At 34.5% G+C, this 144,179-nt stretch overlaps 2 pseudogenes; both read left to right on the top strand.

The window, feature by feature from the left end:
• Positions 1 to 23,486: 23,486 nt before the first annotated feature.
• LOC149159956 (uncharacterized) lies at positions 23,487 to 102,200 on the top strand (annotated as a pseudogene).
• Positions 102,201 to 103,141: 941 nt separating this feature from the next.
• Positions 103,142 to 104,542, top strand: LOC149159955 (elongation factor 1-gamma-like; annotated as a pseudogene).
• Positions 104,543 to 144,179: the final 39,637 nt, after the last annotated feature.

The following is a 144,179-nucleotide window of genomic DNA, read 5'->3' as shown; positions in this document are numbered from 1 at the left end:
ATCTTCTTGCCTCCTTTTCCTACTAAATTCAGATCCAGACCCTAAATTTGCTGAGATCCTAGATGATTTGGTTAATTCTTAGATGTTGACCCTTTCTTCTCTTTGTACTACTGGAAAGATTCTTTTTATAGCTATTTTTGGTATCCTAGGATGCAATTTTCGTCCAAATGTCACCATTCATTTAGTAGTCATTTCATGACATGTTCTTCTGTACTTAGATCCTCCTTTAAGCCTTCTATCTCCATATTCTCTTTATCTTTATTTTGATAGGGTGTTTCTTTTTCTTGTGTCTCTTCCTCCGCTTTCCTATTAGGTTTGTTTCTGCCTTCCACTCGAGCTCTAGGGCTCTCTTTTCTAGTTGGATATTAAGTTTCACTTGGAGTCTCTATTTCCTCTGTCAAGATTTCATAATGGTTGGAGCTGCTTGGGTCTTTTCTTGATTGTGTTATTGTAGTAACTAGGGGAGCTTTCACATTTTGTTTTTTCCTTTGAACCTCTTAGAAATCCTCTGAATCTTCTCACGACTTAGATGCCTCTTTGGTAGATTGTGACTCCATTGGTTCAGATTGATGTAGAGAGAACTCCTTGTATAAATGGCCATACTCATTGCATCTTCTATAGTGGAATGGAAAATTCTCATATTCTAGAGCCTCTTCCCATACCTCATATTGATATTCCAACTCTATAAACTCTAGGAGAGGTTTAGTAATATTCATATAAATGAAGATCAATGAATAAGAAGTATATCTATGCCACCTTGTGGCATCGACTACTTTGACAATACTCCCAATTAAGTTTCCCATTCCTTCCAATATCTCTGGATCCCAAAAATCCACAAGAAGAGTGAAGAATCGAACCCAAACTGTGGAAACCTTGAATTTCTCCTATTTCGAATTGTAGCATTCTTCCTAGTGCCACATGAAAAGACCCTCATTATAGAAACAATATAGCCCAATTTTTAAAACCCTCTCCTTTTCCTCAAGACTGGTAAAATTCAATATGAATAAACCTTGAGCCCCCAAATTCAGATCTACATGTCCCTTTGGTTTCCATTTTAATTGGATCCACTTTAATAGGTCTCGTTATGATAGTTAAATTCTAATAAACTTATAGATCAGTGCATGAACTTTCATCATTTTTTTATAATTCTCTAGTTTGTTGTTGGGAATCACAAATCAAGTATTTTTTGCCACTCTTAGAAGACATTGGCCTTGAATTATGGATTTCCATTGTGTGCCAAGGACTGGGGTGCCTTTGGCTCCTCCTTAAGATCTGTTAGAATTCGCAGCTACTGCAACCCCTCCTTGGCTGCTTGATTCACCTTTTTCTATGCTATGATAGGAAGGGATCTCTACCTGCCTGACTGACGTGTTCATGCCCTAAGTCAGAGAGCCTGTAAATGGAAAACATCTTCAAGGTTTTGAAAATAAGAGACTTCGAAATTCTTTTAAAAAATTACAAGCTGAAACCCTAGCTGAGCACATTTTTCCTATTAAGCTAAGAATACATTACTTTAATCATAAATTTATGAATCCCTAAGGGGGATCAAATCTTTCAAGATGCAACCCTCTTTTAAGATGTAAAATTTGAAAATAATTTCCACGTTAAGAGATTTGATCGGTCTTGATTATATATATCTATATATATATATATATATATATATATATATATATATATATATATATATATATATATATATATATATATATATATATATATATATATATATATATATAAGTGCATAAATGAATTCAATGAGTTGAAAATCTCATTGGGAACTTGGATTGCATTGGTTAGACAACTTAAAATTAAAACTCCAGCAAATTTTTTATATTGGTTTTAGATAAAAATGACCAAAATATACCTGGAAAAGGGGCCAAAATGTAGGATGTAGAATAATAAAACCAGTTAAATTGTCGACGGCTTCTTATTTCATCATAAGATGGATGGGGATCTCTTGACCTTTTTTTTTGTTTTAATTGAGGGTCTAGATTGATTCTCATGGGAATATGCTCAACATATGCTTTGTCTTAACACTTGTCAACTATTGTAGTGTATTAAAGAGTTTGTTAGGTTACAGTGACATTTAATCAATTTAAAAAATTATATTCGTGCCACGTCGCTCCCCGCCCATCAATTTCCTAGGGATTTCAGATTATTCCATTTCTTATAAGTTCCCCCCATGATAAGTTAATCATTATTGTTTATAACATTAATTTATATACAAGCAAATTTTATTGCACCGAGAGACACATTCTAAAGCCTAGTATGACACTAATGTGTAAGTATGTCACGTTCTCAAAAAATAATAAAAATAATTTTCACTACTATTGGCCAAAACATTGGCTTGAATCTTAAATTATATAACTTGAATCTTGTATTATATATAAATTTTTAATCTTATTAATGGAAATAGATTAATTATTAAAATATAACTATGCATTATTATATATAATTTGAATGGAAAAATAAATTATTATAATTGAATTTGAATGGATCATAAATTTACTTTTAACAAAACAAATTACCACATTAAAATTCTAAATTAGGTTTAAATAACTTTACTCTTTACTAAAGGCAATACCTTTTCTTAAATCAAAGGGAAAAGGTTAATTCAACACAAAGAATCAAAATCCTCCTCCAAAATATTTTAATATTTATTTCAATTAAATATTTATAAAATGAATCTTTAAAGGGAATATGGATATATTAAAATCTTGAAATACACAAATATTTCCACATCATAGTTGTACTATTTGAAAATAATAATTTGATGTAGTTTTACTATAAATTTTGTTACCGTGCCATGTAAAAAAAATCATTGAATATAATATTAATATTAAATATAATATTAATATTAATATATTATTTTATTAATATTATTAATTTTAAAAACTTCAGATTAATAGAATATTAAATTTAATAGAATATTCAATTTTTTGTACTATAATAGCCCTCGGGGCTTTGGATTGATGGTGAATGGGTGCATTGTTAAGGCACTCCTTGAGATAGGTCATTGGTTCAAATCCCCCATGGGTGGTTACCTACCAAAAAAAAAAGTTGTACTATAATATATATTAATATTTCATGATATATATTAATGATAGAGGGAGCAAAAAGAGAGTGATAAAGATAAAATGAAGTAGAGGGGAGAGGAGGAATGAAGAGAGAGAAAGAGAGTGAGAGAGTGAAAGAAGGTTAAAAGAAATAGAGGGAAACACAAATATGGAGAGGTAGAGGAGAGAGGGAGGGAGGTAGAATGAAGAGAGAGAAAGAGAGGAGTGAGAGAGGGAAAGAAGGCTAAAAGAAATATTGGGAAACACAAAGATGGAGAGGGAGAGGAGAAGGGAGGGAGGGAGATAGTGACAACATTGGAGGGGAGAGAGATAGAGAGATGGGGAGGGGGAGAGGGAGTTATGAGAGAAGGGAGAGGGAAGGAACATCGAGAGGACTTGGGATAAAGGAGGAGAGAGGGGAGGAGGGATATATTAATTATTAAAATATAACTATGTATTATTATATATCAGCTTAGATCTATCTAACACTGGATATATCATGTGCCCAAATGGATCAAATCCCTTAAGGTGAAACCCTTCCTTTTGGTGTATAGAACTTGACGAAATGTTTGCACATCAAGGGATTTGATCCCTCTCGGCTCATGATAGATCCAGTGTTAAATGAATCTAAGATGGTTTAGTAAAATGGTCCATCACTTTTAATACATTTTAAAAATTAGATTCGTGCCAAATGGCTCCCCACCCACCAATTTCCTAGGGATTTGACATTATTCTAATTATAATAAGTTCCTCATTATTATTTATAACATTAATTTATAATTCTCTTTCTCTTAAGTTAAAGTTGACCCATAACCTTTTTATGTATGGTTAATTAGAGAAATTCCTTCATTAGTAAGACGTTCTTCTTGTCGCAATAGTTTTTTTTGTTATATGTTATTAATCCTTCAGCTATATCAACCACATTAATATTTTTAATGTATTTGTATTAGTTTTATATTAAAAATGGAATAAATAGAACATCTCAATCTAATTACTCTTTTTACAAAGCAAATTCTATATTTTTTCAATTACTTTTTACCTCTTTTTAAAATTGAATTAATAAATATAGATATTAAAATAAGTTATTTAAGTTTTTCATTCAATTATTTTAAGGAAATGTACATTTCTATATATAAAAAAAAAATAATCTTTTAATCTTTGTAAATTTGATATGAAATTATATTAGCTTATATTGTCATTCAAACATTTCATTTATGACAATGTGTTAAAAGTGTAATATTTTTACCACATCTCTTTCATACTGATTTATCATAAGTCTATATCTAATAAGAGTTGAGAGGGATCAAATGTCCTAAGATGCAAACCTACATTAGAGTGAAAAGAGATTTGATTTATCATGAAACTTGGTAGATTATGAGATAAAATGGATATATACACAGTTTTACTTAAATTTATTTTAATTATTAATTTATTTTTTAATTTTTAATTTAATTTAATTTTTTATGTAATTTAACTTATTCAACATGTTTAGATAAAAAGACATGACATGTATTACAACTCTTCCACATCACTTATATTTTATATTTTATCTAATATTTTTTTTATTTGCAAAATATATATATATTTTTTTAAGATACACGTGTCAACTACACATTTAGTACACTCAAAATTACACATTTCTAGAAAACATTGAATTATATATCTATATCTATATATATATATATGAAAATAAAACATGTAAACATGTGAAAAGACATAAATTATATATATATCTATATATATATATATATATATATATATATATAACTTTTTTATTAAATTGATTATTTTTAAAAATAAATAAAACTTTTATTAATTTTTATTAATTTAATTTAACAGTTTAAATTTCTATGATAAAAATATAAATTTATTAACTAAATTTTATATAAAGGGTGAATTTTTTTCTTTTATAAACAAATAATTTTTTATTATGTGTTTATCAATGGGGAAATTAAGGATATTGAAGACTATACAGTTTGAAATGTTCATTTTTATTTTTGATAAATGTTTAGCAATTGGGAAAATTAAGGATGTTGTAGGTTACAAACCTTAAAATCTATAGCTTTATCTTCATCTTTCGCATTCACAAACTATTCATTTTGGAAGTGAAGTAAGGTTTTTCTAAACAATGGAGTGAAGATTTCATTGAAATTATTTTAAAAAAGTGATGGTAAAATTAATTCCTATAAATATAAGATTGTTGTGATAAGTCACATTTAAAAAAAACTTTAGAAAATTATTTATGACAAGCAGAAATTAATCCAAGAAAGAAATACGAAAGTCCAAGTTAAGTTTAGGAGATATCACTAAATTTTACACCAAAATATTACTTTGAGGATCATTGTGGAGAACTATCTCAACAATGAAAGTAATCTACTATGTGGTTTTGTTGAATTTTGAAAATATTTCAACAACGCTATTAGGGAAAACTTTTGAAACATATTATTTTTTATTTGATGAGTACTACCACAAGGTTGTATGCTAATGTTAATGCTAGGTTTAAGACTATTGGTGGTTAGTAGAAATAAATTAACAGCATTGTTAGAGCCAAACAATGTTGTCCATTTTCCTCTATTATTTTTGGCTTATATATTGATAATTTAGAGGATTGTTTGAAGGAAGAAAATAAAAATTATCTAATGTTTTTATTTCGACATGGGTATGGTTACTAATACTAACAAAATTAAATTTATGACAATTAAATTCATAAGGACCAGATATGATACTTGTGTGTATCACAAAAACAACTTGAAGTAAGTTTCTTCTTACAAATATCTTGCTATTAATATCCATCGCAAACTAAACTGGAATTATAGCATTGACAAAAATATTAATAAATAAATATAGAAAGGATTCAAAATAAGTTTTAAATACACAAAGAAAAAATTTAAGGACATACACCCTATCATATCCTACTCATCAATGCAAGAATTTTCTCTATTGAGACCATGGTTTTCACTAGGTACATAATGTGTAAGATAAGGTAAAACAACATGGAAGATAAGAGGCTTCTTAAAATTGATTCAAACTCTATCTAGAACCACATTCGACACAAGCATGGATGAAATCCTTGTTAGGCCATCTGTTGGTAAAGGAAGAGATCACTTATAATAACCTCAAATTTTAAAGAGAAATTATTGTGAGAGAAATAGTAATGTACCTGAAACTCTGAGCACACTCCAATTGTATTACAAGCATACAAATCAATCTTATTGACTTCTAAAATGCCGAATACCAAAATAGAAACTCTGTTTCAACTTAAACATAGAAACTGGATTCCTTTCTTGTTTCATACAGGGCGCAGCCATATAATTAGTTTTATATCATATATCAGATACCAGCCACTGGTTTCAAACAAAGCAAAAACATTTGCGCCCTATCTGCGTTGCATTAGTTGCAATTAACAAATAAAATCAACCATTTACCGATTGAATCAATCCGATGCAATCTATTTGCATTTGCCACAACATAAATAATACCAAATCTTTTTGTATTTGTGTTAAAACGCTCTTATACCATATATCTATGCCCAGAAAAGTTGTCGTGACATGGAATTTAATTGCAACCTGTAGAATTTCTGTAGATCTGCGTTTTTCATTTTACTGGTCCTGAACGCGATGTTCTAAAACTTTTGTGCTCAATTCACTTAGACTGCAATCAATAACGTATTAGCAATACAAACATAAACATGCAGAAGTGCTATGTATTCATAAACATGACATTGTCTCAAAACACCAGCATGGTCCTCAGAATTTCACATAAACTCTGCAAGCGCTTTTCTTCAATCAGATCTCCTGTTCATCGAAATCAACTACTTGTTTTTTGATCTCGCAAAGTAAATTGGCGTTTTCTGTGCTCCATTGTGCAACTGCTGGGATTGTTTGGCACAAACTAATGAATATCCAATATAACAAGCTAATTCTGAACAACAGTTCAAATCACAACTGGCAATTAACAATATTCGGGATTTTGAGGCGAGATTTTAAGAACCACAATTTCCAAAATCCAGCGTTGTCCCAAAAATCCGCGCAGTCTGTTTTTGGTTATACTCTGTGGGAAGATTCCACTCACAAAATTTAACACATATCATTGATCATAACACAGATATTCTATCAAGTTTAAACTGAAACCACAATTCGAACTAATTCAGAGAATTGTCAACGTATTAATCTGCATACCATTAACACAACCACATCTATTCCATTTATAACACAGATCAACCATCACACATCGGGCGCAAACACCATTTTTTTATTCATCAGCACTAATTAAACAGAGATTTGCTTTGATGCCTTTTCCCCAAGAACGATCTCTGGTTTTCTTCAAAAACAGTCTTCTTTATTAATCGGAGCTTTTCGCCCATACAAACAACCACACCACACTTACTCTACCTCTTGCTGAGCTCTCGCTCTCCAAGATCACACACAAAAACTAACTCTCCCACGAAGAAAAATCTCTTCGTTTATTACAACTTCCTCACATTAACTCCACTAACAAATCGATAACACAATCTTCTAATTTTAAAAATCCTAACAATAAAATCTCCTACCTATTAGCGCTCGCACACACCTGTTTTAACAAATCTTATCACTAAGATAGTCACACTTATTACAATAATAACTAATTATTTGTGAAATCGTCCTCCTCAATAAACTGGATTTGAACAAACAGTAAATGAAATTCACCCTGTCAAGCCACAACATGTGGACAAATTTCCACATTGCTGGCTAGTTCCGATGCTCCTGCATCAGACTCCCGGGGAAGAAAAGATTTGTCCTTCAAACTTTCAAGACTTACTCCATATCTCTGCAATTCAGCTGCTGTCAACCAACTGGAATCTTCCATTAGTTGCTCTTTCCACTTGACCAAACACTGATAATGAGTCTGACCTCTGATTTTCTTTGGCACTCTCTTTTTCCTTTTTCCTGTTTTGGGTTTTCGTCTGTTATGGCGTCTCCTTGTGGTTCTTCTTTTGGCTTTTAGTATAAGCACCAATCTGCAATACATGATTAAGTCACCTGTGTGGAGTTTCTTTTTCCGTCTCTTCATATCTGCTCGTTGTTTGTCTTTGCTACTACATTCCTGCCATCTGCTTTTGACATCTCCCTCAAATATGCTTCTAGGAGTTAGCCATTTCACAAATACTTGGATTTTCTTCGGATTCAATTTCAACTTTTCTTTAGAGACTGCATATTCCTCCAAACCTTCAGTCATCAATCTGATGGTGATTTTATATAAGGCTCGAGAATCTGTACTCATGCGCCTTTCAACTTCTTCGTTCAGACTGAGTACTGTTGGCACAGCACATGGATTAAGGCTTCCACTGATTAGCCATTTATCCATCAACTCTTGTGTTCCAGTATTTTCCTGCATTACCCTGTAGGCTACTTTATTCGACAAACTGACTCCAGGTATTAGATCAATATGATGACTAATACTCCTGATCGGCAACAACTCATCCACAACAATATCAGCACAATCATTCAATAAGTTCTGAATTTCTTCAGGTAAATCTTCTAAATTTGTAGAAGTTAAAATTACCTTGGGTTTTCCAACACTAGCAAAATGCATCTCCTTACCCTTCTCATCTTCCTGCAACAGGGTCTTCTCATTCATCAACGTAACGCTGTTTCCAAGTGCTTCTTTATTATCTTCAGCTTTCAACGGCAGTAGTGTATGCTTATTCCCATCTTTCTCCAAAGTATAAGTATTTCTTCTGCCATCATGTATGGCATTTCGGTCAAACTGCCAGGGCCTTCCAAGCAATATGTGACATACATCCATCGGCATTATATCACATAAAATAACATCCTGATAAGTACCAATCTGAAAGTCAACTTTACATTGTTCAGTTACAAAAATTTGATGGCCTTTCTGGAGCCACGATACTTTATAAGGAGTGGGGTGTACTGTCCTTTCCAACTTCAACTTATCCACCATCTCTGTAGAAACAAGATTGTCAGTACTACCACTATCAATTACCAATTTGCAACACTTACCCTTGGACTTGCATACAGTTCTGAATAAAGTCCTTCTTTGAACTGGTTCTTTGGCTTCCTTAGCTTCTTCCAGTAATACCCTCTTCAGTAACAGGGATTCTCCGACTTCTGGTGGTTCCTCTTTAACTTCAGGTTGAGGAATCTCCTCTTTGGTTTCAACAACATTCACATTACGTGGGTTTGCCGACTTCTGATGAGGGCAATCCCATTGCATATGTCCCCATTCATCACATATATAACACCGTACATCTCTTCCTCGCCCTCTGCCTCTGGGCACAAACCTTCCACGGCCAAAATCTCCTCTTTGTGGTGCTCTATTGCTCGCACTCCCTGCCTCATTCTGAGAGTGTTGAACTTTGGATTCAAGTATCCTTCCTTCTTTTGCCGGATTCTTACCTCTGTTTCTCTAGTTTTGTTTGCGCAACAATTTTTCCTTTGCCTTCAAGGCTGCTTGATAGGCATCCTCAACAGTTTTCAAACTTAGCAGGCTAATCTTGTCTTGGATCTCATACCTTAGCCCATTAACATATCTGGCTACTTTCTCCAAATCATCTTCTACATGCCCTGTTCTGATATTTAACCTGTAGAATTCTTCTGTATACTCCTTAACAGACATTCCTTTCTGCTTCAGATTTTGCATCTACTTAAAAAGATTCAAATGATAGTCTTTAGGAAAAAACTTGGCTTTCAGTTTGCTTACCATTTTATCCCATTACTTGATCTTAGATTTCCCCTTTCTCATTCTTGATGTTTGTAACTCGTCCCACCAGATGGCTGCATGGCCCTTCAGTCTAGTGACTGCAAACTTCACCTTCTTATTCTCCTAAACCTCTTCATAATCAAAATACTGATCTATGGATCTGATCTAATCCATGAGCTCCTCTGCATTCAAACTCCCTTCATACATAGGAATTTCTATCTTGGGTTTGCTTCCAACTTTTGCCAACATCTTGAGGACTTTGGCAATTTCATTTTCTTCTCCTGCTTCCGCTTCTTCGTCAGATTCTTCTGAAGAACTTTCAGCTCCCTCATCAGGCGCTCTTCTCTGGGCTGTTTCCATTGTCTCCATTTGTTCACGCAATCTTCGCACTTCTTCTACCAAGACTGCATTTGGTTCTGGTCTCCCTCGACCAATTCCTCTCCTTGGCGGCATCTTTGTTGCAACACCTGTAACTCTGGCTCTGATACCAAAAATAATGTAGCTGAAACTCTGAGTGCACTGCAATTGTATTACAAGCATACAAATCAATCTTATTGACTTCTAAAATGCCGAATACCAAAATAGAAACTCTGTTTCAACTTAAACATAGAAATTGGATTCCTTTCTTATTTCGTACAGGGCGCAGCCATATAATTAGTTTTATATCATATATCAGATACCAGCCACTGGTTTCAAACAAAGCAAAAACTTTTGCGCCCTATCTGCGTTGCATTAGTTGCAATTAACAAATAAAATCAACCATTTACCGATTGAATCAATCCGATGCAATCTATTTGCATTTGCCACAACGTAAATAATAACAAATTTTTTTGTATCTATGTTAAAATGCTCTTATACCATATATCTATCCCCAAAAAAGTTGTTGTGACATGGAATTTAATTGCAACCTGTAGAATTTCTGTAGATCTGCGTTTTTCATTTTACTGGTCCTGAACGCGATGTTCTAAAACTTCTGTGCTCAATTCACATAGACTGCAATCAATAATGTATTAGCAATACAAACATAAACATGCAGAAGCGCTATGTATTCATAAACATGACATTGTTTCAAAACACCGGCGTGGTCCTCAGAATTTCACATAGACTCTGCAAGCGCTTTTCTTCAATCAGATCTCCTGTTCATCGAAATCAACTACTTGTTTTTTGATCTGGCAAAGTAAATTGGCATTTTCTGTGCTCCATTACGCAACTGCTGGGATTGCTGGGCGCAAACTAATGAATATCCAATCTAACAAGCTAATTCTGAACAGCAGTTCGAATCACAATTGGCAATTAACAATATCCAGGATTTTGAGGCGAGATTTTAGGAATCACAAATTCCAAAATCCGGCGTTGTCCCAAAAATCCGTGCAGTTTGTTTTTGGTTATACTCTGTGGGAAGATTCCACTCACAAAATTTAACACATATCATTGATCATAACACAAATATTCTATCAAGTTTAAACTGAAACCACAGTTCGAACTAATTCAGAGAATTGTCAACGTATTAATCTGCATACCATTAACACAACCACGTCTATTCCATTTATAACATAGATCAACCATCACACATTGTGCGCAAACGCCATTTTTTTATTCATCAGCACTAATAAAATAGAGATTTACTTTGATGCCTTTTTCCCAAGAACGATCTCCGGTTTTCTTCAAAAACAGTCTTCTTTATTAATCGGAGCTTTTCACCCATACAAACAACCGCACCACACTTACTCTCTCCCTCTTGCTGAGCTCTCGCTCTCCAAGATCACACACAAAAATTCACTCTCCCACGAAGAAAAATCTTTTCGTTTATTACAACTTCCTCACATTAACTCCACCAACAAATCGATAACACAATCTTCTAATTTTAAAAATCCTAACAATAAAATCTACTACCTATTAGCGCTCGCACACACCTGTTTTAACAAATCTTATCACTAAGATAGTCCCACTTATTACAATAATAGCTAATTATTTGTGAAATCGTCCTCCTCAATAAACTAGATTTGAACAAACAGTAAATGAAATTCACCCTGTCAAGCCACAACATGTGGACAAATTTCCACATTGCTGGCTAGTTCCGATGCTCCTGCATCAAATAGTTACAGGGAAAAGGAAATTAAGATATTAGAAGAAGGTGATGAGCCATAATTTCAATAATCAAAAGTATTTGTCATCTTGACTAGTGTAAAGGTAAAAATAAACATTTCTAAAATAAGAACAAATTCTCATGAGCTTCATAGTCAAATTGAACCTTTCAATTCCCAAAAACCCTTGGGATGAAATAATTCGTAAGAGTGCCGAAAATTCAACTATAATATCCTTTGATCATGATTGACATGAGTTGGTATTATAAATTTTTTTACTAATTTGGTAATCAATCTCTATGTGTGGTCTCATCATGGTTGTCTCAACTTGTTTTTGGCTCTTATGCTCAGTGCAAAGGTTTGTTGTGTGTCTTCGAATTGCACTTTTAAAGAGAAATTTGGTTTTAGGTGTACAATGTTTTCCATATCATGTATGTTCTTTTCTACATAGATGGTGCCATAATGTTGGTGGTTTTTGAGACCCATCATTTTTTGGTTCACTCATGCCATTATCATAACTATCCCTGTCATTTTGGGTTCAAGTTTGGCCTCCATTTCACCTTGGATGATTATTGTTATTTGCCTCCATTTTTCCCTATATGGCTATTTGTACATGTCATCTATGAAATAATTATGTTATTAATGTTTGGCATGGTTATGAATTCCCATTTCTATGAGATGAAATTCTTGAGCTATAACACCCATGGCTTCAAAGTTTTCTAAGACAATTTTATTTATTTGTGTCTTTTTGATTCATTCTTATGTCTGATATGGTTTGTGGATAAAGTTGAAGGTTATGTTATTTTGGAAATGATCCTGGTTCATGGCTTCAAGTATACTAGTAAAATTTAGTCTGTTGTCTTCTTGGTGTTGTATCAGATGGATGTTAGATGTCTTTTGTATCATTCCATCTTGAACAAAAAATTTATTGTTGTGTCTCCTTATTTTTTTATGTATGGAGTGTATGGTTCACTATGGATTTGAACTTGATCACTATGTCACTTTGTTTTATCAATGAATTTAAAGTGTTACAATTTAGGGAAAAAAAAAACAAGATACTGATGAAAATGTAGATAAAAATGAAAGCAAGGTATTGATGAAAATGTAGAGACAATATGCAGACAGTGGAATTTCTACATGCTTTTTAACATTACGCTAAGTAAAATATTATTTGTTAGTGAGCAAGTCCATCCATAAAACAATCATCTTTTCTAGTTCCTCCTCCATAACATGTATTATGCATTTACATTAACATGTATCATAGTGGGAAAGAAAGACATGCTTTAAAGGAAAAACTAAATAATTTTTCCTAATTAAAAGGAAAAAATTATGTAATTAAGGGGGTTTAGACCTTAAAAGAAGAAGGCTACTAAACAAAAAATTGTACACAAGAAGTATAAAATACCACTAAGGAATAAAGAAGAGGTTGTTATTCTTGGAGGAAAGAAATATGATATTGGGGGGAGTTGCTAGTGGCAGTTTGTTGATTGGGAGGAATGGGCTTTCTCCCAAATTTTCCCCAAGCAATTTATTGTGGTTTGATGATTCTGATTTCTCAATCCTTGCTGAATTATATCTATTGTTGTTATCTATTGTAATTATTCTAGATTCAATTTGAATTGTTGCATGAGTGATTGATAAATAAGAAGGTTAGTCATAACATATATGTGCAAACAAAGTAAATAATTAATACATATTATAAAGTAATGAATTGTAATGTTTAATTTTAGATTGACTTATTCCTATTGAATAACATGAAATCATATATATTTTTTCATGCAAGATAATTATGAAGTCTAAAATATTGTGGTTCACTCTATTCCGTGAGGAACCTAGATCTAGATTTACTAGAACAAAACTAAGGAAAATATGGATGGATGAACTTTGTCCTCAGGTTAAAAGAAAAATAAGTAAATCTATAATATAAATCATATGCAAGAAATCCGAGTTAAAATAGAAACATTCAAGTAGAGAATATTAGGATATAAGTCATAGTTAGTTATCCTAGAAATGAACATGGATAAGAAATGTATACTGGTAAAGAAACATGGAATATAAATATTTAATGAAAAAAAGTAAATATTTAAATTATGTTTGTGATTCTAGTTAAAACCAACTATCTGGATTTGGGGAATTATCACAACTCTTCATATTCGAAGAAGGTTGTCACCATTTTCTTAATTGAGCTACGCTTTAAGTAAGTAGTTCCAAAGAAAGGATATATAAACAAATCCAAAATAAATACCATAATATTCTATGCAAAGCATAACATTCAAACGAAGGTCAAGGAACATAAATTATAATGAATTACTCCACTAAGTGTAGAATCTCGATGGAAAAAAGAAGAAGGATATGCTATAACAAGTTTATATAAAATCCCTTATCAAGAGATATCCAACTATATATTTTATATATTTGTATTATGGGTTCGCCGAACAAATTTAGTTCTTATAAACTCAGTTAGTTACTTTGATTGCAGGCGAAGATTTTAATATAAGAATAATAACCTACATGGAAGACTTATGCCAATATGTAAATTAAGCATTAATGAGTTGCTATATATAAGAGGAATTTCATAAACTATTTCTGAAAAAATAAGGTGATAGTCTAATATCTATTAATTAGATAAAAGAGAAAAACCAAATGTGGGCATACCTAAATATCGAATTATGAAACATATTTTGAAAAAACTAATAATTCAAGTTACATGTATCACATATAAATATGGTAGTGAAAAAAAAAAACCACAAATTTCAATTGTATATTCTATGCAAAGGAGAAAAGGAATGAATATAGTTCATATATAAATACAAACCAACCAAATATTTGATGTTCATATAAGGTCCTAAAATGCTGATACAAAAGGGTCAAGATGGTCCGATTTCTTAAAGAAAATAAATACGAGTATAAGCTGGATTTCAGAGATCTGTGGTTTGTGTTATTTGAATTTCTGATCGGAGAACCCACAGTAATGGAGATTTTACACCAACGTTTTGAATCCCAAATGGGATCCATCATCAGGGAAAAGAGAAAGATGAAGAGAAAGAGGATAAAAAGAAGAGCCAGATGGAGGGAATATATACTTATGAGGGCAGAATGATAGAGGTAAAGCACAGGTCGGCTGGAAAAATAATGAAACCTAATTTTAATTTTAATTTTATTTATTGATTTTAATTTTAATAAATTAATTTTAATTTTAATAAATTAATTTTATTTATTTAGTAACTTTAAAACAAAAAAATTAAACTAAACATTTTAAAATAATTTTAAAATCAAATAATTATCTAGATACTAAAATAGATAATGATAAAAATATCAAAAAATATTTTTTAAAAACCTGAAACCCTAATGGTAATAATATCTAGAAACTAGAATATAAATTTTAATATTTTAATATTTAAATCAAAACCTAATAACATTAATATTTATATAACTTAAAGACATAACTAAGAATTTATCTAACCTAAGGTCTAAATAAATTCATATATATATATATTAGAATTACAAACAATCAAGCCTACAACTTCAAATGCATATATTAAATTTAATCAAAATCAACCCTAAAGCTTATATCAATCACAAAAAACTAAAATAAATATTTTAATATCATAACATTAATAAGACATAATCTTTATATAAACTTATTATCTAAAACTAATGTAAATATATTAATAATATATTAATATTAATAAATATGATACTATAAGATAATGACACTATATGACAAAATAATGCTAATATATAAGACCTATAACTTAATAATAATAATAATATATATTGCTATATAACTCTAATATTAATCTAAATATGAATAAATAACCTAATGACTATATAACCTAAAAACTTTTTAACCTAGATCACTATATGACTTAAAACTTTTTTATTTTTATAACATAAAGTCTTAAATAGCTTAAAATATGAAATATTAATAAAAACCTAACCACTATCTAAATAAATTCAAATTAATAATAATTAATAATAATTAATAAAACCTAAATTTTATATTAATTCAACATTAAAGACTAGACTATAATAAGAACATGCATTAATGCCTAAATAATATTAAAAACAAACCATGAGATTGTATTAATAATTAGGGTTCTAATATAATATAATATAAATAACCTGAAGATAATATTACTATGAACATCAAAACACTGCCAATGTCTCTAATTACTATGGAAACTTAAATTCATATCTATCTTGATAACTATCTTACGTGTTAGACAACTTATGCTTACGAGTATAAGCTCTTAGCCTTTATAACAGTACCCAAAACAATTAAGAAGTATGTTGCTTTTTACATTAAAAATCGTTATAGGAAAAACATACCAAAGTTTCTAATGTTTAGAAAAGAGAACTAATTCTAGAATTCCATCCTCCCGCTGAGCAACTAAGGAAAAAAATTATAAATTAGGTTCTTGGAAGGTAGCCATAAAGCAGAGCAACTAAGGAAATAAAATTATAAAGTAGGTCCTTCGAAGGTGGCCATAAAGCACAAGTGTAGTAGACTTCTGAAGGGGAATTCAAATTAAGCCAAAGGGAACAAGGGAAATGGCAAAATTGAGTAGATCAACATGTATGTGAATCCATTGACTTAGTATACGTGTGACAAGGTCGTAAACAAAAACCAGTAAGAAATAAATATCATGGCTATTACAGTAAAAACTAACACATTGCTAAATTTGGACAAAACAATGTGTGGGAATGAAAAGATATACATGAGAAAGAGTTACACCTAGACCTATGAGTGTTGTCTGCAAGTTAAGAAAAGGAGTACTTTATTAGTACATTTCAAGAAAAGGGTGAGAGTATTAATTCGAAAAAAGGAAAAAAACAATAACAATCAACTAAATCTATATTAAGGAAACACATTTAGCTCATAATATTACACGACCGTGACCAATTCTTACGCCAAAACGTGACAGTGGCATACCAAGGTAATACTCTCAAAACCCTAGACGGTGAGATGTCTAGATAGGAAACTGTAAAGTAAAAATGTTGGAAGAATTTGAGAACGAAATGAACTTACCCTAAAATGATGAAACATTGGTCAAAAGAACAAGAGATAGATGTTGTGTCAAATTAAAACCCTGCCACAATGTAAAGCCCAGACAAGAAATTATAGGAATATCAATGGTAAGGAAATACTACATGAAGCGGGGTAAGTGATGATAAATGTAAATTGTTGGAAAGGAATTTGAAGAAATTCTCAGCGTCTCCATGACAATTTCTCCCTATCAACTTGCGTGACACAGAAGGTAAACGTATTATATTAAGCATTGAACTCCAATAACCAAAGAATAATTGAAATGTAGAAAATGTAAATCTACAACCCTTCTCTTACCAATTCTATGACAGAGTTGAAATGTGCCTTCACCAATTTTATACAAGTTTATGTGTGGAAGGAATAGAAGTTACAATTGTTTACGTAAGTATAAATGTGGAAAACCCAACCCTGATAGAAAAATGGAGCCAATAGGTGCTTTGGCTGCAAAAATCCAAATCAAAAATGACCAAATTAGTTGAAGAACAAATCTTTTCCACCTAATAGAAACTGTCAGAAATACCGCCATTGATTTACCAAAAAATATCGAGGTCGTTGATTCAATGGTACACATTTCCATAGTTGATCATCTGAAGGCATGTGGGGAGCCTATTAGTGGCCCAATCCAACTAAACCATGTTGCGAAACAGTGGTCCCCATAATATAGTCGTGTGCCACCTCAGGTGTACACCAAGTCATAAGAACATTTCAAACAAAGATTTAATGCCAATGTCTATGAGTGAAGAATAAGTATGATGCTAACCTTTACATGGTTGGATTAGGGGGAAACGGGTGGAGTCTCTAACCCTTATATAAACATATATAAAACAATAAGCCTGGCATATATTAGGGAGGGAATAAAAATATATCTATATGTATATATTGCTACCACACTAAAAAGAGGATCATAAAGGAGAATCAAAAAAGGACTTAATAGGTCCATCATATTATAAAAGGGCATAAGTCTAATTTATTCCATAAGAATTATGTGGAATTATTTAAGTAACTTAAAATATAAATACTTATGGGGTAAGCACGAAATATTCGGTTTATAAATTATTCAACCATAAAATGAGCAATTTTGGGATACTAATGTAAAGTAAACCAATAACCCAATATTTCATAGAAATCCTAAATAATGATCCTCCAGATATTACAATCATACGTGTTACCTAGATAGATAATTAATTTCTAAACATACCAGAAGACATTTTTATTTTATAGTGTTATATACGTATGTTACACACTAATCCTATCATTAAATGAGTGGATCATCAGGTTTAGACAATGGATAGTTCAACTTTTGGATCGTTGAGCCATAACGGGTATAGATGTATGTATCCGAATCACAGATAATTAGGTTTAGACCATGGATAGTTAAACATTTAGATTATTAAGCCATAACCAATATACAAATTAATTTTGAGTTGCATATTTTTTTAGAGTGTAAAATTTGAAAAATGGTTTTCATCTCAAGATATTTAATCTCTCTAAGTGTTTGATAGACACATCTATCTCCACACACACATATACTATGTGTAATTCTCAATGTTTAGATTTCACTTTTAAGTGTACAAATAGATTAACGTGAAAATTTGTTTAGAGAGTTGGACTGTATACACCAAGTATCTTAGAAAGAAAAGAAAAGAAAAGAAAATTATGACATATTATATAAAGAAATTGATAAAAAACATGCTTATTATTAAAATATTTCTATAAGTCTCACTCTTCTATGTTTTGGTCATTTTTAGGTATACATTCTTGGTCAATTTTTTCATAAATCCAAGAAAGATTGTTGGAATTGCAACTTTGTGTAATTTTCAAATTTTAAATGCATTTTAAATCACTTGAGCACTTACACTGTATACACTACATAGCTTGAAATTATAATTCCAACAATATTTTGTTAGCTATGAAACAAACTAACAAGGAGTATATAACTAAAAGGGAAAAATTATAGAATAATGAGCGCCGTTGAAATATTTTAACCATAAGAATTTTTTTTGTCAAATTATTTTAAATTAATATATACAAAATTTATTTCCTTTCTTTAATATATAGTTTAAATTGAACCATTTTATTCCATTCAAATATTTTATTATGTTTAACGTTAAAATGGTTTTTTTTAGTGGTGATGTGTAGATGTCATGTAAGAAAGTTTGTCAACATTTTTACATGTTAGCTTACTATGCTGAATTTATTAATATGTCTAATTTATAATACGGAAAGGATTTCTAAAAAATTACATGTCCATTAAAATTAATATAGAGCCCAATATGAGGTGATGCAGCCAGGCCGCTCCCAAGCTGCTTCTACCAGGATCCTCCATGTATGACAAAATACATGTCATTCGCATATGCTTGGTTCAAGAATACATGGATTGTGGTTCAACATCCAGCAGACATAGAAATAACAAGCCTTCAATTGATTATTAAACATACACATATAATACGCAGAAATTATATATCTATATAAATCGCCGGCAATGATTGCAGGCGGGCAGCTATATCTCTCTGTTCTCTTTGTACCGTCTCCACTGATGCATATACAACTTAGCAATCGATCCAACAGTGTCTTCCCAACGCACCGATCAGCTTCTGGTTCTCACAGTCGATTCCATTGACAGTTCCCCACTTTCTTTGTTGCGTCCATAGAATTGGAAGTTGCCAGCAACCTCCGACCTTTACACATGATCGCTGCAGGGAATCCCCTCTCCTCAACAACCATCCTTATGCAATTCTTCTGCGACAATATAGTTGGGATCTGCTGGATTCATAATTCCGCTATTCCATAAACAATATCCACATGTATATTGGTTGTGCTTTAATTAAAGAGTGCGCCTTCCCTTCTAATTGACCAGAGTTCTAATGCCATTCAACACAATATTATAAACAGAACCTTAATATGGACGCAGGCATATATATACGCATATTAATCCACCATTATGCATATTATATCCAATTCCTATGATTTATGTCAAATTCATATCGCACCGATTTATATAGCAATTTATATGCATTCATCTCACCTGGTCACGCTGCGCTTCTCCGATGACTGAAAGACGGGAATTCACGCTGCGGATTACACACACACACATATATATATATATATATATATATACGCTATATCATATAACGTTCCATCTTCCCGAGCCACATACAGTTCTATACCCCATGATTTCCACGCCTCCTTATAACTGCATTCGATCTACAATTACTGAACATAATTCGCTCTCAGCTATACCTGCAGAGAACCCAATTGCATAACCACCTATTTGAATTCACGCATCAAGGGTTAGCACATATGTTAAGGGCGCACTGGAAAATTCATATGCATATCAGTGAACTATTATAAGTCACACGTTCCCCTTTTATTCTGTCCTGCGCATATATATATATATATATATATGTGTGGATAATTCGAAGCATAAAAATGATGCCGAGCACCTCACTACCAAGAAACCATCGCATTATTCAACAAGCACCAGTTTATTAAACATGGGAAAACAATATCCGCACTTCCATCAAAACAGCGATTGACATCTGACTTTAAATGGAACCAAATTAAATGCACAGTCAAACAGCACCGGTGTACATGCGCATTCTTGCCAGAGCCATGTCTCGGAATCCATTAAACACAATCATGTCCATGCAATCATATTCAACGGTTCCATATTCACATAAAACAACAGATTCATATTCACATAAAACAAGTATTTACAAAAATTCTATTCATGGCCAGATATTCAATTCTATGGCCCTTAACAAACTGAAGGCTTAAAACCTTGCTGGTCAAGCCTGTTCTCGATCCATCTCTCTCACAATCTCTCCTAATTATACAATTTAAAAAAATCATTTAATTAAATGCTCAATCCCTTCAATTCCTCAACAAACCCCTAAATCTCTCAACATCCCTAAGGATAGATCTTTATCCCTAAAATCCTTCAACTAATTAAATTTCCTCATATCCTTTTATTAATAAAAAGATATTTACATAAATCCTCACCTTCTCCTATCTAATTCAAATTAATTTAATAAAATATTAAAAATCAACACACCCCCTTTTAACATATTTACAAAATAAAAAAGTGCCCTTGATGCTCCTGCATCAGACTCCCCATGTAAGAAAATTCATGACCACCTGGTCATAAGTCTGGATATCTCCTCCTGGATCCCAAATTTTATTTTGTAATCCTTCCGTGCTTGCCGATTGCTTCATTGCTGTTGTCATCTGCTGTTGTGTTCCAGGTTTCCATATTTTGTGCTGTAGTGCTCCACTTGCTCTGCTCTTGCAATCTTTCACTGTCATTCTCTTGTTGTCGTTCCTTTTCTTTCTTCCCGCTGCTGGTCTCTTCCGGGATTCTTTAGTCATCAGTCTTCTGATACTTTCAATCTCTTGGTCCAAATAATCTCCCGGCTGCTGATTTCCAGCTGTCTGCTGAGCTAAGACGGCTTGCTCAGTTTGTACTGTCACTATGAATGTTGCGGCCTCCAAAACATCCTTTCCCTCTGCAACATTCCTTTGCTCGTCACCTGCAATTTCATCTTGATTATCATTTACGACAACTGCTTTTTCATCCTTCATCTGCAATCTATCCTGGACATTCATCCTCTGTTCTTCCAATTTCCTCCTTTGAAAATCCATTTCTCTATATAACTCAATGACTTTACTTGCAGTGGACTTTGGAAATTTTACACGATCTTCCATTTCCTCACATGGTCTTTCTTCTGCTAAATCTTCCTTAACATCCTTCAGTAGATGTTCTCCTTCTTCTTCCAAACCTGCAATCACACACAAATCATTAGTTTTAAAATCACAAGACCTTATGGTCTTGTTTGATGCTTCAACCGTCAAATCTTTAGGCTGCCTTGAATCATTCATATGATTCAACTCCTCCAGCTCTTCATCACTTTCAAAAAGTAATGGTCCACTCTCTGGGTAACATAGCGAAACTTCAACCTCTTCTTCAGCATCTTCATTTTGCTGTAGCTCAACTGTTTCGAGCTTCTCTCTCTTCTATCTGGCATCTATAACCTGTTCAAGTTCCCTTATTTCCTTTATCAACTGCAAATTTACCTGATGATTCCACTTCTCTTGTAGTCTCTGCCACCTCAACTTCTTTCTTATGACATAACCATGCTTCTGGTCTTCCTCATTTCTTTGCAACATCTCTATTAATAACTCAAGCTGAACTGCTATCTCAGCCTTCTCCCTCTCATATTCCTCTTTGCTTGACTTTCTCTGTATGCCATTTGCCTTGGCATCCTTCTCCTTTTGTCCTCTGCTGTGGTTTATTTCAGAACCTTTGTGACGACTGTCACTAGTCATCATCCTTTCCATCTCTATGAGTTCCTCACTCACTTTACTATGAGTTGCACTAAAGCCTCTTTCGCAGCAAATCCTATCTTGCCGCCACTTACCTCACCAAGCCCTCCTCACTTGGTCTTTTGGCAAGCAATTGGTTCTCTATCTCCAGAACCTCCTTTGAGCATTTCTCTTTGCTCTTCCTGGCTTCAACTCATCTGCCTGTTCACAACTATCTTCCTTATCCAATCTCTATTGCATTTCCTCAAGGTTCTGCCACACCTATGCCTTCACCAGTTTTCTGTTAGCAATTTTAAACATGTCTTCTATGGATTTTCCTTTTGGGATTTGCAAAAATACTTCTGCTTTAATGCAAAGACTACAATCTTCAAATTCAAATAAACCCAGATCACCTTACCTTCAAGATCTCAGTCTGATCTTGTCCTTCCATTTGCCTGTACTTTTAAATGGACGGTTCTTCCCACTAGCTGTCAGCTTGTGTCTTCAAACTCTTCAACTACCTTCAGAATCTCACACTCCTGCAATTTTTGTTTCAGCAAATATTCATTGCTTCCTCTGCTCAATTCTTCCGCTGTACTCTGGTTTGCTTTCACTGTCAGATTAGAATCTGACCTCCTTTGCCTGCGTTTTTGACTCTATTCCTCAGTGCAGATTTGCCCCTTTTCTTGTATGCAGCATTTGATGTGTCGCCGGTTCCAACTTTCACACGCCGATGGATGTGCAGCTCCGCCCTGTAATCGAAGGCTCAAATATAATATCCGCTGACTGTATATCCGCGCCTCTATGCAGTTGGGCCGATGCAGATACAACTCGGACAGCTTTCCATCATAACAATTGATCACTTGCATTAATACGAATCATGCCAATCATAACAACCAGAGCATACGCATAATTGCTACATTAAGCCGAAAGGCAAACTAATTCAATGATCATTCTACAGTATGTACACATGAGGAAACAAATAAAACCCATATACAACATCTCTCCACAAATGATTTGATATAAAGTCAAATTCAGTCTTCAATTCTTTTCAAAAACCTTCATACAGAGCCAAGCTCTGATACCAAAAATTGATGCAGCCCAGGCCGCTCCCAAGCTGCTTCTACCAGGATCCTCCATGTATGACAAAATACATGTCATTCGCATATGCTTGGTTCAAGAATAAATGGATTGTGGTTCAACATCCAGCAGACATAGAAATAACAAGCCTTCAATTGATTATTAAACATACACATATAATACGCAGAAATTATATATCTATATAAATCGCCGGCAATGATTGCAGGCGGGCAGCTATATCTCTCTGTTCTCTTTGTACCATCTCCACTGATGCATATACAACTCAGCAATCGATCCAACAGTGTCTTCCCAACGCACCGATCAGCTTCCGGTTCTCACAGTCGATTCCATTGATAGTTCCCCACTTTCTTTGTTGCGTCCATAGAATTGGAAGTTGCCAGCAATCTCCGACCTTTACACACGATCGCCGCAGGGAATCCCCTCTCCTCAAGAACCGTCCTTATGCAATTATTCTGCGACAATATAGTTGGGATCTGCTGGATTCATAACTCCGCTATTCCATAAACAATATCCACATGTATATTGGTTGTGCTTTAATTAAAGAGTGCGCCTTCCCTTCTAATTGACCAGAGTTCTAATGCCATTCAACACAATATTATAAACAGAACCTTAATATGGACGCAGGCATATATATACGCATATTAATCCACCATTATGCATATTATATCCAATTCCTATGATTTATGTCAAATTCATATCGCACCGATTTATATAGCAATTTATATGCATTCATCTCACCTGGTCACGCTGCGCTTCTCCGATGACTGAAAGACGGGAATTCACGCTGCGGATTACATATATATATATATATATATCATATAGCGTTCCATCTTCCCGAGCCACATACAGTTCTATACCCCATGATTTCCACGCCTCCTTATAACCGCATTCGATCTACAATTACTGAACATAATTCGCTCTCGGCTATACCTGCAGAGAACCCAATTGCATAACCACCGATTCAAATTCACGCATCAAGGGTTAGCACATACGTTAAGGGCGCACTGGAAAATTCATATGCATATCAGTCAACTATTATAAGTCACACGTTCCCCTTTTATTCTGTCCTGCGCATATATATATATGGATAATTCGAAGCATAAAAATGATGCCGAGCACCTCACTACCAAGAAACCATCGCATTATTCAACAAGCACCAGTTTATTAAGCATGGGAAAACAATATCCGCACTTCCATCAAAACAAGCGATTGACATCTGACTTTAATGGAACCAAATTAAATGCACAGTCAAACAGCACCGGTGTACATGCGCATTCTTGCCAGAGCCATGTCTCGGAATCCATTAAACACAATCATGTCCATGCAATCATATTCAACGGTTCCATATTCACATAAAACAACAGATTCATATTCACATAAAACAAGTATTTACAAAAATTCTATTCATGGCCAGATATTCAATTCGATGGCCCTTAAGGCTTAAAACCTTGCTGGTCAAGCCTGTTCTCCATCCATCTCTCTCACAATCTCTCCTAATTATACAATTTAAAAAAATAATTTAATTAAATTCTCAATCCCTTCAATTCCTCAACAAACCCCTAAATCTCTCAACATCCCTAAGGATAGATCTTTATCCCTAAAATCCTTCAACTAATTAAATTTCCTCATATCCTTTTATTAATAAAAAGATATTTACATAAATCCTCACCTTCTCCTATCTAATTCAAATTAATTTAACAAAATATTAAAAATCAACACACCCCCTTTTAAGATATTTACAAAATAAAATAGTGCCCTTGATGCTCCTGCATCATGAGGGAGATGATGTAGTGTGTGAAAAGTAATAAAAATAGTAAATTTCTGTATGTTACATTGTAATGCTATTTTTATTCATAAAATTACTAATAAATTTTTAGATCAAAAAAATCATAATATACATATTACTTCAAAATATATAAAATATAAGTAGAAACAAAAAGTAAACTTCCATTTTACCTTCTAAAATAGAATAATGATGTTGTAAACATATTTAAATTTAATGAATAGGCAGATAAAAACTTTAATTCTTACAATAAACTTACAATATAACAATATTTTTAACCATGGATATTCACCTCCACTTTGCCGTATATATTTTTAACTTTTAAATATGATTTGTTACAATACCATGGCTTATCAGTACAACAGGCCTAAAAAGCATCTCTTATTTCACAATCAAAATATTTTATAGATATTTATTTGAATTTATTTTATAACATTTTTTTAATCAAATCTAAGACAAAAAAGATTATAACTACTTTTGAGATATATCTACATTTCTATCACATTAAAATATAAGATATAAATAGTTGTTATAAATTAAGATCCATTTCACTATATAAACTAAAATAATAATTTTGTGACCATATTTAAATTTCATTAATAATCACATAAAAACTTAACACTTACAATATAACATTATTTTTAATCATAGATATTCACCCCCACTTTAGCATGGATATTATTAACCATACCATACCATGAGCCAATACCCACATGCAGAAAAACCATCTCTCATTTCACAATCAAAATAATACTTACAATATAATAAGATCTTTAACCATGGATACTCACCCTACTTTGCCATGGATACCATACCATACCATGGCTCATCGACACCACATGCCCAAAAACCATCTCTCATTTAGCCAATTTAAATATTTTATAAATATATATATTTTAAAATTTAATTGTATCACATTTTTGGGCCGAGAGATACTCTTTCTTAGGGCCTCGAATTGGCATAGCGATCAAAAGGCATCTGGGACCACCCAAATGATCAAGAGAGTTGAAAAACTGAAATTAGGCTTGTACACATTTAACTAAATGCATATGGATGAGACGAAGGGGTGAATCACTAAGTGTGTTTAACTAAAAAAATGTGTGATGGATGAGGGAGGCTCTCACCCAACACAACAAGTGCAAAGGCTATGCAGACGAAGTGTGACACGAGCATGTAGACAGTTCAAGCCAGGGCTCATGCAGGCATCGAAGGGCGTCCACCCGAATGAGTCGAGTCAGGTCAGGTGAACGAAGTTTGAGGGCATCAGAGGGTGTCCACCGAAATGAGTCGGGTTAGCTAAATGAAGTGAGGGTTTCAGACCATATGAATAGACACGATGGTTGAGAAATAATTTGAGAGAATTGCATATATATTCGAATGATGGAATTCATTCAAGGGATCATCAACCAAACAAAATCAAGTTTAGAAGTGCGAAGAACAGTTCAGGGCATGCGAAAGTGTGTGAGGGCAAGGCAGGGCATGTGCCCACCTAGGGTCGACTGAACTAGTTCTTGAACGAGTTTTCTAAATAGATTTTCTAAACACGTTTTGTGAACGAGTTATTGAACGGATTTTTTGCATGATTTTTTGAATGAGTTTTCTGCACGAGTTGTTGAATGACACAATTTCTCAGCACGAGTTCCTAAACAAGGTTTCGGCATAGGTTCCTAAAGGACACAATTTTTCTACACGAGTTGTTGAACGGGGTTTCTACATGAGTTGTTGAATTGCATTATGCATGAGCTTCATGGGGTGAACGAGCGGGAAAAATTCGTATTGAATCCACGAACAAGTTTCATGGTATAGGCAGAGGTTGTAAATTTTCACATGACAGGCTACATGAATCATCAAACTAGTGGGCGAGTTGGTAGGAAACTGCCACCACACTATAAAAATTGTAACTTTGTATATTATTATAGAAGTTTATTTTTGGGGCAAGCTTATTTGGGGAATTGCCCCCTCCCTTCATAAATGTGTGTACATTGTTTTATTGATGTATATTGGATCACACATGTTATGAAGTAATTGTTAAAGAAGATAAAATATTTTTGATTTTTGCTGCATTATTGAAGAAAGTGAACACTAAATGAAAATTGAATAAGTGTTGCTAAAGGCATAGTTTGTAAACTTGAGTAGTGGTGAAAAGAAAAAGTTAGACAGTGTCGCACCATGCTGACGTGTGGATTTTAGTCTCCACTAGCATGATGTTGTGACATATGGCATCAGAGCCCATTTTATAGAAAGTGGGCTTTGCAAAAATTAAAGTAGCTGGGTGCAATGCGACATAAGGGAAGTTTGGTTTGGGCAGAAGCACACTAAGGGGCCTAGTCAAGTTTAACAATGGAAGAGTATTGTGAGAGACTTGTGAAAACCTTGTACATGTTGAAGCACATGAAATAAGAAAAACCAAGGTTTCGAGCTAAACTTGAAGTCTTGGAAGAAAATGTGAAAGAAGGGCTTCTTCAACTTAGTAGGGTAATGGGGTAGGATGAAGCTATTGATTGCAACAAAGAGGAAGAAGAAGATATGATATATGATGAAGAATGTGTTATAGAGGTGTCGATGGAAGAGGAGGAACTTAGTGCGATGACACTTGCCCAAGTTGTTCTATATTTGTGCACATTGTAGACATTGAAGAAATGAGGCACTCACATGGAGAAATGTCATTAAAATGTAATTATTGTTGTGACTTGTGTTTCGTTGGAACTTTTAGAGGATGGGGTATATGAAAGGATAGGAAAAGGAAGTATTTTGTTTCCGATGCAATGGGTAGCATTTCAATGGAAGATTACGATGGAACATTTTGTAGTTGGGTAGCAAGGAAAATTGATTGTTGCAGGACGTGTTGGGATATTTTGTGACCTTATGGAAGGAGTTTTGAATTCTCATTACAAGGGTGGAACATGATAGACTTTGTAATGGATGAGTCATGTTTAGCCAAGTAGAAAATTGGATAAGTTTCCCACATGACTCATGGCTAGAATGAAGCAAGGGCACACTGAACCAAAGTGAAGGATACTCAACATGACGTGGGTGGACTTCTTCATTGTAGTTTTGTTGAGGCCAAGAGGCAGTCTTGGTTGACCTTTAGTGGGGGAGCCAACGATGAACGAAGGGACCTCCAATGTGATACAAATGTAGAGTGACCAAGGGCACTAACCCAAACCAAAGACAAGGATGTGATCACTGAAGTTGTGTTGGGTCTACTAGAGTGGACGAGTTGGGAAGCTCAAGTAATGGGGATCAAGTTGAAGGCGATGTGAAAATGGTAGACATTGTGTAGAGGCATCAAGCAGGAGTACTTGTTGATATGTCACATATGGGCATTAAGGAGGAGTGCCAAGGCAGGGATATTGAGCAATATGGACATACCAATGCGACATGGAGATATTTTACAAATGAACTGATGGATATGTTGAACACATTTCGAAAACAAGGTCACTGTCATTTTTCGAGGAGGCATGGGACACCTATGGGGATATTAATGCAACCAAGAGGACAGAGGTAACCTGTGATGGCACTTGTGATCGAAACAAGTATGCTTGTCGAAGTGTTGGATGGATATGGTTCGTAGGAGCTCATGCTGACTTGAGAGAGTTGTAGCTGATGTAGACTTCATATTATGGTGGTGTTGGAGAATCTGATTAATTAAGGAGCTGATGTTAGCTTGGTACTTTTCTTTGATGTGGTATGGGATTCATACCTTAGACATAGTATGGGATATGTTCATGAGGAGTGACTTGATGGATACAATGGGAGGATACGCCTTGGAGTTGGATGGAGTTGCAATGATGCAGGTGCCTTATTGGGAAACACATGGATGAGATGATTAGGAAAGTGTAGACTTGCCATTTTGACAACATTGATGGGCAACATATCGTAGATGAGATGGGGTTTCTTCGTTGACCTAGGTATGGCACATTATGCATTGGAGTGATGTGAAGAGTTCTTGATTGAGTTGGAGATATGACAAGATGCTCGAGAAATGATTGACGAAGGCATGAGGAGGTGCATTCTCATGATTTGGATGTGATGGTTGGACTAATCAACCAACTAGTTCAGGTCACGGGATGACGAAAGGAACAAATGCATGGTGGAGTTGATTTGGAGTATCATAGTAGTAATTTACATGATGATGACGATAGATGGGGGATTGACACGATATGAGTTGAAACCATAGCATGCAGTTGAGTTGGACACAGAAACTTTCCACAAGATGAGGTAGTATGGAGTTTTGTGACGAGTTGTGGAAGATGACCATGGAGTGAGGAGTCTTACCCACATAGATTCATGAACCTTGGTGAAGGTTCATGCGATGGAGAATAGAGAGTTCATGTAGCATGGACATTTGATGTTGGAGTTGGTACCCATTTGCGACATTTGGACTTGGTGACGAAGATTGTCGAGATCGTGTTTTCAAGGGTGACAACAATTTTAGAGTGGGGCAGGATTTTAGGGGCTCGAGTTGGCATTGCGACCGAGGGGTGCTTGGGACCACCCACATAGGCAAGAGGGTCGAAAAAATGAACTAGGGAAATGGAGGTGTTTTACCGAATGCATATGGGTGATTCAGAGGCGGCGTGCACATAATTCAGGGACGAGTCATTGAGTGTGTTTCACTAAACAAATTTATGACGGGTGAGTCAAGCACCTACCCAACACAATGGGTGAGATGGGTATGCAGACGAAGTGCGACAGAGGCATGAGGAAAGTTTAGGTAAGGGTGTTAGAAGGTGTCCACCTGAATGAGTTTGGTTAGGTCGACTGAACGAAGTACGGGGGTGTCAAAGGACATCCACCGTGAACGAGTCAGGTTGGACGAACGAAATGTAGTCATTGACCCACACGAACAGACATCGCGGTTGGGAAATCATTTAAGAAAGCTATTTATATATTGGAATGATGTATTTTAATCATGGGATTATCAACTAAATGGAATCAAGTTTAGAAGTGCGAAGAGAAATTTAGGGCATTGCAGGGTGTGTTAGGGAATGAGAAGGCATGCACCTACCCAAGGTAGTCTCAACTAGTTTCCTGAACATATCTTTTGGATGAGCTTTCTAAATGAGTTGCTGAATGGGTTTTCTACATAAGTTATTGAATGATTTTTCTTCACAAGTAACTAAATGACACAATTTTTCTACACAAGTTGTTAAATGAGATTTTTGCATGAGTTGCTGGATGACATGTGTTTTCTGCATGAGTTGTTGAATGGGGTTTCTATATGTCTTTTTGGACAAGAATTGTGAACGAGCTACACAGGCTGACTGAGTGGGAAGAAGTCATATCTACTACAAGAATGCGCAGCATGTAATATGCAGAAGTTGGCCAGGTTTGCACAAATTAGAAAACCAATGGGTAAGTTGCTGGGAAACTTCCACCGCACTGTAAAAATTGTAACTTTGTATTTTATTATATAAGTTTATATTTGGGACAGACTTATTTAGGGAGTTTCCCCCTCCATTCATAAATGTGTGTACACTGTTTTATTGATATTTATTAGATCGTACATGTTATGAAGTAATTCTTAAAGAAGATAAAATATTGTTGATTTCCACTGCATTATTAAATAAAGTGAACACTTAATGAAAATTGACAGTGTTGGTGAAGGCATAGTTCATAAACTTGGGTAGTGGTGAAATGAAAAAGTTAGGCGGTGCCACACCATGCTCACATGTGGATTTTAGTCTCCACTAGCATGAGGCAGTGACACTCTGTATCCCAGTATGGAAGAGATGTTGTAATGTCATGTTATATTATGTTATCTAAACATTTTGATGTGCTCAAATTACATAAAAATAAAACTGAAAATAAAATATAAAATTATTAATTAAAACTTTGGAACTATCAAGCTCTTAGAGGGATCAAATCTCTCGAGGTGCAAACATTTCTTGAAATTTTACACTCAGAAAAGAGATTTTCACCTCAAGATATTTGATCCGTCTCTATGCTTGATAGATCTAGAGTTAAGATGGATGTAAGAATATATTAGTTAACGTAGTTTTTTAAATACATTTTAAATTTTATATTGTCATATTTTGAAAATGTATATATATTATACATTGTTCTAGCAATTGAAAGTGAACATATAAGAATTTTATATATCTTCAAATGTGATATAAAATTATGTTACTTAACATCAACAACCAAATATATATTTATGGCTCAAAGTGAGGGAAATATTCTTACTACATGTCATTGTTTAATTTTTATAATAGTTTTAATTAAAACCAACGAATATGAATTTTCATTTTTTATTACAATGGATATTGTTTTTTATTAGAAATATTTTAATTTATTGTTAAATGGTTACTTGTTTAATCAAGTTTGTACACAAAAAAATTACAGATCTCCCTCATAATAGACTATAAAATGTCTTTGTTCAACTATGGATGGAAAACAAACTCATAGTGAGATTTTTGATGTTTTATAACTAGCATATATCCATCTTAAATACAGATATAATGTAACACCTAGGGTCCAGGCAATATTTATTGTGGTTATTTAACTCAGCTTTATGAGTTACTACATTTATTTTACTTTGTGACATTGACTTAGGCTGGAAAGCCATATAAAAAGTTGTTACGTAATTATGATTAATTAGGAATTTAGACATGAAAATATAATATAAATGTTTTCCTTAATTAAAAGAAACAGTTAACAAAGAAATAGTTACACCCCTACCCTGAAAAGGGAAAGAAGAAGGGGAAGAGGACTATCCTTGAGCTGGAAGATAGAGAAATCCGTGGGAAAATACTCATTTTACAGTCAACTTTGTGCAGGACTTGAGGCTAGACCATGGAGTCCTGAGCTGTAAGGCGCGACTATAACTAGATATAATCCAGGTGTGGAATAGAGAATGTTCTCGAGGAGGGCCTTGACGTAATTTCCAGGCTCGAGGCTGGGAGGAGAGACTTTCTAGACAAAGTTTGATTGACCCATTTACAAATTTGGAACACATAAGTAATATAGTCTCTAACTACATGATGGTATTACGTTATGAGAAATTATTTATTCCTAGGATTAGGAATTAAACAATAATATTCAGTTACAGAAATGCATTAGAAAAATGGTAGATTCAATGATAATTATACATTAGTAAACAGTAATGTTCACTGGAATAAATATGAATTAGCATTCAGAAATATTGCCGCAAACGAGCATGAAATCTCTCTTATGCAGTTTTCCTTTTCATATATTACATATATATAAATGTGCGGCAAGGTAACAAGAATAATTAGTTACTGAATCCTTTCTTTTTGCTAAATTCTTTACAAGCAAAACATACGTATGTACAATCTATCTTATATAAACACTAATGAATTTTGGAATCCCTTTTTCCTTTCAATGTTGACTTATCTAACCCTTAGCAAGCTAGAGACAGTGAAAGAGTCCATTGAAAGAAATAAACCTAACTCTTAGATTTCGATCGAATGTAACGAAATGCTAAGGTGAGTTCCAGCTTCAACCAATGAAGAATATAGATTCATGGGGTTACTGTAATTATACAAACCAGAACATTATAATGTAGAAAGACTCTCAGAGAGATTAACCCTCTTGCATAGGGATGGAAACAAACCCAAAACAGTTAAAGAGTTTCAAATTAAATATAATTTCCACAACCAAACTTTGAAATCAAACACCAAACATCGAAAAACAAATCTTTATGACATAAATACGACCACGCAAGAAAATCATATACATATCCAGTTATGTAAATTAATAAGCTTCAAGCATAAGTAATAGAGTTCTTATAAGAAGACCAAGACACGACCGATAGATTTTTCTCTATCTCTCTATAAAAGTTACAGCCTTAACAAAAGAATAATTTATACAAAACCAACATTTACATCCAGTAGCCTAGATAAACTTAAAAATGTCGTTCTTCAAAGTGAAACATAATTAAAACAGTCCTCCTTATATGAAGGTGCATTGAAAATTCAAACTAAATGTTTCACCAATTCAATGGGTCATAAACTGCATCAAATTAACCTTGAGGATCCGGGAAATGTGTTTCCAACCTATACAAATTGCAAAGTTGTGAGAATGCATGACCGCTGAAAATCCAAAGGATGAACTATAAACGCTTCCCTATTAAATAGTAGTATACCTACAACAAAATAGTTGGCGGACATTAGCAAATGGACAAGAAAACTAGAAGTATTTCTACAATTTAGCTAAGAGCTCTTGGAAAAAACCAGCCTTACTTGAGTTCAATAGGCCGCAGCTTGGTGTCGTCCAACTGCATATCACATATCTTCCTGGATTATAAAAATGTATAGAAGGTAGAAGTATAAATTGCTATAAGAAAGAAGTATAAGCCACTACAAGAGGTTTTTCTTAGTTAAGATCTTACTTGTTTCATACAACAAAAGAAGATCACCATTCCTAGTAGCACAGGAAGAGTTGGATTCCAGACATAGCTAGCAAAGGGATTTATCAACCCTAAGTGCTGGAATAGCTCCTAATGATTACAGATTATGATCGCAACAGTGAATTGAAACCATAGAAAGAAATATTTCGGGGTTACCTCCCAACAAAAGATGAACCAACGAAGCCATAAATCCTGGAAGACAAGACAAAGAACCACAGAGAAACCAGAAGAAAAAGGTTGCAGAGCAACCAAAACCCTCAACCATAGATTACAAATGAGTTGTGTACCGATAAGAGGAGGGGTGTTGGGCAGTTGGGTAAGCCTAGAGCCCTCACCACTGTTAGATACCTCTGACTTGATCAACGGGTGACCTTCACACCACCTATCATAGCCAGAGTAGAACGAAGGACAACTACCCACTGTGTAATCATCAAAGATTGAGTCACGTGGAGTCATGTACAACTGACATTGATTCCCAAGGTGGGTAATAGTCCCTTTGCCTCATGGAAGGCCATATGAGCACTCATGATATGGCAGAGCCGACTGTGGGTAGTAATGCCAAAATTAATTATCAAGATGTGCTTTTAGAACCATGCCTACCTCTGTGGCACATATATATATTAAGTTATATATCAATTATTGTGTGAAATAACATATGTATAATGGGTAGTAATAATTTATTTTTTTATTTATATATTATGGTTACATGGATGTTACCAATGGTATCAGAGCCTCAGGTTCGAACACTGAGACTCTTAGGGAAATTATATACATGTAAAAAATGAATGTGATCTCTATAATTTAACTAAGTTAATCTGTATGTGAACACAAAGATCGCCTCCACTCAAAAAGGGGAAAAATGCAGAGCATCCTAGGACCACCCAATTCGGTAAGAAAAAATTATGTGAATGCTAATCTGTTTAATTGGATTCAGTTGAGTGAAGAGTCTCGTCAAGCTAACGCAGTCTTACTTGAAACGATGCAACAACTTCTTGCATAAGTGACCAATTTAAGAACTGACAATGAAAGATTTCATCTAAAATAGGAGAAGTTCCTAAGGATTTTGTCCAATCGATAGAATCAATGACACCCAGACCCTAGTGTTGAATATAGGGAGAAGACCCCAACAACTCATCACGGAGAGGAAAATGCAGAATCAGCCAAAAAACATGGCGAAGATGAACAAGGGTGCTTAGACAATGTCTACGACTAGTGCAAGATAGAGAAACAATAATCTGAATTACAATGAGAATTTAAAAATCATCACTTTTCAAAGGAGAATTCGAGGAGGCAACTGAAGCTTGGCTCATTGATATGAGAAAATATTTTCAAATTATGAATACATGGATAAATTGAAAGCTCGATTAGTAGTTTATCAGCTAAGAGGTAAGGCTACTCTGGTGGGAAGCGATTAAATCAATGAGAAAAACTGATGAGGAGCAGGTTACGTGGAATGAATTTCAAAAACATTTTAAAGATAAGTATTTTAACTTAATGGTAATATGACGAAAAAAACAAGGAATTCCACAAGTTAAGATTGGGAACCTTAACCATGGACAAATATGTGGCCTGGTTTACCTCCCTACTGTGTTATGTGCCTTAGATGCAAGAAGAAAAGGCTAAGATCCAATGTTTTATCAATAGCTTACCCAATTTTATGAAGGAACAACATGAAATTGACTACCCCAAAATGATGGACAATGTAGTATGGAAACCCCGCATCTGTTATCAACAGATGAAAGAGAGAAATGACGAAGCTAAAGGAGGGTTGGCTAAGAAAGGAAGAGGTCTGACTTCAAATAGACATCCAAAATTTTCTAACAGCGGAAATTTCCAACAAAATCCTTTCAATAAATTCCTAGCAAGGAACCAACCCAAGACTTCTGATTCAGAACATAGACAGGAAGAAGGAACCAATAAATTTAGTAATGATTAGTCATAAAAACCCTAGCTACAATGCCAAGGATGTGGAGAAGCACACTATTACAAGAATTTGCCACATAAAGCAAGAACATAACAACTAGAAAACGTGCAAGAAGTATCCATAGTTGGAGAAGTAGCAAGGAGCATGCCCAGAATTAATGCTGCCCTAGATTATTACCATGTAGAATATCAACCCACCATGACTGAATGTGAGGGTATGATTACTAAGAAACTTGTTTCGGTTTTGTTTGATCCTGGTGCTAGCTTAAGTGTTATGTTAGTGCTAAAGTGGTAGAAAAGTATCAACTGCAGAGCTGTAAATTTCCAAAACCATGGCTTAAGTTAGCCACTAGGGCAAAAAGAAAGGTAGTCGCCAAAAGAAAAAAATGTCCCATAGTAATCTCGGGACAACCCATTCACATGAATCTTAACATTCTTCCTTTGGGTTGATACGATATTTTAATCAGAGTGCACTGGTTGGAAAAAAATTTGTCCTTGCTTGATTGCAAACATAAAACTATCATTTTTATTTTAGAGTCAGCACAAATAAGGGAACTACAAGGAATCAAGACCAATACAAAGCTATGCCCTGTGACTACTAGTCAGTTAGGAAAATGTATTAAGAAGGGCTGTCAAATTTATAATGTTCAAGTGGGATTTACCAACACCAAGAATAAAATGACCTCTTTGAATCCATCCCTGGACTACCATCCAAGTGAGATATTGACTTCACCATTGAATTGGTCCCGAGTGTAGCCCCGATATCTAAGGCCCCTTATCGCATGAGCATACCTGAGTTGACAGAACTCAAGATGCAGTTTCAAGAGATTTTGGATAAGAAGTACATTCACCCCAGTGTGTCCCCTTGGGGAGCCCCTCCACTATTTTTATGGAAGAAGGATGGAATGTTGAGACTGTGTATCGATTATCCTCAGTTAAATAAGATGACCATCAAGAAAAAGTATCCATTTCCACGTACTGATGATCTATTTGATGAAGTGCAGGGAGCCAAATTATTTTCTAAAATCGATCTAAGGTCAGGCTATCATCAAATAAGGATAAAGGAGGAATACATTTACAAAACTGCATTCCAAACCTGTTATGGTCATTATGAATTCATATTGTTGCCATTTGGCCTTACAAATGTCCCGACTACCTTTATGAGTTTGGCACATGACTTTATGGGAGAGCAAATTATATGCCAAATTTAACAAGTGTGACTTTTTCAAAGATCAGATCCAATACTTGGGTCACATCATATTAGTAGAAGGAATAGCGGTCGATCCGAAAAGGATCAAAACCATCATGGAATGGACCATTCCAAAGAAGGTCATTGATATCAGATCCTTCCTGGGTTTGGCCAGCTACTACCACCAGTTTATTGAAGGATTTTTAAAACTTACCTTTCCTATGACTTCCTTACAGAAAAAGGGGCACATCTTTCAATGGACAACAAAATGTCAACAAAGTTTTGTAAAATTAAAATACATACTTACCACTGCACCCATGCTAAATGTATCAAATCCATAAAATTCTTGTGTGGTTTTCACTAATGAAAGTAAAGATGGTGTTGGTGGAGTGGTGACACAAGAAGGAAAATTTATTTCTTACGAATCATTGAAATTGAAATATTATTAACAATGATATTTTTCCTATGACTTTGAATTAACAGCCATAATACATGCACTTAAAAATGTGGCGACATTACTTATTGGGGAAGAAATTTTTGCTGCTAATAGATCACAACAACCTTACTAAATTCTTCAACTAGTCTAGCTTAAATGCTTGACAAGCTAGGTGGACGAGATTCTAAGGTGAGTTCGATTTTGAAATGAAACACCTTAAGGGGAAGGAAAATCGAGTGGCTGATGCATTTTGTAGGAAGGTATATATTGTATTTATGAAGTTCAGATCAGCCAAGCACGCTCCAACATTCCATAAATTATAAAGGAGGCATTGATCGAAGATCCTGAATACACTTTTCTTTGGCAGCAAACAAAGGAAGCTCTGTTAAAAGGAGAAAAATCAGATTTCGAAATAAGTCTTGATAACCTCCTTACCTTTAAAAGCATAATTTATATTCCTAACCAGAGCTCTATTAAACAATTAATAATGGATGAGTTTCATGAAAAACCATGTGCGGGCCACCCAGGTTACCAGAAAATTTTAACAGTCATCAAAAAAGGGTATTTTTGGTCCGAATTAACAAATGACGTTGCTGAGTGCTTGTCCAAATGTTTGGAGTGTCAATCAGTGGAGGCAGAAAATTAGCATCCCGCTGGTTTGTTACAGCAACTACCCATTCCAGAAAGGAAATGTGAGACCATATCATTGGACTTCATCATTAGTCTACCCAGCATGAGGAAGCAACATGATTTGATCATGGTTGTAGTTGACAAATTGAGTAAAAACTTCATACCTATGAAGTCCACTTACAAAACAATGGAAATTAGAGACATATTTATGAAAGAAATTTTTCTCCTACATGGAATACCCAAGTTGGAAATATCAGACTGGGATGTGAAATTTACATCCATGTTATGGAAAACCCTCTTTTTGAGATTGCGAACACAAATCCAGTTTAGTATAGCTTACCATCCCCAAATGGATGGAAAAAATGGATGGGTGAATCAAGAGCTGGAAGACATGTTAGACATGTTCATGATGCAACAACCACATAAGTTGGAGGATTACCTCCACCTCGTGGAACTTTCCTACAACAATGGACATCATGAATGACTGGGCATGAGCCCTTTTGAGGTGTTAAATGGAAGAAAGTGTAGAGTTCCCATGGACTGGAATAACCTTGTTAATAAACTAGCACTGGGTCCAGACATGCTAGCAGAGATGGAGGAAGTTGTCAAGAACATTCGACAGAATCTAAGGGTTAACTAGGATAGGTAGAAAATGTATGTAGATAAAAAGAGGACGTGCAAAGAATTTCAACCGGGAGATCATGTGTATCTGAGAGTAAAAGCTCAAGAAATTTCCTTACAGTGGAGGGGTTGTGCTAAGTTAGCACCCCGATACTCTGGACCTTTTCAAGTTTTGGAATGAATCAGACCGATAGCCTCTAAACTTGCATTACCAAGCCACATCTGGGTACACAAAATTTTTCATGTCTTGTTGTTAAAAACATATGTGTACAACCCACAACATATAATAAATTTGGAAAATACTCAGGCAATGATTTAAAATAATATATGTTGTTTATTTTAATTTGTTTGATAGAATTATGACTATGAATTTTTTCTTTCAGGTCGAATTGGAAGGAGAGTTTCTGGCATAACCTCTTCAGATTCTCAATTAAAGAGAAACCACCTTGCAGAAGTGAGTCATCACCAAAGTTAAAGTGCAGTGGAATCACTTTGGTCTGGATGAAGCAACCTGGGAAGAAGAGGGATTTATGCATGAAGCTTATCTCGCGTTCTTTTCTTTAATTAAAAAGGAGAGAAGAAGAGAACACCAGGGACGGTGCTCCTTTCAAGGGGGGAGATGTAGCACCCTAGGCTCTAGGAAATATTTACTATGGTTATTTAACTCATCTTTATAATCTACTACATTTATTTTACTTTGTGACATTGACTTAGGCTGGAAATCCAGATAACAAGTTGTTAACTAATTATGATTAATTAGGAATTTATACATAATAATCTAATATAATTGTTTTCCTTAATTAAAAGAAATGGTTAAAAAAGAAACAATTACACTGCTGCCCAGAAAAGGGAAAGAAGGAGGGGAATAGGACTATCCTTGAGCTAGAAGATAAAGAAACCAGTGGGAAGTTACTCATTTTCAGTCAACTGAGTGCAGGACTTGAGGCTGGACCATGGAGTCTTGAGGCCCAAGGCACCACTGTAACTAGGTATAATCCGTGTGGAACAGAGGCAGTGATCGGGGGAGGGCCTGGATGTAATCGTCAGGCTCAAGGTTGGGAGGAGAGACTTTCCAGACAATGTTGGATTGACCCATTTACAAATTTAGAATAGTTTAGTAATTTGGTCTGTAATTACAGAACGATATGATGTTATGAGAAAGTATTTATTCCTAGTAGTAGGAATTAAACAATAATATTCAGTGATAGAAATGCATTAGAAACATAATAGAGTTAGTGATAATTATGCATTAGTATATAGTTATGTTCAGTGGAATAAATATGAAATAGCATTCAGAAATATCGTACCAAATGAGCATGAAATCTCCCTTAATCAATTTTCCCTTTCATAGATTACATATATATAAATGTGTGGAAAGGTAACAAGAATAATCAGTTACTGAATCCTTTATTTTTACTAAATTCTGGACAGGAAAAACATATGTATGTACAATCTATCATATATAAACCTTGATGAATTTCAGAATCCCTTTTTCCTTTCCATGTCAACTTATCTACCCCTTGGCAAGCTAGAGACGATGAAAGAGGCCATTGATAGAAATAAACCTAACCCTTAGATTTCGACCGAATGCATAATGAAATGCTAAGGTGAGTTCTAAATTCAACCAATGAAGAATACAAATTCATGGGGTTATTGTAATTATACAAACCACAACACTATATAGTATAACAACTCTCAGAGAGATTAACCCTCTTATAGAGGGATGGAAACAAACCCAAAACAATTAAAGAGTTTCAAATAAAATATAATTTCCACAACCAAACTTCGAAATCAAACACCAAACATGGAAAATTGATCTTTATGAACATAAATACGACTATGTAAGAAAATCATATACATATGCAATTTTATAAATTAATAAGCTTCAGACGTAAGTAACAGAGTTCTTACCAAAAGACAAAGACATGGCTGAGAGATTTTTTTCTGTCTCCCCATAAAAGTTACGGCCTTAACAAAAGAATAATTCATACAAAACCAGCATTTACATCTAGTAGCCTAGAGAAACTTCAAAATGTTGTTCTCCGAAGTGCAACATAATTAAAACAGTCCTCCTTATATTAAGGAACATTGAAAATTAAAACTAAATGTTTCACCAATTCAACGAGTCATAAACTGCATCAGATTAAGCTTGAGGAGCTAGGAAATGAGTTTTCAACTTGTACCAATTGCAGAGTTGTGAGAACGCATGACCGTTGAAAATCCAAAGGATGAACCATAAAGGCATCCCTACTAAATAGTAGTATAACTGCAACAAAATCATTGGCGGACATTAGCAAATGGACAATAAAACCCGAAGTATTTCTTCAATTCAGCTAAGAGCTCTTGGAACAAACCCACCTTACCTGAGTTCGATAGGTCGTAGCTTGGTGTCGTCTAGTTACATATCACATACCTTCTAGGATTAGAAAAGTGTATAGAACGTAGAAGTATAAATCACTGTAATGGAGAAGTATAAACCACTGCAAGAGCTTTTTTTTAGTTAAGAGCTTACCTATTTCATACAACGGAAGAAGATAGCCATTCCTCACAGTGCAGGAAGAGTTGGATGCCAAACCTGGCAAGCAAAGGGATGTATCAGCACTAAGCGTTGGAATGGCTCTCAATGATTATAGTGTATGACAAAAACAACAAACTAAAACCACATAACGAAAGAGTTCTGGGTTACCTCCCTACGATAGATGAACCAACGAAACCATAAATCTTGGAAGCCAAGGCAAAGGACCGCAGAGAAACCAGAAGCGAAAGGTAACAGAGCAACCAAAACCCTCAACCCTGGATTGCAAATGAGCTGTGTACCCGTGAGAGGAGGGGTGTTGGGTAGTTGGATAATCCTAGAGCCCTCACCATTGTTGGATACCTCTGACCTAATCAACAGACAAGATTCACACCACCTGTCGCAGCCATAGCAGAACGAACGATAGTTGCCCACTGTGTAATTGTCAAAGATCGACCTGCCTGAAGTCATGTACATTCGGCATTGATTCCCAAGGCAGATAATAGTCTTCTTGCCTCTTGGAAGGCCATACGAGCCCTCACAATATGGCAGAGCTTATTGTCGACAATAATGCAAAAATTTATTAACAAGATGCGCTTTTGGAACCGCGACTACTTCTGTGGCACACACACACACACACAGATATATATATATATATATATATATATATATATATATATATATATATATATATATATATATATATATATATATATATATATATATATCAATTATGGTATGAAATAACATATGTTTAATGGGTAGTAATAATTTATTTATTTATTTATGTATTATGGTTACATGGATGTTACATCTAATATGAGCCAAGAGGGATCCAATTTCTTCATGCACAATTTTTTTTTATGAACGAACATTATTTAAATGTTTTGTATAGTTATTTATTTGTTATTTATAGATTTATAGATTTTTTCCTTACATATCATACTGGGTTGGGTTATAGAATGAGCCTCTCAGCTCAATGCTTTTAATTAAAATTACTAAATATCTATCTCAATTTTTATTTTCTATTAATTCTAATAATATTTTATTTTAATTTTAAAAAGGACAAATATCAACTTGAGCTTAAGCATAGAAGAATTTATAGATCTCCCTCATATTGATATATAAAATGAATCACTTTGTACAACAACAATAACAAAAACAACACTGAAATGTGATTATTGATGTTCTATAATATTTTTAAACAAAATTAACCAAATTTTTTTTTTAATTTATATATATATATATATATAAAAGACAGTCTAGGAACAAATAAAAAATTAAACTGCTCCCTCATATTGCACTATAAATATGTCTCGACTCAACAATGAAATTTTAAACACATGAATTCCTAGTCACGAATTAAGCCTCAATATTCTCTCTATCCAGCTCAGGTCAAAACGTTTTTCATATATGTGGTTTGGTTTTCAAAAATCTAGTGGATGTAAACAGCATCAAATTTTATGAAATATATATTAATTTTTGTTTTATAATACAAATCTCAGCATTTTTTTCTTACACAAAAACAAAACTTCTTTCCCAAAACAGAAGGTGGAAGATGTATAGTTAAACTATTTATAATAATATTACTCGAAGTTATTTATAATAATATTACTCAAAGTTATTTACAACAATTTTTAGTACATATGATTGAATTCGATTAATATGACTTAAATAATAAAAGAATTTGACTTAATATAAATTACTATGTGATTTAGATAACAAAACAAATGAATTAAACCAATATTATTTAGATAATAAGAAGATTTGAAGCTAATGGATTTTGGTGTTATTAATCTGTTATTGAAGTTAATCCAAGTAAGGAATTGGAATATCATCGGAAGAGGGAATGGTAGAATGGGAATACGCTCATGTTTTCACAATGAGCTGATGGGTTTTCACACGTAAACATTCTTCATCTCACCGCATTACATTATATGAGCATTTTATGAGCCATCATTAGAACCTTGTTTAATTAGACTTTTTTAATTCATGTATTATTTTATTCTAAGTTAGAGATTATTTATGTGGAGAAGGATCGTGGGCTCTCCACGGATATAGGTATCCCCTTCATGTCATGGAATTTTATCTCAAGCCCTTTTGGGTGACGTGTAGATGGAATGCAAATTATGATAAATTTTGAATAATTAAAGTGCTTTCACTATTAAGTAGTTTAAATTATCAAGTTTGTTTAAGGGAGAGTTCTATTCCAGTTATCATTTTGGATCAAATAACTGATTTATTCAAATTTCCATTTGCTGGGTAATCTTAATTCTCAATTGCTGAGAGAGTTTAAATGATTGGTCTTAAGTTACGATCCTGTTGAGAAAATTTGGGAGAGTTCTCTTTCGGCATAAATGGGGATAATGTTGCTATAAAAATTATGTGAAATAACAATAAGTAATTTATGAAGAAAATGATTACTATATTTGACAGTTACTACTGTCATGCAGGAAGTTAACTATACTTGTGAATCCATATAATCTTAATAGTGCGATTTCTTAGATAGCGTCATTAATGATGACTTCAAAAAGTGTGTTATATCATTAATAGTAAATAGATGACATTAGGTAACTTACACCCTACACACAAATAAAATGGCGTTCTCTCAACCATATTTATAAATGAAAATCCAAATTCCCATATCATTGGTTATGGAAACATGTAGGGATGTAATTAGATAATGGTAAAAAAAACAACATAATAAATAGGGTATTGTTTATATATATATAAACTAAAATGGTGAGCTCTCAACCATATTTATAGATGAAAATCCAATTTCATATATCTTTGGCTATTGAAACATGTAGGGATGTAATTAGATAATTGTACCCAAAAACCAATATAAGCAAAGAGGATAATTTTTATATATATAGATATTCAATGAAAGTTCATCTATACGATTAACTACAATGACATTTGACATTTTATCTAACATTCTAGATGGTTTTTGTATAATATCTACAACTCGATGCAAATTTTTTTATATATGTTAGGAGGGTATAAATTTTTGAATATAATTAGTTTTTAATTTTTTAATGAACTTCACATTTATATATATTTTATTTTCGTAAAAAATCATAATTATATAACCTAGGTCAAAATGAGCATGGGAATATTTTATGAATGATTTTAAAGTTAAAGTCAAATTTAAGAAGCAAAGACAAACCATTGTCGAAAATATTGAAAGAACAATGTAATTTTCATCTAAATATAAAATAATACATGAATTTCTGGAGTATTAAAGAGGTTAGGAATGTAGGAAAAGTGTTGAGATTATTGATAGTCCAAAATAGACAATTATTCATTTAACATTAATCTATTAATTCAGAATTTGTCTTTTTATTCTAAGTTAGTGAAAGTCTATGCCAGAGTCTACCAAAAACCAATGTTGGTATTGTATGATGTAAAATAAAATAAAAATCTAATAAAGTGAAATAAAATCAAAATCTTTCCCATAAAAAAATTATTATTCTTTCTAACAACACAACTAACAACTAAACCAAAGCTTAAAACAAAAAGCAATATATGAATATTAAATCAAAATTTTCAGCTATTTAATTATTATTGAAATAAACTAACATCTACTGAATAAAAAAAGTATCTCAAGGAATAACACTAAGAAACCAATAGAGCAACAATCAAAACACAAAGGAACAACATAAAAGAAACTAAAGGAATAACAAATACCTATTTTGGAAACAATAGTAAAGAACAATCTGTTAAATCCTATTATTGTCAAAAATATAAATAAGTATCCCAATAACTATTCACTGCCTAGATGAAAGGACATTAACCATTCGAAAAAGGAATCAATAGATATTTAAAGGAACTTTGTTGTACACGTGAAAGACACCACTTCGTTCAAGAAGCAAGCCCAAACCACCCGGAGTCACACTGCCTTTTAAAAGAAACTCAAATCAAGATACAACCAATGAAAAACTGAAATTAATTGATACGGATTTTCATTACAATCTTCATACAGTAAATATAATAAAAAATTAGCTCACTATTTAGTCTAAAAATTACAATTGCTCATCATCTTACTAGAGGTGACTTCCTCTGTTTTTATAGTACAAAAAAGGAAGTTACGATAAAATATCTTTCTAGATAAGGAACATCCTGAGAATCTCTTATTCTCAAGATGTTTTTCGTAAGTTAAGGTGACTCTTATATCTTTAACGGAAGAACCAAAAGTTCTGTCACGGTAAATAACTCCATATTTAGGAACGACTTCGCTTGGATTCACCACAAACCATCATGGATGTACTCAACCTGTATCCATCTTCATATTCCCTGATCGTAACAAAATATTATCCAACAAATATTTAGTTCAATTTATAAATAAAACAACTTTATTCAACTTATTAAGGCATAATTATATAAATAAATAGATTCTACTAAGGTCTAAACCATATTTAGCACAAGAATATAATCATGAATAAAAAATGATAAAAGATTGATATAAAAACTAAAAAAATATAAAAATTACGAAGCAACATCACCCCACAATTCCCCAATTGACCTGATTACATGTCCTCATGCAATTATCCTTTATTAACAAAATAAATAATTGACATGCAGGTTATAAAGTTCATAAGTTTCTTCTCCTATGTACCTAAATCAAGTGCTATGATGATTTCTTGGGAGGCCAAATATCCACTTTGTTGAGAAAACTCATGATTAGATCGATAACATGGCAGAGGATTCCCAAATCATGGGCAACAATACCTACATCTCATTCAATTGACTGCTACCTCCATCACAATTGCAGTATAAGAGTGGAATCTAGAAGGAGCCCGTTGGAAGTTATGAAGGCCAAAGAGTTCCTTGTTCTTCACTTCTCGTGAATTTCCTCTAAATACTAAAGGCCGAAGATTAATACTCTTAGATGAATATCCTTGAGCGCATAGAAAAAAATCAGATTTTAACAAAACAGTTATGCTTATGAAATGTAATGAATGCATTTTCAGGTTCTCCTCTAGGCCATAGCTCAGAATTTGTTTGATTTTGATCAAAGGTACCACATGCATCTTTCCATTTTATCTGGTTCTGAACGAGAGATATAAAAGCTTGGATCTGAATGCCTCAAACAAATGGCACAACATTTTCATCCCTTTCCTCCATCAACGGAAAATTATTCCCATAAAGTTCACATAAAAGATATTGTACATGTTCATTCTCCTCATGATCTTTTTTTATAAAATTCAAAACATCAGCAAATCCATAGGAGAAACCATGTTGTAAAGCGTGAAGCTTGAGCATCAGGTATTTTTCCATTAAAAATAGCGCATAATTACAAGATGGAGCCCTGCAATCCATGACATCTGAAATCATGGAACAAATTTCATTTTTCTCTTGGCTCATTTTATGAACTCATTCTTGTAACTTTTGAATCTTCGTCTTGGCAACACTCAATTTTGTGACTCTTTCTATTTCCACATTAGTTATTGCATAGTATGGGTTCAACAATTTTTTATTTTCATATTGAGAAATTATCTCCCCCTAGCACTTAGCTACAATTTTCTTTAATGTCTGCGTTTTGGCTTCCAGAATCCAGGGAGAATATGCAGGCGTAATATCTGTTTGTACTTCTTTTTATCTCAAAATTGATTCCTCGGTCTATGTTTCTATGTTCTGATACTTAGAAACTTTTCTCTTCTTATTGGAAATCGATGGGTTTGCGGCCTTTTCGGACCAATGTGAGGTTGTCCCCTATCTTCCACTTGTTTCTCTAATTCTTGTACCCTTCTTTATAGAGCATAATTTTCCTTCTTCAAGGTAGAAACCAGGCATCAAAATTGAACACGTCAGAGCCCTTTAAAGGGTCTCTGACATGTTAGAGAAGTAGGGAGAAAATTTTATCAGTAAAAAAAATTTAAAAATTGATTTTTGTCATTTAAAAAAAATGGAATAATATCTTAAATTTTTTTAAGAAAAGCTGTCAAATTTTCAACCTTCTTTTTAAATTTCATTTTTTTATGAAATTAGAATTTTAGGAATGTTGAATTTGTAAATTTCTTTTCATGTTAAAACTTAAATCCCATTTCATAAACTCTCATTTCAAAAGCAACATTTTCCTTTTGAGTTGTTTGTTCTAATTGTACATATGATGCAAGTTCTTATTAATTATTATGTCACAATTACCTTTTGATACCATTACATTTGGCAGTTTCTGAGTTGTTCTCATTTCAAAAACAATAGTTTCTTTTTGAGTTGTTTTTTTCTAATTGTGCATATGATGGAGGTTCTTATTAATTATTATGTCACAATTACCTTTTGATAACATTACATTTGGTAGTTTCAATTGAGGGTGACTAGATGTCAATATGGGCCATGTATTAGGTCTGTAATTTTACTGGGTTGTGCCTGAAGGCTGCCCAAAGCAAGGTTTGATGATGATTTAAGCTGGAGAGGAGCATAGATTCGTCATTCAGCAAATGCCCATCAAGCAAGGTTTAAGCATGATTTACGCTTGAAGAGGAGCGCATTCAACAGGCTTCCTAACATACTAGATTTGATTTGTTTAAGGATTCCCAATTCTTGGTATGTTTTCATATTAAAAAAGGAGATACCAAAAACATATACACCTTTGTACACTCTTTTGTTGAATCCTAAACCTGTTTAGAATTTTACTGAATTTTTTTATTCATGCAATAAACTTAAATTTGAATGAGCTACTTGTATATTGGCTTGAACGTTCTGGTCACAAAAATTTCCTAAAAAATTAATCCTTGTCTGAATTGGAGCAGGGATATAGGTCTCCTGGATATCCATTAATGGTAAATGCATCTGAGGTCTCCTGGATATCCATTAATGGTAAATGCATCTGATATATTAGTTGCGGCTCATATCAGACCTGCCTTATACACAACATCCATGGGGTTGTTGTTCCACCATTCTCCTGTTATTAAAACACATGTACAATTTTTTTTCCCTTTTACATTTTTCTAAGGACTAGATCTAGCTTAGGCTAGCACTCACCTGAAACGATTGTAGCTTCGCCTTCAGGTTTAGGAAAAGGATATGAACTGCCCTTCTTCGGATAGATCACGATTGCTCCATGGACCATAGCTCAGAGCCATGAGACATGGGCGTGCCACCACAAGGTTCCTTCCTGATCAATAATGATGAATTTGTATGTGTAACTTCCACCCGGTTGAATTGCGCAATGTGTAATATACTCGCATCCACCGGCCCAACCTGTATGTAATTTGTGTATTCCATGCCTACCATGATTGAAATATCTATCACTCTTAGCTTTACATTATTTATTTTATATAGTCAAAGAGGTAGGTTAACATCCCAAGGAATTACCCTTTACCACAAGTTTAAAACACTGAGAGGTTAAGAAGTCGATTTCAAGGGATATTCAAGATAAAGTATTCTTGTTTGTTGAAATTATTTTTGTTCATTGAAATTATACACAAGACTTATTTATGCACATATCAAAGGAACTAGGGACTTCGAAAATGGCTAGATTCATTTTTACAATCAATATCTGCAATTTTAAGAGATGGTAGATTTGAATTGAATCTGATATTTTAGGAATCTGTAATGGATATAAGTTAATAGTTGTTAGATTTGAATTGAAGTGGATATTCCAGGAATCTGTAATAGTGGTAAATAGTAAATTTGAATTAAATAAGATATTTCATAAATCTATAATCAATATAAAAAATTGAATCTCCAAAAATCTGCCCGTAGTGAATTTGAATTAAATTAACTGGACCAAATATTGAATCACCATATTCCAATTAATGGATATCGAAAAAATGAGAACAACCCAGTGAATAGTGGAATCCCACAGTGTTCTCGTTGCTTACAAAAAATGTTGGTCTTGGTATCTGGCCATTTACAGTGACAATATCGTGCATGTGGCATAATCTCTAAATAGAGGTGATTTCAATATGCTCCAATAAATTGAGATTGTAATAATATAATGAGACGAAATTTAGTTCAAATCATAGTTTGATATATGCCCATTAGTTTCATCTCCTTCACTCATAAATATTATATAAAATTTTCCCATTATATCAATAAAGAGTTACTAGAACAAGAAGACATCACAAATAGCATTACAGAATCGTTGTTTTAAACAAAAACATATCGTGAAAGTATGATGGTGCATGTGTGACGAAGAATTTTTATGGACCAAACAGTTTGCAACGCCGACCACTATGAGTATCAGTTACCCAACTGAACATCCTGTCCAAAATACTCGTCCCACAAGCATTGAGATTCATATGATCCCGTCCTGAGTTGAATAAAGTCTCAATATTCAGCACGCAGTGTTACGCCGCAAAATTGTTTCAAGCAATTTGGTTGGAATCACTTGACTGGCCAAGAAAATAATGAATGAGGATTGGAGATTTTAAGCAGGGTAGGAATATTTGGTGATACAATCCAGATCAACTTCCATAATGCCATAGGTTTTCCATCTATGTTACAGACAAAAAAATGGGTTGATAAGTGGTCTAACATAACATTTTAACTTTTTAACAGGGAGCGCGTTATTTCTATCTTAATCTAAACTTTTTAACTGGGAGGAGGACGTGTCACATTATTTATATCTTAATCTATTTTAAAAATTCAAGATAAATGGTATATGTATTTACTACAATATAGTTTTATAAATAATGCAATTTTATACAAGTGGAAATTTTATTATAATTTAGTTGTCAAATCAAAGGCCAAGACAACTATCTCTGGCTGCTGCGATTCTCAAAGGACTCATCACAGTTATTTAAGGAAAACCACGCCCCTGAAATAACCCTCTGGTGGTAGGCTTTCACCCCTCCCAGATGCCACTGGGTTTGGGGTCGTTAACCTCTTTCCTTACATCCAAAGAAGACGAGTTCTTACTCAAACAGGAGCAGTTTTACAGCATACTCTGGACTCATTATTCATCACATTTACTCTTAATTTCTAATTTATTTATTTTTATTTTGGTTCAAAGAGTATTTTAAAATTGGATAAATAAGAAAGAGGTCAATTTATTGTTAGTTTCTTTATTTATGGACAATAAAAAAATCAATAATTTGATCCGCTTTCTAAAAAAAACTATAATTTAAATAAAAAAAACCATTTATTAATAACTTTAACATGTAAAATTAAAATTTTTGCCAACAAAATGTATTTTTCAAAATTACAAATGGTAAAGATAAATAAAATTGTAAAAATAAATAGGATATACATGTGTTGTGCAAACACTATTCCTTATTCCTTTTATCTTTACTAGTGGTCCAAAAGCACACAATTATAAGATTGATATACCTAGATAGGAAATTAGAAAAAGTTGAACTAAAGATACATTAGATCCAAAAAAATAAAAATGTTTTATATTTATAGAGATTTGTTCCGAATTTTACGTGAATTTGTTTTTAATGGAATGTTACAAATATGTTATTAATATATATTTCTATGTTATTAATCTATATTAATAAAAAATATAATTTAGAATAAAAATATGTAAATGGGAGTAAATGTTTTGTTTAATTTTAGATTTATTAAATATTGGTTATAAATTAATTATTTAAAAAAATTATAAAGGGTTTTTTAATTTTGTGAATTTTTATTTATTTATTTTAATTTTTCTATGAATATTTGTTATAGTATAGAATTAGCTTAATGCCTAATAATATATTGATGATAATTTTGGACTAAGTTAAGATGAATCTATGATATAATTTTGGACTAGGTTAAGATGTATCTATGATATATTTTTAATGTATTCAAGTGATTTTTTTTTATTATTGTAATATTGACATTAAACGTAGATGAATTTTGTTTGTCATTTTTTCAAGGAAAATTACAGGGGCTGATGTTGCCAAGTGAGCTAATTTTCCATGGTTTTCTCAAAAAAAAGATTTGCCAATTTCTGTTTATTCTGAAAATGATTTGCCTAAATTTTATACTAGAATTTTTTTTTAATCTTAATAACCACCAAAAATTTAGAGACTATAAAATCATTAAAAATTTTAGTATTCTTACAAAAATATTGCTAAACATTTTTTAGCTTAATATTAAGGATTAATAATATTTTCTAACATTTTTAAACTTGGAAATTTTTTTCCATCCTTCAAATTTTCCATGTTCAATTTGAAGAAAATTTTCGGTCTTTAAAATTTCCATACTCATTTTAATTTAGACACATAATTCATACATTTAGTTAATTCAATTTAAATGCAAAAACACCGCATAATTTATTCAATTTTTAAGAATTAATAATAATTTCAAATGAGTGGCCATTAATTTTTCTCATACATTGTGTTGACTATGAATGTATGCTCCAAAACATAATATCCCAAAGTCTAATTGGTGAACCCTGACCAAAGTGATACATTGATTGATTTAATAATAACGCAATATAAGAGATTTAAAGGGACTAGACATTGAAAGATTATCAATTTCATTAACATTGTATCCCAAATGAATTATGTATCCCAAACTCTGATTCATGAGGCTAGACCAAAGTGATACATAAATTGATTTAATAATAGCACAATATAAGATATTTAAGGGGAACAAACATTGAAAGATTATCAATTTCATTTCCAATAAAGTTAAGGGTGAAGATATTTAGAATCAATTGTCTCTCATAATAACTTATTTTGAAGATAAAAGTTTAGTTAATGAAATGAACATAGAAGAATAATGAGTAAAAAGAGAATAATAAGATATAAGTGGAAAAGATTTAACAACGATTTTTTTTTTGTGTTTTTGTTTTTTAATATGTCAATCATCTTTCTTACTAAATGTAATATGGATTTCAGTTTTATAAATCAAGAAGTAAGAAAATAAATTTTTTATATATCTTTTTAAATTAAACAAAGAAATTTAAAATGTTATATTTTAGAGTAGAAACACAAGCTTTTGGTCATGATATACAAAGTAATTTAATTACACTAGAAAAAACACACACTCATGAATGCATTCATTATTGTTCATTCACTTTATTTATTTTTACAAAAATATAAACAAGAATTTTGAAGGATAAAAAGATTGGAAGCTATTCAATCAATCAAAGTATTGTTTAAATCCCTATACAATAATGACATTGATCAAAGTATATCTACCTATATTTTAATCATAGAGACGTCTAATATCACATTATTGCAATAGTGAAATGAATGATGTTAATTTATTATAGAGAAATCCAACATACGAAAAAAAATAGATATAAATCCGTATAGGATAATAATAATTAATAAGATAGAATGAGTGATGGCTTTACAATGTCATGTGATAATATGTTTATATGTGTTGACTAGTCAATATTATGTTCATTATAACAAGTTGACTTGAGATGCAATGGAATGATTTGAAACATCCCAAACCATTGTACATTGTTAAAATATTCCACTAATAAAGGCATGTAACAACCGAGAGAGAGAGGCATTTGTTGTTTTTATTTTCCCAAAGCAAAAAACACAATAAGAGTAATTGAAAAAATTGAAATGCTCAATCTTTCATGCTTGTAATTTTATTTGAGATGTAATTAGAACCATAACATTGAAATGTACACACAAGCATGACTGTAATTTTACGTGTGATGTAATTAGAACCATAACATTGAAATGTACAGTTGTTGAGCATTGAAATGTGGACTTCTAGTTTCCCACCTCCACTCTCAATCATATGTAGGTGTTAAGATACATAACAATAATGGAGCCATGCATGTGAATATTCATGCCTATCCTCATCATCTGGTGTTAGCAGTGCTGGGAAATAATCGTGCGTGATTTTTATTCATTATTTATTATCCAGTCGCACCACGTTGTACAACTGAATTATCTTTCCAATTTCTACCTTCTAATTCTGGGTGGGTGTAATTCAACTGCTAAGCACCACTTTCTTCATTTGAGACAAAAGGAAGCATCTTCATGCTCTTCTCTAGTTGGAAGTGTTTGTCAACTATTCTCAAGAAGTATCCATACATAACGCATGTTGCATAGACTTGCCCCACTCGAACTGCCAATTGTTGGTGTGCTCTGTGCATCCCTTTTTTTGTGATTGTTGTCCTTGTGAATCGTGATTCCTTCTTCATTACAATTACTGAAAAACAATTTGACATATTTCTTGTTATAGAAGAAATTTCATTTTGGTGATGGCAATGTTCATAACCTTCCATGAAGATCAATTTTAATTTTAATTTTCAATGATCAACAGACCTATGTGTGTGAGATCTATTTGTTGCTTTTCATTAGTTTTCATATGAATTTTTTTGTATATTGTCTTATTTTCAAATAATATTATGTATTTTTATATAAATTTATGTTTTTATATTTCTTGTTTTGTTGATAATAGGTATAAAATGCCACCTCTTTGTCGCCCCAAAAAGGATTTGAAACAACTTTCACATTCTGATGCATTTGGTATCTCTCAATGTTCTAATCAACTGCATATTTCTAAAAATGAAGTATATGATCATGTGGATGAGGAACATGAATTAGATAGTGCAAAACTTCCTGAAGAGGAACCAACATCCAAGAGGTACAAATGAACATTCAAGTCCGAATGGAAGCTGAGATTTCCATGGGCTAATGTTGTAAAAGATTTTAATGGTGTTGAAACGATAAAATGTTCATGGTGTGTAAAATTTAAAAGGGAAACTCCATTTGCTAAAGATGGAAGCACACCCCTTCAAGTTAGTGCTTTAAACATCCATGCAACATCAGAGGCTCATAAATTTTCATTGCAACTTCTAGAGGGAGAAGTAAACAGAGTACTCTTCCAATTACAAAACATGTAGAACTAATGGTTGATGCTCAGAAAGAGAGAATTATATCCATTATTGAGAACATGTATTTTGTTGCAATACATGATTTACCTTTGGAAGTATATAAGCCAATTTGTGACTTGAATAGGTATAAAAACACTCATCACATGCCTCTAATAGATGAATACTCAGCATATACAAATACAGCATCTGGAAAAGACTTTCTAGAAGCTGCTAAGGAGGTATATTAGAAAAAATTAAAAGATGAGATTTACCAAAGTCCATATTACTCACTTTTAGTTTATGAAAGCACTGATCGGACTATGGTGCAACATTTGATTGTTTGTATTACATGTTTGACCAATGAAGGAAGAGGTCCATGTGCTATAAAATTCATACAATTGCTACAAATTAGGGATAGAACATCACAATTTATGTATGACGCTGTGACATATCTTTTAGCAGACATGAATCTATCCATGACAAAGTTAGTGAAAGAGGTTTTTCAAAATTAAATTGGATAAAAAATGAGGATAGGTCAAGACTTTTTTTAAAAACATTGGATATGTTAATGTTTATCTCTCTCAGTGCACCTCATGCTCTAAATGAAGTAGATTGGAATGCTATTTATGATGAATGGAAAGAGAAGAAAACTCAGAAACCTCTTCCACTATGAAAATAGATTGACAGAACTACTAAGTTTCAGTGTTTATTACCATCATTGTCTTACTCTATCGAGAACTTGAATGAACCATTTTGGCAAGTGAAATTTTTTAGTTTTATACCATTTGACTTTTGTAAATGAAAGCATAACCATATTTTTCAAGTTTGCATGTGAATTTTTTATGACACATATTGAATGCAATCATTGCAAGAGATTGCATAAGATATCTTAAGCTGGAGGACCACAACTGTCAAAGTTTTATAACTGAAAGAACAAGTTATCTTAGATCAATTTTGCAGCCAAATCTAGGGACTGTAGTTCCAATAATTTGAGATGTGCAAATATTGGAAGTCTCGGCTTTCCAAAAGAGTTTTAATAGATAATGAAATAGTGATTTAGTCAAATATGAAGTTTATAAGCTAGAATTACACTGAATATAAATGAGACCTTCCATATACTTTTAATATAAGTATTTTTGTTTCTTCATATTTTTATTTTTATTTCAATTTCATTTAGATGTAATTATTTCTATATGTTTATTGTTTGTACTCATCTACAGTTTCCCAACTATGATTTTGTCCCTATAGTTGGTTCAATTGTTGCTGAGTTCAAGGCCTCTACAATATGATCTTGTGAGGTTAGATTTCTCAATCACATGTGTAAGAGTAATGCATTTACTAATGTAGCCTTTGACATACTAGTATCTTTTTGTTTGTGAAAACATAAAAAGAAATTTGAAAATAATTTACTATTGTCAATTGAATTGCTCTTACTTTTATGCTTTTCATTATCGAAATGTGCCCTGAATGTGTGCCATTCTAAATGAAATTAAGACCTACCCTTCAAATTTGATCACTGGTAGCAACCCTTATAAAAAGCCTAATTCTTTTTTAGTTTATTACAAACTTATGGACTCTTCAACTTCCATTTTCTAGTTATATAGGGAACTTTTGGATTATCAATAAGATTGTACACTTTAACCATTAAAAAAACAATAGGGGACCATTGAGTTTTGGTAGCTAGAAAACTAGTCGAGAATTTTTTAGTTATAACAACTAAAGAATCAATAGATGTCTTATGAGAAGTGGAAATTGAATAATCAACTAGGGATTCTTGTATTATGGAAGTTGAAGAATCAATGGAATGTTTCTGAGCTATATCATCCAGATGGATATTGGTGGTGACCCGCCTATTCCACCTAGCCACCCCAGTCAGTTTCATATGTTTCCTTAATTGTAGCTCAATTTACTATTTTTTGCAGTTTTTTGGGTCTTGAACATCCAGAGCCATTTTGAGGCCCTAAATGACATTTTTTTTATGAAACTAAAAATCAATAATTGCAATTGAAGTCATGTCAACAGTTGTAGTCCTAAAGGAGATCTTTCCAACGAGGTATCAAACGTGTCAAATGGAGATAATATGACCAATTCACGACCCCAAGAAGTTGGCTGCCCAACTAACCCGAATGGGGCTGATAAACTCTTAGTGTTACATCTCATCAATTTAGGTGTTTGGTTGTTTATGGTTTTATCTTATTGTTCAATACTAAAAATTTCCTTGAGCCTCATTGTATCTTGGTTCAAAGGCATGTAGCCGTCACATCTCTTCTTAGAGATAAGCTACCACCACCCGAGCTATCTTATTTCCATTTTGTTTGTAAGCATAGTTCAATATTTTTCTATTAATGAAATGAATTTTTTTTCTCCTACATCTCTGTGTTTATGATTATATATGTAAGTTGTTTCATTCCTGTTTAATTTCATATGAGTGGTATGAGAGTAGTCTACTCTTTCTCTGTTTTTCTTTGCATGTCCCCGACGAGGTCAGGGTATAAGGAGTTACGGATCGATATGATTGAGCCATTGTAAGATCAGCCTCGGAAAACCCATCGATCTTTCATGGAAAAAGAAAAGAAAGAAAATGGGGAAGGAGATCCTTTCAAAATGTTGCTCGAGGAAGCCCTTGTGCAACAAAGGGACACGATGATGGATAACCTTTCCCAGATCCTTCGACGACTACCCACATGCAATGCATCTTCATCCAAAAATGACTATGGAGCTTCCACTCCTTTTAAGGTACAAGTTAGATTTGATATTCCCATATTTGAAGGCCTAATAGATGCAAACACCATAGGTAAATGGTTAAATTTATTGGAAGGATATTTTTTAGTTCATGACTTTTTCAATCGGGAAAATATTATGTTTTCACTTAAATCCACCCCACATGTCAAGGACTAGTGGGAAACCTACTGTGAATGAGAGGATGATAGTGAGACCTCATTGTTTTCAGTTGCACCCACATGTAATTATTTTTGAGAGGCCATCAAGGGACAATATTACCCTGTCGGGAGTTATGAAGATAAATACATAAAGTGGATTGCGCCACAGCAGAGAAGGGATGAAGATGTGGTAGAGTTCACAAATACTTTCCATACCCTTCTCACAAAGCTGGGTATCAATGATACTGAGTAGAATTTGGTGCTCAATTATCGCAATCCTCTACACAAGTACATCGAGGACGAGATGGAGTTCCTAGACATTTCCTCACTTGGCATGATGTATTGGTACGCTATAATGATTGAGCAAAAGTTTAAATAGGAGAATTGGGAATTTGGATCTATGAATCCAAAGCAAGGAAAAGGCACCCCCAAACCACAGAACGAGGGACCAAGCCAAGGCGGGGCTACCTAGGGCAGCCCGCCTAAGGCGCAAGAAAAGAACAACACCATGAAGATGAAGAATGATATGGGAAAATGGTGTGAGTTCCATAAGTGCTCCAATCACAATTCAAGTTAGTGTGGGACCGTGCAATCAATGGTGGCCAAGCTGAAGGATTTTGAATCAAACGCAGGTTCCGAATCTGAATCAGAACCCCATAAGGAAACTAACAAAGGGAATAACATCATTGATGCAAAGCCCAGTGCCACCATGGCAACCACAAAGATCCATAAAATTGAGCATGAAGATTGAGACGATGGGAAATACCTCTTCCACTCATAGATGTGGGTGAACAATTCTCCATTGTAGTTCATTGTCGATAATGTGGGCCAAAATAAGATCCTTTTAGTAGAAGTCATGAAGAGGTTGGGCATAAAGGATGCAACACATCTACAGTCATACACCATCTAGTGCATTCACCAAGGACAACATCTTCGCGTCAACCAGCAGTGCCACCTTCCATATAGCATCAAGCGCATCATGGATGAGATACTATGTGACATTGCTCCTCTTGAAGTTTCTAATTTACTATTAGGACAATCATACTTATGGAAGTGACATGTCGCATATGAGTCTGTACCTCACTCTGTGATTATTACTTTGGCTAATAAGTTGTACAGGATACCAAAGGTAGTCATGCCTACCACCATCTCTTTGATCACTACAAAGTAATGCAGTAATATCATCTCCCAAACCAAGATTTTTTTTCCTTATGATTCACCCCCAAGGCAAGAAGAAGGTTGTGGCCACAACTTCCAGGCAGGGCTCCTCTGCATAGCAGCAGCAGATGGACAAGGTCCTAGAGGAGTACAAGGATATTTTCACCTCACCCACAGGGGTTCCTCTACATTATCAGGTCAAGCACTCCATCAATCTAACTCCGGGCATGCCGCCACCCAATGGACTGATCTATAGACTCTTTTTTTGAGAACGATGAGATCAAGAGGTAGATTCAGAAAGGGCACATCAGGCCAAGCTAATCATCCTATAAGAGCCCGATTGTATTGGTATATATGAAGGATGGGACTTGGAGACTTTGTATTGACTATCGAGTGATGAACAAGATCACTATCTAGAATAGGTTACCTAATCCTGTAGATTGATGGCCTTCTGGACCAACTCAAGGGTGTGAAATATTTCAGCAAGATTGATTTGAAGTTAGTATATCACTATGTGCTTGTTGAACCCTCTAATGTGTTGATGGCTTCCTTCAAATCCAAGGAGGGCCTTTTCAAATGGTTTAGCATGTTGTTTGGATTGAAGAAAACCCCTACAACCTTCATGATACTGATGGACAACATCTTGCAGCCCTTCACCAATGCATTCGTGGTGGTGTATTTTGATGACATCTTGATCTTTAGCCAGAGGTGAGAAGAGCACCTCCACCATATTTGACAGGCCATTCAAACCCTTCGACAAGACCAGTTTTGTGCTAAGTTGGAGAAATGCACCTTTGGCCTGACCCAGGTTCAACATATGGGGTAAAACATGTTGGCATTGTGGCACTGATTTAGAGCTATGGCACAGCTATTGTCCTTGATGGAAACTCTCTCTGGTGACAGATCTCAGTTCAGGCTTTCAGAATGAAGGAAAAGACATTACGCATGTTCACCTAGAAGAAGACGCGTATACACGCGGATTATACGTTACAAAGGCATGTATGCATATACACGCACTTTCACGCAAAGAAAAGCGCGTATATGTTGGAGAACTTACTTTGGTCCGTGGTATTTTGTCCTTGGTATTTGAACCTATGTTTTTGGACCATGGAATCTCATCAGAAGTGTTGATCTCAAGTTTTGGCTCCATGGTATTGTTTTATTATGGTTCTGGACCGTGGTATTGTGAAAGGCCTAAGACTATAAAAGAGGAAGGAGATCATTTGGCAAAGGATCATATGAACTAATTGAATATCTAATAAGTGCTAGATCTGAAATATTGGTGATTGGGGCTCTGGTGTAGATCTGGATCTGAATGAAGGTGGAACCTTAGCGCAAAGAGAAGCATAAGTTCTATTGATGGGTCATAATCTTAAGGCTTGAATAATAGTATCTTTGTATGGTTTTGATCTGTTATATGTGGCGCATGCTTGATCTATAAATCTGATAATCTGGGTTAATTGGTGTCTGAATATTTGAAAGAGTGAATTATCCTTTATAGATCTGTACGCAAGTTTAGTGAAGCAAAGGTGCGAATACACGCTGGTTTAGTGAATAAGATAGTGTATACGCACGTTGGTCCAAACACAGAGGCGTATGCACGCAGGCTTCAGGTTATTGAAGTAGCGTACATCTCTTGAGTTTGGTTCTAGCTACTTATGTTTATTGTTGCAGAGTTCTGGGTTCAGAATTTTGTGTGTGGTTACTGTTACTATGCTTTAGGTATAGCTGTCAGTGAAGTATCTACTTGATTCAGTTCTAATTAGTAAAAGGAGATTGTTTGATGCAAAAATTCTAAATGATTGATTTATGTTCATGGATCCAGTCTGAAAATTTATGAAACGTGGTCCCTGGAAGAAAGAGAAGGTTGTAGCCTTCTATAGGCCAGCACCTATGTACTAGTATCTTGGCTAGTGCAAGAGCTAAGGGGGTTGTAGCCCCCTTCCAGGAGAAGCTAGAGAACGAGAGAGGGTTGTAGCTCTCTGCAAGTTGCAGCCTGCGTACTGGTAAAGGACTGCACCAGTACAGAATCATTGTAAAAAGAAGTTTCTAATTAAACGGAAGATAGAGACGAATTGCAGCAGGTGGTTTTCACCCACATTGGGTTTCCACCTTATATCTTGTGTTCTTGTGTGTGATTGTGTTCTACTCTGTTTTACTTTTTCTAGTTACTGTTTATATGATTCTGATACACAGATTAATAATCAACATCTATAAGATTAAGTAAATTATAAGTTTGAATGGTATACGCGGGTTTCCTTCTACGTAGTTGCGTATATACACGATTTTCACTAACTGAAGTAGCGTATATGATCTGGAATTGAAAAAGGAAATATTTGATTTGATAATACTAATTCACCCCCCCCCCCCTCAGTATTATTTCCAACAATTGGTATCAGAGCAGGTCCTTCTGAAGAAGCTTGATCGCTTGAAGGAAGATCCATCATCATGAGAAACTACGAGAGAGAAGCATCTATCAGGCCACCAATTTTTGATGGGACCAACTTCGTCTATTGGAAGGTAAGAGTCACAACCTATCTACAATCTCTTGGTACAGAAGTGTGGGATATCATAGATACACGGTATACTTTTCCATCCACAACTCCTACAGATTCGGCTGGTAAGAAGCAATATGAAACAAATGCAAAGGCTGTCAATACTCTATTAGGATGTCTATCTCAATCAGAATTCATCAAGGTTATGTAGTATAAATCCGCAAAAGAAATATGGGACAAGATTGTTCTGAGCTGTGAAGGAGATGAACGGGTAAAACGAGCAAAACTTCAAACCCTCAGAATTCAGTATGAAAATCTCCAAATGCACAATGATGAAAGTGTGGCTAACTATTTCCTTCGTGTCGATGAGATTGTTAATTGTATGAAAAATTTGGGTGAAGAAATAAAAGAGGCTGTTGTGGTTGAAAAAGTTCTAAGATCTTTGTCCCCTAAGTTTGAACCAAAAGTTTCTGTAATAGAAGAAAAAGAGAATCTACGAAACCTTACCATGTCACAGCTGCATGGAATTCTGACTACTTATGAAATGAGGAAAGGAGGACCATCAGACATGAGAGAAGTTGCTTTCAAGGCTTCAGGCAAAGGAGATTACTATGAGTCAAGACACGTGTCAAAAGAAGAGGAAGAATCAAATTTTGTCAAGAACCTTCAACGGGGTGCTGGAAGATTCAGAGGTAAGTTAACTTTCAAATGCTTTGCTTGTGGAAGAGTCGGTCACTATGTTACCAAATGTCCTCATAAGGATAAGATTAACAAGGGTAAGGAACCTGTTAGATGGAACAAGAAACATAATGTAAATAAGAAAAGCTATTACGCTCATGAATATAGTGATGGACTTTCAAATAGTGACGAAGATGAACAAGGTACTAAATATAAACTTTTAATGGCTTTTGAAGATGATGATTTTGTGGATGCTATAGATGAAGAAAGTCTTTATGAAGAGATTTCTAGACTCAAAATTTGTTTAGAAGAGAAGAATGTGATCATAGATACTCTACAATTCCAACTTGCTGAAAAGGAAAAACATCATGAAAAATTTGAAATTGTGGGACTAAGAAAAGAGATTGAGAAAACAAAAGCTCTTAATCTTAGATTTGTTAAAGGATCTAACACGTTAGATGAGATTATCAAAGTGCAGCTCTCTCCACTAATCAAGACACCTCTGGGATATAACGAAGAAACAACTCAAGCGCAGAAACCATCTACCTCCAAGAGTTATCTTGATGCTGCAAGGAGAAGTGAACAAAGACCCAATGGAAATCAACAGGTAAATCGTGGGCAATCTACTTTAAGGACAAACAGAAGCTACAACCAGCCACAGGTAAAACCTTCTCAATTTGCCTCAAGAATGGATGTCAATAGGAACTACAATCATTTGGCTGGTATATTTGATAATCACAAGATTTTCTTCAATGGCCAATGTTTTTCTTGTTATAACTTTGGTCACAAAGTAGCTCAATGTGTTGCCTATAAGACAATCATGACTAGAGAAGCTCATAAGCAGAGGAGTATGACTGGGATCATGAAAAGGACCTACAAAAACTTCTCTGCTCTTGAAAACAGAATAGAATGTTCAATTTGTAATAATTTCGGTCATGAATATTTTGAATGCAGGAGCAGGTTTCGGCAGAAAACTCAGAAGGAGCAAACCTCAAGTGCCAAATTGATCCAGGTGGATGTTGGTAGCCACCCACCTATCCCATTTGGACCCCCACAATTGTCCCTTTTAGTCTTTTCAGTTTCCTAAATTGTAGCACAGTTTACTATTTTTAGCAGTTTTTCGGGTCCTGAACTTCCGGAGCCGTTTTGAGGCCCTAAACGATGTTTTTTTGGGAATCTGGGGCAACATGGGTCCATGGACCGATGTTGCCTCCCAAAGTGGTAGTTCTCGGATAGATCTTTCTAACGAGCTATTGAATGCGTCAAACATAGATCGTATGCCAAAGTTACGACCCTGGGAAATTGATGTACCAATTTACCCAAACGGGGCCCACAATTTGGCGTTTCATCTTCTAGGGTTAGGTTTCGGGATGTGAAAGGTTTTCCATTGTTTCTCAACAATAAATAGGCCTTTGAGCCTCATTGTAAGACAGTTCGAAACAGTTCAGAGGCATGTAGCCACCACATCTCTTCTCAGAGATAAGCTACCATCGCCCTAGCTGGTTTCTTTCCATTTCTGTTTGTAAGCATATTTCAGTATTTTCCATTAATGAAATGAAGTATTATTTCCGTTGCATCACTGTATTTATGGTTATCGCATCTCTGTATTTATGGTTATCTATGTAATCTGTTGCGTTCCTGTCTAAATCCGGATCAGTGGTATCAGAGCAGTCTACTTTTCTCTGTTTTTCTTTGCATGTCCCCAACGAGGTCGGGATATAAGGAGTTAGGGCTTGAACTGGTTGAACCTTTGCAAGACCAGCCTCGCAAATCCCGACGGCCTCCCATGGCGGATGAGAAGAAAGACGAGGGAGCAGGAGATCCTATCAAAATCTTGCTCGAAGAAGCACTCGAGCGGCAAAGGAACGCGATGATGGATAGCTTTGCGCAAATCCTTCAGCGGCTACCCAGAGGCGATGCATCGGCTTCCAACAACGACTCTGGAAATGCCACACCCTTCAAGGTACAAGTTAATTTTGAAATCCCCATATTCGAGGGTCAAATAGACGTAGATGCCGTAGATAAATGGTTAAATCTGCTAGATGGGTATTTTTCTGTTCACGAATTTTCAAGTCGGGAAAAGATTGTTTTTGCTCTTCTCAAAGCAGCCCCCCACGTCAAGGACTGGTGGGAAACCTACTGCGAGCAGAAGGATGAAAGTACAGGCTCACTATTTTCAGCCGCACCCGCTTGGAATGACTTCTGGGATGCCATCAAGGAGCAGTACTACCCTATCGGAAGCTATGAGGACAAATACATCAAATGGACCACACTGCGGTAGGGACGAGACCAGGATGTGCCGGAGTTCACAAACATTTTTCATACCCTTCGCACACAGTTGGGTATCAAAGATTCTGAGCTGCATCTGGTACTCAAATACCATGGCTGCCTGCACAAATACATCCAGGAGGAGATGGTGTTCTTGAACATTTCCTCACTCGGCATGGCGTACCGATACGCTGTGAAAATCGAGCAAAAGTTCAAACAGAAGAAGCGAGACTTTGGATCTGCAAATCCGAAGCCCAAAGGACAAAGCCAAGGCGGGGTGACCCAAGACAACTCGTCAAGGCCGCAAGAAAAGAACAACACCATGAAGCCGAAGAAGGACACAGGGAAGTGGTGTGAGTTCCACAAGAGTCCCACTCATAACACAAGTGAGTGTCGGACCAAGTAGTCGCTGGTGGCCGAGTTGAAGGCTTCCGAATTAGATGCATGTTCTGACCCTGAGCCAGAACCCGACAAGGGGAATGGAAAAGGGAAGCAGATCATTGATGCGGATCCCAGCGCCACTATTGCCACCGCCAAGATCCAGAGAGATGAGCCCGAAAATCCAGAGGAAGGGGAGCGTCTTTTCCACTCACAGATGTGGGTGAAGGGTTCGCCGTTACAATTCATTGTCGACAGTGGCAGCCAAAAGAACCTCATTTCAGCAAAGGTTGTGAAGCGGTTGGGCCTACCGACTACACCACACCCACAGCCATACAGTATCGGGTGGCTTCATGAAGGACGAGATCTCAAAGTTCGCCAGCAGTGTCGCCTTCCCTACAGCATCAAACCCTTCACAGACGAGGTATTGTGTGATGTTACACCTCTGGATGTTTGTGATGTATTATTAGGCCAGCCATACTTGTGGAGGAGACATTCTGTGTATGAGTCAAGGCCTCGTGCTGTCATTATTTCTTTGAATAATTCATTATACAGGATACCGGAGGTAGCCCCACCTACCGCCACATCTTTGATCACTACCAAGAAAGGCAGCAAGCTCATCTCACAGACCAGGAAATTCATCTGTCTGGTCCACTCCCAAAGTAAGGGGAAGATTGTTGCTACATCCATGACCCCTGCAAAGGGTTCCTCTACGCAGCAGCAGCAACAAAGGGATACGGTCATGACAAAACACAGGAACAACTTCTCCTCACCCACATGGGTACCACACAAGTTTCAGGTGGGCAACAAAGTCTGGTTGCATATGCAAAAAGAACGCCTTACCAAAACCCATCAGAAGCTCAGATCACTCCAACATGGTCCTTACAGTAGTACCAAGGCTATGGGGAACAACGCTTCGGAGCGCATCATTCCTCCATTCCTTCACCTGCACCAAATGTTCAATGTGGACCATTGTCGACCATGCTTCCCACCATCACTGGACACATCATGTTGCAGGACAAGTTCAGCAGATGGAGGAACTCAATGCAATGGGGACCATTGCTTCCTAAGGGGGGAGGAATGATCCAGGTGGATGTTGGTGGCCACCCACCTATCCTATTTGGACCCCCACAGTTGTCCCTTTCAGTCTTTTCAGTTTCCTAAATTGTAGCACAGTTTACTATTTTTAGCAGTTTTTCGGGTCCTGAACTTCCGGAGCCGTTTTGACGCCCTAAAGGACGTTTTTTTGGGAATCTGGGGCAACATGGGTCCATGGACCGATGTTGCCTCCCAAAGTGGTAGTTCTCGGATAGATCTTTCTAACGAGCTATTGAATGCGTCAAACGGAGATCGTATGCCAAAGTTACGACCCTGGGAAATTGATGTACCAATTTACCCAAACGGGGCCCACAATTTGGCGTTTCATCTTCTAGGGTTAGGTTTCGGGATGTGAAAGGTTTTCCATTGTTTCTCAACAATAAATAGGCCTTCGAGCCTCATTGTAAGACAGTTCGAAACAGTTCAGAGGCATGTAGCCGCCACATCTCTTCTCAGAGATAAGCTACCATCGCCCTAGCTGGTTTCTTTCCATTTCTGTTTGTAAGCATATTTCAGTATTTTCCATTAATGAAATGAAGTATTATTTCCGTTGCATCCCTGTATTTATGGTTATCGCATCTCTGTATTTATGGTTATCTCTGTAATCTGTTGCGTTCCTGTCTAAATCCGGATCACAAATCATGGAGAATAAAAGAACCCCAACCAGAAAGATGTGGTATAGCCTTATATGCCGAAGGGTAGGAAAATCAATGGTACATCGACAGTGGATGTTCGAAACATATGACAGGTGATAAAGAAAAACTTCAGTCATATAGTGCCTTAGAGAAGGAGAAGAAGGTTTCTTTTGGAAATGATACCCCTGCTCTCATAAAAGGTAAAGGTTCTATTCAGTTGAAAGAAATGGTCAAAGCTGGAAATGTGATGTATGTTGATGGCTTAAAGCATAATCTATGAAGTGTCAGCCAGATGTGTGATTAAGGAACCGAGGTAATATTTCGATCAAATGGATGTAGTGTTCGTGATCTTGATATAGGAAAAACAGTGATCAAAGGCGTAACGAATCCAAATAATTTATACATATTCAAAGAAGGACAACATTAATGCTATATGAGCAAGAATGATGAACACTGGCTATGGCACAGAAGATTGGGGCATCTCAGTTTCTCACAGATAAGGAAAGCATGCATATAGCAAGCAGTTCGTGGTCTTCTAGACATCAAAATCCCAGACAATACAATATGCAAATCATGTCAGTTTGGTAAGCAAACCAGAACTAACCTCCCTAAGAAGGAAGGATCAGCCAACAGGGCACTTGAACTTGTCCATACTGATGTATGTGGTCCAACTAGGAAAAGGTCACCTCAAGGAGAAGAATACTTTATATTATTCATTGATGACTATTCGAGGATGTGTTGGATAGGACTTATGAAGCACAAATACGAAGCCTTTGAAAAGTTCAAATCATTCAAAGCCTTGGTGGAGAATGAATCAGGTCACAGAATCAAATGCCTCAGGTTTGATCGAGGAGGAGAATTTACCTCGAATGAATTTTTCGATTTTTGTGAAGACCATGGAATAAGAAGGGAATTCTCTACAGCTAGGACTCCTCAGTAAAATGGAGTAGTAGAAAGGATGAATAGAACGGTTCAACAAATGGCTCGTGCAATGCTTGATGAGTGTGGAACTCCCGCAACCTTCTGAGGTGAAGTCGCATTTGCTGTAGTTGTTATTCTCAACAAGACAAATGTCCGGGTGAACAACACTCAAACTCCTCATGAGCTCTGGTATGGTGAGACTCCTTCGGTAAAATATTTCAAAATTTTTGGAAGCAAATGCTATATTAAAAATAATGATGAAAATCTTGGCAAGTTTGATCCTAGAGAAGATGAAGGCATTCTCCTTGGTTATTATCCCCACAGCAAAGCATATAAGTGTTACAACAAAGATTTGGAAGAATTGTTGACAGCATTGATGTAGTGCTTGATGAAGAAGGAAACATTCCTAGGCAAGTGAATTCCGAAGATTTCGAAGATGATGAGGACTATCCTTCAACATCTAATCAGATTTATGATGAAGAAGAAGCTCAAGAGGCACCAAAAGAACAGATAAGGATAGAAGATAAGACTCCATCCAAGTACATTCAGAAGAATCATCCAGAATCTCAAATTTTGTGGCAGAAAGAGGCAAGTATACAAACAAGAAGAACAATTGCAGAAGCCTCAAGTTATTTGGCATTACTCTCCTCCACTGAACCACAAAATGTAAAAGAGGCATGCAAAGATGAATGTTGGATTAAGGCAATGGATGAAGAACTTAAGCAGATCGAAAAGAATAACACTTGGGAGTTGGTTCCTAGACCAAAAGATAAGAATGTCATAGGGACAAAACGGATCTTCAAAAACAAGTTGAATGAAAATGGGGAAGTGATTAGAAACAAGGCCAGACTTGTTTGTAAAGGGTATGCTCAACAAGAAGGAATAGACTTCGAAGAAACTTTTGCTCACGTTGCTAGACTTGAGGCCATAAGAATGTTCCTTGCTCTCTCTAGCTTTCAGAAGTTCAAAGTATTTCAAATGGACGTGAAATCAACCTTTCTGAATGGAGACTTAGAAGAAGAAGTGTACATTGAGCAACCAGATGGTTTCATTCTTGGGAATGATCCAAATATTGTATGCAGACTAAAGAAGGCTCTCTATGGTCTTAAACAGGCTCCAAGGGCTTGGTATTATCATCTGGACAAATATCTTCATCAACAAGGTTTCTCAAAAGGATCAGCAGATAGCAATCTTTATATAAAAATTGAAAATAACAAATTGCTAATTCTTGTTGTGTATGTTGATGATATCATCTTTGGCAGCAATGAAGAAGCTATGAGTCAAAGCTTTGCCTTGGTGATGCAGAAAGAATTCGAAATGTCCTTGCTTGGAGAACTAACATATTTTCTTGGATTACAAATCCAACAAAATGAAGGCGATATCTTTTTATCTCAAACCAAGTACCTCAAGCAGATCTTGAAGAAATATGGCATGGAAGATTCGAAACCAGTATGTACTCCTATGGTTACATGATGCAACCTCAGTGCAAATGATGAATTGGCAGCAGTGTGTCAACCAACCTATAGATCCATGATTGGAAGTCTGCTTTATTTAACAGGTACCCGACCAGACATCATGCATGTAGTGGGAATGGTTGGAAGATTTCAAGCAAATCCAAAGGAAACTCATCTTCAGGTAGTTAAGAGAATCTTTAAGTACCTTCAAGGAGCTCAAAACTATGGCTTATGGTATCGTAGAGATACAGATCTCACACTTCATGCTTATACAGATGCAGATTGGGCAGAAAGCATGGAAGACAGGAAAAGCACTAGTGGTGGTGCATTCTTCATGGGTTCCAGATTAGTATCTTGGTTAAGAAAGAAACAAAGTTCGATTGCTTTATCTACAGCTAAAGCAAAATATGTGGTTGTTGCATCTTGCTGCACTCAACTCCTTTGGATGATGCAAACTTTACATGATTTTCAAATCACTTGTACACCACCTATCTCCATATTATGTGATAATACAAGTGCAATCATCATTTCAAAGAATCCTGTTATGCATTCAAAGACTAAGCACATACCGATCAAGTATCACTTTCTCCGGGAACAAGTGTTGGAACAAAAGGTCAAATTAGAGTATGTTCCCTTTAAGGAACAAGTTGCTGATATTCTCACCAAACCACTGCCCAGGGAAACTTTTGAATACCTCAGACAGAAGCTGGGAGTAGTTGATGCATCATCTTGCTGTTGAAACTTTTCTGTTTCAGAGAAAAATGGGTGTACGCAAGTTTTCTAAAGAGGATCCGCGTACATACGCTGGTTTATACAGATACAGTCGTGTATATGGAGGCTTGATGGATATCAGAAGGGACAGGCTCTGGTTGAAGATAGTCTGATATGGGTCTGACAGAGACCATTTGGCACAGGTTTAGGGGGAGCAGATAAACTTCCAATGATGCATTGTTGGCATTATCTTAGAAGCCTTTGGTTCAAGTTCACGGCTATTGTTGATTTCAGGTAGAACACATGCAGAGGGAGAACAGAAGGAGAACATGGTTGTTGATCTGAATAATGGTGATTGACAGATGTTGCTGATATCAGTTATTTGTGACTTTCATAAGTCTTGCTCTAGATATTTCGTCCCTATGTCATGTATCTCTTTTATGGTGTCAAGGTCATGTAACGGCCTATTTTGGTTTCCCCACTATGCCTGGGATGAAGATGTAATGTTCTTGGTTGTCATATGTAAATTTTTTATGTATTCCCACTTGGTTAGGTGGATGAAACCCACTTGGTTGGGTGATGGATGTATGTATTGAGTCTTTTGGTGATAGGAAGGTCTTTTATGATGTATAAGTCATGGTTCTTCTTGAAGAACATCTTTTTGCAGATCTTGCCTACAGTCAGGGGGAACATGGTCAGCACAGTAGGGCAGAGATTTCAGCATGCACTCAGGGGGAGCACAACCCTTATCCCTTGATGACAAAGGGGGAGAATGACTTTGAGGATCTTGGGGTTTCCATCAAGTCCAAAGGGGGAGATTGTTGGCATTGTGGCACTGATTTAGAGCTATGGCACAGGTGTTGTCCTTGATGGAAACTCCCTCTGGTGACAGATCTCAGTTCAGGCTTTCATAATGAAAGAAAATATATATATGCATGTTCACCTAGACGAAGATGCATATACATGCAGATTATATGTTACAAAGGCGCGTATGCATATACACGCACTTTCACACAAATAAAAGCATGTATATGTTGGAGAACTTACTTTTGGTCTGTGGTATTTAGTCCTTGGTATTTGAACCTATGGTTTTGGACCATGGTATCTTGTCAGAAGTGTTGATCTCAAGTTTTGGGTCCATGTTATTGTTTTATTATGGTTTTGGACCGTGGTATTGTGAAAGGCCTAAGACTATAAAAGAGGAAGGAGATCATTTGGCAAAGGATCATCTGAACTAATTGAATATCTAACAAGTTCTAAATCTGAAATATTGGTGATTAGGGTTATGGTGCAGATCTGGATCTGAATGTAGGTGGAACCTCAGTGCAAAGAGAAGGATAAGTTTTAATTGATGGGTCATAATCTTAAGGCTTGAATAGTAGTATCTTTGTATGATTTTGATCTGTTATATGTGGTGCATGCTTGATCTATAAATCTGATAATCTGGGTTAATTGGTGTCTGAATATTTGAAAGAGTGAATTATCCTTTATAGATCTGTACGTAGGTTTAGTGAAGCAAAGGCGTGTATACATGTCGGTTCAGTGAATAAGAACAGTGTATACGCAGGTTGGTCCAAACACAGAGGCGTATGCACATAGGTTTTAGGTTATTGAAGTAGCGTACATCTCTTGAGTTGGGTTCTAGCTGCTTCTGTTTATTTTTGCAGAGTTCTGGGTTCAGAATTTGGTGTGTGGTTACTGTTACTGTGATTTGGGTACAGCTGTCAGAGAAGTATCTACTTGATTCAGTTCTAATTAGTAAAAGGAGATTGTTTGATGCAAAAATTCTAAATGATTGATTGATTTTCATGAATCTAGTCTGAAAATTTATGAAACATGGTCCCTGGAAGAAAGAGAAGGTTGTAGCCTTTTGTAGGCCAGCACCTACGTACTAGCATCTTGGCTAGTGCAAGAGATAAGGGGGTTGTAGCTCCCTTCCAGGAGAAGCTGGATAATGAGAGATGGTTGTAGCTCTCTGCAGGTTGCAGCCTGTTTACTGGTAAAGGACTGCTCCAGTACAGAATCATTGTAAAAAGAAGTTTCTAATTAAAAGGAAGATAGAGAAGAATTGCAGCAGGTGATTTTCAACCACATTGGGTTTCCACCTTATATCTTGTGTTCTTCTGTGTCATTGTCTTCTTCTCTGTTTTACTGTTTCTGGTTACTGTTTATTTCATTCTGATACACAGATTAATAATCAACATCTATAAGATTAAGTAAATTATAACTTTGTATGGTATACACGGGTTTCCTTCTACGTAGTTGCGTATATACGCGGTTTCCACTAACTGAAGTAGCGTATATGATCTGGAATTGAAAAAGGGAATATTTTATTTGATAATACTGATTCACCCCGCTCTCTCAGTATTATTTCCAAAAAAACATTGATGAGTAGGGTGTAGATGTGGACCCATCCAAGATACAGGTCATTCAGGATTGGCCTGCCCCAACCACTCTAACAAAGCTCCGAAACTTTTTGGTTCTTGCCAATTTCTACAATAGGTTCATGTTGGGGCTCTCTCATATCACTTGGCCTTTAAGTCAAGTCACCAAGGGTGGAGCAAAAGAAAAATTATTTTGGTCGAAAACCCAAAAGCAAGCATTCTCTAAGTTGAAGAATCGTCTCTATTCTGCACCAATGCTCACATTACCAGACCTCCAATAACCATTTGAGAATGAGAAAAATGGCTCCGACTTTTCTATTGGTGTGGTTCTTACTCAACATGGGCATTGAATGGCTTACCACAATGAGACACTTCCACACACAGTCTGAAAGTACCCCACTTAAGACAAAAAACGTATTCCATTGTGTAGGCGTGGGGTCAATGGAAGCATTACATTCTGGGAAGGAAACGTTCATCCACATAGACCACCAGCCTCTATAGTTGATACAAACACAAGGGAAGTGTTAGAACGACCGCCATAAACAATGGTCCACCTATCTCCAACAATTCCATTTGAACATTAAGTATAAGAAAGGAAACACCAATAATGTCATTTATTTCTTCAACCGACCACTGGTCATGGTGCTAATCACTGTGCTCGACTCCTGTGGGTAGGGGATATCAGGGTGGCCACATCTTTACAAGAGCGATCCAGAATTCGACAACATATACTAGACACTCCTAGAAGGGAAGCAAGTTCCAAATTTTCACCTTCAAGATGCACTGTTATGCCACTTGGGACACATATGTTTTCCTTGAAGTGAGTGTGCCAAGATGATTTGGGAGGTGCACTAAAGTCACGTCGTTGAAAATTTTGGAGTAGAGAAAACAATGGCAGTATTGCAGAAGTATTTTTATTGGACAAAATTTCATTAGGATGTTGGGAGGTACATTAGATCCTACATTGTGTGCACCATGACCAAACCAAACCTAAAGAAGCAAATCTTGTATACTCCTCTACCTACTCCTACTCAGCCTTGGGAATCTTTCTCCATGGATTATATGTCGAGCCTTCCTTCTACTAAGCAAGAAAAGGATTGTTTTTTTGTGTTCGTCAAAAGATTCTCTAAGATGGTCATCATGGTGGCCTAGAAGAAGAGTATCAGAGTAGAGGCCACTGCTAAGCTCATCTTTGAGCGAGTGTGGGTAAACTTTGGGATCCCATAGTTAATTATCTTAGATCAAGACACCAAATTCCTGAGTACATTTTGGTCAAGTTTCTGGTCGATGTTGGATACAAAACTTACTAAGTCTACGACTTTCCATCCCCAAATTGATGACCAAATGGAGGTTGTCAACAGGATGATCGTACACATTTTGCGCATGTACAACTCGAAGCATCAACACACATGGGATGAAATTTTCCCCTATGTCCAAGATAGCTACAAGATAGCTCTCCACAGCTCAACAGGCCATAGCCCCTTTCAGGTAGGGCTGAGATTTCAACCATTATGGCCCATTGATGTGGCCATACCATTTGAAGCCACTCCGATAGATTCAGCTCACTTGTAGTCCGAAGCTAAAAGGGCTAAAAACTTCATTGAGCACATTCAACACATCCTCCAATAGGTCCATGATATGTTGGACAAAGCCAATGCGAAGTACAAGCAGCCCATGATCAACATTGAGTGTTGCACAAGTTTCAGGTGGGTGACAAAGTTTGGCTTCATTTGCTGAAGGAGTGCCTTTATGGGCCCCACCGAAAGCTTCGCCTGCTCCTATATGGGCCATACACCATCACCAAGGCCATCGGTGACAATGGCTTCGAGCTCAGCATCCCATCGTTCCTTGGTATGCACTCAATATTCAATGTAGATCACCTTCAACCATACTTTCCACCATTGTTGAACACATCTAACATTGTAGAACAACTCACACCAACAAAGTTCAACCCAGATTGCATGGAACAGGACACAACTGATGAGATCATGGATACATAGATCAATAACAATAGATAATAGAGGATACAACTATATCGAGTTGTCAAAGCAGGCCAACTCCTTCACGAGGGCAAGTGGTTCACAAAGGACCGGGTTCAACAGAAATTCCCTCACCTCATGGAGGCTACACATACAATGGGGACCATTACTTCCTAAAGGGGGAGGAATTATCCAGGTGGATATTGGTGGCAACTCGCCAATTCCACCTAGACCCCCTATTAAGTTTCATAGGTTTCCTTAGTTGTAGTGCAATTTACTATTTATGGCAATTTTTCAAGTCTTGAACTTTCCGAGCCATTTTTAGGCCCTAAACAATGGTTTTTTGGAGAAATTTCTTTTGATGATTGCTATAGAAATCACTTCAGCAGTCGTATTCCTCATAGAGATCTTTCCAATGAGGCATCATACACATCAAACATAGATAATATGACCAAGTTGTGACCTTGGGAAGTTGGCTACCCAACTAACTCCAACGGGGCCCATAAACGCTTGGTGTTACATCTCCTCAGGTTAGGGTTTTGGTTGTATAAGGTTTTCTCTTATTGTTCATTAATAAAAAGGCCCTTGAGCCTCATTGTAACTCATTTTAGAGGCACATAGTTGTCACATCTCTTCTCTGAGATAAGCTACCATTGCCCAAGCTATATTATTTCCATTTTGTTTGTAAGCATAGCTCAATAATTTACTATTTATGAAATGAAGTGTTTTTCTTTTGCATCTCTGTGTTTATGATTATATCTGTAAGTTTTTGTGTTCTTGTTTAAGTTTGGATCACTATAGTGACTGGAGAGTCAATAGAGGATTCTTGAACTGTATTAGTTTCAAAATTAATAAAGGGTTCACGAATTGTGGTGATTGCAGAGTCGGTAGAGGGTTCATGGACTATGGTAGTTGGAGAGCTAATAGAAGGAACCTATGATATAGTTGTTGAAAAATTAGTCAGAGATTCCTGAACCATATTTATTGAAGAATCAAAAAAATGTTCTTGAGTCACTGTAGTTATTCCCTCTCCCATATCCATAGATTCCAATAAATCTTCCACCTTCTCCAATGCTTGCACCACTTCTTCATTAGGCACTTCTACATTAGGGAATTATTGGTCCAAATTCATCTCCTTTGATACCTGTGCACCTTCATCATCTTGGGAAATTTTTTTCCAACCATTTTCATGGGATTCCTAAGCTTCCTCGCGATATTTCACTTTAGCATGAACCTCTTCTCCTTTATACCATAGTCCTAAAGTTATTTCTCCCTTCACCAATTTATCTGAGGAAACATTATTCCAAGTGTTTACGTGCAATCTGATTTAGACATGATCCTTGCCTTTCATTGACAACATCCTCAGTTAAATCTATTTTACTCGTAACAATGGTTGACTTTTCTAGACAATTGTGTGGGGAGGAATTGTGTTATCCTTGCAATTTAGATAATTTGGCTGATTTTCTCCTTCCTCTTAGTAATGTGGCCATGAAATATGCAATGTTCTTCTCCTTCTTACTAGGTTTCTCGAAGACTGGAATTTATGATTAAAAAATATTCAATTTGAAAGGTTCCAACGGATTACATTAAGGCACTATACATTCCAATCGGGAAACCTCAGTTTGAGGATTTTTTGCACAAACAGTTTTAGAATGGGTAGTTTGGGAATGAGGAAGGTTTGAGTGAATATCTTTAGTCTGAAGAGTGTCACATTGTGGACGTTTCTTTATAGCCATAATTTTCTCTTCTAGTGCTACACAATTTTATTTTCCTACATATTCCAGACTATCCTCCTCACCTCTTCGAGTATCAACCTAAAATTAGTGTTACTCATCTCTATTCTTAGGGTTTCTCATTTTCAGATATCATAACGAATTTTCCTCTCCCAATTACGACTTCAGGGTTCCCATTGTTGACTATGGTTTTAGAATTTCCACTACTAGTATTAGCTTCAAGCTTTTCACTTTTAGTTCCCATTTCAAAATTTTCACCACATACAACTTTGGAGTTTTCTGAGGAATTTTCTAGAAGGGTTTCCTCACCATTACTCTTTCCATTCATAAGTCCTTCATTCACCTTGATGAAATTTTCCCATGTCTTTTTTGTTGGGCATAAAATCCTTATAACTAGTAACTTGATTCATCCATAATGGCTAACAACTACAAAAGGTTCTTTATCATTTCTAATTCTAAATGCAATCTCATGAAAAATAGATTTTAGGAAAAAGGGAGTATTCAAATATACCTTCTATCTCAAATCTGGCAACAACTTGAGGGGGCGAACTTGAACCACGTTGAATATTCCATCACATGTAATATATCTTTGAATTATATCTCCCATCGCCTTCCATGGATCTGAGAATGAATTTGGATTGTATCCCTTCCCCTTCTTCACTAGTTCTTCTCCTAGCTACCACTTCTGTCCCACCACTGCTATTATTGTAATCTCAGTTATATCCTCGTCATTCACTTTACTTTGTATGTCCTTTACCATCGTCATCTTGTTATCCAAGTTCTACATGAACTCTAACGTGATTTCTCTATCAGAACCTTGAATTATTCTAAAATATTGAATGCACCCTATGTGATTTAAGATGTTGTGTGCCTCATTTGTGGCCTGTAGGTGGATTGGTTCATATCTAGTCAAATGACCCCCCATTATTACTTATGAAACTTACTCTTGCTGTTCAAAAATGGCGAAAACTTTGTGAAATTGTTGAAATTAACTCTGTTGATTTTCCAATATTCATAATCAAAGTTGTGGTAACAACTTGTGGATAGTGGCACAACATGCGGCCAGGGCAGCAGAAAATACTTACACTTATAGCCCCACCCCCTCCAATGAATCCAATGACATCCTCGGCCATTTTCCATGTCAGTCATAATGGAAAGGCAAAGGTCAATAAATCGGTCATTTCAAACAATAAGGTAAGGATAATGGTTGTATGTTGTATAATTTTCGTCATGAATCAGTAATTGAGTCGTTTCCAAAATCTCAACTATGAAACAAGAGTGTTTTTTGAAATATGAATATTTGATTGATGATTAATCCACTTGACATCTTTTTATAAAGATAATCACATAATAATGATTGAAGGGTGTGGCTAAATAAATTAATGCAAAAGAGACAAATTTCATTCAAACATTATCTATCACAGGTTTTAATGTCGGGTCATAGTGACAACTACCATGATTTCATAATTATGTGGGTAAGGTCAACCATTTGTGTTCTACCATTTCCTATATCAATTTTCACTATGCTGTGAAAGAATAATATTGTTAATATTATCATTTCTAGGTTAAATTGTGAATCACATGAATGTAAACATTAGTTTAGATACATATATGTAATTGAAAATCACTGCCCTTCATGCCAAATGTATGACCTAATTGGAATTTCAAATGCTATTATTTTCAATTGAAAAAACTCGTGAAATTAAATAGAAAAAATGAAACTAGAAACCAAAAAATAAATAGTATATACTAAACTATACATATCACATAAGCTTTTGAGCTATACAATTGCATATAGTTTCACGTCAAAGATATTAGCCCTCATGAAATACATCACAAGTAACACAAACGTGCTATCATGTAAGAGAAAGGACTCAATGATAACCACATATTCTTATCCAATACCATTATTCAATTCACACACCCTGAAACATTATTATTATTTTCAAAATCGTCTCCCTCTCCTTGGAGTTCTCATTTCCAAAATTCAACCTTGGATTAGTACATAGACATACTCCTTACTCTATGAAACATTTATTCATTAATAATTATAAGCAGTTGCTTAAATTTTAATCATTACAATATTCTAATATTCATTACATTACAATATTCTAATATTCATTACGCCTTCAAATAGGTGAATATGAAGGATTGACATTTATTGTTAAACGCAAAATAGAAAAAAAATAATAAGTTTTATAAATTTTAAAATTATCTGTTTATATATAACTAAAAATAAATTAAAATTTTTCAAATCGTATTATTAATATATATAAAAAAATTTCCTTGTACATGGTCCTTTAACCTAAAAAGTGTGGTGACTATGTTTTATATTTAAAAAAATTATTATCATCTAAAAATAAAATAACGAGTATAAATAATAATAAAGATAATGTAGAAAATATATTTTTCTATTCGAAATAATAATTATTATTAAATAATAATTTTTTAAATATAGAAATAATATTTAATTTTACTAATAAGATAAGTATAATATGATTATGAACATAATGATAATCAAGCTATGTAAAGATCTATATAGTTTATGGGATGTTAAGAATGTAACAAAATAATTAGAATTTTTTAGTATTTTATTTCTTTGATAAAAAAGAAGTAAGATAACTGCTCATAAATCACCATTTTTTTTTTGTGATTTAAAAGGTTAAGAAATTTCGTAGTGTGAAATATTTTGAAAATTATATTGAATATGAGTTTAGGATACAAGATCTGATAGAAGTGATTTTCCTCTTCAACCATCTAAGGATCGCACACATGAAAAACTGTTTCATCCTATGGAATTTTGAGAATCAGCCAATATCGAGTTTCACTATGAAGGTTATGATAATTACTTCTCATATGGGAAATGTTCATTTTATTCTTAGCACTTCTCAAGATAAAGAGAAAATTTTGGTTTTTGAGATTGGGATTAAACACCTCCTTATTATATCATAGTTTCCTTCCCCCCACCTCTTTATATTCACACGAATTTCTCCTTAAATTTGGAAGTAATAATATTTTTAATATTTTCTAAATTATACATGATAATCTTCTCCTATTAGGCAGACAAATTAATTATTGTAGACAAGAAGGATCTCCCTAGATTTCCAAGAAAAGATAGCAATAAACATCAAAATAATTGCTACCTTTCCTTAGCCTATAACAAAAACATGAAACATGTAGTACTTGAAGAATAACTTACCTATTAGCGATGTTCTTGTAGAGGTCCTTTCATTGCTTTCCAGAACCATTTTTTCTTCAATGCCTTAGAGGTTTTCCCAATTCTTTTGTTAACTTCTCCATGATGCTCCAAAAGAGATCCACATAGACAAAAACATTCAAAGGGATGAAAGCATCTCGCATATAAAGTCAAAGGTAAATGAAATCCCTAACTTAACATACAACATATAGTTGAATCAATAATCAGTTATTAACCATGTGAGTGATCAAAGAATCTCACAAATAACATCAAAATAAATGCAATTAGGAAAGAACAACCTTTTGTATTAAATTCAAAGGAGAAAAATATTACAACCTAGTTTCCTTGATGTCACATGCCTCTTCCAATGGTCTTCATTCCTTCCCTTGATGACAAGCTCTTCAGACCCAAAATCAACAACTTAAGTTTACAAATACAATTCACTCTCATCCTCTAGTCTTGTGCTCAATTTATAAGCAAGATGACAAGGTTTCTAGTTCCTCTTCTCAAGGGATATGAAGCTTAAGAGGAGGAGACTAGTTTTATGAACCAAGGTATGAGACACACGTTTGTAGTAATTTAAAGTTTCTAACTTTGATAAGATTCCTCCATAAAATATTTTAGAACTTTCATTTTATTTTTACTTGTGTGAACTAGATTGCGCAGGCCACAATGGTAAAAGTTTCACTTGCGTATGTAATAGCTAGGAAAACTACGGATATACTCAAAAATGGTTTTTACGCAGTGCAACCAAAAATGCATTTTGTCCTTGGTATTGTTTTACTTAAATCTTCATAGGGGATTCACTTGAGACACTCATTAGAGGGCGATAGATCTGAATTGACAGTCACAGTGACAAAATTTAGTGTTACAGATTTCCCCCTAAAGTGCAAAGCCAAAAAATAGTTTTGATGAGTAAAGTGATTTATCATGTCAAAGCTTCAGATGAAAGACCAATTGGTTGAAGAGTTGAAACAAACAATCAACGATTACCATATCATGCTTTAACATAAACATCATTGAGGTAGGTATTCGCATTCTCAAAGTACAAGTATCTCAAAGAATCAGTATGCAAATATATCTGAAGATCCATGTCAACAAAATACAGTATGCATGCAACCATTAATGGATGTAAATTTACAATCATGAATATTTAATAACTCAATAAAACCTGGATAGATGAAGCTAGATCCAGGACCTTGATCTCCATCTCTCCATGTATGAATCTAACCATGTGAGTAAAGGTCTTGAAGTTGAACATGGTAGAAACCACATGATTACCAGTCAATGATGTAAATCATTAATAGGTGCAAGAGAAACCACCAATAATGACAACGATTATCAAGGAACTCTAGTAAAATCTTTGAAGTTTCATTAAATGTCTTGAATTCGAGAACTCAAAGAATAATTTGACTGAAGGACAACGATGAGAACCTATCGTCGAAAGTGAGAAACCTACCATCGAGGCATGTTGGCTTCAAGGTACTAAAAGATGTTTCTAATCACACTTCCTAGATAATGAGTTGAGGTTTAGGAAGAAATTTATTGCAGGAGGGCCTACTACATGAAACTCATGTCAGGTTTTGAAGAACAAATTTGGAGTGATTCAGGACTAACTCGGGGATGGATGACGTGACCGAGGGCTATGAATTACAAGGTAATTTTAACTAAGGTAGAAATTCTCTTGAACATATTTGCGACATGACATTTTGACTTGGCAGCATTTGACTTCAAAAATAGGACTAGAAGCTAGTTTTAACACTTTCAATGAGGTATGACCAATTCAGAGGAAAATGGATATCCAAAACCCAGGATAAAGGTGATGAAGTGTCATGTTCAAGAGCGATATAGTGCCTTCTTACAAAACAAAAATAATTTTTCTTTGCCAATTTCACCCGACCATTTCTCGTAAGTAACTCTTTATTTTTACATAAGCTTGAGGAGGATAACATATGCTTGTTTTGTAAGCTCATCCTTTCGATGATTCATTCAAATTATTTTTAACAAACCCTTGGAAGGAGTGGTTCGGTTGCATCATGATTAATGAGTCCTACACTATTTACATTTTATGAGACCTGTGAAGGGGTAACTCGATGTCATTTTCACATTTGAAGAGTTTGAAAAGACATAAACATAAAACTCTTTCAGCTCTTTCAACGTAAAGTTTAACGAGCCCAAAGAAAGTAAAGCTCGATGTTTTTCATATTTAGGGAGTTAGGATAAAAACATAAGTAAACTCTTAGATGTCCTTTTTTGTAAATTTAGTCTCTCAAGCCCAGATAAGGGTAAAATAATGTAGGAGAAAACTATTTTGACCATAATTCGTCAAAGTATACTTTTATGTAAATAGTCCCCCTCATCCATAAAAGTGGTAAACTTATATCAAGTAGACTTTTTTTTCGTTTTATTTAACGAGTTCAAAGAAAACAAGCATACTCAACAATATTTTCATATTTCCAGAGTCATAAAAGAGCTTAAAGGTAACTCTGGGGTTTCTCTTTTTTGTAAGTTTTAAGGAGTCTGAAAAGGTGAAAATTTTTTACTTGTTATCACAAACTTTCAATTTAATTAATGAGGTAGAAAATATGGAAAGAACTCAATATTTTCATGTACGTTTGATGAGCATGAAAAAATAGCTAAAGACACTCAATATTTTTATGAGTTTAATGAGTCTTGAAAGTAATAACTAAAATGGACTCATAAATAGTTTTCATTTTTATAATAGTTTGAAACAAAGAAAAAAAATACTTGAGAGTGGTTCATTTTTACACAAGATTGAAACAAAAAGGAAATTGTTCTTGAGATAAGTTTTAATGTCCCCTAAGCATGATCCAGGTGGATATTGGTGGCCACCTGCCAGGTCCACCTGGACCCCCACCATTGTCTTTCTCAGCATTTTCAGTTTCCTTAATTGTAGCACAGTTTACTATTTTTAGCAGTTTTTCGGGTCCTGAACTTCCGGAGCCGTTTTGAGGCCCTAAACGACGTTTTTTTGGAATTCTGGGGCGACCGAGCTCTATGTTGTCTCCCAAAGTGGTAGTACTCGGATAGATCTTTCTAACGAGCTATCGTACGCGTCAAACGGAGATCGTATGCCAAAGTTACGACCCCGGGAAATTGATGTACCAATTTACCCAAACGGGGCCCACAATTTGGCGTTTCATCTTCTAGGGTTAGGTTTCGGTATGTGAAGGGTTTTCCATTGTTTCTCAACAATAAATAGGCCTTCGAGCCTCATTGTAATACAGTTCAGAACAGTTCAGAGGCATGTAGCCATCACATCTCTTCTCAGAGATAAGCTACCATCGCCCTAGCTAGTTTATTGCCATTTCTGTTTGTAAGCATATGTCAGTATTTTCCATTAATGAAATGAAGTATTATTTCCGCTGCATCTTTGTGTATATGGTTATCTCTGTAATTTGTTGCGTTCCTGTTTAAATCTGGATCAGTGGTATCAGAGCGGTCTGCTTTTTCTCTGTTTTTCTTTGCATGTCCCCAACGAGGTCGGGATATAAGGAGTTAGGGCTTGAACTGGTTGAACCTTTGCAAGACCAGCCTCGCAAATCCCGACGGCCTCCCATGGCGGACGAGAAGAAAGACGAGGGGGCAGGAGATCCCATCAAAATCTTGCTCGAAGAAGCGCTCGAGCGACAACGGAACGCGATGATGGACAGCTTTGCGCAGATCCTTCAGCGGCTACCCAGAAGCGGCGCATCGGCTTCCAGCAGCTCCTCTGGAAACGCCACACCCTTTAAGGTACAAGTTAATTTTGAAATCCCCATATTCGAGGGTCAGATAGACGCCGATGCCGTAGATAAATGGTTAAATCTGCTAGAGGGTTATTTTTCTGTTCATGAATTTTCGAGTCGGGAAAAGATTGTTTTTGCTCTTCTCAAAGCAGCCCCCCACGTCAAGGACTGGTGGGAAACCTACTGCGAGCAGAAGGATGAAAGTACTGGCTCACTATTTTCAGCCGCACCCACCTGGGATTCGTTCCGGGATGCCATCAAGGAGCAGTACTACCCTGTCGGAAGCTATGAGGATGAATACATAAAGTGGACCACGCTGCGGCAGGGAAGGGACCAAGATGTGCCGGAGTTCACCAATCTTTTCCATACCCTTCGCACAAAGTTGGGTATCAAGGATTCGGAGCAACATTTGATACTCAAATACCGTGGCTGCCTGCACAAGTACATCCAGGAAGAAATACAGTTCCTAAACATCCCCTCGCTCGGCGCAGCATACCGGTATGCCGTCAAAGTCGAGCAGAAGTTTAAACAAAAGAAGCGAGACTTTGGATCTGCGAATCCAAAGCAGGGGAAAGGTGCCCCTAAACCACAGAACAAAGGACAAAGCCAAGGCGGGACAGCCCAAGACAACCAGCTGAAGCTGCAAGCAAAGAGCAACGCCGCGAAGCCGAGAAAGGACACTGGAAAATGGTGCGAGTTCCATAAGAGCTCCACTCACAACACAAGTGAGTGTCGGGCCAAACAGTCACTGGTGGCTGAGCTAAAGGTTTCAGAATCAGATGCATGTTCCGACTCTGAGTCAGAACCCGATAAGGGGTATGAAAAAGGGAAGCAGATCATTGATGCGGATCCCAGCGCCACTGTTGCTACCGCAAAGATCCAGAAAAATGAACCCGAAGATCCAGAGGAGGAGGAGCGTCTCTTCCACTCCCAGATGTGGGTCAAGGGCTCCCCGATACAGTTCATTGTTGATAGCGGGAGTCAAAAGAACCTCATTTCGGCAGAGGTCGTGAAGCGGTTGGGCTTACCGACCACAGCACATCCACAACCATACACCATTGGGTGGCTTTACCAAGGGCGAGATCTTCGCGTGAGCCAGCAGTGTCGCCTTCCATACAACATCAAGCCCTTCACGGATGAGGTATTGTGTGACATTGCTCCCCTTGAAGTTTGTGATGTATTACTAGGACAACCATACTTGTGGAAGCGACATGTTGTGTATGAATCAAGGCCCCGTGCTGTTATTATTACATTGGGAAATAAGTTGTTCAGGATACCAGAGGTACCACCACCTGCCGCCATCTCTTTGATTACTGCAAAACAATGCAGTAAGATCATTTCCAAAACCAGGAAATTTGTTTTCCTGATGATACGCCCTCAAGGGAAGAAGAAGACAGTGGCCGCGGCCTCCAAACGAGGTCCCTCTGCACGGCAGCTACAAATGGACAAGATTGTGGAGGAGTACAAAGACATCTTCACCTCCCCGGCAGGGGTTCCTCTGCACTGTCAAGTCAAGCACTCCATTGATCTGACCCCAGGTGCGCCGCTACCCAATGGACCAATTTATCGGCGCTCCGTTCTGGAGAACAATGAAATCAAGAGGCAGATTCAGGAGCTCCTACAGAAAGGTCACATCCGTCCGAGTTCTTCGCCCTGTGGGAGCCCGATAGTGTTGGTACAGAAGAAGGATGGGACGTGGAGACTCTGTATTGACTATCGGGCGCTGAACAAGATCACTGTCCGTAATAGGTACCCGATCCCGCGGATTGATGACCTCCTAGACCAACTAAAGGGGGCGAAATATTTCAGCAAGATCGATCTGAAGTCAGGATATCACCAGGTACCAATTGAACCCTCAGATGTGTGGAAGACTGCCTTCAAATCCAAGGAGGGCCTCTTCGAATGGTTGGTCATGCCTTTCGGATTGACGAATGCTCCTGCAACCTTTATGAGGCTAATGGATGACATCTTGCGGCCATTCACCAACTCCTTTGTAGTAGTATACTTGGATGACATTCTGATCTTCAGCCAGAGTTGGGAAGAGCACCTCCACCACATCCGACAGGTTCTCCAAACACTGCGGCAACACAAGCTATGTGCCAATTTGGAGAAATGCACTTTTGGCATGACCGAGGTCCAGTATCTGGGATACATCATTGATGAACAGGGGGTGCATGTCGATCCAGCCAAGGTCCAAGTCATTCGGGATTGGCCCTCTCCAACCACTCTAACAGAGCTCCGCAGCTTTCTAGGTCTTGCCAACTTCTACCGCAGGTTTGTGTTGGGATTTTCTCATATTTCTTGGCCCTTGAGTCAAGTCACCAAGGGCGGGGCGAAAGCAAAATTCTTTTGGTCTGAATCTCAACAGAAGGCATTCAGGGAGTTGAAGGATCGCCTCTGCACGGCACCAGTGCTCGCGTTACCAGATTTACAACAACCATTTGAGGTCGAGACAGATGCCTCTGACTATGCTATTGGGGCAGTCCTTACTCAACATGGACATCCAGTGGCATATCACAGTGAAACACTTTCAGACACAGTCCGGAAGTACCCCACTTATGATAAAGAGATGTATTCCATTGTACAGGCCTGCCGACAATGGAAGCATTACATTTTGGGGAAGGAAACGGTCATCCACACAGACCACCGACCTCTGCAATTCATACAGACCCAAGGGAAATTGCAGAATGATCGCCATCAGAAGTGGTCTACATACCTGCAACAGTTTCACTTGAATATCAAGTATAAAAAGGGCAGCACCAATAATGTTGCAGATTGCCTCAGTCGACCACCGATCATGGCGCTAACCACCGTGCTCAACTCTTGCGGGCACGAGACTTCTGATTGGCCACTTCTCTACAAAAGCGACCCAGAATTCGGCCACACATACCAGACACTCTTGGAGGGTCGGCAGGTTGCAGATTTTCACCTCCAGGATGCCCTATTATGCCACCTCGGTCACCTTTGTGTTCCTTCAAGCGAGCGTGCCAAGATGATTTGGGAAGCACACTACAGTCGGGCTGCTGGGCATTTCGGGGTCGAGAAAATAGTGGCAGTACTGCAAAACTATTTCTATTGGCCGAATCTTCGACAGGATGTTGGGAAGTACATCCGATCATGTACTGCCTGTGCCATTGCCAAACCGACCATTAAGAAGCAAGGCCTCTATACCCCGTTGCCTACCCCTAGTCGACCTTGGGAATCCATCTCCATGGATTACATGTCAGGCCTTCCTTCCACTAAGCATGGAAATGACTGTGTTTTTGTGGTCGTCGACAGGTTCTCAAAGATGGCCATTATGATGGCCTGCAAGAAGAATATCACAGCAGAAGCCACTGCTAAACTCTTCTTTGAACGAGTGTGGGTGCACTTTGGGATCCCACAGTCTATCATCTCAGATCGGGACAGTCGGTTTCTCAGCACATTTTGGTCCAGTCTCTGGTCAATGCTGGACACCAAACTCACGAAGTCCACAGCCTTCCATCCTCAAACTGATGGCCAGACAGAGGTTGTCAACAGGATGATTGTGCACATTCTGCGCATGTATAACTCAAAGCATCCACGCACATGGGACGAGAGCCTCCCCTATGTTCAGCACAGCTACAACCGAGCTCTTCACAGCTCCACTGGCCATAGCCCTTTTCAGGTGGGTTTAGGATTCCAGCCACTATGCCCCATTGATGTGGCCATGCCACTTGCAGCTACTCACATGAATTCAGCTCATGTCCAGTCCGAAACAGATAAGGCCACCAGCTTCATTGAGCGCATCCAACATATTCGCCAGCAGGTCCATGACATTCTTGAGAAATCAAATGCCAAGTACAAGCAGCGACATGATCAACACCGGGTGCCACACAAGTTTCAGGTGGGCGACAAAGTCTGGTTGCATTTGCAAAAGGAACGCCTTACTGGAGCCTATCGGAAATTGAGACCACTTCGATATGGTCCTTACACCATTACTAAGGCTATGGGAGACAATGCATTTGAGCTCAGCATTCCCCCATTCCTTGGCTGCACCCAGTGTTCAATGTGGACCGCCTTCGGCCATACTTTCCACCATTGCTAGACACATCCGACATTGCAGAACAGCTCAAACCCACAGAATTAAATCCCGATTGCATGGAACAAGCTGCAACTGATCGGATCATGGACACACAGATCAAGAACACTCGCCAACAGCATATCCAACTGTATCGAGTTGTCAAAGCAGGCCAACTCCTTCAGCAGGGCAAGTGGCTCACCAGGGAACAAGTTCAGCAGAGGTTTCCTCATCTCATGGAGGAGCTCAACGCAATGGGGACCATTGCTTCCTAAGGGGGGAGGAATGATCCAGGTGGATATTGGTGGCCACCTGCCAGGTCCACCTGGACCCCCACCATTGTCTTTCTCAGCATTTTCAGTTTCCTTAATTGTAGCACAGTTTACTATTTTTAGCAGTTTTTCGGGTCCTGAACTTCCGGAGCCGTTTTGAGGCCCTAAACGACGTTTTTTTGGAATTCTGGGGCAATCGAGCTCTATGTTGCCTCCCAAAGTGGTAGTACTCGGATAGATCTTTCTAACGAGCTATCGTACGCGTCAAACGGAGATCGTATGCCAAAGTTACGACCCCGGGAAATTGATGTACCAATTTACCCAAACGGGGCCCACAATTTGGCGTTTCATCTTCTAGGGTTAGGTTTCGGTATGTGAAGGGTTTTCCATTGTTTCTCAACAATAAATAGGCCTTCGAGCCTCATTGTAATACAGTTCAGAACAGTTCAGAGGCATGTAGCCATCACATCTCTTCTCAGAGATAAGCTACCATCGCCCTAGCTAGTTTATTGCCATTTCTGTTTGTAAGCATATGTCAGTATTTTCCATTAATGAAATGAAGTATTATTTCCGCTGCATCTTTGTGTATATGGTTATCTCTGTAATTTGTTGCATTCCTGTTTAAATCTGGATCAGTAACCTACAGAGGTACATGCCCCCCAAGTTTCCTTTTATCCACCTAAGCAAACTACTAGTTATGAAGAGGTAGATGAAATGAAGGTTCATTTATGAGATCATGTGAAAGACTCAATTTAATTAGGGGAGGATTTGTGTTGGGTCGTTAATATGCCATTATTATTGTCACTTGTGAACGTTTATTCCACCCATTTCTACCATTCTTCATCATGTCATTTATTATAAATCCATTTTATGATGATTTATGCTCTTACATTATTTATTCTCCTTTATTTCTAATAAATTGATGATTATGCATTATTTTACCAATGATAGTTCTAATAAGTTGGTTATAACATTATTCACCATTTTTAGCCTCCAAGGTAACTTCCAGATTGAAGATTTGATTTTTAAATCTGCCAACTCAGAAATTCGCTGGTTTAAGGAGTGACAGTTTTGCGGTTGAGCTTCTGAGCAAATGAAGACGAATTTGAGAAATCCGGAACATGGGTTTTGTCTAGAACGGGCCCAATTAACTTTGTGAAAGAATGGTTTGCCCAAATTCGGCTTGTACAGGGAGAAATGCAGGGTTCTTTGAGCACGATTTTCTTAGATTTGCAGTTGCGGCCGTCCTCCGAATCTCAGCTGCAAACCCAAATTCGTCTTGCTTTTGTTAAGAGATGAAAGGAAATATATTTTCTTGTTGATCATCTGGTTAGAATCAACCCAAATTTGTAAAAGAAATCATGTTGTAATTATCTATGCTCTGATCTTTCTCTATTTAAATGAAACCAAAGATCAGAGGAGGGGAGGACTGTTTTTGTAATTCTGAGTTTCAGAACCAACTGTGATCATTGAGTCTCGCTGAGACCTGAATTTGTTATACTTTTGTTGATGCGATTAATATAGAAGACTTGGTGTTCATTTCGTCTCTGCATCTGGAGTAACTTAAGGCAGTGTTCCATTGGCAGCCAAGGGCCCGGCTCCGAAGGACACTTGCCTTTGTATTATTATACGGTGATTTGTGTGTGGTTTGTTTATTTCTATTATTAAGTAATCTGATACATCTTTTATGTGATATGCTATGCTTCGTTATAACTGATATCTGAATGAGTTCTTTATCTCATGTCTCTGCATTGTATAAGTGGATCTATTCGAATTGCATCTTTCAGCTATTTCTGTAGCGGAATGTTGGTATAAATGTTATTGTTATCAGATCCATGTGAAATAGTATTTGTAAGACTTGAAAGCAATATTACTTCGTTTAGAAACATAGTCATATCATCCATTACTCTCAGATTGCTGTAGTAGTGGAGAACGTGTACATACGGTTGAGGATTGCTGTTCCATTAGTGTGTTGAATATGATTGACGTTCCTGCTTTATAATGAACTACTGTTCCATAATTCATTTGTAAATATCTTCTCGTAAAGTAAAGATCATTGGAATTGCTTCTGTCGATTGTTATTTGATCACAGAATGAGAATTCAGTTCTAACTCGCGAGATTTAGTTCTTTTAATTGCTATTTCTTTACTGCTGTTCCATTTCCAGACTGTTGTTCCATTTTACTTTCTGCTGCTTGATTTACTTGCATTTATTGCTTTGGTGTGAGAGAAGGTCCAAGGCTGTCGTGAGCCTCAGCAAATGCTACCACGCTCCCTGATCCATGGTCCATGCTCTAATTCCTTTTGCATCAATTTCTAGAGGAATGAGTTATTGCTACTATATCCTCGATTGATGGTTGTTTGAATGAATGATTTAGTTTAGAACATTTCAGTTTCTTGCTGTTCCAATTAGATTTTGTTTCAAGCATTCATTTACTTTTGGGTTTTAAGCACTATACTGCGAAACATTACTCTTAAGTAAATAGCCGCCTCAGACAGAGTACACTCTTGAAATAAAAAGTCGTCCCTGGGTTGATAATTAATGTGAAGGTAATTAGGAGTTCGAAAGGCACTTTTTTATCGCTCCACATTTTGGCGCCGTTGCCGGGGAGAGTGTAGCCATTTCTAAAGTGTAGTGTGAATTTGATGAGTGTCTGCTAGGGAAGAGTTGGATCTTAAAAACGGAAGGTAAGAACCTGCGTACGGAGCATGTAAAAGCCCTGCTCCCCCGTCCGCTTTCCAGCAGGACTGTTAAAGAACCTAGAGTAGAAATAGATGTTTGAATTTTTGTGTGAATTATTAGGAAAAATAGAAACTTAAAAAAAAAAAAATGAATCACATGATTTCACTTAAGTGGTGATGTAAGCACCACCCATTTCACTAACTAATTGACAGGAACAATTGAAGAAGGAGCCTCGAAGAAATACATGAAGAACATCTTCTATTAAGGAGCAGCTCTCCGATGGTTCATGAGCCTAGGTGGGAATTGCATCCAATCATGGGAGGACATGAAGAACATATTCTTGAAGAAGTACCAAGACTATTGCAAATCCAATGAAGATATTTTCTATATGATACAAGGGGAAGATGAAAGTTTGGAGGACTATGTAGATCGATTTCATTATAACCTTCAAAAATCAAAGCATAAGCATTTGGAAAAAGAGATCTTAAAAACACTCCTTCTTAAAGGAATCAAAGATGAATTTTTAGAACTTTTAAATCTAATAGGAAAAGGTGATGTTTTTCAGTTATCATATGATGATGTTTGTGAGTTGTGCATAAGGTATTCAAGAGGAATCTCCAAGGCTGGTAAGAATCCTAGAGATGTTTTTTCTTTGATTTCCAAATCTGCTACAAGAACAGGAGACATAAGAGCTGAAATCAATGTGTTATTTGAACATTTGAAAGTTGATTTTATTAGCTCTCTAAATGAAAAATTGGATGTTTTGCAGGTTCATAAAAATGAAGAATTTGATGAAATGTTTTGTTCTCATGACCGAAAGGAGCATCTCATAGATATTCACTCTTCCTTATCTAGGATGGAAGTAGCATATCAAAGAGGTAAGAAAGCTGCAACAAGGCCTACAGGTATGGTTCAAAACACTTTTTTTCCATTATCATACTTGCATAATCCATTATGGAATGTTAATGTGTTAGGGCAGCCATGTCAATTTCAATATAACCACCTATCTTGTTTACAAGTTGGGCATGGTTCATCTTATGATGGCATGACTACTCTCCCTCATCTTGTAGCACAAGAACATTCTCCATATTCTCCACCAGCTCTTTCACAACACCTTGCTTGCCCATCAAAACCATTCACACAACCCAATCAGCCACATCATCAAAATGCTCCATTCCATACACATTTTCCTGCTCAACTAATTCCACACCCTCACCATAATAAACCAGTACAACATGCTTACAATGTTGAGCTAGCAAATTTACCCACCCTGCCCACCCATTCTATCTCACATGTGTTATTAGAGAAAACCTACAATGAGATTCAGAATGTTTCAAATGCAAAAATTGTAGAAGCTATGGAAGAAAATGAGGTTTCTTTTACTATGCATCAACAAACTATTTTAAAAGCTCAAGAACTTCATGATATGATGGCTATGCGAAATCAATAAAATAAAGGATACATTGAAGATTGGTTTCACTCCATCATTTGTTTGCAACATCAGTCCATGCTTCAACAATTTTTGATACCATTTTTTGAAGGGAAGTTGACTTCTCATACCCTAATATCCATTAACATGCATTTTTCAAATTTGGGTATGTGCATACGTGAAGCCGTATTTCGAAAATGGCTTCACTGGAAGTACTCATACACGTAGTCATATTCATCCTTCAATCAAAGTAGGTTAGTGAAAAAATAAAATAAAACAAAATAAGGACATAAATAAGTGCATTTTGTTCTTTTGTAAAACTAGTTGTTTTTGTTGCAACATGCTATCGAAATCAACGTCGGTGATAATTTTTTTTAATAATTTGTGTATGTAGATGAATCATAATGGAAATAATAAGTTCTACAAACACTCATTTTCATTTTTATCACCAATTTGAAAAAATGCTTGAATTTCATTTTTTTTGGCTTCCAGGCTTGATGAACTTTCTGGAAAAACAGTCGGGACAGTCATGTTTTGAGGGACCAAAAGTGAATATTTTTAAAACCTGTTTCTATCCTAGGTAGCCCTTGATGTCTACTTTCTAACTCAATTTGAACCACTCAATTTGGATTTGAAACGAAAAAGTTAGAACCAAAACATTGACCGGTTATCTAGTGGGCAGCTCAGGAACAGAGTTGGGACAGTCAATTTTTGGAGACCTAAATGACCATATTTTTAAAACCTGTTTCTATGGTAGATTCCCCTATGAATCTAGTTTACAATTCAATTGGAATCACTCATTTTCAATATCGTATGGGGAAGTTATGATCAAAATACTGACTGTCTATCGTAAATCAGCACTCTTAAAACTATGTCCTTCTGGTTGTTCCTTACAGTATTTGACCTATCAATTCTTCTTGTATTCAAGACCTGTTTCTATTGGAGATCAATAAATGAATCTATTTTCATTTCCAATTTGAATCATTCGAATCCGACCTCAAACGAAAAAGTTATGCTTGAAATATCAACTGTTGGTCTAAGCCAGGTAATCGAAAATGACTCTATTATGCAGGTTGTTCTAAACAAATTTGACATATCATATCATTGAGTTTTTAAAACCTGTTTATATTGGAGATACACCTTTGAATTAGCTCTCATTTGGCTTTGGAATCACTCAATTTGGACGAAAAACAAAGAAGTTGTGATTAAAACACTGCTGGTTAGTATGGTCGACCACTGCTCTCCCGCAGGTAACAAATAAATTTTACTTTGTTATTTTCTCTGTGGATTTGTTCTACAGAGTAACTACTTGTTAGTTTTTTACATAATTCTTGGATTAAGGGAGCCCGTACACCTCTCTTTCTTCATGATTTAATGTTTTATTGCAGGTAGATACTCATTTTTTGCAGGTCTTGGGAAAATAAAGAAGGTCAATTTATGGACGAGTGATTCTTGAAAGAAATTTTTTAATGAAACAAAGGAATTTCATCCAACTTATTACCCAACGGATTCATAATAGAAGAAATGAAGAATTGATTTCCATTTGAAGATTCATGTCATCTTTTTGCTGCCAAAACATTTAAAAAAAAAAAAAAAGATCATTTTTTTACATAATATCATAGCTGTTGTAACTTAATTTACATATTGTTTTTAAATAAAATGTTGTTTCTTTTCTAATTTCTTTTATATTTTGTGTTTCAGGTGTTGCTTCATTCAAACTGTGACCCATCCTCAGCTTCAATACAGTGAACAACTAACTCATTCTTTGCGTGTTTGCATTTTATGGTTGTGTATTTTGCTGTTCCTTTTCTGAAGGGACAACATTTGTGTGCATTCTTGTCGTTCCTACTATTCCTTTTTCAAAGCGACATTATTTTCGTTTTGCTATCTATTTTCGAAAGGAATAGCACTATTTGGTTCAGCCATTCATTTTGTTGTTCCTTTTTCACTGTTCATTTTGCCGTTCCTTTTCGAAATGGAACAACTGCTGTTCCATTTCGAAATGGAACAGCAGTTCTGCACTTTCACGTTGGGTGTGTTTTTGCTGTTCCTTTTCCAAAAGGAACAACATTTGGTGTGTTTTTGCTGTTCCTTTTTTTCAAAAGGAACAGCAGTGCGTGTTTTTGCTGTTCCTTTTTCAAAATGAACAACAGTTTGAGTTTTTGTTGTTCCTTTTTTCAAAAAGAATAGCAGTGCGTGTTTTTGCTGTTCCTTTGTTTCAAAAGGAACAACAGTTTGAGTTTTTGCTGTCCCTTTTTCAAAAGGAACAACAGTGTGTGTTTTTGTTGTTCCTTTTTCAAAAGGAACAGCAGTTTGAGTTTTTGCTGTTGCTTTTTCAAAAGGAACAGCAGTGCGTGTTTTTGCTGTTCCTTTTTCAAAAGGAACAGCAGTTTGAGTTTTTGCTGTTCGTTTTTCAAAAGGAACAGCAGTTTGAGTTTTTGTTGTTCCTTTTTTAAAAGGAACAGTAGTTCGTGTTTTTGCTGTTCCTTTTTCAAAAGGAACAACAGTTTGAGTTTTTTCTGTTCCTTTTTCAAAAGGAACAACAGTGCGTGTTTTTGCTGTTCCTTTTTCAAAAGGAACAACAGTTTGAGTTTTTGCTTTTCCTTTTTCAAAAGGAAAAGCAGTTTGAGTTTTTGCTGTTCCTTTTTCAAAAGGAACAGCAATGCGTGTTTTTGCTGTTCCTTTTTCAAAAGGAACAACAATTTGAGTTTTCAAAAGGAACAACAATGCATGTTTTTGCTGTTCCTTTTTCAAAAGGAACAGCAATGCGTGTTTTTGCTGTTCCTTTTTCAAAAGGAACAACAGTTTGAGTTTTTGCTGTTCCTTTTTTAAAAGGAACAACAGTTTGAGTTTTTGTTGTTCCTTTTTTAAAAGGAACAACAGTTTGAGTTTTTGCTGTTCCTTTTTCAAAAGGAACAACAGTGCGTGTTTTTGCTGTTCCTTTTTCAAAAGGAACATCAGTTTGAGTTTTTGCTGTTCCTTTTTTTCAAAAGGAACAACAGTGTGTGTTTTTGTTGTTCTTTTTTCAAAAGGAACAATAGTTTGAGTTTTTGTTGTTCCTTTTTTCAAAAGGAACACCAGTGCATGTTTTTGTTGTTCCTTTTTCAAAAGGAACAACAGTTTGAGTTTTTGTTGTTCCTTTTTTTCAAAAGGAACAGCAATGCGTGTTTTTGCTGTTCCTTTTTCAAAAGGAACAACAATTTGTGTTTTTGCTGTTCCTTTTTCAAAAGGAACAATAGTTTGAGTTTTTGCTGTTCATTTTTTCAAAAGGAACAACAGTGCGTGTTTTTGCTGTTCCTTTTTCCAAAGGAACAACGGTTTCGCGTTTTTGTGTGTATTTTTGCTTTTTTTGGTATGCATTTTCTTTGTTGTTCCCTACACAAAACACCACTTTCTTTTTGAGTGTTTTTGCTGTTCCTTCAAAAAAGCAACACTTTGAGAGTATTTTTGAGAGCAACCCTTTCCTTTCTCTTGTGGGATTATTCATAGTTCTTCTCAACAACATTCTCCTGATTCTCTTTCATGGCATGAAGTACACTATTTTTATGAGGACAGGAATTATGGATTCTTTTGAAGCGAGTTATTATCATTTATGTTATGATCTTTAACAGGACAGCTCCTTGATGTTAGATTCTTTTCAAAAAGGGACACAATTATTTATATATTACTTTACTGCATTGTTTTCTGCTGTACATGATACTGATTGATCATCTTAATACCATGCTGGTTCGACCCTTCCTGGTTATAATCTTCTCTGTCTGTAATAAATGAGATTATGGGTATATTTTTTTTATATATATTGACATGTTCAACTTCTTCCGCCATCCCTGCTCTTAAGGAGTACTGAGCCTCCCTCTTTTTTTTATCATAAAAATGTGTAATAACAACAAAATTTTGTTCGCAAATGGAGGATAGGGGGTCTCATTACGAGCCAGCCTACCATGTTCATAAGGCTGTAACAAAGTGACATTCCCATTAGGGCCACCACACCAGGGTTATGATCCATTGGGTAGCCAAATTATCCTTGGAACAGGAGGTCTCATCACGAGCCGGCCTGATCACTTTTGCTACCTCCTAGTGAATAGCAGTGTGGTTATCTGGTTACCACACCAGCACACTGATCTCTTCTGTAGAACAACACTAAAACTCTCCATTTATAAATTGAGGATCATGGCTCATATGAGTTAAAAATCAACCCTGCCGAGGCTATGGACGCCTGCTGGCAGCAGCGGCTCTGCTTATGGTATGGAAGTTATATCTTTTCGCCAATTATTATTATAATGCCATTTTCTTATTTTCTTTTTATCAGAGAAGTTATTTCCTTAACTTTTTCCCTGTTTGAACCTTTATGCATGAGAAATTGTTTTATGATCAATCACATCATTTTCAGCTATAATACCGTCAGCAAAGCATCTTTTTAGCATATTGTTGTCCTTTTTCGTTGTGCATAAACTATCATCACTCTAAAGCATCCTATCTCTTATTCATAACTATCTTTACACATTTTGCTCTCAAAATAACCATAACTTTCACCGTCCTATTATTGATAAGTGTACTCTGCCTCCCTTACTGATATATTGTTCATTCCATTGCCTTGTCGTCAGCACCACCCCTTTCATATGCTTTATGGTTATGGAACCCATTTTCCAATTGGAGGGGGGAATGTATGCATTATGGAATTGCATGCGATATGATTACTGCACTTTGCCATACCTTGTTGATTTGACAACATATTAGTATTGCATGTATACATAAGTTTTTCTAATTGAAATTTTTGCATGCATTTTATCTGTTGCTATTCAAACCCAACACTATGGCTTCAAGAACATTGTATGCACAAGTATGATTTGTTTACAGGAGAACAACAAGTATGGGCAGAATTCTATTCGTAGCATGACCACACTATTGCACTTCACAGTAGAGGCTCGCGAACGTGAACAATTCTTCAGACATGATGTGCTTCCCTGGATTCCACCTTTTGCATCACTTTTAGCACCAACTCTGCCTACATCAGCTTCAACAATTGCCAGTATTTATATGTCATTCCACATTTTTGGAGGTAAAACTTGAGGTAAAATTGCATAGTTTTCTAATTTATTATAAATTTAGGAGAATCTAATGAAAATCCATTTCGAGCATTATTTGTCATCCTTCATTCCACATCTTTACCACTTCCCCTTTTTCAGCAGCATGTCATTTTCGAGTGTGGGGGAGTGTTCTTTTCATTCATTTCTTTCTTATGACCACGCCATTCATATTCTTTATCATCCATTGCTATTCTTATTCCTTCTCAACACCTCCCTTATGCCACGTCGTTTTACACCAAGCATAGAATTCAACAGCTAATAACTACCACCTCTATTTGTTTTCTAGCATCGCATGAGGGCATGCTAATTTTTCGAAGAGGGGGAGGAATTGCTACGCATGATGGATGTTTTCCATTTTCTCTCCTTTAAGGCATACAATTTCAGTGTAGAAATTGATTTCCCTAATATTTTTAGAACTATGAACTCAATTCTTGTGATCTCTAGGAAACACAGACATACTATTGAAATACACATACCTAGATAAATTCAAGAAATATTGGTTCATAAAATTTCGGAAATCATGCACTCTCACTTACAGCCATTTTGTTTATATCCCATGATCCATGCATCAAAACGATCTGATTTTTGGATCATAAAGGCCTTCATATATTACAAATTTACTTGCAACATTTCAACAAAATCTGGTTTGTAGTTTTGACAAAATGGTTAATGAAGTTTGTTGTTATCTATATCACATTTTGTTGCAACTTCATATATACATATAATTGAATGTCAATGTAAAAATTGTTATGCCTTCATCGAGATTGCTACAATTGAATATTCATTAATTAAGGAAGCATTCATTTATTCTCAAATTTTTATTGCTTGGTTAACACATGGTTTTTGTCTTTGGGTTGCATGAGGACATGCAATATATTCAGTTTTCGTTGCATGAGGACATGCAACATATTGAGTGTGGGGGTATGTTGGGTCGTTAATATGCCATTATTATTGTCACTTGTGAACGTTTATTTTACCCATTTCTACCATTCTTCATCATGTCATTTATTATAAATCCATTTTATGATGATTTATGCTCTTACATTATTTATTCTCCTTTATTTCTAATAAATTGATGATTATGCATTATTTTACCAATGATAGTTCTAATAAGTTGGTTATAACATTATTCACCATTTTTAGCCTCCAAGGTAACTTCCAGATTGAAGATTTGATTTTTAAATCTGCCAACTCAGAAATTCGCTGGTTTAAGGAGTGACAGTTTTGCGGTTGAGATTCTGAGCAAATGAAGACGAATTTGAGAAATCCGGAACATGGGTTTTGTCCAAAACGGGCCCAATTAACTTTGGGAAAGAACGCTTTGCCCAAATTCGGCTTGTACAGGGAGAAACGCAGGGTTCTTTGAGCACAATTTTCTCAGATTTGCAGTTGCGGCCGTCCTCCAAATCTCAGCTGCAAACCCAAATTCGTCTTGCTTTTGTTAAGAGATGAAAGGAAATATATTTTCTTGTTGATCATCTGGTTAGAATCAACCCAAATTTGTAAATTAAATCATGTTGTAATTATCTACGCTCTGATCTTTCTCTATTTAAATGAAACCAAAGATCAGAGGAGGGGAGGATTGTTTTTGTAATTCTGAGTTTCAGAACCAACTGTGATCATTGAGTCTCGCTGAGACCTGACTTTGTTATACTTTTGTTGATGAGATTAATATAGAAGACTTGGTGTTCATTTCGTCTCTGCATCTGGAGTAACTTAAGGCAGTGTTCCATTGGCAGCCAAGGGCCCAGCTCCGAAGGACACTTGCCTTTGTATTATTATACGGTGATTTGCGTGTGGTTTGTTTATTTCTATTATTAAGTAATCTGATACATCTTTTATGTGATATGCTATGCTTCGTTATAACTGATATCTGAATGAGTTCTTTATCTTGAATGTCTCTGCATTGTATAAGTGGATCTATTCGAATTGCATCTTTCAGCTATTTCTGTAGCGGAATGTTGGTATAAATGTTATTGTTATCAGATCCATGTGAAATAGTATTTGTAAGACTTGAAAGCAATATTACTTCGTTCAGAAACATAGTCATATCATCCATTACTCTCAGATTGCTGTAGTAGTGGAGAACGTGTACATACGGTTGAGGATTGTTGTTCCATTAGTGTGTTGAATATGATTGACGTTCCTGCTTTATAATGAACTGCCGTTCCATAATTCATTTGTAAATATCTTCTCGTAAAGTAAAGATCATTGGAATTGCTTTTGCCGATTGTTATTTGATCACAGAATGAGAATTCAGTTCTAACTCGCGAGATTTAGTTCTTTTAATTGCTATTTCTTTACTGCTGTTCCATTTCCAGACTACTGTTCCATTTTACTTTCCGCTGCTTGATTTACTTGCATTTATTGCTTTGGTGTGAGAGAAGGTCCAAGGCTGTCGTGAGCCTCAGCAAATGCTACCACGCTCCCTGATCCATGGTCCATGCTCTAATTCCTTTTGCATCAATTTCTAGAGGAATGAGTTATTGCTACTATATCCTCGATTGATGGTTGTTTGAATGAATGATTTAGTTTAGAACATTTCAGTTTCTTGCTGTTCCAATTAGATTTTGTTTCAAGCATTCATTTACTTTTGGGTTTTAAGCACTATACTGCGAAACATTACTCTTAAGTAAATAGCCGCCTCAGACAGAGTACACTCTTGAAATAAAAAGTCGTCCCTGGGTTGATAATTAATGTGAAGGTAATTAGGAGTTCGAAAGGCACCTTTTTATCGCTCCACAATTTGTTTCATTTTTTAACGAGCTCGACATAGAAAAATAATTATGCTCAGGGAACCTTGTTCCATTTTTTAATGAGGTTGACACAAGAAAAGGAAATATGCTCATGGAACCTTGTTTCATATTCTAACAAACTTGACACAATAAAAGGAACTATACTCATGAAACCTTGTTTCATTTTTTAAGGAGCTTCACACAGGGAAAAGAACTATTCTCATGAGGACCTGGTTTATTTTTTAATAAGGCTGACACAATAAAAGATCAACTATCCTCATACGTACATGTTTCATTTTTTTAACGAGGCTGACATAGTAAAAGATCTATCCTCATATTGACCTCCTTCATTTTTTAATGAGGTTGACAGGCTAAAAGAGCTATCCTCGTGGATCTATTTCATTTTTTTAATGAGGTTGATAGAGTAAAAGAACTATCCTCATAGGGACCTATCTCATTTTTTAATAAGTTTGACACAGTAAAAGATCTATCCTCATAGGGGCCTGTTTCATTTTTTAAGGAGGTTGACACAGTAAAATAACCATCCTCATCGGGACTTATTTTATATTTCAATGAGGTTGACACAGTAAAAGAACCATCCGCATAGGGACCTGTTTCATTTTTTAACGAGGTTGACACAGTAAAAGAACCATCCTCATAGGGACCTATTTCATTTTTTCATGAGGTTGACGCAGTAAAAGAACCATCCTCATAGTAATCTTGATCATGGCTTCCATTTGGAAGAAGCACAAGCTAAGGGACACTCCCTGGTCATGGATTCCAAGAGGTTTTCATCATAAGGAAGAATAGTTATCTCGAAGGAACACATGTTAAGGGAATCAATTGGGATAATAAAGTCAAGTTCAAATGTCCCCATTGAAGGGTTGACCATGTCAATTACCATATCTAAGTCAAAATAAGTCGAGAACATAGTGAGAGGCTTGCTTACATCAGTAACTGAAAACATGGGACCGGTTGCCACATAATTAGCACGCTGTGGAATAGATACCACTTGCATATAAGGAACATTAAGGGATATTGGATGGATTGTAGTCGAATCAAGGGCAACGAACGAAAGTTCGTTAATAGTCACAATGTTTACATTGTCAAGGAAAGACATCACTCAAAAGAGTGTGGCCACAACAACTTTCATGGCATAGACATTGTCTCGCCCAAGGAGAAACTTGAAATCCAAGGGGCCTTGGACCACCATAAGACCAATATAGACATTTTTTCCTTCCAGAGTAATAGGTAACTTAAGAAGGATCTGTAAAGGTTCACTAATGGTTTTGTTGAAATATAACATATTTGTGTCACAAGCACAAGCTGAGGGGAACCCAAATATTTTCAAGTGGTTGAGGATAAAATATTGGCGTAGGTGTCTTCATCTACATTTTTTGCGAGACACATTCTTACCATGCACCTTCACCAATGTCATTAAAGAACCAATTAAGTACAAGTAAGGGAAACTGGGTGACAATTCCAAATAACAAAAGTGATGACACTCAAAGGAGATTAAAACTCAGACACAATTCATACCCCACCCCCTGACCACATGCATTCATATTGGGGGATTTATATTGAGGAAAAATGATATAATATATTGATGAATATATAGGGGAAAGGGTTTTTTTATGCGTAGGTATAAAAAATTGAGCTCAAAGTTAATGAAAAATATAAAGGGGCACAAAAAATGTTAACAAAAAAATGGATACCTACAATATATAGTGAAAGTGCAGGTTTTTTAAATTGGGAAGGTGTATTGGATTTTTATTGGTAGGGGGTTAAATAATGTCAATTCTAGAGATATTTTCCAATACATAGTCAAATTAAGGGTATTGTTTAATATGCCACGAACGCACATGATATGTCATAGGTTCATTGAGTGAATCCCCTGTGGGTGTAAGCCTAATAGCTTGAAGGTAATTTTGGTTGAGTCATGGACTGTCAAATTGTACATGTGCTTAGTACATCAAAATTTCATGAATGGAGAGATAAAGTAAAATATGAACTTATAGCTTATGGACCTAGTGTGTGGAAACTAGTATGTGATGGCTACTGCAAGGACTATCCCTCCTTGCAAGAACAACAATGGAATGCTAAGGAAAAATGTGTCATGTATAAAAATCTTCATAATAAGGATCTTGATACAATAATAGATCTAACTTCTCCAAAAGAAATCTAGGATAGATTGCAGCTCATGCATGAAGAGGCTAGAAATAAAAAATTGTAGAGAAAGGAAAGAGAAATAATAAGGAGAAAAAACCATGTCAAAAGGAAAGTGAAACCTCTACCTGTGTGAATGTGTCTGACTCTCATGAATAAAAATCAGATGAAAATCAAGCTAGGCTTGACTTATCATTTTCTAGTATAGAAATATTGAAGAATGAAAATAAGGATCTGAAGAAAATCAGGCAGATATGTGATGAGAAAGACCATGAGTATAAGGAGGAAATTGTCATCCTAAAGAAACGACTTGAAGAAACGAGACTAGGAGAGGTGATGTGTAGTCAATTCAAGGAGAGAGACCTACAATGTAAAATATTAGAAGACGAGGTTGATTTAGCTAGAGGAGTGTTAGATGGAAAGAACAAGTTTTGTAAGAAGCTAGGAGAGGAGATAGAATCCATGAAGGACTGAGAAGAAAAGTGCAGTAGCTCAAAGGCATCCATAGAGGATAATGAAGCAGTCGTAAAAACACCACTGCAGGAAGGTACAAGAAGAGTAAATAACAAAGAGGAAAACAATACCAAGTAGCAACAACAAGAGCCAAAGAATGAGTCACATAAAATCAATTTTGCAAAAAGGTGATTTCCTCCTAAAGATGAGTTGAACAAACTCGGAAGATCTCAAACGCGATTCTTTTTTCCTGGAAAATATATAAAGCATTTTTATTTCCGTGGACTTGGACATGTAGCAACAAAATGTAAGAGAAATAAGGTCAAGACTAATCAGCGTAATTTACAACAAGCATGAAGATATCCTCAAACAAAGAATAAAAGGAGAACATCAACCACCAGGTACATAAACTCTTTTTATGGTTATTGTTATATGTGTCATGAATTTGGACACATGCCATTTGGATGCAAAGTGTATATGAAAAAAACATGAACGCAAAAAGAAACACATCATTTTCTCTATTCCTTGACCACACAAGATGTTTTGTATGTAATAATATTGGCCACAAAGAAAATAATTGTAAGCTTCCATATATTATAAAGAGCACTAAATAGAAGATGGAAGCAACTCCAAGCAGATCAAAAAATGAAAGAAATGAAACTAAGAGAATACAACCTACTAAAGTGTGGAAGAGAAAGAATAAGGAATAACCAATAACCTAGATTGGTCTCGTGGGGAGTTACTCAAGAAAAAAGTGAAGAATTTGTCAATATTAGATCAGTAGCACCTTGGGGGGAGAAACCCCAATATTGATAATAAAGAATTTAATATGAAGGTGTGAAATACATTTAAACTCTAGAAAATATTTTAAATAAAGTAATTTAGTGGACAGAATTGCCATTATATTATATCCAACTTAGAGACAAAGAAAAGGAGCATAAAAGAAGACGCTGGAAGTGTTGGATTGAAAGAAGGTCAAGGGAATTTGTAGAACCTTGAAATAAAGAAAACATCTAAGCACAACCTCAATCATATTAATGGACCAAGCAATAAATAAATTGATCTTCAATACCTATAAAAATCCGTGTATGTTTTCACTACTTTCTCATGGTTCAAAGAAGATGGAAATTGTAACATCATTAATATTTTGAGGAGAGTTGCTCATGAGATCAATAAAGAAATAGGTTAATGACATCATTAGAGAAGCAACACCCTCAGAGACCCATAAAATGTCTTGAGATGATAACGGACATGGTGAGATCAAATTGTGTATGAGATCATACTGAAATGGGTAACATGAAGCAAACAAAAACATCAACAATTCAATTTCTGATGTGGTCAGAGACAAGTTGTGACTTATGAGAGACAAAATTCAAAAGGAAGATCCCACCTCCAAGGTTATAGATGATGCTACACTTGTATGTTTCTTGTATGCCTAGGAACCAAATGTGGAAAAGGCTTGTGAGATGTTTGCAAAGTATAGAAAATGGAGACAGACTTGTGTACCTCTTGGATACATCCCAGAAACAATGGTCTATAATAATCTCAAGGAAAAATTTGTCTACATGCAAGGATTTGACAAAGTAGGAAGGCCAATAATGGTTCTTCTTCTAGCAAGGAACATTGCTTACCAGTCGACTATGGAGGATTTTAAACATTTTGTTGTCTATGCCTTTGATAAAATGTCTGCTAGTGCTACAAAAAGGCAAACAAAGTTTTCCATTATAGCATATTTTGTTGATTGGGCATACAAGAATGTAAACCTTCATGCCACCATTGCAGTTGTTCAAACCTTGTAGAATTTCTATCCAACGTGGTTAAGGAAGACGATGTTGGTTAAAGAATTTTTCAATAGGAAGAAATCAGAATACAATAGATCTTGCTTCTTAGCAGATGTAAGAGAAAATGCACGTAAGAGCTCCTTAGAATTATTGTAGGAGAAATTTTTTCAGGGCTTGACTCTAAAATATGAAAAAATAGAAAGTGTTAGTGAAGGAATAAATTTGCTTGAAACCCATCTTTTATCTTCTCTGGCATTGGTAATTTTAGATGATGTAGATCACGTTCAACAGTTAGATGCACTTCTCAAGCCAGATGGACAATTCATGCGAGGACGCAGAGGGGACAGTACCTGAATCAAGAACGTTATGGTATCATTATGTGATTACAATGATGGTGGAAAGGAAAAGTAGGGATGAAAGAATAGACATCAAGAATTACAGGTGACAGTGACAGGTAATGCGTGGGTGTAGGTTATATTCCAGCGGTCTCAAATATTCAGCAACGAAAGAAATGTTAAACGACTATTGTCTAAATAGAATCGATAGAGGAAAAACATGCAGAATGCGTTACAAAAAAATGGTCATTACAATGCCCAACATTAATACAATGCATGCATTATAATTGTTGTATTGGTTGTTGAGTTGTTGGTGCACGAAAATAATACAATGCAGTCTACATTTCTCCTGCAACAACATTCATTACTCCGAGAAAAGATTGATTTATGCTTGGCGTTCTACCTCTCTCTATATTCTCTATGCATTGGTGGCGGCAACATTCATATGTATTGGGCAGATGTGATAATTTGCACTGTATTTATCCACCATAAGGAATCCTGCAATAAAACGATTCTCGCCCATGTGGCAATTTTAGGTGAGTGTGGGTTCACTAATGAGTAACGACATATGTGGGATACAAACCGGAGTCAATTCATTTCCTATTACATTATGATTGTGACCTTGTACGTTGATATATGGTGGCACAACATTGGCATGTTTTTTTTGCGATTATGATTTCAATTTCACCACAGAATTGCCTGCGTGGACAATATATTAGGATGGTGTTATATATATATATATATATAATATAATATGTTATTATTACTTCCATCATGGAATCATTGTTCCTATACTCGATTATCGATCTCCTGGCTCTCAACATTTATGAGTACGGAGGCGCTTCTACCGTAGAGTCTCAAATGATTTTCATGTATTTGTTGTGGGCTGAATATTAACTATTCATTGGGTTGCATACACTCAGAGTGGCCTACAAGGCTGTACAATAGGTTTCTGAAACTATGGCACTGACTTTACATGTAGGCTCTACCAATAGAATTTCATTTAAAGCATTGATTTCCGCAGAGTATGTTGGTATAAAAGTCAGCTTGGCCCCAAATTTTGAAATTGGGATGAAAAATAAATCCCTAAAATTTCTTAAAATGAATCTTATAGGCATGGTCCTAGTTTTAGAGACATCAAAGGGTGCAGTTTTTAAGAGTAATACCAATGCACGTTATGTTGCATGATTAAAAGTCGATAACTCCCTGTTTCGATCATCGGTATTTGATTACACCCATGTTGAATAGTGGATATATTTTCTTCTTTATAAATTGGTATAAATATCATGTGGTGGTACTATCCTTGAATTATATTTGGAGTGTAGCTCCCACTCGAAGAGGAGGCCACCATTGCTGGCCTCAAAAGAGTATTGGTTACATTCAATTCATAGCTCGCTAAAAATACCTATCTCGTTGGGTACTCCATAACATTGGAAGAAATTATTATGACATGCAACTTGTCTTTGGGTTTTACATCCTTCATGGAAAAAGACATCACTAAAGGATGTCCTCATGTTGAGTGGTACTTTTGGACTATGGTTAATCAACCTAAATTCAAGAAGATTATGGGTGAAGTTAAACAACCAGATGTTGTTCCTCCAGTTGTGCACACTAAGAAGGCTATTGTGCACACTAAGAAGGCTATTGCAACTAAGGAACATAAGAAAAAGCATAAATAGGAGGCCCAAAAGAAAAGGGAACCCGCAAAGCCCAAGGTTGAAGATACTCTAGTCGTCGATGACAAAGAGGAGGCCCCCAAGCCAAAGCCAAAAAAAAAAAAAAAAATCTCTTGATCTCCTACCACCAAGTAAAATGATTCTTGATGAGTGGAAGAGACTTTATTCGAACACGAAGACTAACTTTCGAGAGGTTGCTATTAAAGGGTTCTGGGATATGTATGATCTAGAGGGTTATTCCTTGTGGTTCTGTGAGTACAAATACAATGATGAGAACACAGTTTCATATGTCACATTGAACAAAGTCACAGGATTCTTGTAGTGCATGGATCTTGCACGCAAGTATTCTTTTGGAAAGATGCTTATCATTGGAGAAAAGAGTCCTTTTAAAGTCAAGGGATTATGGCTCTTCCGTGGCCCAGAAATTCCCAAGTTCGTTATGGATGAATGCTATGATATGGAATTGTTTGAATGGACTAAGGTGGACATCAATGATGAGGCTCAGAAAGAGCATGTGAATGCCATGATTGAAGATCAAGAGCCCTTTGAGGGTGAGCCTTTGTTGGATTCCAAATGTTTCAAGTGATACTGAATCCCAATTTTGAATATTTGGTCGTGTTTAGAAATATCTTGTTTTTGTTTAGTGTTTCGTCTACAATTTATGCAGAGAAGCTTTTTATGCAACTGGTTATCCTATTTTATAATATTATTGTGATTGAAGTTCTTTCTGCATAACAAAAGTTGTCTCTTGATATCATTGAAGTTATTTTTCTTCTGTTTTAGAGGACTGTAGATTTTATATCTGATTCAGGGGTGTAATTTTTATTTTGTAGAGCCTTGCATGGTTGTACTGGGCCATGTGGTAGATTGTCTTGAAAAGGATGTTGATGCACTGAGTGATAAGACCAGAAGAGACTCCTTTGGTACGTTGTCCATTGTTACCAAAGTCACCATGCAGAAGGCCCCTATGTACATATTGTACCAACTGCTTATTTTTCTTCGAGTGGTTTCGGGTGCAGATGACTCTACAACTCTACAATCGGCTAAAGCAATGATGACTCGAGAAAAGAGGATTGATGGTTTTCATTTTATATATTGTGGCATTTATACTTTCACATTGATATTTTCTTTGATGCAATTTCCATATGTTATAATATTATTGTGGGTTATTGGTACGATGATAATATTTCATCATATTGTCTTAGAATTAGGGTTTTGTGCCCTAGATTCATTACAGTTACTCAGCTCATGCAGTGTAGCAGCATCAAGATACCAATACTCATTCTCTACATTCTTCAAGAAATTACCAGATTTTTATGTAGCTAAGACAATACAGATTCTCCAATTCAATGTGACAGCATAAACATTGGTAATATATTACAGTGCCTTGAATAAATAGCGTATGAAGAGCGTTGTTATCAACGTTAAAATCTTGAAGAACTTTTTCATTGTGTTATCAGCATTCAAGTCATGGGGGTGCATTATTAAGTCTTGGAGAGTGTGAATACAATTACTAATTGAAGAACATTGATGCAATAATTGCCAACTAGATAGGTTGTGTTATCATATAGTTTGTTGTGTTAACCATAATGCTTTACGTTGTGCTCACCAAATGATTTGGACTGCCAATCTATGTTGAACGATTGAAGATCTCTCAAATGGCTTGAATTCGAATTACTTGGTCAAAATAATTGCATATATGGTATGTTGAATCATTGTGAGCGCGACCACAACATTATGTTTTGATTAAATATTTATGGGCCATGAGTGCAGTGCAACTATGCATAGTGCTCTTAGTTTCATCTTAGTTTATTTAAGTTGCTACCATTCCATATAGTTAGTGTTTTGCTCACAACTAGAGCCAAAGATGATTTCCTTTGAAGATTTCTATTTTCTCGCCAATTTCTATTGCAAACTGAGAATTTTGAATTGGATATTAAAATTTAATGTACACCCTACTCCAACTTTTGGCACTTATTATTCATATACATACAACTACAATGCCTTACAAAGTGTTCTCCCAACAATATTATTTACAATGCGTACATGGTTTGAGTCCTTGCATTATTTTATAGTGTTCTCACAACAATGTTCTGCAACACTCTTGCAATGTTAATACATTTTGAAGCGTATTTGAAGAAACATTTCTATACCATATGGAGCAGCATTCATTTTGTAATATGCCATTTGTAGTGGTGTTCATTCCATGAGTGTGTCAATCTTGTTTGTGCAAGACAAAATGTTACAGGTTGTAGAGAATTAATGCATTGGTTCCATCACATGGTGATTGGAGGGCTACAATACAACTTTAACCCCCTTGCCATTGATGTCAAAGGGGGAGGTAAGTAGAGGTTATGAGCGGCAATGAGAAATATTTTTTTTGGACAAAAGGGGGAGGATGAATGTGTTTCCATCAATGCCAAAGGGGGAGATTGTTGGAAATATTGTCATTCATGGAAAAAAATATGCACAAGGAACAACAAGAAAAGGAGTAGCAAATGGACTAACAAGAAAAGGAGCAAACAAGTAGTAGTAATGCAAGGAGAAACAATAATACAAGGAGTAGCAACAATGCAAGGAGAAACAAGAAACAAAAGAAGGAAAAGGAGAAGAAAGAGGAGGAAGAGTTTTGATACATTAAAATGTAACATTTTGATAATGTTGTAGAGGTTACTATATTGAATGATTTGTTGTGATGTAAAATGTTGATTGAGCTGAATTAGTGTGATGCAAAGGCAAGACTCCAAGGCAAAGGAAAATATGTTGTCAAGATTATTGCGATGCATTAATGATAAATATCGTTATTTGATGTTGAGTTATGTGGATGAATTTAACCATTTCATGTGAATGAAAATAATATTGGGTAGATTATTTATTTGTGTGTTCTAATATTCAAGACATGAAGAGTTTGGAAACAAATGAGTGGAAAGAAAATAGTATAACCTATTCACTTCATATCCTTATGTGGAATACAAATAGCCAACAATCTTCCTTTATAAAAGATGTTGTTTTTGGAAGAAGGTGGAGATTAGAGAATGGGCGAATGTGAGAGAGCTAATAGAACTATTATCCATTAGTTACCTGGCACACATGGAGCTTATGTGATGCAGGTTTGAAGGGAAGAACAAGAAGAAATGAACAGGGAGACATGCATAATTTATGATCAGGTAAATCGACAAATTGTTGTTTCTTGTTTGTATCAAGGGATGGTAGTGTCCTTTGAAGTTGTGGATTGATAAATATCCAGTTGGAGTTGGTTGAGGTAGGATCTGGATCCACTATAGAAGATGCTACCCATGCCTTATATGCTGTTGTTGGACTTGGAACTGGGTATGGATTTGATTTCGACGATCTGGTGAATCTACTGGTGCTTAATCTGCTTAGTAAACTGATGGTAGTGCCACTTATGTTGGTACTGGACCTGGAACAGCTGCTGGACCCACTTAATCAACAGGATATACTGCTACCCTTGCTTATGAAACCACTAGCTTTGATCCTGCGGGTTGTAGCCTAAATAAAACATATGGGAGTTAAAGGTTCCTTGTATGTTGCAGCTTGCAGAAATTGAGGTAGCAACCTCCTGTAGGTTGGAGCCTACAAAAAATCAGATGTAATAAGAATTAGGAGCTTGCCTTTGAATCACAACAATTATAAATTCATTGGTTTATCATTTTATGGGTTTCCACATATAGCTTGTGTCAATATGTGTTATTATTATGTGTTGATATGATGTTTTGGTTTTCTTATTAATTGTTGTTCACATATTCAATCTGTTGGTCATCATTTGTTAAGATGCACTTGTAATGTTTTAGTTAATGAGATTATTGAAGATAATTTTAATTTCCATGAATATACTCAACTTATTCACCCCCTCTCATTTTAGTCAAGTTTTCATTAGCGCATATATTTAGTAGTTCGATTTTTCCAATTTGGATAAGATTCGTCCATCAAATCTTCTAGAACATTCTTTTTTATTTTTACTTGAGTGAACATGTTTATGCAGTTTAGAGTGGAAAACAGTGCACATAATTGCATAGGCAACAATGATAAAAACTACACATGCACAGGTAATGGATAGGAAAATTGTGCAGTTAATCCAAAATGATTTTTAAGCTATGCAACCCAAAATTCAATTTTCCCCTAGTATCGTTTTACTTCATGCTTCATAAGGGATTCACTTGAGACACTCTTTGGATGGCAAGAGATCCGAATCGACGAGTCATGATGAAAAATTTTAGTGTAACATCTCCTTTATTCCCAAATGATATAGCCAATACTGGCCATCCTTATGCCATCCTTGCTCTAGCTGAAGGCGGAGAATTTGGCTAGAGTTAAAAGTAATTTTGGGAAACCTCTTGTGATGCATGTTGTATTACTTCTTATTTTCCATATGACAACTAGTCGTAACCATTCTTTCAATGTAGGAATGTATTTCTTCAATCAGGAGGATAGGCTAGGGTGTGTTTCATTTAATCTTGAGGTTGCATATTATAAAATACTTTTGTATTGTTTCAATCTTCCTCTATGAACTATTGGAGATATTACAACCCAAAACCTCACATCCATATAAAACCACAGGAATGAAAAGAGTATTGAGGAGGATATTTTTTAATCCCAAATCCAAAAATATACAAACTTAGAATCATTTTAAAGCCCATAGTAAACATTATAACCTCCATTTATCCTTTTCTCAATTTTATAATTCCAATTGATATTGCGATGGATGTTAATACCCAAGTATTTGTATGAAGGAACTTCCTCCAAGGATTTCTTGTCATGAATGAAAATATCATAGGTGACCTTTTTGAATATCATGAACTTGGTTTTGTAGGTATTTGTAGTTATATCCATCTTCAAGTAGAAATATTGAAGATTCTAATTTTTTCCCAAGATGTAATGGTTCCTTTCCAAAAGAACAATATGATCAATGAAAAGGAGAAGAGTTATGACCATACTAGTGAGCATGGGGCCAACACAGCCTAAACCTTCCAAAATATCTTTTAGTTTATAAATGTATATGAAAAAAGGAGTAGGGGATGAGTTATACACTTTCTTGACTATAATATTGCATATAATTTCCTTTGAAAAACCCTGAGTGGCCCTATGATTTGCAATAAAATTATCATATAACCTTGTTAGAACAACTCTCAACTTGATAGGAACCAGTATCTCTTCTATCCTTTTCCATGAATTTTGTCTATAAGAGATCAATTTTATTATTGCAGTATTCCTTTACAATTATCCTAAGAGTGAGAACATGGTCCATGGTTGAAAGATATCTCTTAAACCCAACTTGACCTTCAGCATTGTTATCATGTTTTCCAAGCCAAAGGCATATCTTCTTTTTCCAAAATAAGCTTGTATAGCTTGGCTAAAATGTGGCTAAACGTAATGGTCATGTAATTAGAGGGAATTATTTTATCCCCACTCTAAGATATAGGCACAATAAGGCTTTAGATACAAGTATTAGGGAAACCTTTCTCCACTACTAAATTAAAGATCATTTGCATGTGCATGATGATGATAGATTCTCGCATTTCAAAATTTTAATTTTGAAAATATTCTTAGCTTTCCGACTAGCAATTTGCTTAAGCCCAAACTCTATTTTCTCCAAACAAAAGATATCATCCTCTACAAGGGCATTCGAAATGGTTACCATGGTCTTAAGGGAGCCATAAAGTTTTTTAAGGTAAATATTCTAGTTCTTTAAAGGAATCGAGTGATTTTATTTTGTCTTACAAGTCACATTTTTGCTCTGGAACTTTTTACGATCAAACTTAGAGTGGTTCAGTAACTTGTCTTGATTTCTACTTGTAAAATATATATTATTTATTTTAATAATATATTTGCAAGTATTTATCTTATCAAGCTTTAAGTTTTCATTAGGATCATCCCTATTTTCTTTTCTAGCAATTTTGTAATCATTACCATACCAAGGGTTGGTAGTTATATTGTTTTTTCTATATGGCACGTTGGTAGAGAACTTGCTAATGGGAGCAGAGAGAGTTATTGTGAAATTACCATATGTATAGGTTTTTGATGCTATCCCTGTAAGTTAAGAGGTGTAAATCCATATTTAAATCCTTTAAGAAGAGAACAATTTTTATTCTTGCCAAAAACGTAGGTGCCTTTAACTTTCTCAATTCTCATGCATGTTTTTGTTTTGCATAGAAACATTTAGAGTTAAGGTTAAAGGTTTAATATGAGAGTGAAGATCATGGTAATTTAATAGGTCAAAGTTTACAATTTAGCTAGAAATAAGGATATCAAATATTACATATTCTATAACACCAATTCCAAGTCCATGAATAGAAATCATTTAGTTGGACTTTGGTCACTTAATTATGCCATTGCAAATAACGAAGTAAACTATCAAATGGGAACCATAAACTCAAAATGAGAGATGTAGCCAAAAATCTAAAAAACAATATGAAAAAATTGGCCGAAAACAAAAAGTCGTGATGTTGGAATAACAAGTTTTTTTTTGAGGTAAATTTTCAACATTTTGTAACAATGGGAATTTCTTTTTTTGGATATATTTTCAAATTATTTTTCCAATAATGTTAAAGATAAAATATCATAACTCCAAAAAATCTTAAAATTCCAACATTTTTTAGGCACGACATTAAACATAAAATTTCATGTCGTTCAAAAGCCATAAATTTCAATAATTTTCAGCCACGGTGTTAAAGATAAAATACTTATAACTATTTTCAACCATAATAGTAAAGATAAAATTCCTTGACTCAGTAAAACCTTAAAATTTTGACAAATTTTCAACCATGGAATTAAAACGAAAGATCATGACTACATAAAACCTTAAGTTTTCAACATATTTCAACTGTGGCATTATGCAAAAATTATATGACTAAAAAAATTTTAAACATGAAAACTCGAATGAAAGATTCATTATACCAAGAGTAATTTATTTTTTAAATGCTAAAGGTATAGATATTTTAAAATCTTAGTCTAATACAACTTGATCCATTGCAGAAAAAAGTAAAAATAAGCCATCAAATTGACACTCAATATAGACAAACTAGACCCATTATAATGAAAACCTAAAAATCAACTATAAAATTAACACATTGTGGGGGTGGACTTGATCCATTATAACAGAAACGTTAAAATCAACTCTTGAATTAACACATAATGAAGTTGGGTTGCTAATTGAGGTTCGACCTGAACCTTGCAAAAGAAAAAACACAATAACAAATAAAGAAAAATGAAAAACAAAAAACAAAAAAAAATTAAACATTCAAAAAAATTAAAACTAAAAATTTCCCAAAAAAAATTAGAAAAATTCCAAAATAAATAGAAAATCAAATAAAAATAAATAAAAAAAAAAGTGAAAATTAAATAAAACAATAAAAATTTAACCATAAAACATTATTATATATATATATATATATATATATATATATATATATATATATATAATTATAATTATAATATTTCAAAAAACCAAAACGATAATTTAAGAAAAACAATTAACATCCAAAAAGACTAAACAATAAGAAAAGAAAAAACAATAAAGGAAAAAATAAATAAAAATAAATTGGACAATTAAAAATAATAACATTCGTTTTTTTAGAAATTAAAAACAAAACATTAAAATAAAATAAAACAAAACAAGAAAAGATTTAATAAAATTAACAATACAAATTTTAAAAAATCAATAAAAATAAAAGTAAAAGTTAAAATAATAATCGAAGAAATTAAAATAAAAAATCAATTAAATAAACAATATCACAAAAATTAAAAAAATATATTAAAAAAGTAAAAAGAAAAATAAATTACAAAAAATATAGAGAGAAAGAAAGGCAAGGCCCCAACATGGGGTTCGAGGGGTCGAGGGCTAGGGTTGGCCAACACGCAGCCCCTCGCCTTGGCCCGCAATTGTCCAGGGGCCCGAGGGGATTTTTGTGGGGCATGTGTATTTTTTGATTTTTATTTTAATTTGTTTTTAATGTTTTAATTTTATTTTTATTTTTTTGAATTTAATTTTAATTATTTGAAAAAAAAAAATTAATGTTTAGTTTTTTAATGTTTTTTTTTAATTATTTATTTATTTATTATGTTTTTAATTTAATTGTAAATTATTTTTTATGATTTAATTTTTGTTTTTAAGGATTCTCTATTTTTTTTTGTCTTTTCAATTTTATGTTTCCTCTTGATGTTTTTTTTTTTGGGGTTATTTTTACTTAAACTTTTTTTCTAAATCATTTTTTTTTAAAACAAACTTCAATCTTCATTATTTTTTTTATATAAAATTCATAAAAATTTCATAAAATTAGGTCCTTTTACAACTTTTTTTTTGAAATTTTTTTATACAGATCTTTTATTTTAATATGTCATTTTTAGCAAAAAGATCTTGAAATATATATATTTTTAATTATATTTATATTTAAAATTGATATTTTTTTAGTAACAATTGGTTTTGATGTATTGAATTATTAATTAACAATACAGCAATATTTATAAGAATCTTACCTAAAATTATCAGCGTTATTATTTCTTTTAAACTTTGCCAAAAAAAAAATAATAAAAAATCATTGTAAAAAGAAAAAAACACAAGTTTCGAAAACACTTCAAAAATAAACATCTTAGGATGAAAAACAAGACAAGGAATAAGACAACTCTAACAATCGTTAAATAATCAAAATTTAAAAAGCAAATATGCATACTTAGGACATAATTAAAATTTAAAGTGTCAAAAATATGCCTTAAAAAACAAATGTGCATATTTAGGACATAATTAAAATTTAAAGTGTCAAAACTACGCCTTAAAAACAAATGTTGATGCTTTTCAAAATCCACATGAAAATGACCAACATTAAAAAAAAAAAAATATATCCAAACTTAATACATTAAAAAACTTATAATGTTAAAAATAAGTCCTCTAAAAAAGGGGTTTGATAGTACATCAACAATTTTCAATATTAACATGAAAACTACAAACATTTTTAAAAAAATGTTCATACTTGATACATAAGAAAATTTAAACTGTCAAAAATATACTATAAAAAAGTGTTGATGTTTTTCAAAATCTATATGGAAATCACCAAAATTTTATAAAAATATCCATGCTTAATAAGCCCTCTAAAAAAAGGGTTGATGTCGCATCAACACGTTTCAAAATCAGCATAAAAATCACTAATATTTAAAAAAAATGTTCATACTTGATATATAAGAAAATTTAAAGTGTCAAAAATATGTTCCAAAAAAGTCTATTTCAAAATCATAAGATTTTTCGCTACCTCAAAAAAAAATGAAGACTCGATATAATTCCAGTTTGATAATTTACTTTGTTAAATTAGAAAATCTTGAGAACTATAAAATTTGACTAACGCTATTCCAAATATGTTTACTATTATTCTAAATAAATTTTCAATAAAATCTAGAAAAAATCATTTAAATTGGCTAACTATATAAAATTCATAGATAATTTAAAATATCAAACGAGAGAAAAATCACCATATTCATAGATAAACATAAACTTGAAGTGATAAAAATATATCGTTATATTCACATATGCATCTTTATATCCAAAATAAAAATTGATTGAATATAATCAATAAAAATTGATGTGTTGTTCACATGCATGCACGAGATCTAGCTTTTACCTATCAATATGTGTTTGTGATAGGGTAAATTGAGTTTATGGTATTTTTTATGTTTAAAATATACATCAACTTGAGATTAAATATATTAAAATATTATAAATTATATTTATAATTTAAAATAAATATAATTTATAATAGGTCTGAGAAAAGATATGTATATGAAAGTACATAGTCTAGATAAATATAGTTTTTTGCATGTTCTAGATAAGGAAAAATACTTTATGCAGACTAGTGGGATTAGGAATTCTCAGCACTGTTTAGTTCATCTTGCAAGGACAATCAGACTTTGGGCTTTCTATTTTTGGTCGGCCATTAAAAACTTTAGATGGCTAAAATACTCGGTTTCCCCATGAAGGCGAGTTAATATGTTTTAATACTATGTACTGTTTTATTTTCTATATAGTAATAAAAAGAGTCCCATCTCAGCTTACAAAAAAAATTAATATAAAATTAATTATACTTAACTAATTAATTTTTTTAATTATTTGTAGAACTATTAATAATCATTATCATAATGTTTGAAGTACAAAAATTAATAACGTAAAATTTATAAAATTTAAATAAAAATAAAAAATATAACATAATAATCTTATATTCATTAATATAAGTATTGAGTTACAAATCATGTCTAATGAGTTGAGTGGGGACTAAAGAATATAAGTATTCAGTTACAAATCATGTCTAATGAGTTGAGTGGGGACTAAAAACTCACGTTAAGATGATCGAGAGTGATGGTAAATAATTGTTAAAATTAATATTAATTTATTTTATTCCTATCAAACCTAAGTTTATATTTTAGGTTGAATTAATTCAAGTTTCATGAGATTGATTAAATTAATAATCATTTTTATTGTTACTCTTTTGTTATGAAATTGCTTAAATTTAAATATATTTATTAAACTTAATCTTTAGTGATTTTTAGATTTTCTTAACATTTACATGTTAGACTTAATCTCTTTAACGATTAGATATTTATGTAAGATATATTAGATTTGATCTTAAATTTACATTAATCTCTTTAATGATTAGATATTTATGTAAGATATATTAAATTTGATCTTAAATAGACTTAAACTCTTTAACGATTAGATATTTATGTAAGATATATTAGATTTGATCTTAAATTCACATTAAGATCTTTAATGATTAGATATTTAAGTAACATATATTAAATTTGATCTTAGATTGACATTAGACGTGAAATGCAACTTAAAATATTGTTGTAGAGATTCGACCATGAACAATGAGGATTCAAAAAGCCAATGGTCAAAAGTTCATAATATTCTGTATTTTTTCTGGACTTTTACTTCACCATTTGCATTATTGAAAGAGTGGTATTGTAGGTTTGGTTGGTAATGGTTGACCTTGGTAATGGTTGCCCATGTTTTTTGGAGTTCAGTTTCTCATATCAAAATTTTGACAAATGCTAGTTTTAGCTATAACATATTAGCTTGTGAGAGAGCCTTGACCACGATAAATAAGCCTTCAAAAAGTTGCTAGTGGAATCTTTGCAATATTTCATATAAGGAAGTGGTTATAGATTCCTGATAGTTAAGCCCCAAACAAGCATAAAAATATGTTGTGGGTGGTGGTTTTTACCATGCAAGTTTGTAAAACATTAAAGTTCGACTTCCAAGTTTGTCTTGTGTTTAAAATTTTCATATTACATTTGTCATCTCTCTCCAGTCAATGCACATCTCTACATTCCTTGAGCCATGATAAAAACTTGTGCAAAGGAACTTCATACTATAATTTAACAAGTGTGATGAAATTATAGTAAGGACAAAACATTGGATACTATAAGAAACCCATGAAATTTGGAATATAGGGTCAAAGTAGAGGAAACAAGCACCAACATTGTTACTCACTTGAGAAGATAAATGTGAGACCTTGTTGCCAAAATGGGCAATTAAATTAGTATTTTGAGATATATATATTGTTGACTGGAATAATTCAGTGTGTTCATGGAAGGATGCCCAAGCTATTTGGATCAAAATATGGAGAGATATTTATGGGGGAAAAGATAGAGGCACCGAGAAATATGACTAGATCTAGTGGTTCAACCTGGAACTCTCCTTCTAGTTCGACCTATGGAACATTCCAAAAACTTATATGGTTAGAATCATGTATATATTTTTTGAAAAGAGACACAAGAAATTTATTATGAATTCTAATGTGGGTTGGTAGTGCTAGCCGATAGGGAAATGGCCCTACCCTGTCTAGAATCTGAAACAACCCATAAAACATTAGGGCTAGTTTAAGAACTATTGCTAATTTTAAGGAGTTTTTACTTCAGTCAAACTTTAATATAAAAATACTCACCCATTTGAAACTCTTTGTGTGTTCTTTCTAAGTCTACATATATTTTTTGTTTGTCCTACATTACATTTAAATCATGTCTGATATTTTTCACCACTAGTTCTATTTTTTGTAGCAAATATGGTTTTATATTAATCCTATCCTTAGGTTGAATCCAACTTAAAGGGACATTTCACTTCCTTCCATACAAAAACTGGAAATGAATCATCTTGAGTGATGCCAAGATAACTATTTTTATAGCCAAACTCTACTAAATGCAGATATTCGTCCGATTTTGTGGGCTAGTTCATTATGTACATGCAAAACATGTCTTCAAAGACTTTATTAACCCCTTTTGGTTTTCCATCAGTTTGTGGATGGCACACTGTAATGGAACTTAGTGGCATACCCATCCTAGTAAATAATTCCTTCCAAAACTTTGAAGTGAAATTTTCATCTCTATCAAATTTAACTTTCTTTTACATACCATTAATTCTGGAAATTTATTTCACGAATAGTTTTTCCACCTACGCATCTCTATAGGTATACTAAATAGGTATGAAATAGAAAACCTTAAACAATTTGTTTATCATTATCATAATATAATCGTGTTGTCTTTGAGTCCTGGGTAATCTAATAAAAAAGTTTAATGAAATCACCTGCCATTTCCACTCTAGAACAGGTAGGGGGTTTAGTAACTTGGTTGGCTGTTGGAGTTCCACTTTCACCTTCTTACACTCTTGACATATTTCCAAGTATTCAATCACCTCCTTCTTCTTTCAAAATGAGAAAATTTCTTTTTTAAGAGCAATGATCAATTTTTTATAACCTAGGTGAGTTGCAAAGGGTCTCTTGGGGTGTTCATCTAATCTTAATATTTGAATTTTATCGACATCCATAACATAAATTATATCTTTATATGTTAACAATCCACTTTCATTAACTACATAATTAGATTGTTTTCTTTGATCATTTTTACTTTTCAGATTTTCACAATTTTAATTATAATTTTGGTCTTATAATGTTGATACTTTAATCTGTTTAACCAAATATGTTCCTTCTTTACCCACTGTTACTTCACAAATTTCTTTTAAAATCTAACTCAGTGCAACTACCACCTTGTTTACTTTCCCTTTTTTATGCTTGATGTCAAAATCATATTCGCTCAAGAAGACCATCCACCTAGCCTACTTAACATTCATATTGTTAGGCCCCTATACTACTAACCAGCTCACAAAAAGATAGAAAAGATATATCAACGCCTTAGAATTCAGCCTCTTCGAGTGGGAAACCTCCTTTACATTACACAAATGAATGATTCTTTGATGATACAAATGAAAAGACCTCATTTCTATATATAGGAGTCTAAGGGTTCATAATATAATCAGAGCCGACATAACAATAATAATGTAAGGGCACAATAATAACAATAGTGGGCTTCTATGGGGCACAATAGTAACAATATGGGCACTACATGGGTACATCAATATAATAAGGGGTTGTACTAATAAAAATAAGGGGTTACATTGGTAGTATAGGGACCTAACACATATCAGGTTGCCTAAAAGAATATGTTAAGATTACATGATCAACTAGTTAAGTTCTAACCTCACATAATAATGTGATAATAGGTACGTTGGAAAATGGTAAGGAAGGAAATTCAATTTATGGTAACTTTATTTCCATCCCTTGATTGTCGCTCTCTATGACTCAAGTCATCCATTATAAATTTTCATCTATTGGATTCCAAATATTAGCTCTCGGTGAAATGTGTTTTGGGAGTTTTCAACCCATCTGAAAATTTTCTTTAGAGTTTGATCAAAACTCTCCATGAGCATTATGTAGCTCTTGTTTGGCATATATATGACTATGTTATTTCCATATTTCAACCTTTGGCCTTCTATGTTTAATGTTTTACTATTTATTGAATATAAAGTATTGTACAACTATATGCATGGTCTCCTCACATGATTTCAATACTTTACTTGAAGAATATATGTATCAGATTTTTCAACCTTTCGTAAATATTTTATTTCATGTTTGTAACTTATGTGGTTTATTATTATGGTTTTGTATATTTGACTCAGTTATTTCATGGAATTCTATATTAATCTCTATTTTACCTCTTATGTATTTCCTTCTTTATAATTCTATATCTCTTTGTTCACAGTATTCTTAGTTGAGTGACTAAAATTTTGAATGCTAACTTTGATATCTCATTTAACATTTTCGAGTCTCTGTTTTTGGTCAGGGGATTCACTGAGGTAGAAAAATCATACCATGTGCACTCATATTCCTGGATATATATTGAGGAAAAAATGACATAATATATTAAGCATATAATAGGGAGTAAATGGTTTTTATATTGGAAGGTAAAAAAAATGGAGCTCAAATATAATTAAAAAATATAAAGGGGTATAAAAAATGTTGATGAAAAAATGGATATCTACAATATCTAGTGAAGGTAGGGATTTATAAATTGGGAAGCTGTATTGGGTTTGTATTTGTAGGGGGTTGAATAATGAGATTTTTAGAGGTATTTTCCAATATTTAGTCAAATTAAGGGTATTTTTTAGTATTCCACAAATGTACATGATATGTTAAAGGTTCATTGAATGAAGCCCCCATGTTTTCGATACCCTGTTTGGGCATTATTCCTATGTAACTATACCATTTATGGGTTACATGGATTCACCCAGGTGTCGACCACTAAATACGCAGCCCATGGTTGAACTCAATGGCCCATATGTAAGTGTAATAATACTTTGATAGTGAAATTATTTCATTGAGTTTGTCTTCCGGGCATGATTATTTAGCATGTCACTACTTCTAGTATGATTTACCCGTACAAACTCTTGACCCATCGATAACGAATCAATAAAATGTATATCTTAATGGTTATAGTATGCAGTTATAGACACAATATTTATTTTCAGGTAATTAATGTAGGAAACCCTAGTAATTTTGTTAACTTTAGCTATTGTTTAAATTATTAAGCATGAGAGCCTTAAATTTATCGCTCTTATCTATAACTAGGAGAAGCATCTTATAATGGGAAAGTTTTTTCTACTTTAATGTTTGTCGAGGAGTCATGTTTCCATCGCCTTTAATAGTTATATCAACTAGTGTCCCTTTTCATATACCTATAGGGTTAGCACTAACACACACTATCTAGCATTGATTTTTTCCTCTCTAATAAATATAACATTCCAAGTTTCACATTGTTAACTGTAAATTTTCCATTTCAACAAATAAAGGAAGAAAAAATTAATAATGGATAGCATATACTTATTTAGCTAGATACCGAGTGGTTATATATATATACACACACACACTTCATCTTAGTATATTGATATACAGATAGAGAGAAATTTTTTTCATTATTTTGTGTGTATTCTATTTCATCTCATGAAGAGAGACCAAAAATGTAGGGTGATTACTACAAGGCTATTAATTGATATTGTAACTACTAGATGTATTATAAAGTGTCATAAATAGGAAAACCAAGGAATCATACTTGAGCTACATGTAAATGAGGGTCTTCCGAAACCATGATAAAATGAGTTTAACTTTTACAATGGAGGGAAAAAGGTGTTGTTGAGGTCTTACTATAGTAAGACAAGGAAACTATCTTCAATATTGCATGATATAACAATATTATGAATAAGAAGAACTCCATAGTACATTCATCCATGTGAATCTACTCCTGCTCACTTCAATTATATTTAACATGACAAAATCTTAAATGAAGTCGAAACTCGTCTCGGCTCTTGTAATTAATATAAGTAGTATTAATTTGCATATCGTATAGTGTGTCTATAACATCTATTTCCCATAAGTACATGCAAAAGTACACACATTTCCAACATTAACATAATATAGAATTATTATGCTAAAAGTGACAGGTTAAAATAGATGTTTGTCTAATATTCATTTCAGTCATCAATTTAGAACCTGCACAATAAATAATATTGATGACGAACACAATCAAGAATCTAACTGTAACTAGTACTTGTAAAACTACTTAGGAATCGAACATGTTCCTCCTGACCATGAACTACCTCTACTAGTTACCCCTAAGCTAAGATTTATTTTCCATAAGAATCAACAACCTATTTGATTCATAGCTGGTGTATTTTATATATTTGTTCCCTACAAATTCTTAGCATTGTCCTGCTTTAAGGTCTACTAGCCTTTCGCCTACGCCTTTTTTTCTGAAAAATAATCCTTTCTTTTTCTTTAAATCCTACCTCTTTCTCCCGCAATAATTTTTTCCAACATACTTAGTATATTTCTCCAACTAAGTGATTTAACATAATTCTTCTCTCCCATCATGTTCAATCAATTTACTTTTAACTATTTTCGCCTATGGATTTTTAGGAGATTTTAGAGAAGGCACGTAATGTGGACTTAACCACCAACAACTTTTCCCAAGATGGCAAGAAATTTTCTAAATCTAATGTTGTACTCCTAAGTATTTTTCCAAAAATTGATTTATTATATTAACAACAATCCAACTGATTACATCATCACAAAAGTTTAAACATGGCCTCCGTAGCCATTCAATCCAATAATGGGTCAATGCCTAAAATAGTCAACATTAAAAGTAGAACATAAAAGGGTATTAGATATTCCCCAACTTTTAATTTAACATCAACCTCAATGTTTGAAATCTAACTCTTCTCTTTATGGAATAGTGTTGGAAAAGCGCCCCACATCTTGTCCTCCATGAGTCTCCCAAGTGGCCTCCTCTGGTGTAAAGTGCTTCCATTGCACTTTGACCTGAGTGGCGACTCGGTTTCGAAGTAAGGTTTCCCTCCAATCTATTATGTCGAGTGGTTCTACCAGGAAATATCCTTTTAGTTCCACCTATATCATATTCCAATCACTTACATGAGAGTTATCATGAACATATTTCTTTAGAAAAGATACATGAAAAACATTGTGTACTTTTATATGGATAGGTAATGCCATCTAGTATGCTACGAGCCACACTCTGTCTAGAATTTCAAAAGGACCACAAAATTATGGTGCTAATTTAGCATAGGTTCCTAACCTTATGGTGTTATTTATTGGTTCAAATTTTAAATACAAATTCTCTCTTAATTTAATTCCATGTTTATTCTCTTTTAATTAGCATATCTTTTTTGTCTATCATCTGCAGTTTTTAGATTTTATTTGATTTTTCTCACCACCTATTCTATTTCCTGTAGTGCACTTGGTCTTATGATTAGCATGTCTTCCCATTGTCTCCAGCTAAGAGGCATGTGGAATTTCCTCCCAATAAGGCTTCAAAAGGGCTCATTTTTATATAATCTTCATAACTATTATTTTAGGAAAATTCTGCAAGATGTAGGAAATCGTCCAACTTGGTAGGCCTATCCATGACATACATTATCAACATGCCCTCCATTATCTACTTGTTTCTTTTTATTTTTCCATGAGTTTAAGGGTGATTAGCTATACTAAAATTGAGTTGGGTCCCCATCCCTCCAAACAGGGCCTTCCAATACTTGGAGGTGAATTTAGCATCCTTATCAGATATTACCATCTTCAATATCCCATGTAACTGGAAAATTTCCCACATGAAGGTCGATGTTGCTCCAAATTTAGATTTTATCGGTATAAAATGTGTTTTGTTGTTTAGTTTGTCTACAACAACCATAATGGATTCATGGTGTCTTATTGTTCTTGGTAGTCTTGTAATAAGGCCTAGAGAAATCACTTCCCATTTTCATTTCAGAGTGGGTAGTGGGTTTAATAGTCTAGCTGGGTGTTGGTGTTATACCTTCACTTGCTAACACTAGACATTTGGACAAATATTATGCCACTTCCTTCTTCATACCAGGCCAATAAAACTATTTTCTTAGTGCTGAAATAATTTTTTGATACATGGGTTGTTGTACATATGGTTTCTTTTGATGGTCATTTAATATAATTTGTTTCAAAACATTTTATTTTGGGATTTAAATTCTATTTTTGTAATTTCATAATTTTCCTGAATTTTACACATAACCCAAGACTTCTACCTAATGTATTTTTTGTTGAATTTTGTGATAAACATGATCCTCCTATATTGAATTTTTGAGTTGTTCAACAAAATTTGTTTTAGCACTGCTAACCAAAATTTTAATTAGTGAATTTGCATGTCTAATTAAATCATCCACTACTTTGTGTTATTTACCCTTAATATGTTCTATATCAAATTGAAACTCACTAAGAAAATCCATCCACCTAGTTTGTCTAGCATTTTGATTTGATTGGCTGAAAAAATATTTCAAGCTAATGTGATCAGTCACCAATGTGAATTGTTTTCCCATTAATTAGTGCGTCCACATTTTTAAGGAATGTATGACAACAACTAAATCTAAATTATATAATGTGTAGTTCTTTTCACGTGATTTTAGTTTCCTAGATTCACAGGCCACTACATAATTGTCCTTCATTAAAACTCCACCTAGTCCTTCCAAAAAATAATTTGTGCATACAAAAATATCCTTTTCTCAGTCTGCAATCTTCAAAATAGGTGTTATTGTTAATATATTTGTGTTGGCATTATGGTACATGTGTTTTCCTTGATGGCAACCCACATACAGGTTAGTTCAGAAATGATAAAGTGATGTATGATGACAAATCACATTGTAATAGGTCTATTCACGTTTTAAGTTATATACGTTGGTTAACCTAGTCTAAGTCGTGTATACATGTGGGTTGACAGAATAAAATTCACATATACGTATTCACACAGTTTCACAAAAGGAAAAATGTGTATGGGATAGAAAATTAAGGTTAAATAATACCACGGGTGCCTACCATGGTATTGGCCCATAGTAATGAGTGCGACAAATAATATTGATCCTGTCAAATAATACCATCGACATAACTATGGTTTTGACCTGAGGTATTGAAAAAAGGCTAAAACTATATAAGGAGGTGAAGATCAAAGTGTAAGTGTGTGTAAGTGAAAGGGCTTTCATGAATACTTTTATCTGAAGTATATTTTGTGTTGTAAGGGCTATGGTTATGATATAGATTTGAAACATCTTGTGCACCCATGGATACAATGTTGGACTAGGATCATGAGACTTGAAATGACTTATAATTGTATGGTTTGGAAATGGATAGGCTAGATATGAATGCTAACTCATGATTTATAATTTAAATTCTATGATCTGGGTATACCTAAAGTCATGGAAAGGCACGTATACATGCGGATTCAACACTTTCAAGTAGTGTATGCAGAGGAAGGGCTTGTTGCTCAGAAATGACTGAGCTATAAGATCAGTGCCACTATTTTACTGTTGTTCATGAATCATCAATGATGTCTTCATTAGATCTGAAGTTAAATTTATTATATAATGAGATTGAGTCTCACTGATTGATTGATTGAGTAATAAGGGAAATATTTTCTGCTATCTATTTAGAACTATGCAATATAATAGTAGATCTTCCAAATGTCTTTGGTTAGTACATTTCTCACTTCAAGAATTTTATGATTCAGTATCTTTAGAGGTATACACAAGTTTGGCTATAGAAATTAGTGTATACACACATGTTTTCTTTATCAAAGTAGTGTATACATTCTGACATATTATTTTTGAGGTTGCAGTTGGTTTTGGTTGTTGATGTAGTGTTATGGGTCCAGTTATGTGTTCTGATCACAGTGATATGACTATTCAGATTGATTGATTGTGTTTTACTTTAGAGTTGATGGTTTTCAGTGATTGGTTGATGCAGTTGTATTTGATGGTTGTATTGCAGTGGTGATTTATTTTGAGCTTGAATGTTACTGATGGGTCAAGTATGAAAATTTGATGAAATGTGGTCTACATATTTTGTTGATGTGTACCAGGAGCATCCAATCTAAAAATTTATGAAACGTGGTCCCTGGAGAAAGAGTGAAGGTGGTAACCATCTTTAGGCCGATGCCTACGTACTGGTAAACATATCAGTCAATGCAAGAGCTAGGGGGTTGTATCTCCCTTCTAGTAGAAGCTGAAAAATGAGTGAAGGTTGTAGCCTTCCGCAGGTAGATTCCTACATATTAGAAAAAATATTCACCAGTACAAAACTTGTAAACACTTTTTATATTAAGAAGATTGAAGAATGAGACGATAAAATTAGTGGTTTTTACCCACATTGGGTTTCCACCTAAAAAATCTGAGTGTTCATGTGTGTTTCTTATGTGTGCTGATTTAGTTTGTTTTTACTGCATCTTTTTACTACTTACTAAATGCATCACACTCTGATTTAAGTTCAACAGAAAATGAATTAATTTTTTTACAATTTTATTATCTATATGTTGGTTCCTTTCATTATAGTTGCAGAAATACATTGTTTGGTTTCTGTCAAATCTCATGTATAGCTTGAAAAGGAAAAAGTATTATTGTGAAAGTTTAAATATTGATTCACCCCTACCCGCTTCTCAGTATTTTCCCAACAATTGCTATCAGAGAAGCGCCTTCAGAAGAAGCTTGATCGCTTGAATGAATGGGATCTATCAGACCAACAATCTTCAACAGAAATAACTTAGCATATTGGAAGATACGAACAAGAGCCTATCTTCAGTCACTTGGAGATGATGTTTGGGAAATTTTGGAAGGAGGATACCAATATCCAGCTGCAGTCCCCATAGATCCAGCAAAAAAGAAATCATATGAAACTAATGCCAAAGCCATCAATGCATTATTTGGAAGTCTATCAAAATCATAATTTTTCAAAGTCACGCAGCTCAACACAGCCAAAAAAATATGGGACAAAATCGTTCAAAGCTACAAAGGAGACTCCCACGTAAAACTTGCTAAGCTCGAAACTCTCACAATTCAATATGAAACTCTCAAGATGCATAGTGATGAAAGTATTACTAGTTACTTTTTATTAGTAGATGAGATTGTAAATCATATGAAGAATCCGGGTGAGGAAATAAAGGAGGCTACTGTAGTAGAGAATATTTTAAGATCTCTATCTTCTAAATTTGAGTCAAAAGTATCTACCATTGGAGAGGAGTAGGATCTACAATCTGTTAGTGTTGTTCAACTTCATGGAATTTTAACTGCCTTTCAAATGAGGAAAGGAGGTCCATCAGAAATGAGAGAAGTCACTTTCAAAGCCTCTACAAAGGGAAAAGAAAAGGAAGATCTCAAGGGATCAGGATATATATCAGAAGAAGATGAGGTAAACTTTGTGAAGAAACTTCAACTGGGTACCAAAAGATTTAAAGGTAAGCTTCCCTTCAAATGTTTTTCTTGTGGTAGAGTTGGTAATTATGTTGCTAAATGTCCTCATAAAGGTACTAATGACAAAGGAAAGGAATCTACAAAAGGTTATAGGGAACATTTTGCTAATAGAAGAAGTTATTATACTCATGAAGATAGTGATGGCATGTATAATAGTGATGAAGATGAATCTGAGAAGGATATTAAACTACTCTTGGCTTATGAAAATGATAAGTTCATGGATGCCTTAGAAGAAGAATATTTTCTTGAAGAAATCACTCAACCCAAAATCTGCTTGGAATAAAAGAATATATTCATAGACACTTTGACACATAAAGTCACGAAAAGGGAAAAGAACAATGAAAAATTAGAGTGTGAAGTAGTGAGTCTAAGAAAGGAACTCGAGAAGACAAAATATCTCAGTATTATATTTGTTAAAGGATCAAAAACCTTATACGAAATCATCAAGTTTCAGCGTTCTCCTCATATAAAGACTGGTCTTGGATACACTGGAGAAACATCCCAACTAGAAAAGTCTTCATTCATCACCAGAAGCTAGCTTGATGTAACCAAAACCAGTTAACAATTCGTCAATCCTCAGCAAAAGCCTAAAGGTAATCCCCAGGTAAATCATGCTCATTTTACTCCAAGAGTGAACAACAATAGAAGCACTAACCAAAAGGTGAACAATACCAAAATATTTTATGATCACGAAACTTCTTCTTTAATGGACAATACTTTTCATGCCATAACTTTGGTCATAAGGGTGTTCAATGTGTTGCTTACAAAGTTATCATGACTAGAGAAGCAAGAAAAAAAAAAGAGCATGACAGGAATCAAGAAGAGTTATTATAACAACTTTTCACCTTTTGAAGATGAAATTGAATGTTCATTTTGCAATAACTTTGGTCATGAAGAATCTGAATGCGGGAGAGAATTTCTGCTGACATATCAAAAGGAGTGAACATCATCAAACTCCAAGGTATGGAAAAAGAAGGAATTACAGGCAGAAAGATGTGGCATATATCTATTTGTAGAAGGATAAGAAAATCAAAGGTACATTGATTGCAGATGCTCTAAACACACAACAGGTGATAAATATAAACTCTTTTCATACAACTCTTTAGAAAAGGAAAATAATGTCTCTTTTGGAAATGACACACCAATTGTCACTAAGGGTAAAGGTTTTGTTTATCTAAAAGAAAATGTTAAATCTAGAGCTGTTATGTATGTTGATGGATTAAAGCATAACTTATTGAGTGTTAGTCAAATGTGTGATCAAGGAAATGAAGTTGTGTTTCCATCAAAAGAATGTGTGGTTCATGAGCTTGACATGGGAAATACCATAGTCAAAGATACAAGAACTCCAAGCAATCTATATATGCTAGAAGGAGGTCAAGAACAATGTTATCTAAGAAAAACATAAGAGAACTGGTTATGGCACATAAGATTGGGGCATCTAAGATTTTCTCAAATAATAAAATAGTCCAGGCTAAAGGATGTCCATGACATTCCAGATATCATCATCCCAGAAAATACCATTTGCAAACCATGTCAATTCAATAAGAAAACAAGAGTTCAATTCAATGCCAGAGAAGGATGAGCAAGTAAACCTCTTGAACTCATTCATATTGATATGTGTGTAGAAACAAGGAAAAAGTCACCTCATGGAGAAGAATACTACATTTTATTCATTGATGATTTTTCTAGAATGTTTTGGATTGGTTTACTAAAAAATAAAGATGTAGCATTTTAAAAGTTTAAGGTCTTCAAAGATTTAGTTGAAAATGAATTAGATCTAAAAATCAAATGTCTCAGATCTAATCGGGGAGGGTAATTCATATCAGATTATTTTTTTCAATTTTGTGAATAGAATGGACTAAAGAGACGGTTCTCTATTTCCAGAACTGCTCAACAAAATGGCGTGGTGGAAAGAATGAATAGAACAGTTCAACAAATGGCTCGAGCTATGATTGATGAGTCTGGAACTTCTGACACCTTCTGGGGTGAAGTTGCACATACTACAGTAAATATTCTCCACAAAGCTCATGTATGTGTAAATAGTGATCAAACTCCATATGAAATTTCTTATGGTAAGCTTTCCACTATAAAACACTTCAGAGTTTTTGGAAGCAAATGTTTCATAAAAACGACTGATGAAAAACTTGGTAAGTTTGAACCCAGAGCAGACAAGGGAATATTTCTTGGTTATTCATATAGAAGTAAAGGATACAAATTTTATAATAAGAGACTTCAAAAAATTGTTGAATGAATTGATGTTGTAATCGATGAAGGATGCAGAAATTCGATACAGGTGACATCAATAAAAGAAAATGATAATGATAATGAAGATAGTCAATGCTATCCCATATCAAATTGACATGATATAGAGGAAGAAACCAATGAAGCATCAGAAGAAGATACATCCGACAGGGAAAAGGCTCCATCCAGCTATGTTCAAAAGAATCATCCAAAATGTCAAATTCTAGGATAAAAATGGTCTGGAGTACAAACAAGAATAACTCTTGTAGGATCTTCTATTTATCTAGCCTTATTATCCTCCATAGAAAAACAAAATGTAAATGAAGCTAGAAGAGATGAATTTTGGGTTAAGGCCATGGAAGGAGAACTTAACCAAATTGAAAAGAATGATACTTGGGAATTAGTTCCTAGACCTCATGATAAAAATGTTACAGGAACGAAATGGATATTCAAGAATAAGTTGAATGAAAATGGAGAAGTAATTATAAACAAAGAAAGGCTTGTTTGTAAAGGGTGTGCACAACAAGAAGTTATAGAATTTGAAGAATATTTTGCACCTGTATCTAGACTTGAAGCCATAAGAATTATTCTTTCTCTTTCAAGTTTTAAAAAATTTAAAGTTTATCAAATGGATGTAAAACATGCATTTCTTAATGGATATTTAGAAGAAGAAGTATACGTTGAACAACCAGAAGTATTCATTCTGAGAAATGATTCAAATCTTGTATGAAAACTCAAAAAGGCTTTATATGGACTAAAACAAGCTCCGATGGCATGCCATTATTGTCTTGACAAATATCTTCAACAACAAGTCTTCACAAAAGGATCTACAGGTAGCAACTTATATAAAAATATTGAGAATGATAAACTGTTAATTGTTGTTGTTTATGTTGATGATATCACCTTTGGCAGTAATGAAGAATCTAGGAGTCAAAACTTTTCTTCTGTTATGCAACAAGAATTTGAAATTTCGTTACTTGGAGAACTAACCTATGTTCTTGGTCTACAAGTGAAACAAACAAATGATTGCATCTTTCTGCTATAAACTAAATATCTCAAGCTGATTCTGAAGAAGTACGAAATGGAAGATTCGAAACTAGTATGTACACCAATGGTAACAGGATGTAGTCTTAGCTCTAATGATGATTTTCCTACAGTGAATCAACTAGAATATAGATATATGATTGGAAGTATACTTTATCTAACGGGTACCAAACTAGATATTGTGCATGCAATAGGAATTGTTGGAAGGTTCAAAGCCAATCCGAAGTAATCACATCTTCAGGCAGTAAAGAGAATATTCAAATATCTCCAAGGAACTCAAGGCTTTGGTCTATGGTATCCTAAAGATACAAATCTCACCCTTCATGCATATACAGATGTGGATTGGGCAGGTAATGTTGATGATAGAAAAATCACCAGTGGAGGCGAATTTATGGATCATGATCAATATCCTAGTTCAGTAAGAATCAAAGTTCAATTTCCTTATCTACAACGGAAGTAGAATATGTGGCTATTGCATCTTGTTGCACACAACTACTCTAGATGATGCAAACATTACAAGATATTCAAATTAAATGTTTTGCACCCATATCCATCTTATGTGATAATACAGGTGCTATTAGTATTTCAAAAAATCTTGTTATACACTCCAAGACCAAGCACATACCCATTAAGTACCACTTTCTTCGAGAAAAGGTGTTTGAACAAAATGTTAAATTGGAGTATGTTCCCTCCAAAGAACAAGTTGCTGATATATTTACTAAACATCTTCCCACAGAAGCATTTGAATATCTCAGACAAAAGTTGGGAGTTGTTTCTACCTCATCTTGTTGTTAAAACCATTTTGTTTAGATTCAGAGGATTGGTTTCTATACATGGATTTCATGAAGCAAAGTCGCGTATATACACGAGCTTATGTGCTGGAAGTAGCATATGTGTTTTTCTGATAGAAAAACACTGTGTCAGACTCACAATCAGTTTATGACATGCATGTTCAGTCTGATGTTGATGGATACAATCTACTGATATGCTTTTATCATTGATGTTTATTTGATTGATGAAGATGCCTTGATGAATGAATTATTGACAATGCATAGGTAGCATAGGTTTATGGGGAGAATTATCCTTAATGATATCATGCATTATTGGCATCATGGTTGTTGAATTTAGCTATGGTCTTATCTATTAATTTCATTTGAAGAAAAGGTCATGTAAAGACCTATGGTGTAATAATATGTCTCTTTCTATCATAGTCTATTATGAATGAGTCGTTTTGGACATATGATGTAATTTGTAACCCACTATGCATGGAAAGGATGATATAATAATTGAAATTCTTTCAGTCACGTATGAAAATTTCATGTATCCCCACTTGTTTAAGTGATTGATGTATGTATGAGTCATTTGTGATTTGAAGGTCATACTCACATAGTTGAGTTATAGATTCATGTTATTCTTTTGAAAAATATTTCTGCAAACCCTGCATGTGCTTAGGAGGAGCATGGACAGTATAGTGCATCTCAGTATGTACAAAGGGGGATAATATCTTGGTCTTCCCTTTGCCCTTGATGATAAAGGGGGAGAGTATCTTAGTTTTGATTGATATATCTAACAGGTTCTACGGCTTGAAGTGATCATATATCTAGCAGGTTCTATGGCTTTAAGTGATCATATATCTAACATGTTCTACACCTTGAAGAGATCAACATTAATATGGTTGCCATCAATTCCAAAGGGGGATATTGTTGGCATTATGGTACATGTGTTGTCCTTGATGGGAACCCACATACAGGTTAGTTCAGAAATGATAAAGTGATGTATGATGACAACACACATTGTAACAAGTCTATTTAGAGGTAACAGAGTTATGGCAGAGAAGAACAGGATGATAGGACAAAGGATTATAGATGAGAATCAAGAAATTTAGGAAAGATAATGTTTTAAGTTATATACACTAGTTATCCTGGTCCAAGTCATGTATACATGTGGGTTCATAGAATAAAAGGTGTGTATATATATGCATGCAGTTTCAAAAAAGGAAAAATACATATGGGATGAAAAATTAAGGTTAAATAATATGTTGGGTTCCTACCATGGTATTGGTCCATAGTAATGGGTGTGGAAAAGAATATTGATCTTGTCAAATAATACCATCGTCATAACTATGGTTTTGACTCGAGGTACTGAAAAAGGCTAAAACTATATAAGGAGGTGAAGATTAAAGTGTAAGTGTGTGAAAATGAAAGGAACTTTCATGAATACTTCTATCTGAGGTATATTTTGTGTTGTAAGGCCTATGGTTATGATATAGATATGAAACATCTTGTGCACCCATGGATACAATGTTGGATCAAGATCATGAGACTTGAAATGACATATCATTGTATAATCTGATAATGGATAGGCTAGATCTGAACTCTAACGTATGATTTATCATTTAAATGCTATGATCTGGGTATATCTAAAGTCTTGAAATTTTTTGAAGTTACAAGTCATTATTTGCAGGTATATATGCAGGTTCACCTTGGTGAAGGCACGTATACACGTGGATTCGGAACTTTCAAGTAGCATATGTAGAGGAAGGGATTGTTGGTCAGAGATGACTAATGTATGTAATCAACGTTATTATTTTACTACTTTTCATTATTGATGTCTTCATTATATCTGATCTGAAATTAATTGTATAAGGTGATTGAGTCTGGCTAACTTATTGATTGAGTAAGAAGGGGGATCTTTGCTACTATCTAGTCAGAACTCTGCAATATGATAGTAGATATTTAGAATGTCTTTAGTTACCACATTTTTTGGTTCAAAAGTTTTTTGAATCATTACCTTTAGAGGTATACGCAGGTTAGGTTATAGAAAGTATTGTATACATGCAGGTTTTCCTCATTAAAGTAGCGTATACATTCTGACATATGATTTTTGAGGTTGAAATTGGTTATGTATTTTTAAGTAGTGTTCTAGGTTCAAATCGGTGTTTTAATGATAGTGATCTTACTATTCAAATCGATTAATTATGTTTCTATTCAAATTTGATGGGTTTCAGTGATTGGTTGATGCAGTTGTATTTGATGGTTGTATTGTATTGGTGATTGATTTTGATCTTCAATGTTACTGATGCGTCTAGTATGAAAATTTGATGAAACGTAGCCTAGATATTGTGTTGATGTGTACCATGAGTATCCAGTCTGAAAATTTATGAAACGTGGTCCCTAGAGAAAGAGTGAAGGTTTTAGCTTTCAGTAGGTCAACGCCTACATATTGGTAAGCATATCATCCATTACAAGAGCTAGGGGGTTGTAGCTCCCTTCGAGTAGAAGATAGAAAATGAGTGAAGGCTATAGCCTTCGGTATGTAGATGCCTACGTACTAGAAAAAGTGTGCACTAGTACAAAACTTGTAAACGCTTTTTATACTAAGAAGATTGAAGACTGAGATGACAATAATGGTGGTTTTTTCCCACATTGGGTTTCCACCTGAAAAATCTTGGTGTTCATGTGTGCTGCTTATGTGTGTTGATTTATTATGTTTTTACTGCATCTGTTTACTTCTTAGTAAATGCATCACACTTTGATTTAAGTTTAACAAACAATGAATTAGTTGTTTTACAAGTTTATTATCTATACGCTAGTTCCATTCATTATAGTCACAGACATACGTTGTTTGGTTTCTGTCAACTTGCGTATACAGTTTGAAAAGGAAAAAATATTATTGTGAAAGTTTGAATATTGAATCACCCTCCACCCCCCCGCCGCCCGCGCCCTCCTAGTATTTTTCCCAACATTTAGCTTGTCAAAACTTTCCTGACACTTTGTTTTCCACTCAAGTTTTGTCCCCTTTTTTCTATAAGAAAGGATAAGCTAGGTTTGAAAAACCCTCATTGAACCTTATGTAGTATCTTCTGATACTAATGAAGGATAAAATATCTTACACATCCTTAGGTATATTTCAGTTCAAAAAGGCCTTAATCTTTTTTATATGAACAAAATATCCTTCTTTTGAAATAACATGACCCAAATATTGTACTTTGTCCTTTTAAAATTCACATTTACGAAATTTTGCATATACTAACTTTCTCTCAAAGTTTACAGTACTGGTCTCAAATGTTCTTCATGTTCCTCTTCATTTTTGGAATACACTAAAATGTCATCAATAAAAATTTATCAAGGTAATTACTAAGCACACTATTCCTTAAACATATAAATGTTGCAGGCCCATTTGTAAGACCAAATGGTAACACTACAAATTTGTAGTGAGCATATCTAATTCGAAAGGCTATTTTGTGAATATTTTCATGTTTTATTTTTAATTGGTGATACCTTGTTCTCAAATCATTTTTTGAGAATATAGTTTCCCCTTGTAGTCGATCAAATGGATCATCTATGAGGGGCAATGATTATTTATTTTTTATGGTCAGTTTGTTTAATTTCTTGTAACCTATGCACATTCTAAATGTACCATATTTCTTTTTCATAAATAATACTTGGGTTCCCCAGGGTGAAACATTGGGTCTAATGTAACGTTTATTGAGTAATTCATGTAACTAGAATTTTAGCTCTAATAGTTCTGGAATATTCATTTGGTAAGGTGCTTCGAATACTGGGGTAGCTCTTGGTACTAAATCAATCATGAAATCTATGTCTCTGTGAGGAATTAGTCATGGTATTTTTTCCAAGAATGTGTATTTAATCTCATGATGATTGACAATTCATCTAAGTTTTGATTTTCTGTCTTCCGACTATTTTCTTCCATCCAGACAACAAAGAGTTAGCAACCTTTCTTTGGACTTCTTTTCAAATGTAGCACTAAAATTTGTCTAACTGAAATAGCTTTTGGTATGCCTTTTATCAGTTATGTTATTCCTTCTTTATTTACAAACTCATTATTTTTTCTAGGAAGTTCACTATAGCTCCATGTTTTTCTAGACAATCCATACCTATCAATAAATCATACCAACCTAAAGGAATAATTTTTAAGTTCACTTCAGTTGGACAACCATTTAAATATACAAGGCATTATTTTACATGGCTAATTACCTTCCCCTTTCTACCCATTGCTAACTATACTAACCATGCATTCTTAATTTTTCATTAGAGAAAATTTCAGCCTAAAAGTAGCCTCCTAAGGAAAAATAATAAAAGAGCTACAGATTTTGGAGGGAAAAGAAGAAAACTACTTTTTTTAATTGGATTTTTCCCTTAAATCCTTATAGTATTACATAAATTTCAAGTGTAGACACTTGTTGGATGTGGAATTAAATTCCAGATCCAACAAGTACCCATTATGCATTATTTTGAGAAGATCCACATTGATAAAAATTGAAGATACATTGAAAAAACGTGTTCACCTTGTTTTTTAAATGTATATTTAATTTTTATCAACGTAGGTCTTCTCAAAAGTATGCATAATTGGTGTTTGTTGGATGTAGAATTTAATTTCGCATCCAACGAGTGTATACACTTGAAATTTGAGTAAAACTATAAAGAGATAAGCCAAAAATATAATTAAAAAAAATGTAGTTTTTCTTATTTTCCCTCAAAAATATTTACATGTACCTCCTTTTAAATTTAAAGGGTTTTGATTGGTTTACATATTATGATATGAAAATTACATGAAAAATTCATGGGCACTTTTAGGTTGAAATTTCTTCTAATGCATATTTTAATTCACATGTTTCCACGATCTGGGGACTAATATAACTAAGACTATCCCTCTGTTAATTAGCACAGACGCAGGATGGTTCAATATGTTACCTTCAATATCAATCATAGTGTATTGGTTCTCTGCATGTATATCTTCTAATGTTGCACTTATATTTGGGATGTTTCTTGCAGTATCATTTACTGTTGTTGCTTGATGCATCACTTGTATATTTTGAAGAGATCTCCGGTTATATGGATAGTCCTTAATAGGTGAGGTTATCCACACCCCCTAACACTTTAAAGTTTCTTTTTCATTAACCCCACTTATCTTTTTATTATTCAACTCCATTGGTTTTGACCGAGCTTGAGATTGGGAAGGTTGGGGTGGATTATTCTGTTGAGTTTCTTCAACTAGTGATCCCTTCCAAAATTATTACTATATGTAGGTTTTTGCCTTTTCATCTCCCTATAAATTTATTTTTGTCTATACCTTGCCAAGAATTGGAGCCTTCTACTCTATTATTAAATTGTTAGTAACATATTCGTGCTTTCCTCACTACTTCATACATTATCTTTGGATTGTCTAACTCAATCCTTTTTTTATAAGATATAGATAAGAAATTTAAAAATCTTCACACTTTAGCTTTCTCTCCCTTGATGTAGGATATATAACATAGTAAATTGGTGAATTTAGTAGCAAACTCATCCATAGTTAATTGTTCCAACCTTAGCTCATAGAATTCCTTTGCTCGATCATCATACTACCATTCGATATTTTGACTTGAATTGTTTCTTGAACTCCTCCCAAGAAATTGTATTCTCTTCCAACATATGTGCTATGCTAACCTCCTATCATTAGAGAGTAGCTTTCCCCTACAACTGATAAATTTCTAGTATGGCCTTTAAATTTTTCTCATGCTCATAGACTTGGAAGTACTTTGTCATATTGAGAATTCATGCTTCCATATCCTCCTCTTTTTCAACATCAAATGTAGTGGGTTTTATTTTCTTAAATTCTCCATCCAAATCCATTTTATTTTTATTTTTATGTGTCTTTGGATAGGTCTTATCCACTTCATTTCCTCTATCAAACTATTTATGTCTCAATACCTTTTCTCTTCAACAAATCTACCTTATCTCCATCCCCAATTGTCTCCATCAGTTTATGACTAGATTTTTCAGTCAAGTTCAGTATTAATTTTTCTTGTTCTACATTGGCCTTCAGCAACCTCTCATGACTAGTTCTAATATTGGCCAATTCTTGTTGTAAATTTCTCACAATCTTCAGGAAATGGGTTCATGTTGCAGTATTGTCTCCCCCCAACTCCAAATAAATTTATTCTCCCTCTACTGAAGGTAGATTCGAAGGTAATGTTGTTTGACTTATGCACCTTATTTTCAACAAAAACACATATTAATTAACATATGTTTAACATATACACAGTTCTATACAAGTGATTCATCGTGATGGTTTCACGTAGGCCTAATTTTTGAACTTGTGATATGATATCATATGTCACATACCCGACGTCCATTTTTTTCTACCATATTTAGTTTCAAAGAATGCTCTTCATCAATATTGATTCATTATAATCATGTACATGCTTCCAATAATAATAGATGAGAAATTGTGACTTTGAATCATACAATTCATTTCCTAATACAAAATAGGTGGGTTAATATCTCCATATATATATATATATATATTGACCTTATTCATTATTTTAGTATGCGATGCACAACTATTTCAACTATTAATAAGGAGGTTAAATTTCTAACATAACTAATGCAGGAACACATATAATTTGCATCCTACTTAAGTTTCAATAGAATATGATGTAGCATCCCATTATGCCTAGTATCCTTTTGTAACCCGTATTGACGTTGATTTTTGATAGATCATATATGAAAAACTTATATGTTATGGAGTTGGATCAATCACATTATTGGGGAACACTGTTATGTATATTACATGCATAGTTATATTTCTTCATATGTGTGTCTATGTGATTGATTATATGTATCATATCTATGTTGATTTGCATCTCCTTTTGTTTTATATCTAGCTTATGACATATGATTATAACATATGAATGGAAGCTACTATGTGGAGTAGTTAACAGACCATAATATTGTTGATGATTTATGATGTATGTGATTATACATGATTGACCTTGTATTTAGTAGGATTTAGAAGGGAGCTTAGTTACTGCCGAGAAGGATGCTCACATGACTATGGAGGTCATTTATACATTTGGGTAAAATGTGATTGAATTAAATTCATTATGAATTTTGTTGATTCTTTTAATCTATGAGGTTATGATGTGCAGGTCTAGGGAAACAAGGCCTTGCCAACAAATCATCAGATGCATATGAGCTCACAAACAGTGCCTTGAGGAAAACCATGTAGCTTCAAGAAGAATAGATGAGAATATATGGGAAATATTAGGGCGTGGAGTCTTAAGTTTCAAAATATCAAAGCGTGGAGTCTTGGATCTTTGGAATAGATCAAGGAGTGGAGTCTTGATTCTGCTAGGATGTGGAGTCCTAAGTACAGGTCAAGGATGCAAAGTCCTAGTAATTCAGGAGAAGTGCAAAATAGGGGTTTGGAATCCCTATTCTTAGATTTAAAAACACAACTTAAGGGGTTACATCAACCAAGTGAATTAATATAACTTAAACTTTAAGTTGAACTAAATCCAACTTACCCACTTTAGAGGATTATTGAAAATAAATATTATTTTAATGCAAAATGTTAGTTATCTACTTTTTAAAAATAAAGAATAATAAAAATCCTTAAGTAGACAAATGGGTGGTGAATATTACATAATTTAGGCACCTAAATAAAATAATATGAAAGGAGAAAATTTGTAGACGTGCCACCTTAGGAGGGGTGGTGAATAATACAATTTTTTTGTATATCAAAAATTAGTTAATTTTTGCATGAAGGGGGTGAGGCATCAGTCCACTCCATGCTTATAAATGTTCAAGGATTTTTCCCCGTGGAGGGGGAGACCATAACGAGTAGGGAAATAATACCAAAATGACTACCTAATTTCTAAGTTAAAATTTGAGTAATTTATCTCAATTCCTAACTTAAAATCTCAGTAATTTATCCTCGTTGATTGGGACTATGTGGTGTGAGAGGAAGATAGGATATCTTCCTTAGTTGCCCGAAATTTCTCACTATTGTTCAAGTTGGTAATGTTTGTGAGCTCAAAGAGCTCGGGGGTTCCAAGGAAAAATAGTATTCTTTGGATATGGTTGGGTGGTAAATCTGACTGGTCTGTTGGAGTTGGCGAGTAGAGTTGTTGGAGAGAAGAGTTGTTGAGCAAAGTAGAACGACTTAGTATTAGGTAAAATTTATATTTTGTTATATTTTTATTTAATTAACCTTTGCTGGATGAAGGTGTAGTTACTTTACCTTCAAAACATTTCTTGTTGTTATAAAATATCTTTTTATACATATGTTGGAATTACAGAATTGTAATTAACTGTAGTCTTTATATCTTATATCCATTATAATTTTACTGTTTTAATTTTCAATTTGCAGATCTCTGATTTATTATACATTTATGTTTATGGAAGCATATATTGAAGAAGAGTTACTATTATGTTAATATGTTTCTGTTTATGAAAGCCTATATTGAGGAAGAGTTAATATTCTATTAATTTTTGTTGGGGAAGAAAAACAAAAATAAAAGAGGATTACAACTTAAGCTTGTAATTCACCTGAGTAAGAAAAAAACAAACCATGTCATGTAAACTACAATTGGAAGAGATGATTTTCATATTCTTATTCTCTGACATCGTCCTTAGGTTAGTTGGTATCCATTAAGGTTATATATTTATATTTCATCTAATAATAGTTTTCTACAAAAGTCTTCTTTCAAAGTTAACAACCATTATTTTGAAGGGGCTCGGCACATTGTTCCTACTGTTATTATTTTTGCATGAAAGAAAGTTCTCTTAAAATATATCATTTACTCTTTTTGCAGAAAAAAAAGTATTCTTTTAAATGTAATGCTTATTCATTTTGCAGAAAAGAAAAATATATATCTCTGCTTAATTTTTGTTTACTCATGTTAATGTGCTAATTTAGAGCATCATATCATTAAATGCAAAGGTGGATAATGCTTTTAGCTTGATGGTTATATATATTGGTGTGTTACATTTACTTTTGTTAATGAATGAGATAGATTAGTATGGTAATATTTTGTAACTTTTACTATAAAACCTTACAAGATAAATTAGTTTGGTAATCCTCTATAACTTTTACTATATATACATTCTTGGAAAATGAGATTTTATGATTTATCCATTTGCATTATGTAGTTTAAAGTTTTATATTTGTAAAAACTATTAGTCTAGAATAATTTTTGAGGGAATATAGTACTAAATGTTTCATACACTCGTGTCTTTCATCATTTTACCCATAGTTGATTTTGGAATGAGTTTAAATCATTTATTATTATTTTAATGTTGCACTCTACATAACTCCAAATCTCAGTACGTGAGCTTAGTCAGGGAGTAATTTTATTTGAAAAGTGTGAAAGAACACTCTGTAATGTTTGTGAGCTTCCACAAGGAGTAATTTTGTTTGGAGAGTGTGAAAGAACAATATGTTTTATTTATTTGGACTGTCTTTGAAATGAACATTTTGAGTCTTTCTATAGGCTGGAAAGATATACTTTGATTTTGTTTCATGCAATATGCAATGGTAACAATAAGAATCTTTAGTTCAAATGGTATAGATTTTGGCAATTATGGTGAATCACATATGAGCACCATACTATCCTTCCTTGATAGGGATGTTATTTGAATACTAAATAGAATTTATTTTACTATGTTTTAGATTCAATGGCATTGACTTCTTTTTCATGCCTTTAAAGTAATATAAATATTACCATATTAATAAGGATTGAAAATGTATGTAATTTAGTAAGTATTAGAAATTATATCGTATGTTTAAAAAAAATGAAATAAGAATTATGTTGGATTTTTCCTTTTAGGATATATATAAATTCCCTTGGAATATTTTTCCCATAAAGCTATGGTATTGATGAAAGATTCTCAGAGTACATTAAGAGATTAATTTTAGTTTTTTGGGTTAAATAAGATAACTAATTTGGATGGAAGATAAATGGATTTTAAATTATCAAGATTATTCAAGCTATAGTATTAGATATTTTGAAAGAAAGTATTCTTGTGGTGTGAACAATATATGAGCCAAAAGAAAAGGAATATTGTTTTCCCTCGTGAATAGAATCTCTGACATCAACAAATAAGTTATCGAGAAGAGAAAATGGAAATGAAAAATCATGTTGTGATCATTTAATGCTTTCATAATACTATTAAATATTTATAAAATGGAAGAATTTTATGTTTAAAATATAGGGCATTATTGCAAAAAAAAATAAAAATGCAAATGAATGGATCAAACGTTAACATCTGAACTTTACGTTACATGGAATGAGTGATTATGATATGACGAGTTCTTATTTATTTTTGGAAGTCTTAATAATTTTGTGAATATTTTTGGATATGATGATTTCTTCTTCATTTTTGGAAGACTTATAATTTATGTTATGATTAATGTGTTTTGTTTTCATGTACTATGAAATGTCAAAACCATGATACAAGTCTATATAAATGATTGTTAACATATAAAAATATTACGGATCTATTTTCAGCGTGTTTATGAAATGTGGATGGGTTTCATATTAAAGAAATAAAACACAAACACACATACCTTTTTTTGGGTAACTTGAGTTACATACCTAGTTGGTAGGCGAGGTATCTTACATATAGCAAGAGATCTGGTTAAAAGTCTAGGACCTAGGGCTTGCCTGCTAATATTTAGAAGTAATTACTTTTAAATACTTATTTGGTTTTTCCTTCATTAGGTTAAGTAAGTATGGAGAGAACATGAAGGCAACGGATGAGGAGGGAAGTCTCACCTCTAGCTTCCCAAACTAGATAATTTGAACAAATATCTATCAGGGAAGTAAGGGAGATGATGTTATCCTTCTAGAAGATGATTGAAGTATTGATTAATAGGGTTGGAGGGAATCCTTCAGTGCCTATTTCTTCGTCTCAGGTAGAGAGACAGAAGGTACCATCCAATGGAGATGTGCATAGAGAGTTGGAAAAAGTTAAGATTCTATATTTAAGGGTACCACCAAAAGTGAGGTAGCAGCAGCTTGGTTGGAAAACATGTGCCTATGTTTTTAGTCATAGAACTATTCTAGTAACCAAAAAAATAAGTTGGCCATCTACCAACATAAGTAGAGTGCACTATTATGGTGGAGGAACTTAGAATCTCAGTTGGTATATTCCATTTCTACACCTATGTGGGAACGATTTGAATAGGAATTTAGAGAAAAGTACCTTTCTACTGAATACTTGGAGATGAAGTTGAATGAGTTTCATGATCTTAAGAAAGGAACTAAGACGATACTTGAATTTGAGGCTCGATTCATGGAGATGCATAGATATGATACTTATCTCAATACTGAAGCTCTCAAGGTAAGCAAGCTTTTGTATGGATTGAATCCTATTATAAAGGAAAAGGTGTGAATTTTGATGCCTACTACATTGCATGAGGTAGTGAAAAAATCAATTATAGCTAAGGAAGAATTGTTGGGAAGAAAAATTGGGGATAAAGCCCCCAATCTATCATTCCATGGGAAACCCCCTAGAAGGGGAAGCCCTGATATAAGGAATAAGATGAGTAGATTGCATCATCAAGGATTCCAAAAGAATCATACTTTTAATAACCACAAAAATAATCCAAGGCAATATCTTCAACAAATTAGTACTCACACTTAAGAATCAGCTTATAATTCAATATAAACACCTAATAAATGGGTCAAATTGATGAAAACTACTCCTATTAATGGATGTTGGACTTATGGAGGACCTCATTATGAGTGAGATTTCCCTGAAAATAAGATTGAGGCACAATTAGACTAGGAGCATGCCATTGTTAGAGATATGGGAAGAGCCCATAGGTTCATGCAGTTGTGCACAATCGTCAAGTTGAGCATCAGTCAACAATGCTTGAAGCATCCAGAAAATTGAATGGTATGACAGTTACTATTTTAATTGATCCTAGTGCAACTGAAAGTTTTATTTCTCTTAATGTTTTATTAAAATGTAAATTGGTGGAAAAAGAGAAAAATATTTTGATCAGGTTGAGATGGCCTTAGGGCATTCTCAAAAGGTAGAATACCTAGTGCAAGAGTTCCCTTTAGACATGGGAATGTGTGTCACACATGTGAATATTTATGTGACATCACTTGGTTATTATGATGTAATAATTGGGATGGACTGGCTCGAAGCCCACTGGGATATGCTTAATTGTCGAAGTAAAACCCTTCAGTTTGTTAGTGATGAGGGCCAATCTATGGTTCTCCATGGGGAAAAGAGACCTGTTTATTTAAGGCTTATCTCAACCTTGCAGTTGAAGCAAAATCTTAGAAAAAGATGTCAAATGTATGCTATAATGACTCTAAATGAGGGATAGATTTCATCATTTGAGAAATATCGTATCCTTTTGGAATTTTCTTATATCTTCCCAGAGGAGTTGTCTGGTTTGCCTCCCAAGAGGGAGATTGACTTCTCCATAGAGCTTAAGCCTGGAGAAGAACCAATATCCAAAGCTCCATATCGAATGTATATTGTTCAACTTCGGGAGTTACAAGTGAAACTACAAGAATTATTGGATTGAGGTATGATTAGACCCAGTGTTTCACCTTGGGGAGATCCTATAATATTGGTAAAGAGGAAGTACGGTTCTCTTCAACTTTTTATTGATCATAGGCAGTTGAATCGAGTAACTATTCGAAATAAACATCCTTTGCCTCGCATTGATGATATATTTGATCAAATTAAGGGAGCCATTGTGTTCTTCAAGATCGACCTTCAATCATGGTATCATCAACTTAGAGTTAAGGAAGAGGATATTCCTAAGGCTCCTTTTCAAACTTGTTTTGGTCATTATGAGTTTGTGGTTGTACCTTTTGGCTTATGTTGGAAATAATACTCAGGGGGGGTGAATCAGTATTAGCAAATCAATAAATTTTTCATTTCCATAATCAGATTCATATACGCTACTTCAGTTAAGGGAACTCGCGTGTACACGGAACTATGTTTAGAGCAACTAGAGTATATCCAAGAGACTTATGATTCAGTTAATTCATCATATATTGATCTTTAATCAATGCATCAGAACAATATAAATAGTAACCAGGTGCAGTAAAAACAAAACAAATCATCACACACAATAAACACACATTAACACCAAGATATAAGGTGGAAACCTAATGTGGGTGAAAACCACCTGCTGCAATCGTCTTTGCCTTATTTTTAATAATAAGAGAATTTTGTTTACAATTTTTGTATGGTGCAGTCTTATACCAGTACGCAGGCTTCTACCTGCAGAAGGCTACAACCTTCTCTCATTCTCTAGCTTCTACTAGAAGGGAGATACAATCCCCTAGCTCTTGTACTCGCTGATATGTTTACTAGTATGTAGGTGTTGGCCCATAGAAGGCTACAACTTTCTCTTTCTTCCAGGGACCACGTTTCATAAATTTTTAGACTGGATCCATCAACAACATCATTCAATCATCAAATATATCTACATCAACCAATCTCCTTTTGAACCAACCACAACCGATTCAATTAATCACTCTAATCATTCAGAATATTGTCACCAGAATACAATAACTAGAACCCAAGAAATAATCTAGAACACTACAACAGCAAACAGAAGCAACTGAAACATATTTTATAAGGTATACGCTACTTCCATGTGTTGAACCTGTGTGCATACACACTTTCCTCAAATCGAACCAGAGTATAGATCTGCAAATCAAATTTAAGATGTATATGTTGTTTTGATATGCAGAACCAATGTGTATACGCTTATTTTATGAAGTGAACCTATGTACAGATCTGTAAAAGATGATTTAAACATAGCAACAGTTCTAGGCTCCAATCATACCCAGATCATCATATTTACAGACTATAACATGCGCGAGTTATTCAGATACATGATCAAACCACATAAAGATAATTCACTTCAAGCCTTAATATCTTGATACATCATTAGATCTTATCCTTCATCAAGTGCTAAGATTCTTCTTCAGTTCAGATCAAGCATGACACCATTAGCCAATAACCTACACATTAGATCTCACAATATATCAGATATTTGATGCTTGCACACCTTGGCTTAATGATCTTCTCCTCCTTTTATAGTTTTAGGTCCTTCTCAATACCATGGACCAAAACCACTTAGGACCAATACCTTGAACCAAATAACTAGGGTCAATACCTCGGACCCGATACCTTGGACTAATACAATGGATCAAAATACCATGGGCCACATACTTCAGACTGAACATTTAGTTTTCAAAGGTATACATGCTTTTCCTTTTGTGAAAGTGCATGTGTATATATATGCAACTTGTATACAGTGAACCCGCGTGTATACGCAGCTTGGTCAACTGTGAACATGCATATACCTCTCTTTCTTCATTCTGTGTAGTTTGATGTGTAGCTCTGTGCTGTTAACCTATAATACTGTGATCTGTCATCTAAGTGAGTTTCTTTCTGAACTAATTCCTTGAAGCCGCCTTGCATATCATCACACTTGTAAATACTTCTTTCATGCATTCTATCACATCTGATATCTCTTATGTAGATTCATCTAGTTACCATATACAAGAGATTTGTTCTGGTACAAGTGGGTTGCCATCAAGTACAACACATACATCATAATGCAAACATTCCCCCCATTTGGACTTGATGGCAACAACCACACCAAGTCACTCTCCCCCTTTGACATCAAGGGAAAAGGGTTATGCTCCCCCTAAGTGGATGTTGAATTCTCTAATATGTTGATGTGATGATTGAGCTCCCATGAGCGAGTCCATGCTCCCCCTAAGCATAAGAAAGGTCTACAAAAAGATGTTCTAAAAGAAGAACATGACTCTATACATACATCACAAGTGACCTTCCTATCACCAATGATTCATACATGTGTCCATCTCCCAACCAAGTGGGGATATACCAAATTTCACTCATCCACTCAACCAAGAGGGGATATATCAATTGTTTATACAAGTCAACAACAAGAAAAATTACATCATTCATCCCATGCATAGTGGGGTTAAAAATTAGGTCTTTTCATGACTGCTACATTAAAATATATACATGACATATATAACAGAGACCAAATGTATTAAACAAGACCATGATAGTTA

Source organism: Pinus tabuliformis, chromosome 5_2, assembly GCF_031772625.1.
Source record: "Pinus tabuliformis cultivar Carrire ecotype Pingquan chromosome 5_2, CPIR1, whole genome shotgun sequence".
NCBI lineage: Eukaryota > Viridiplantae > Streptophyta > Pinopsida > Pinales > Pinaceae > Pinus > Pinus tabuliformis.
This window is presented reverse-complemented; position numbering and strand designations above follow the sequence as displayed.